The 139,576-nt window shown below is 49.0% G+C and overlaps 5 protein-coding genes and 1 non-coding gene across 11 annotated transcripts in view; 4 read left to right on the top strand and 2 right to left on the bottom strand.

Annotated features, from left to right (window-relative positions):
* The window catches only part of Arv1 (ARV1 homolog, fatty acid homeostasis modulator), a 12,468-nt gene extending 758 nt beyond the window's left edge, over positions 1 to 11,710 (top strand). Inside the window, exons 2-6 of one of the 2 annotated variants that reach the window (XM_050147058.1) lie at positions 1,965 to 2,084; positions 4,293 to 4,446; positions 7,669 to 7,893; positions 8,450 to 8,594; positions 11,388 to 11,710. In XM_050147058.1, the coding sequence (XP_050003015.1) occupies positions 1,965 to 2,084; positions 4,293 to 4,446; positions 7,669 to 7,893; positions 8,450 to 8,592 (642 nt within the window). In that variant the 3' untranslated portion in view covers positions 8,593 to 8,594; positions 11,388 to 11,710. Of the gene's footprint in view, positions 1 to 1,964; positions 2,085 to 4,292; positions 4,447 to 7,668; positions 7,894 to 8,449; positions 8,595 to 8,643; positions 9,293 to 11,387 lie in introns of those variants that run through there. The other variant, XM_050147059.1, reaches the window with a different exon arrangement.
* LOC126504727 (small nucleolar RNA SNORA42/SNORA80 family) lies at positions 3,221 to 3,348 on the top strand. The gene has a single exon (XR_007592699.1). It is a non-coding gene; the product is annotated as a small nucleolar RNA SNORA42/SNORA80 family (small nucleolar RNA).
* Positions 11,711 to 11,781: 71 nt separating the features above from the next.
* Positions 11,782 to 30,069, bottom strand: Fam89a (family with sequence similarity 89 member A). Its single transcript, XM_050147060.1, has 2 exons — positions 29,743 to 30,069; positions 11,782 to 17,643 (listed from the first exon to the last, which is right to left on the bottom strand). The coding sequence occupies exons 1-2, from the start codon at positions 30,010 to 30,012 to the stop codon at positions 17,383 to 17,385; spliced, it is 531 nt and encodes a 176-aa protein (XP_050003017.1). The 5' UTR covers positions 30,013 to 30,069; the 3' UTR covers positions 11,782 to 17,382.
* Positions 30,070 to 69,372: 39,303 nt separating this feature from the next.
* Positions 69,373 to 95,074, top strand: Trim67 (tripartite motif containing 67). 3 transcript variants are annotated; one of them, XM_050147063.1, is made up of 12 exons: positions 69,373 to 69,500; positions 69,600 to 70,115; positions 70,173 to 70,371; positions 81,348 to 81,443; positions 83,282 to 83,404; positions 84,603 to 84,713; positions 86,047 to 86,206; positions 88,009 to 88,154; positions 89,254 to 89,392; positions 90,079 to 90,382; positions 93,003 to 93,165; positions 94,529 to 95,074. In XM_050147063.1, exons 1-12 carry the CDS (start codon positions 69,373 to 69,375, stop codon positions 94,592 to 94,594), a joined length of 2,151 nt encoding a protein of 716 aa, XP_050003020.1. In that variant the 3' UTR covers positions 94,595 to 95,074. The 3 variants fall into 3 exon arrangements, with proteins under 3 accessions (XP_050003020.1, XP_050003019.1, XP_050003018.1); XM_050147062.1 differs by having other exon boundaries at positions 69,373 to 70,371; positions 86,047 to 86,200; XM_050147061.1 differs by having other exon boundaries at positions 69,373 to 70,371.
* Positions 95,075 to 100,803: 5,729 nt separating this feature from the next.
* CUNH1orf131 (chromosome unknown C1orf131 homolog) lies at positions 100,804 to 109,437 on the bottom strand. The gene is made up of 7 exons (XM_050147021.1): positions 109,277 to 109,437; positions 107,201 to 107,541; positions 103,613 to 103,669; positions 102,882 to 102,977; positions 102,676 to 102,762; positions 102,042 to 102,094; positions 100,804 to 101,349 (listed from the first exon to the last, which is right to left on the bottom strand). The coding sequence occupies exons 1-7, from the start codon at positions 109,374 to 109,376 to the stop codon at positions 101,217 to 101,219; spliced, it is 867 nt and encodes a 288-aa protein (XP_050002978.1). The 5' UTR covers positions 109,377 to 109,437; the 3' UTR covers positions 100,804 to 101,216.
* Positions 109,438 to 109,479: 42 nt separating this feature from the next.
* On the top strand, positions 109,480 to 138,560 carry Gnpat (glyceronephosphate O-acyltransferase). 3 transcript variants are annotated; one of them, XM_050147017.1, is made up of 17 exons: positions 109,480 to 109,705; positions 117,226 to 117,408; positions 120,886 to 121,062; positions 121,772 to 121,901; positions 125,615 to 125,742; positions 126,101 to 126,176; positions 126,983 to 127,134; positions 127,249 to 127,379; positions 128,821 to 129,044; positions 132,141 to 132,383; positions 134,029 to 134,108; positions 134,644 to 134,784; positions 135,674 to 135,773; positions 135,854 to 135,947; positions 136,843 to 136,904; positions 137,503 to 137,626; positions 138,274 to 138,560. In XM_050147017.1, the coding sequence occupies exons 1-17, from the start codon at positions 109,631 to 109,633 to the stop codon at positions 138,278 to 138,280; spliced, it is 2,127 nt and encodes a 708-aa protein (XP_050002974.1). In that variant the 5' UTR covers positions 109,480 to 109,630; the 3' UTR covers positions 138,281 to 138,560. The 3 variants fall into 3 exon arrangements, with proteins under 3 accessions (XP_050002974.1, XP_050002975.1, XP_050002976.1); XM_050147018.1 differs by lacking the exon at positions 137,503 to 137,626; XM_050147019.1 differs by lacking the exon at positions 109,480 to 109,705 and having other exon boundaries at positions 117,271 to 117,408; positions 120,857 to 121,062.
* The last annotated feature ends 1,016 nt before the right edge of the window (positions 138,561 to 139,576 follow it).

Here is a 139,576-nt window from a genome sequence, read left to right as displayed (position 1 = left end):
CCTGAAGTTCAAAGCTGTTTGCGGGTGTGTGCGTGTGTTTCTGTTGGTAGCTGAACCCAAGGTCCCTGCCAGAACAGCACAATAAGTGTTCCTAACCACTGGGCCATTTCTCCTGTCCCCTACACAATGATTTTGAGGACAGTCTGGCTTAGAAACCCTACCTCAAGTTTTTCTGTTTTTTACTAAAAGTAGTAAACTTCCAGATAGTTGTTCTGCCCTGTGTGTGTGTGTGTGTGTGTGTGTGTGTGTGTGTGTGTGGTGTTTCCTTCTTCTGTTCAAACCGAAGGCAAGAGGAAAGAGTAGAGGGGGCGCTGAGGGGATGGCAAGCAGTCCCAGTGTTGGAGATCAGCTGACTGAAGCGAGGTTCCTATCTGTGGGGTGCTGTGAAGGAGGCTGGACAGCACACAGCATATCACCTGGTACTAGAAGTAACCTCTTTGGTTTCAGGTCACCAGCATCCTTCAGATGGCATGGTGGCTTGCTTTCTTCCCCTTCTAACCCTGAGGGGCGAAAATAGTGAGGCCAGGTAATTAATTCTTGGGGCCCATGAAGCTCTGAGATGGAGAGAGCTCTTGTGATTTCCTAATATCACTGCATGGGCATGAGCCTAACACAGGATACCGAAGGAATAGGAGCTGTGTGTCCTGATTCCGGCTTTCCCCTCCTGCTTCCAAAAATTATCTGACTCCTAATCTAAGTTTGGGGTGCTTTCTGAAAGTGGGATTTAGAAAGGGACTTACCACCTTAACAGTTTTTTTTTAAACAATAATGTTGCATCTCTGGGCTTGAGCCTCATGTGAGGGGAGGAGACAGGCAAAGGAAGGGGGATCTGGGAAAGAGCTTTTGTCCTGAGTTTGTGGTTAATCTTTAACTCAGTCTTTGCTCAGGTAATCTAAAAAAATATGAACCTCTGTGCCTCCATTTTGACAGATAGACTCACATTTGAGGGAGTAGCACAACTACTGTTTGACCTGGTACCTGGGAAAACATGTTATTTCTTACAATGGCGTGAGTTAAGTAGAGAATCTGTTTTATTGTGTTGAAGTACAGGGTGACAGCCCTCCAATGCACTTGGCTTTCCTTCTAGGTTTTGATGTAACTAAAAGGTGATCCTGGTATATTTGTGTGCCTGTTATTATTATTTCAGTAGAAACTGAAATAAGAGAACTCTTATCCTGTCAGCCTTTCAGAATGTCCTCTTTGGAAGCTGAGGGAGTCTTGATTTGTGTGACATAGGCCCAGGCTGTACAACCCGAGTTCATGCACAGCACAGTACTCTCCACTGTCTCTGTGGTAGGAGAGAGAGAAAGTGTGTGTGTGTGTGTTTCCCAGGTTCTTGATCTCATTGGAGAAAATTCCAGGCTTTGGGTCGCGGACATTGTGCCCTGATTGATCTTGATCCATCTGTGGCTCAGAAGCTAGAGATAGGAACTTTGTTGAACACCTTCCTCCAAATTCTGAGCCACAGTCTATACCACAGCCTGTCAGCCAGTGTGTCGGTAATTTGCTTTTTACAAAATCATACAAACCAAAAGTGGAATTGAAAGAGTCTTCTGAAATACTTTGTGCCTGCCGTGGGTCTTTAAATCAAATTCTTTTCTGATATTATTTTCTGTTTTGTTTTGGTCTTGAGGCAGGATCTCCCTAGTCAGTGCATGCTGACCTCAGACTCGGGCTCCTCCTGCCTCTGTGTCCTTAATGCTGGGGTTACAGCTATGTGTTACCACATCTGGCTTTCTTTTTGGATTCTTGAATATAAATTTAAAATATTACTATTTTAGCTAAAAGCTAATATTTTGTCATTGTGAAGCCACTTCTTACATGGGTGAGCATTTTTAAACAGGATTTTAAATAGATGCTTATACACTTGTCATTGGGGAAGTCGGAAATGGACTTTTAAGTTCTTTAAAATTTTAGAATGTATTAATTTATTTGCTCTGATATTACTTTGTTTTCTTTTTCAGAAATCTTGCCAGAAGCCAGTAGACAAATACATTGAGTATGATCCTGTTATTATCTTGATTAATGCCATTTTGTGCAAAGCTCAGGCCTATAGGCATATTCTTTTCAACACTAAAATAAATGTAAGTTGTGGTAGTTTAAATTTTTATTAGCATTCAGTCTATCTCAATTATTGCATGGAATATACTTAAGACAGATTATTTGCTGTGAATCTAAAATTCAAATTTAATTGGGCATATGTTCTTATTTGCTTAATGTGACACCACTAGGTTTGGGTAGAAGTAGACAGCACAGTAGTCTGCCCCTCAAATAATCAGGGTCTTTTAAAAAAAAAAAAAAGATATTTATATGTGATGAGTGCTCTAGCTGCATGTGTGCCTGCAGGCCAGAAGAGGGCATTAGACCCCACTACAGATGGCTGGGAGCCACCTTGTGGGTGCTGGGAACTGAACTCAGGACTTCTGGAAGAGCAGTCAGTGCTCTTAACCACTGAGCCATCTCTCCAGCTCAAACAAGGCCTTTAAAGTGACCAGAGTGTTGATTTTTCAAGCTTGCTTACACACTGAAAATTCCTGGGTGGGGTGCAAGAGACCTCCACAGGCCAGCTCAGCATCTTTGTGTTGTGTGATGTTTTTCTCTTTTGGCTCTTTAGTCTTTTCACTTTTTGGGGGGCCCAGCTCCCAGATATATCACACATGGAGTCTTATTCTTAGTTATGAATGCCCGGCCTTAGCTTGGCTTCTTTCTTGCCAGCTTTTAACTTAAATTATTCCATCTCTCTTTGGCCTTGGGTCTTTTTTCTTTCTCTATTCCTGTATACCTTTTCTTGTCTTCTTACTTCATGTCTGACTGTAGCTGTGTGGCTGGCCTCTGAATTCCTTCTCCTTCCTCTCTAGTTGTCAGATCCTTTTCTCCCAAATTTCTCATATTTATCCTCTTTGCTTGCTAGCCCCTCCTTTTCCTCTCTCCTACCTCGCTATTGGCCAATCAGCTCCTTATTAGCCCATCAGGTGTTGTAGACAGGCACAGTAACACAGCCTCACAGAGTTAAACAAATGCAACATAAACAAAAGTAACACATCTTGAAGTAACACTCCCCAACATCTTTGTGGATGGCCTACACCCCTTCCCAGATGCTTCTAGAGTGCAACCAGAGGACCTGTGTGCCAGCTGAGGAGCCTCAGGCCCTGGGACTTGTTCAGCTCAGATTCCCATGTGCTTTCTCGTACCCATGGTAACTTACTGGAGAAAGCTGTTTGCAGGAAAGATCATCAGGTTGAGAAAGGCCCATTCATCATAGTGTCCCATGCTAGAGCAAGCTGCGGCCCCGAACCATTGCCTGGCCTCTGCCTGTAGGCTACTGGCACTGGAGTGGGTCGCACAGTAAGAAGGGGGAAAAAAAAAAAGAGAGAAAGGCCCATTCTTACCACGCAGTGTTTTCTAATTCAGTAAAAATGTTAGCACCTTAAGAGGTTCCAACCCATTTCTACCATATGTATTTTTCTCTTTCCTAATACTCATTCAGCCCAAAGGCTTTGTTGTTTGTGTGTGTGTGTGTGTGTGTGTGTGTGTGTGTGTGTGTGTGTGTGTTTTAATTCCTGTTCAGACTAATAGTTATGTGGTGTTCTCAAATCTTTAGATTAGCTGGGCATGGTGATGCACACCTTTAATTCCAACACTCAAGACAGAGGCAGGTGGATTCAAGGCCATCCTGGTCTACACAGTGAGTTTCAGGAAAGCCAGGACTACACAGAGAATCTTGCCTTGGAAAAACAAACAAACAAAAAAAGCTTTCGATTAGATTGATTCTCTTGTGACTTTTCCACCGGTGTCAGCCACGTATATGTTGTATTTGGCTGTGTGCGGATGAAAGCTGACTGTTAAAAGCCATATCCCTATAGGAATGCACATAGGGTCTCCCCAGGAATTCAGCAAAATTCGTCTATCCACGTCTTACTCCTAAAAAGCTGACCCCAGACTGGGTCTCTGATGGTCAAGTTTGGAATTCCTTGTGAGGTTCCAATAGACACTGCTAGTTAAGAACTTCTGACTTACGTAACTAATGCAATTAACCAGTTAATAACACTGGAAAATCCACATGGGGCATTCTTGGTACAACTACTGAGTGAACGTGCGCACATGTATAGTCTTAGCACTCGGAAGGCTGAGGCAGGAGGGCTCTCTGAAATGTCAGACCAGCCTTGGCTACACAGCAAGACTAATCTCAGAAAGGAGAATAAGCCCTACAGCTGCTTACCTGCAGTGTGCCTGTCGGCGTGCAGTCAGCCGAATGCTTTACCTGACCCGAGGACACTGTCTTTGACTGTCAGATCCATGGGAAACTCTGCATGTTTTGTTTGCTTTGTGAAGCATACCTGAGGTGGTGGCAGCTGCAAGACTCAAGCCAGAGCACAGCCCCCGATGACTTGATCCGCTATGCCAAGGAGTGGGATTTCTACAGGATGTTTGTGATTGCTTCTTTCGGTAAGCGAGTGCTAACCAGCAGCTCATTGCTCTGAGTGAAGCTAAGACACACGGTAAGACAGTTAGTGCAGGACTGGAGACCACATCTTCAGCTCTGATTAACCTCCTCGGGGAATCTGAATCACCTGCTTACTTTGTCTTAAAAATTTGGTAGAGAGATAATAACAGTGTGCTGATCAAACTAGGACATTTTGTGAAATACTCTAAACTGTTTTTAAGTTCTTGAAGATTACGTCAGGTCCTCTCACTGAGGACACATTAATAACTGCCTGCTGTTTCCCAGTGCATTAGGCTAACTGCTTCATGCAGATGTCTGGCAGTAAGTTTGCTGCTTGTGGGACTATATCCAAGGAATCAAACAACCCCCAAACTTACCTGTGTGTGGGAAGCATCTCATTGAAATTGAAATCCTGGCTTTCTTGCCAAGGTCCAAATTGCACTGAGTTCCTGTCTGTGACAACATTTTAGTTTTCATCCTTCTCTGCCTCAGAGGCCTCTGGCTTAGGCCAGGCTGTGGCAGGCACCTGTGCTCCCAGCTACTCTAGGGGCTAAGGCAGAAGAGTTGCTAGAACCCAGAAGCTTTGAGGCCAGTCTGGGCAACACAGTAAGATTCCATCTTAAAAATAAATTCAAAATAGCCCTTCAGCTGATTTCACTGTTTCAGGAAGTCTCTGAGTGTGGTACCTTCCACATCTTATTCTAGACCATCTGCCCTCTTTTGTCCTCTCTGTCTGCCATCATCCCTGCCCTCCCTTGCATCTCGTGGATCTGCTCAGAACTCCCAGGTAGGTATCCACGTCTGACCTAGACCTTTCTCCTGACTCTGGACTCTGTGTCTGCCTGCTTCTTACCAGCCCTGCTGGACAGCTAGTAAGTTGCCATCTCTAAGCCTGGTCTTACTCTGCCTCTGCCCACAGCCTCCCACTGCAGGTTGTCAAGATCAAAGGCCTTGGGGTCCAGCCTGAAACTTCTTTCTTTGGAGCTCTGTTTAGTCGTTGAAAGCCTCATTTATTCTACCTTCAGAGTAGTTCTACACCTGCTTCCCATTGCCTCCAGATCCGGCTGGGACTTTCTACAAGTTAGAATAAATGGCTCAGACCTGATGCTATACCGCAAGGTCTCTTCATACAAAATGTTCCCTTTCTGATAAGCCTAGAGCCCACATAGGTAGCTCTTCCCTGCTTTCTGTATACTGGCAGTCTTCACAGTTGGACCAGCCCCTTCCTCCCATGGATCTCACTGCACCTTCTGCCAGCACTCCAGCCCACTCTAACCCAGCTGCTTTTGGCACATTCAGTGAGTCTCCAGCACGTGTCCATGATGTCCCCATGTCTGACTTCCTCATATCTCTGAGGTCTTGGCTTCAATCTCATCTTGGTGACACTTATCCTGATAACACGTCTTCCTGGTAGCCCTATTTACTACTGATCTGCGCTGTGCACACTATCCCATCTAACACACGTGCTGTGGTTATTATTATTATTAACTGATTTGCCTTCGCCTACTTACATTAAACCCAATGAGTGTTTGGCCTGTCATGACTGCTCGGTAGACATTTGTCTGATAGCTAAATGAAGGATTGCATACAGCTGGGCGTACAGTCCAGTCTGAGCACGTGTCTCGGTTAGACTGGGGTCACTCACCGTCCAGCATCACTGCCTTGTATAAAAACTATTCTGTGTGCATGTAGTGGACTGGAGGGCATCAGTGAAAAACACAAAACACTGATGTTCTCTCCTTTGCAGGTTAGAATCCAGGGTGGGTTGTGGTTTCTTTACTTGGATTTATGACTGTTTTAATAATCATAATACATATTTGGTCTGTAATTAAGATATAATTTGGATTCCATTGCAACTTTAAAATTTAATGTGAAAGCTGGGCGGTGGTGGAGCACGCCGTGAGGCAGAGGCAGGTGGATCTCTATGAGTTTGGGGCCAACCCGGTCTACAGAGCGAGTTTCAGGATAACCAGAATTGTTTCACAGAGAACTCTGTCTTCAAAGAAAAACGAAAACTTAATGTGAATGTTTATTGTCTGTTAAATTAAAACTTGAAATATACAGGATTTATTAACATGTATATCTTAGAGATAGTAATACTGAAAAAATACTTGAGGGGACTGGAGAGAGAGCTCGGTGGCTCAGAGCTTGTGCAGGTCTGGCAGAGGACCAGAGTTTGGTTTCCAGCACCCATAGAGGGTGTCTCACAGCTACCTGTAACCCAACTTCAGGTGGCCTCCACAGACACTGGCACATATATACCCACACATAGACACGCACAGATAATTAAAAGTAAAATAAACCTTAGAAAAGAAAGCTCAAGCATTTCATCCAACCCAAGAGTAAAACACAACATGAGTCCAGGCTTTAAAGGAAAGCCTTCTCAGGACTGCTGGCTCACATCTGGATCCCAGAACTGTTTTGTTTTTGTTTGTTGTTTTGGGTTTTTTTGTTAATATTTATTTATTTATTTAGTATGCGATATTCTGTCTGTGTGTATGCCTGAAGGCTAGAAGAGGGCACCAGATCTCATTACAGATGGTTGTGAGCCACCATGTGGTTGCTGAGAATTGAACTCAGGACCTTTGGAAGAGCAGGCAATGCTCTTAACCGCTGAGCCATCTCTCCAACCCCCTTGTTTTGTTTTTTGAAAGAGGGTTTCTCTGTATAGTCCTTGATGTCCTGGAACTCGCTCTGTAGACCAGGCTGGCCTCTAATTCACAGAGATCCACCTGCCTCTGCCTCCTGAGTGCTGAGATTAAAGGTGTGTGCCACCACTGCCTGGCTGATCCCAGAACTTAGAGATGCAGTAAGGTCAGAAGTTTTGAGACCAACTGCGGGGGCGCGGGGGGGGGGGGGGGGGGGGGGGGGGGGGGGGGGGGGGGGGGGGGGGGGGGGGGGGGGGGGCGGGGGGGGGGGGGGCGGGGGGGGGGGGGGGGGGGGGGGGGGGGTGTCACTGTAGCAAGGCACCAGTGCCCAGCCCCAGCCCAAAGAGAAAAAGGGAAACTAAAACCTATTGAAGTGTATTTCTTAAATCATGCCAGCAGGATTTAACACAAAGCCTGTGTGTGTCTGTGTGTGCATGTGTGCTTGTGTGTGTGCGTGTGTAAGAAAATATTATGAAGGTGTTTCTTAGGACATCTGCTGAGTTGGAAATAGGTTTTCTTTGCTTTCCAGGGGTTAGAATGGGTGGGACATCTCTATTTCCCTCATTTGCTCCACAGAACAAGCTGCCTTTTTTGCTGGCATTTTTGCATTCCTATGGGTAGAGCAGCCCACGACAGCAGAGAAGAAGCCCAACTTCGTCCTGCTCCTGAAAGCACTGCTGCTGTCCAGCTATGGGAAGCTCCTGCTCATCCCGGCCGTCATCTGGGAGCACGACTACACACCCTTGTGCCTCAAGCTCATCAAAGTGTTTGTCCTGACATCGAATTTCCAGGCCATCAGAGGTGAGTGTGCCCTTTCATTAGACATGTCAGCTTCTAGCCGTTATGGAAGGCTGAGGTCCTGGCCCCGGGGCGTCAGAGTTTCAGAACATGAGCTCTCCACAGACCCGTGTTGGTCCTGAGGACACACAGTAGACACTTGGATCATCCAGTTCAGCCTTAGCTACATGTTCAGAGCAGATTCACGCACATCGTCCCTCCCGTGGGCCAGGCATCAGCCTTTTGTTACCTCCACTTGAATGGCTTTAAGGGGCTGTGAGGAGAACGTGCCTGCACACAGTTACCAGACCCGGCTGCCCTTAAACTCAGTGCAGTCCACCTATATGAACCTTCTAAGTGCTGGGATTACAGACAGGCACCGCCACACCTAGATTTATTCTCTTATTTCATGGGCTTCTGCCTCTGCTTGAGAAGAGCTTGGCACTGGTGTTAGAAACAGAGACTTCATTTCAGGACCTGTAGGGCAGGGTGGGTTCCTTAGCTCAGCACCATGCAGCACACAGGCCCTGCTGTCGTGTCTCGGGAGTTCCTAGGACACCTTGCTGCCTTTGTTTCCTAGTGACTCTGAACACCAGCCGCAGGCTGTCCCTGCTGGCCGTGCTGAGTGGCTTGCTGCTGGAGAGCGCCATGGTCTGCTTCTTCCAGAGGATGGAGTGGGATGTGGGCAGCGACTGTGCAGTCTACAAGCCTCAGGACTTCTGAAGGTACTAGAAACAGCTGGTCTCTTAGTTAACATAGCTACTTACTCCACAGGAGGCACCATCAACAAACCAAAGAAATGGTTCCACCCAAGTCTAATTCCGGGAATCGGGATCACTGATAGGAACACGTCAATTTCCTAGGCATCTGTACCACCCAGGGAAGTCTCCTGGTGCATCCTGGCGAGGGATGGGGCCTTGTGAACCTCTCCCATGCCTGAGTATAGGCCTATCTCACATGCGTAGCTGCTGGGAGTTGAGGACACGGCAGTGTCGTGCCTGGACACTGCCGTGGGATGGGATCCCACGAAAATCCTGTCAGACATGGTCCTTTTCCACTATGATGTGGGAAACTTCAAGAGGAAGGTGGGCATCGAAGAGGATCCTTATGGAGTTGGATAGTCATTTGGGCAAGAAACTGCTCTTGCCTGGACTGTTACATAAACTGGACACAGAGAACCCGCAGAGAGAGGACTGCTGAACTTGCCTAAAGGTGAGATGGTCTTTTGGGGTTCCTGCTTCATGAAAGAGTCTGCGAGACATTCTGCAGGACACAGCAGAAAATGACTGAACTGTCTTTGGAATTCCCTACTTGATGAAAATGTCTGCTGGAAACTATGGGCCTGTAGGCCGAAGATGGATGCCCCAACGGTACAAAAGAACTTTGGGTGACTGTCCAGGCAGCAAGATGTCTCTGTCGTTTATTTCTTTCGTTTATTTCTTATTTGCTTAGGTAATATTATATCCTTCTGGAGTCTTTGATAGAGTTGAAGAATGAATAGTTATAGTTTTCCTTAGTTATGGTAAGAGATAAATTAGATATAAATATTGTAACTGTAATTCTTACTTGATAACTGTTTTGTTATATGTAATTTTACTATGTTAAAGTTAAAGCCTTTCTTTTTTTGTTTAAACAGAAAAAGGGGAAATGATGGAGGTGGGTCTTGTAATAATAAAGAAACTGCCTCGGCCCTCATAGGACAGAAAATTAGGTAGGCGGAGTAGACAGAAGAGAATTCTGGGAGAAAGAAGGTTAGAGGAAGAGTCGCCATGATGCTCCCACTCCAGACAGACGCAGGTTAAGATCCTCTCTGGTAAGCCAGCTCATGGACTACACAGAATATTAGAAATGGGTTAGAACAATATGTAAGAGCTAGCCAATAAGTAACTGGACCTATCCGGGCCAGGCAGTGTTTGAAAGAATACAGTTTCTGTGTAATTATTTCTGGGTATAAACTAGCCATGCGGGCGGCCAGGTGCCGGGGACGCAGCCCTGCCGCTCCTATTTCAACACCACTAGATAGCAGAGTAGTGTGGTTGAGCTGGTGCTGCCCATGGCCTCTTCCCTCACATCCCTCTGCTCCAGGCTCTTTCTCCAGCACTGGGTGGCTGCGCCCGTGTTCTTCTCTTGACTCTATCCATCCAGTGATAGCTGGCCGCTGCCTTGTCTAGCTGCTCCTCTCCTTCCGTCCCTTAACTCCTGTCTCCCAGTCTCTTCCCCTCCAGATTCCCTCTACTTCTGACTGTCCTGCAGCTCTCAACCACACACGAACCCTGAAGGAAGCCGCTGAGTGGGTCTCTGCCAGGCCCTCGAAATACTTACATTTCCTGCCTTCTACCCTGCCTCCTGGCCCTGTGTCTACACAAGGTTCAAGATTCTTGAATGGGTGATCTCCGCTGGTCATGTGATCTCAGCAGGACCCAGTGGCCTCTGAGAACTATCCAGTCTAAGGACCCGAACCCTCCCCACTTCTCAGCCACACTGCCTCCCTGTGTTGAGAGTGCAGTAGCTATAGGTTCCTTCAGCTTTTCATTGCAAAGCCCTCTTCTGTCATCCATGGTATTCCTTCCTTCTCTTGTCTTGTTTTCTGCTGTGTGCAACTCCCTTTGGGACTGCTTCTGACCTGTGGGTCCCATTCCTCCACTTGAGGAAGCAAGATCCTAGATTGAAGAAATGCAGAACCCATGACAGGGATATAGTCCTGCCCATTCCTGCTTCGGTCCATGTCATCTTGCATGTGGAGCTCTCAGACCCTCACAAGTCCTGTGGTACAACCCCTGCCTCCTGCTGTGCTGTGAGACAGTTCATCTTCCATCCTTCTGGGTCTTGGAGGTGTTGCTGCTGGACCTGTCCTTTCTCTGTGTACGTGTGTATACAGCTCTTTTCTGGACATTCTGCCTAAGCTGCAGCTTTCCTTGCCTCCCCTTTCCACACCCTGGGTCCACAGGCCTAGACTTCACAGGAGCCACTGTATCTGTGTCCCTCATGGTCTGCTTCTCAGACCTGCTTCCCTGCTGGCACTGGAATTCTAGCCCTAGATCCCTCTGCTCTGACCAGTGCTGGGCCCTGCCTGCTGCCTGACACTTGGTGCGTCCATCCCATGTGTCCACACTCCAGCTGCTACTGGTTTACCCTTCTGCAGAATGCCCTGTTCACCCCTGAGGAGGGACGCCTCTCCGCACTCCATGCTGGGTCTCTACCCACTTGGCATCTCACAGCTGCCTTCCATGTTTTACCCTCGGCCACCCAGGGCTGAGTTTCCTCGGTGCTTTTGTGCATCTGGTTGTCTGCTGTGGTTTACAGGCAGGAGAGTCAGCTCATAAACCTTTAGAGCCCACTGCAGAGCAGCGGCCTGCTGTGTCAGCGTGGACTTTGTTCGCTCTGCGTCTCCTTGAAATTACGCTGGGAGAGCCCTGCTTTGGGCTCCCCGTGTCTTCCATGGTTCCCAGCAGCCCTGGAAGCAGGTCTTGTATGGTGACCAGAACCGGCCCTTCAGAGTCGTTCTCTGTTGTCCACAGCTTTACTCTCCACTCTGGCGGGACAGCTACCTCAAAGGAGAAGGCGCGGGAGAAACAAGGTGGCCACTTTCTGTGAGTGGAGTGAAGTCAAGACTGGGGATTCCTGAGCAAACCCAAACACCCCAGGAAGATCTGAGCCACCTAGACTCCAGGCTAAGAGCCCTGCAGTGACACACGGGCAGGTCGCAGCTCGATTCCTTTGACATGTTTGTGTTCTTAAACCTAAGTATTTCATTGCTGTCTTAAAAATCGTATTTTGTGTTTTTCTGACGGAAGCACTTTTCTCTTAAGTAGTCTTTCAGAATAAATCAATTTTTTATGCATTTCTGATTCAGTAACTACAATTGTTTTTTGAATTACCTGAGCCAGAAATAACCGAGTATCTTAATTATTTCTTTAATGCTATGATAGAACACCATGACTCAGGTACATTATAAAAAGAAGTGTTTAATCCAGCTTATGGTTTCAGGGGCTTAGAGGCCATGATGGCGGAGGGAAGGAACAGCTGAGAGCTCACATCTTGATCCACAAGCAAGAGGCACACTGAGCACTGGGAATCACAGGAGTCTTGGAAACCTCAAAGTCCACCCCCAGTGACACACCCTTCTCCTCTGAATTCTTCACAAATGGAGCCCCCTGGAATTAGCTCTTGTAGACCAGGCTGTTCTTGAACTCAAAGAGATCCACCTGCCTCTGCCTCCCAAGTGCTGGGATTAAAGGCATGCACCACCACCGCTCGGCAAGTGGTGCTCAGTTTAAAACAAGGAATTAGAGCTGGAGAGATGGCTCAGCGGTTAAGAGCATTGCCTGCTCTTCCAAAGGTCCTAAGTTCAATTCCCAGCAACCACATGGTGGCTCACAACCATCTGTAATGAGGTCTGGTGCCCTCTTCTGGCCTGCAGGCGTACACACAGACAGAATATTGTATACAGAATAAATAACTATTAAAAAAAAAAAAAAAAAACTGAATTAGAGCCAGTGTGATGGTACACCGTGTAATCCCCTCTACTCCAGGCTGAGGCAAGAGAGTAAGTTCCAGGCCAGTTTGGACGCCACAATGAGGTCAGGGTCAGTTCAAGCAGCTTAGCAAGACCCTGCCTCAGAATAGAAAGGACTGGGATGTAGCTTAGTGCTAGACCCTTGGCTTAGCATGTGTGAGATCCTGCGGCCAACCAAAGGGGTCAGAGCAGTCTGCTCAGTATTGTCCCGTTACTTAAGAACAAAAAATACTGAGACCAGTCAGCTACCAGTGGAGTGGCGTGTGAGAGGGACTTTCCCTACACTCAAACCATGTCTACGCAGTCAGCTAACATCCCCAGCATTTTTCAGCATTTTTAATGAAAACCTTGAAAGACAAATATGTTGCAGGGTCTTAGTAAGAATGCATGCCTGTCTCTAGACTGCAGCTGTGAGCTTCATTTTGCTCCAACCTTCTCTTTGTGTGGTTGGTTTTGGTTTTTGTGTTTCCAGACCTGGGTTGGGTACAGGGGCTTGCACATGGTTTATTCAAACATTGGTGAGCTGGCTCAGAGGATAAAGGACCTGCCGCAGAGCCTGGCCATCTAAGTTAGAGTCTCAAGACCCACGTGCTGAAAGGAAAAAACCAGCTTCTTCTGCAAGGTGTTAACACACTAAATATGGATTGAAAAGGGGGTCCGGGGGGGCATGTTCCCTCCTGGAAGATCTGCCTCGTGACTACAGTGATAAACAGCTGAAGCCAGGTGTTGCGCTCCCTCAATCCTAGCACTCTGGAGGCTGAAGCAGGAGGATGGAAAGTTTAAAGTAAGCCTGGTCCACATAGAATGACCCTGTCTCAGAGGGAGAAAGCGTAAGCTGTGGCAGAGCCCCCAGCTAGCTCTTGTTTTCAATGCCGAGACCACGTTGCTCATAAGAGCGCTGCAGACGGTGCAGCCATGGGACAGGTGCTCTTCGTTACAGTGTCTGGAGATAGCATCGTACACGGGAGCCCACAAAAGGATATTTTTAAATACTTGCAAGGCTGCATTAGTCAGAAAGCTTAAAGATGTTGAAACCACAAAATGGCTAATGGGCATGCATAGGGTCACACCAGAGCAATGACAAGATCAAGTGCCCATTGTTCTTGGTCTGATGGACCTATCTGTCGCCTAGTGGCGGTCTCTGGGGAGGGTCTGTATTGGTAAGAAAGAACAATTTACCATTCCTCAAATATAGTGCAGGAAAGGGAGACGAGGAGTTTTGATCCGTAGAGGACTCGGGTGACTAGACCAGGTTGCAGCTTGAGTGTCTCCGAGGGAGGCAGTGATGAAAGGAAGTGAACATGTTGCTGGGACCCTTGACAGCTGCACCAGTCTGGCCCATGCCTACCCACAGCCTTCACTACAGAGTAAGAAAATCCTGTGAAGGAAAGTATTTCTAGCTTCAAACTAAATACTGGCTTCTGAAGCGTCAACAAAGAACAGGGAAGCCAGAACCTGGGGCGTGAAATGGACCCCACCTGCTTACTCCCATTTAATAAGTGCCTGCATGTCCTACTGGGTTGTGGCAGGCAGTTTTAAGGGCCTAACAGTTGCATCTTACTAATTCCTAATAATGACCAGAAGAAACCTGTTGATTTCGTTGGCTCTCGAGAGTAGATGAGGAAGTGTTTTCAGTGTGGAAGGCGAGGACAGTGTTAAGTCCAGTGTTGGGTTGAGTAATGTTGGCTCTCTGGTGATGAGCTATCAGAGAACATGGAGGTGCCCAGGAGTCTACCAGGTGCCTGCAGCTAGGAGACTTAGGACATGCTTATTCTTCTTGCATAAGGAATGCAGGCAGGCAGTTTCATAAGTTTCTATGTGCCCCTACCTGGGCTGTGCACCCTCTGGAGGTGCTAAGGGGAACACACTGCTGTAGAGACTCTGCATCCTCCTTGGCTTATAACTGGCCAGCATCTCTCTAATCTCCATCCAGTCACGTTCCCTCATGACCCACCTAGGTAATACAAGGTGATTCCATTTCAAGGTTACTGATCAGTTCTCTCAAGGCCCTCTCCAGGCGTGCTTCAGAGCCAAACTCCTGAGGTTCTACCTTCAGACGACTTTGGGAAGAGTTTTCCACCTGCTGCAAAACCCCAGGTGACTGCTGTGCCCATCCACCAGGGCATCGCTGCTCACTGCCAAGGCGAGCAGGGCTCTCCCCTGGGTGTGTGAGGGCAATGCACAAAGCTCTGCTACCTCAGCCAGTGAGCCTTGAGGCCAGCGTGTGGAGTGTATTCCATTCTGACCAAGGGGCAGATGGATACAAGTCTCAAAGTCTCCACATTTAGACAGCTGAGGCAGGAGGAGTGCCTGGAGTCTCAGGCCATCCTGGGCGACAGTGAGACCTTGCTCGAAATCCCAAACAAGAAAACAGATGAAGGATTCCACTGCAGCGGCTCCCTGTGCTTCCCAGGACACAGGTAGCAGGAACCAGGCAGAGTGTCTGCTCTGTAGTGTTCTCTCTCTCTCTCTCAAGGTCAGAACTGCCTTATGCATCCCAAAACAGACAGTATGCCTTGTCTTCCCCAGTGTGGCCATCTCCAAAGCCCGGCTTCATTTCATCTGCCCTGACTTGTAAACCCACTTAAGAAAAAGCAGTAAAAAGCAGTTTTATTGTGTTGTGAGTTTTTAAAAGGCAGCTGTAGGTAATTTTTGAGGAATGAAGGTGGTTTACAGTAGAGAGGCGCGTGGTGGAACGCGCCTTTCCTGATCTATGACTCCCATCTGCTAGCGGGCTCGGACCCCCCAGCATCTAAGATCCAGATTTGGAGTGGGGCACTGACTGCTTCTGAAGCTCTTCCCAACGCTCTCCACGTGACCTTAATGCAGTCAGGACTGAGAGTAGCCGACCTAGGCTCTATCTTATAGCTAAGCAGGACTTAGCCTCACAGGTGACTAAATTTTCTGCTTTCAACTTCTCGTCCTGTCTGAACCACTGTCACAGGCTGGTGGCACTCACAGACACACACCCCTTCCCTTTGACTACTGCCAGCAGAGACGCTGAGCAGGGACACTTGTCTTCCTCTAATAGTCCCTCGGCATAGACAGGCTAATGCGTGGGTTGTTGTGTAACTAAATGCAGCTTGTCTTGGTTGACTTTCTGTTGCTATGGTAAAACCCTGACCAAAAACATCTTGGGAGAGGAAAGGGTTTATTTCTTCTTACACTTACTAGTTCATCATCAGGGCAAGCACAGACTGTAGAAGAAGGCTGCTTACTGGCTTGACCCCTCTGACTTAATCAACTACCTTCCTATTCAGAACCACCTGCCCAGGGCAGCACCGCTCACAGTAGGCTGGGCCCTCCCACGCCAATCATCAATCAGGAAACATCCCAGGTAATGCCTACAGGCCAGTCTGATGGAGAAAATACCCTGACTGACAGTCCCTCTTCCCAGATGACTCAAGCTTGTGTTGACAAAGTAACCAGCACAGGGTCCTCCAAGCACAACAGCCACTGTCATCTTGATGGGAACAGCTGTCACATCTGGTCTCCTGGTCTGGTCTTGGAGGTGAAAGGGTAGAGTGTGAGTTAGCTGCTGGGACGGCGTGGGGAAAGAGGACCGTCCTCTGCACAGCTACGGGAAGCTCATCGACCATCCTGGAGAGGGACTTTGTGATGATGTAGCTGTCTGGGGATCATACAGGCCAGTGAGTAACATCAACAAGCTTGTCGGTTTGCCAAGGTGGACTTTTGTGTAATCCTTTGCTTTGTCGCTGGTGCCCTGTTAACTCACTTGTTAAATTGCACTTCCCTTGCTGGACTACAGAGGGCACTGGTGAGCAGACTTCTCACCAAAAGAGGAGGAAGGAACCTGGCATGCTCCGATAAACCAGGTGAAATCTTGGTGTAGATGTGGTCCGGTACCAATGAGACAACTGTCCAAGCTTAACAGAGAAATAAATCTACCTCCTAAAATTCACTTAGTGGCCAAAAAAGTCTTAACTTTCTTTCAATATGTGTTGTATTGGACTCACCTGCAGGTTTTGAACTCAGAATATGATTTTTGTTTTGTTTGAGAAAGGGTAGCCCAAAGTGGCCCTGAACTCTGTATTGCCAAGTTGACCTTGAACTTGTAATCCTCCTGCCTCCACCTCAGTCCTAGGGTTACAGGCACATACCACCTTGCCCAGCTGACATGATACTAAGGTCAAATCCCAGGCCTCACATATGCTAGGGGCTCACCGGACCCACTGAGCCACATCCTCAGACACCCAAACAAAACGACACACGGCAAGAGACACTTACGCACTCTATCCATGTTTAACCCACAGTGTGACGCTCTTGTGAAAGAGTTTTAATAAATAGATTAAGGCTTGGAAGGACTGCTTTCCAGCACGGCAGTCTACAGTCGTAGCCGTCAACCGTCACTCATGGTGTCCCAGGTTTTCTCTCTCCATTCAGGGTGTATTCGTTCAAGTTTTTCCCCTCTACCTTTGCCGGATGTCAGTTTTGGTAGTTGCAGAAAAGTGACCAGAGTGGCAGAATATTTCCTCCTTCCAGAAAGCTCTCACGACTCAGTGACACAACTTTCAAAGAAATCTGAGCAAAGAAGCTAACAGCTCAGTGACAGCGAGAAAAGATGAGGACCACCCTGGGGGCTCTGGGCGGGGAAATGGTTTCCACATCTCACCAGCGCGGCATTCTTAAACAAAGGGGGTACAACACGCCTGCCACCTACAAAGAAGCTGGCTGAGAGCAAGCTCCCCCAGAAGGCCCATGAAGGCTTTCCACATGGAACCCTTCAGTCACAGCCTCCAGCAGGTGCCACTCAGGGGGCCAGGGATATGCTAACAGGCCTCTAGGTCACCAGGAAGACCCTGCAGCCAACTGAGGAGGCTGTCCCACTTGTCAACAAACTCCTATCCACACGTTAGACTGGAGGCACTAGTCCCCACGTACCCATGAACCATCCACCATGGAGAGGCTAACGTGCTTTCTTGCAAGAAGAGAAACAGATGCTGCCAGTCTGTCTGTGTTGATGGGCTCCAGGGGTGCTAGAGAGACTCCAGAATCCAGTCGCTGCTGGAGAGGTGGCTCACAGGCAGTGACAAGTCCCGGGGAGGGCCTCGGCCCTGGCCTTCTCGGAGCGAGCCCTGCTCCTGGAAGTCCTCCTCATCATCAAAGAAGCCGTTCTCCAGAGCATAGGTGCAGTCCAGGCTGGAGGCTGCCTGGCACGCTCCCTTGTACTCCTGAATGGACTCGTAGAGGCTGTACAGTTGGCAGAGCAAGGACATGTCCAGCTGTCGCAGGCCAACCTTGACGGAAAGGAGGGGAGGCAAAAACCAAGTCAGTGCTGAGATTTAATTGTAGTTGAACAGCCAACTAGAAATCTTCCTTGGCTAGCACATTCCTTCCCTCAGAAAGGCTAAAGGCAGCATCAGTGGGGTGCCGCAGAGCTCCAGTCCAGGCAGACACGTCCTTCACTGGGCCACACCACACCTTGGACCTGAGTGAGGGAGTCCATACCTGGCGGCAGTGAGCCCAGCCTGAATTTTCTCCAGGCTACAAACACACCCAGTGGAGCAACAGCAGTGCATGTTCTGGGTACCACCGCCGGCTCATTGTGCACACCAAGTCCCAGAGACATTACTGCTCCCCACAGCCACGCTCAGAGAAGACCCACACATGACTTCCTGGCAACCCTGGCCAGACCCCACTTTGTTGTTCCTGAGAACAACAATGGATTCCCCCTGGCCAGGGACAGGATCTCACTGGTCAGTGTGACATGCTGCCCCAGTAGCAACCTCCTCTGCCTCAGGGTTTTCCAGGCCTGGTGAGTTCAGATGCTCTCTCTTCTAGACAGGGCTAGTGTGATCCCTCCCCCACGAGGATGAACTATGAAAAACCTGAAGATACAGCCTTATATCAGCCTTCTGGAAACTTCACAGAAATTAGTGGCAGGGGACAAGGAATGTGTGGGAACGTCATGCATCTGTTGTCCATCTTCACCTTCCTCTCTCCCTACTGCATGCCCTGTGACAAGAAGCAGCCAGGTCTGGAAAGGCATGGGTCCCGTCGACCTTAAACCCAGGAAGAGGATGATGGTTAGGACTGCAGGGGAACCTGCACACCTGAACCTTTAACAGGCCAAGAACGGTGTCAGACAAGATGAAAGCTACCATCAAACTGGCCCAGGGAAAGAGAAAGTCCTGTAGGACCAGACTTGGGGTGCTAACCTCAGGCTTGAGGAGGGCAGCTCGCCAATGCTTTCTCTGGGAATTGAAATAGACAGTAACCTTGTGACACAAAGTCACGACCTCTCAGGTGTCCATCCTGCAGAGCCCTCCACACTAGGTGTGACCATCCCTCATGCAAACAGACCTGATGTCACTCTCAACCCCGCTTTAGGTATCTGAAGGCAGACCACACCCTGTGGCCCAAAAAGAGCTGTCAGTTTAGGTGTGATAGAGCATGGCTGACATCCCAGCACTTGGGAAGCTGAGGCAGGAGGATCGTGAGTTTGAGGCCAGCCTGAGCTACACAGTGACAGAACCAGAAGACCAAACAGCCTAGCATGTTGGCTGTTTTCATTGTGATGGTCTAGCCAAATCCTTCCTCCGCATGGCTCCTACGTTCCACGATTCTATCACAGATATTAATACAACCTCCACGGCTCGACTGGAGTTCTGACTAAGTACTCAGATATGTCTGTCTGCTCTCAGATTTAACTCTGATAAAGCCACACCTGCTAAACCCAAACCTGTGTTTGCTTACAATATCTAAGAGGCTCATCTGACACGTCCCCTACCCAGCCACTCTTCACATCACGTCAGAGACACTAGAATCTGCACTTCATGTCGAGAACAAACCGCAGAAAGACCCAATGAGCTCGGAGCAAAGGGTAATGTTCACCTTCTGGGGTCCCATGGGGTCAGCGCCACAGGCTCTCAAACTCGGTTGGGTGACAAGGTCATGACCCCATGACACCAGGACTCATGATGCCAGGTTTTCCAAGTGAAATCTTCCTGGATTCCCACGGACATGCCCAGCACCAGGTGGTGAGTGGAGACTCTGGACCGAGCTGCCTGCACTGACACAGAGGGATGATTCACAGAGCTGCCCTGTCATTGGGTGTGACAGTGGCCTAGAAACAACTGACCCACCTAGAGACCCAGCATGGTCCTGACACGCCTGTTACACAGCCGAACGTGTGCCCAGTGCACAGGCAGATCACACCTCGACACGGAGGTAGATGATCACCCCTGCTCAGCCCCTCGTGGCAGCTGCTCCAGGCACAAGGCCCACTGCCTCCACTAGGCAGCATTTCCCTTACGAGGTGAGAGGCACTGACATTCTAGCCACGGCAGGTGCTCTTCAGCATAGGCGGTTCTAGCTGACGGGATGAACACAAAGACCTGTCCTGGAGTAGGGTCACGTTAGAGTGGAAACCGTCCCTACAACCCTCAGGTGGCCCAGAGGCCCTGGCTGGACAGGCAGTGCTGTGTGCTCACAGCACACCTGCATGGCTCCTGCCACGTCGTCAGCTAGAGAGGAGCACAATGGGCTAGCCTGGGCTCCTCCAGCAGCTCTTTGCTTAGGGGTCTGCACAGGGACAAGGAGGCGAGCATGTCCCAGGACTGAACTACGGGACGTAATGAAGTCACCCATGTGCAAGAGTAGCTTGCCCTTCTGGAACCAAAGTGTTAAGGAATTGTCCCCGTCCTTACCCATAAGCATGCCCCAAACACCTGTCACCTGCCATCTCTTGCTTGTCCCTGAAGGACAACACTGCAGGACTTAGAAATGACAGCCTTCTTCTGGAAACATCTTGAAAACTTTAGGCTCATTTAAACAAACCATAGTCACCTCAGCCCCTGTGATTTCCCATCCTTTATTGTGACTTACAAGACACCATAAGGGCCAGCTCAGTCACTGCAAGTAGCTTATCTGTCCCTCCTCTGCCCAGGCTGCTACTTCCTCTCTGCCAGGCTCTCTCCTCACCCTCGGGCTGCCAGGTGGGCCCAGCACATCCTTCCTAACAGAATCTGCTTTCTTTCCCTGGGCAGCAGCTCTCAGCCTGTGGGTCTCGACCCCTCTGGGGGTTGCATATCAGACAATGACAGTTATGAAGCTGCAAAAAAAAAAAAAAAAAAAAAAAAAATTATGGCTGGGGGTCACCATGACAAGAGGAACTGTATTAAAGGGTCACAGGATTAGGAAGTGGTTCTCACCATTGCCCTAGGGGAACTTAACAATAGGCTCAGTTGCAGAAATAGTCTCAGACAGGGTGGTAGCACCCTGCTGGGTTGAGGGTCACTAAAGTCCCAGAAACTCATTGAGCCTGTGGTAGGGAAGGGGCTTAGAGGCCAGGAAGCTTTTCTTTCCTTAGACTGGTTCCCTTGGCACCGAGGCTGACCTCAACTCACTTTACAGCAGGAGATGACCTTGAACTCCTAGACACTCAGGTTTCTACCTCCCAAGTGCTCTGCTCAGGGGCCGGGGAGGTAGCTCAGTCTGTAAAGTGCTTGCTAAGCAAACACGACCTCAGTCTGGATCCCCAACCACACTTAGAAAAGCCACACACAGCCTGACATGATGGTCAGCTGGCTTCTTTCTGAGCTAGCAGGTATCCCCCTAGCATCTGGAGCAGGTATCCCCCTAGCATCTGGCTCCAGACACTATGCACTATATTGGTAAAATCGAACTTAATTAAAAACAGCACACACCTTTGATCCTAGCACTAGGGAGGCAGAGGCAGGAGGATCTCTGTGAGTCCAAGGCCAGCCCAGTTACAGAGTGAGTTTCAACAGGAGATACATGAGACCCTGTCTCAAAAAAATATTAGACTTTTTAGGAATAAGTCCCTTATCTTAATAAGCTTGTTACCTCGTTATGCCGGTGGGACCCCAACCTCCACAATGGTGTGCCAAGAACAGTCTTCCTGACCTCCACAGTATATATTGTTTCTCATTCAAGGTTCAAAATCAGACAAAAAAAAAATCAAGAATAATGCACTACTTTATTTACAAAACTAAACAGGAAAGCAACTTCTTCCCAAACGCAGTGAAGAGTCAAAGCAAAACAAACACCCAGGGAAATGTTCTTATTCCCAGACAGGAAGAGGAGAAAAGCAAGCAATGAGGGGGTGGGTGCTGGGGGAGTCCTAGCCTGTGCGCATCACACAAACCTCTAGGAGATGATGCCCACTGTCCCTTGTCAGGTTTAAAAAATTATTGAGTGCTGGGCGGTGGTGGCGCTCACCTTTAATCCCAGCACTCGGGAGGCAGAGGCAAGCCAGTCTCTGTGAGTTTGAGGCCAGCCTGGTCTACAGAGTGAGTTCCAGAACAGCCAGAGCTGTTACACAGAGAAACCCTGTGTCTTGAAAGAAAGAAAGAAAGAAAGAAAGAAAGAAAGAAAGAAAGAAAGAAAGAAAGAAAGAAAGAAAGAAAGAAAGAAAGAAAGAAAGAAAGAGGGAGGGAGGGAGGGAGGGAAAGAAAAGAAGGAAGGAAAGAAAGAAGAAAGGAAGAAAAAGGAGGAAGGGAGGGAGGGAGGGGGAGAGAGAGAGAGAGAGAGAGAGAGAGAGAGAGATTATTGTGCAAGGGCGGAGGAGATGGCTCAGTCAATAAGGAGCTTGTCTCATAGCATGCTGACCTGAGTTCCCCAAAACTCAAGTAAAAGCCAGGTGTGGAGGTGCACACCTGAAATCCCAGCTGGGTAGGAGGATGCCTGAGGCAGCTTGTCTTGCCAAAATTAGCAAGCTTCAGGTTCAGTGAGAAACTTATATAAATAAAAATATTTGTTTATTTGTTTTATTTTTTGAAACAAGGTTTCTCTACATCCTGAAACTTGCTATGTAGGTGGGGCCTCAAACTCTGTTATCCACCTGCCTCTGCCCCCAAATTCTGGGATTAAAGACAGGTACCACCACACCCAGCCCCAAATAAATATTTGTTTAAAACAAAAACAAACAAAACTAAGCAAACAAACACAACCCCCACACCCCCGCCACAGCTGGGTGCAGTGGTTTGCACCTGTAATTCTAACTACTCAGGAGGCTGAGGCAAGAGGATCAGGACTCACAAGTCAGCCTAGGTAAGATTCAACTGAAGGCCGAAGGCCGGGAGTGGTGGGCACACCTTTAATCCCAGCAAGGGGGTCGGGGTGGGGTGGGCAAGAGCAAGCACATTTTTAAATTCAAGGCCAGACTGGTTTACAAAGCAAGTTCCAGGACAACTAAGGCAGTTACACAGCAAAACCCTGTCTCAAAAACTAAACAACAAAATATTCAGCTGGAAAACAAACAAAACTGTCATCCACCTGGGTAGGAGAATTGCTATTCCCGTGTGTGGCTCTATCTGTAAGATGCATTTTTGGAAAAGACAACTTAGGGAGAAGGCCCAGGTGGCGGTAAGGGTGGAGTGGGGTAAGGTGGCAGACCCACAAATCAGTTCCGTCACACCCAACCTCAGGCCTCACGTCTGAAGCCAGGTTAAAGCAATCATGAGACGGGCCTGCAGATCCTTTAGTCAGGCTAAGAGAGCTCAGTCAGTGTCGAGTCCCAGGCCTGCAGAACTATTAAAGCAGGTCAGGACATGGCGACCCGGCCGTCACACTGCCAACATCCTAGGTCCCTTTCATGCTTTCAAACCAGTGCGCACGGCTGAGCGGATAACTCCTAAGAGTCATCTCTCTGCAAGCACAAAGACCTGCAAAGAACCCGTGTGCCCAAAGCTGGTGTTATATGGAGTCAGTTACACAATCCCAGAGAGACAGAGAAAGGAGGACCCCCCTGGGACGGCCAGCCAGCCTAGCCTCTTCAGTGAGAGACCCTGTGTCAGGAACAAAAACAGTGGATGCCACTTGAGGAACAACCCCAAGGCCGTCCTCTAACCTCCACGTGGACCCACGTGCAGTGTCCCCCACTCTCATGAACAAAAGACCACCACAATTTTCCTGGGTGTTTTGCAAAAACGCTGTTTTAGGGTTTCTAAGGAAATGAAGTTACAGGGCCAAAGAGCAGGTCCAGACTCAATTCCGTGAGTACTGTGAAACTGGTCCCAAAACAAAGGGCACCAGCCTATGCCAGGCAGGCAGGGGAGGCCCCAGCACCATCCTTCGGTCAAGTCTCCGCTAATCTTTTAGGTCCAGCCTAATCGTTTTTAAATGAGCGGTTACAAAGGATGCTGAGCACGGCAGGGTGTCCTGGATGGTGTTTCCTGGCTACTATCACTGGCTTCAAACTCACAGTGACACTCCTGCCTCAGCTTCCAGGGCGATGAGGTTACAGGTGAGTCACTAGGCCTGGCTTACACAGCTTCTCGCCACAGTTCCCCTTCAGTTATGGTCCTTAGTCATCTTCTGTCTACTTGCTCCTGGCTGGAACAGACCCAGTTTCCCATAGATTACCCCGTACTATGGAGCTCTGGTCACAGGGAAGAGGTCTTCTCATCCCGTAAACAAGACTCAGAATATATATGCATATATATACAAGACCAGGCAGCTGTGGCTCTCAGAGCCAGAGAAGTGAAATAACAGAGCAAATAAAAGGAACAGGGTTGGGCAGGCCAGATGGCTCGGTGAGCAAGGGTGTTTCTTGCCGAGCCTGGTGACCTGAGTTAGATCCCTGGGACCCACAGAGTAGAAGGGGAGAGAACTGACCCTTGCAAAGTGTCCTTTGACCTCCACAGGCACAACAAGACACGTTTACACGTGACACATATGTACACACATGCACAGACTTAAATGTGAACAAATAATAATAAAATGAACAAGGCTTGGAGAGTTTCTGTTGCCCTGGAAGGCAGGCCTGGGTGTTTGTCTCCTGAGTACTGAGAACAAGCGTCCCAGTGTCACACGTCTGCAGGACAGGGACCAGCACAGGAAGCAATGAAGCAATGAATGACCTTTATGGAAACCAGCAGGAGGGAGGCAACGGTGTCTGAGGGCTCAGCTAGCACTGGCATCGGGCACGTATCTGACTGGCTGACTTCCTGCTCGGCCTGCCTATGCGGTTTCTGTCACAGGACCATGGAAGGTCTGGAATCCACAGGGAGCTTCTGCGGCCACTCCAAGAGCGAGACCTCAAAGCTCCCAGCTGTGGCTAGCTGGGGTGACCTGCGATGGGCCGTGGCTTTTTCCCGACACCTCCCACCCAGCAGTAAAGAGCCATGGTAAGGCAGGGACCAAGGCCCAGAACAAAGGGGTGGGTGTGGGAGGCACCAGCATCCTGAGATGCAGCAGTGACTGCCTAGGCTGCTGCTCCGAGGAGTCCTCCAAGATGAAGAGACCCCACCCAGTGTGCAGAAAGCCAGATGGGAGCCTTAACTCAGTGGGGAAGAGGCAGGAGCAGCTGATGAAGCACTGGGGCATTCAGTCAGTGAGCATGAGCCTGAGGTGCTCCACAGATAGGTAAATAGGTCAAAGTCCAGCAGTCTGAGACACCCAATATCCACTGGAATCTCCTGCTTTCCTGTTTGCCCTCTGCAGCATTTTACAGTGCTCACTCGGGGAACATACAGTGTGTGACCCCACCATTCTGTTGAGAACATAACAAACAAACTCTGTGTGTGTGCGTGTGTGTGCCTGTGGGCAGAGGTCAACATCAATGTCTCCTCAGTGTCGTCCCTAGCTTGTTTTCTGAGACAGTCTCCCATTAAACCTGGAGCTGACCGTGTTGGACAAGCCGGCCAGCGAGCCTCTGAGGTTCCTTTGTCCCTAGCCCTGGAGCTGGCATTACAGGTTCCTGCTGCCATGCCTGGCTCTTCTGTGCCTTCGGGGGATCCAAACTCAAGTCCTCACGCTCGCACAGCAAGCGCTTTGTGCCCAGGGAGCATCTTCCCAGCCCTGTAACGAATGCTTTAAAAAGACCTTTTCAGGCTGGGCATCACCGTGGTGCGCGCCTGTAATCCTAGCATCTGGGAGGCAGAGACGCACAGTCTCAGTCAGGCTGGCCTACATAGTAAGACTTGGTCTCAAAAAAGAAAGAAAAAAAAAGCAAATAAACAATCTAAGGTGGTTCATGCCTACAATACTAGGACCACAAGAGGATCAAGAGTCAAGGTCAGCCTTAGCTACGTAGTTCAAAGTGAACCTGGGCTATCAGATCCCATCTCAAAAATAATAATATAAATAACTAAATACTGTTAAAAGAGAGTTCTAGGCCAGGCAGGGCTATATGGTAAGACAGTCTCATAAACACCTCAATACATAAAATAGTTTTTGTTTTGATTTGTTTTTAATGATTGCTTTTACAGTCACTAGCACTGGCCATGACCTTTGGATCTTTCAAAATGGACTCTTTCCTGGAGGCTACAGGGACTCAGAGTGACAAAACCTCACAGACGTGGGGTTACTAGAACAGGAAGTAACATGCCTTGAAGCTACAACTCTGAGAGGAGCGGAGTGATAACCAGCTAGGGTCTGAGCACAGTGATAACCAGCTAGGGACTGAGTCTCTGCCCACACAGGGCTCCTGCCCTCTCCAGTCTGTGTAACAATGCCCCTGACTCTCTAATAAGTGTCCCCCCTTTAATCCCAGCACTGGGGAGGTAGAGGCAGGTGGATCTCTGTGAATTCAAGGCCAGCCTGGTTTACAGAGCTAATTCCAAGACAGCCAGCACTGTTATTCAGGGAAACTCTGTCTTGAAAAACAAAACAATACAAAAAAGATTGAGAAGGAAGAAGAGGAAAAAAATAATATAAAACATATGTAGCTGGGCGATGGTGGCACACGCCTTTAATCCCAGCACTCGGGAGGCAGAGGCAGGCGGATCTCTGTGAGTTCGAGACCAGCCTGGTCTACAGAGCTAGTTCCAGGACAGGCTCCAAAGCCACAGAGAAACCCTGTCTCGAAAAACCAAAAAAAACAAAACAAACAAACAAAAAAAAGAACAACTGACTAGACCGAAGATGTGGCTGAGTGGTCCTGTGTTTGCCTAGGGTGTNAAAAAAAAAAAAAAAAAAAAAAAAAAAAAAACCATATGTAGAGTGCCTCTCCCATGAAGAATTTTACAAGGTGTAAGGGTTGGTTCAAGTTATCAACATGACACTACTTAGAACCCCTGAGAAGAAAGTCTCAGAGCTGCCTAGATTAGGTTGGCCTAATGGAATACCTATGGAGAATCGCCTTGAATGCTAATTGCTGTGGGAACTAACACATAACGCCCAGCCCACTGTGGGAGGACACCATTCCCTAGGCAGGGGATCCTGAACTGTGTTAAGTACAGAGAAGCAAGCGGGGCTGAACATGAACAAACACCCATTCCCTCATTCTCCCTGCTTGGAACTATGGATCTAACTAACTGCTTAAGTGCTTATGGCTTTGACATCCCAAAACGACAGGCTGTGACTTGGAACTGCAAGATGAATAAATTCCTCCCTAAATTGCTTTTTGAGGGTGTTTTATCACAGCCAGAGATGAAACTAAAACACAAGGATTTAGACAATGTGCAGAAAGTATTTGTCTTTTGTTTGTTTTTTAAGATAGGGTCTTGTTGTGTAGCCAAGGCTGCCCTCAAGTTTATAATCCTCCTTCCTCAGCTTCCCTCCTGGTGAGAGAGAGCACGGGTGCACCCTACCACATCAGGGTACACATGCAACAAGAATATTTGCATGCATTCAGAATACTTGCATGCACTCAGAATATCTGCACATACTAAACTATTAACAGTGATCTCTCTCTGCGCTAGACTGTGATATTGGGAGATTTGCTCGGTGTTGAACTGGAACACAGGACCTTGGAATAATTAAAACCAACTGTCAACAGGGTCTTGAACCACCTAGGAGGGCTGGAGAGATGGCTCAGAGGTTAAGAGCACTGACTGCTCTTCCAGAGGTCCTGAGTTCAGTTCCCAGCAACCACATGGTGGATCATAACCATCTGTAATGAGATCTGATGTCCTCTTCTGGTGTGCAGGCATACATGCAGGCAAAATACTGTATACATAATAAATAAATTGAACCTCCTAGGAGATAAACGTCTGGGAACTTCTGAGGGAGTATCTAGACTGGTTTAATTGGGGTTAGTTAATTAACTGGGAAGACCCATCCTACACACGTGTAGTAGTATTTCGCCATGGCCCTGGATCCCCGGCTGGAGAGAAAGGAGGAAACCAAGCTGAGGACCAGCATTCAGCTCTTTGCATCCTGAGTCAGACTAATGCCACCAGCTGCCCCAAGTCCCTGCCAGCATGCTTTCCTCACCGCCAGGAACTGTACCCTGGAACAGGGAGATAAATGCCCCCTTACCTTGCCTTTGTCAGAGCAATGAGGCCCAGCTTTAGGGCTGTGGTTTTTAATTGCTGTCTTTCAAAATACTCCATTAGTAAACAAACAAAAACCCTGGGTCATCTCTGATTCACTTTTTCCTTATCAGCTCTGAGGACCCATTAGCCATTTTTGTGATTTAGGGGGTTTTGTTGCCAATAAACTGACTTCCACTCTACCCATCCCTCCCGGGTGCACCTAGGGCATCTTCCAGGAGCCTCCAGTACCTGTTGCTCATCTCAAACTCCCCAGTCCTGCTGATGACCTGTCTGTGACCCAGGCTTCCCGTAGCCACAGGGCCACCCTCCTAATTGTCTCCTGTTCAAACTCCTGTCAGTCAAGCTGGAGGCTCACTGCTCTCCTTTCTGCTCACGTGAGGCCTTCACACCTCTGACTCTGCAGCCCCAAAAGAAGTTCTCTTCAGTCTGGAGGACCTCCCTCTTTGTATGATCAATGGGGGGGGGGGGGGGACGACGGGACACTTCTTTCTATGCTCATACGGGGCTTTTTCCCTCAGGCATTATTCAGTCTGTCCTGACAGGAATTATATCCCCACCACGGATTTGACCTCAGGCCTTTAAATCAAATAGATCAACACAGACATTCTGCGGAAGGCTCTGGAATGAAAGCCCATTCTTGTCAAGCAAGACATGAGCTGTCGCAGAACCCTCAGTGTTCCCCCAGGTCAGTAAGTCTCTTGACCTCCGAGACAGACTGAAAATCCTGGGATGGGTTCCTGAGAGGACCTGTCAGGGCCTGCAGCCAACCCTACCTTTAACACTGTTGTCAGGCAGACCGACAGCCGCTCATTTCCTACAGTTGAGCTTCGGAGCTCCCGCCCAAGGCATAATTATAAGGTTCTGTACCTTAGTCACACCAGGAGGGACCTGGGAAATCCCTTTGGGAATGCAGCCGGGCTCCCAAGCTTCCCTAGAGTGTTTCTAGAGCACAGCCTCAAAGCCAGGAGACACCCTGCGCCCTGCATCTTATGCAAGAAAAAAACAAACAAACAAAAAAAAAAACCAAACACCTGGGGGCAGTCTTCTTATTTCACCCAGAGGTTCACGTTTTGTCCAAGTTCAGGTTGTAAACACACTAGGTATGGGTGTGTTTAATCAAATGCAATTTGACGGACGTGGTAGACTTGGGATAGTGGTTATTAATAAAGAAAAGTGGGTAGTCTGGAACTCTGAAGTCTCCGTAAGAAATCAGGGAAATCTTTTCAGGGAGAATTAGACGTCATTTCCATGATGAAAAAGTGTTAAGATAGTCTAGTGGCCGGGCGGTGATGGTGCACGCCTTTAATCCCAGCATTTAGGAGACTGAAGCAGGCAGAACCTTGTGAGTCCAAGGCCAGCCTGGTCTACAGAGTGAGTTCCGGGACAGCCAAAACTCCACAGAGGAACCTTGTCTAGAAAACCCAAAAGAATGGATAGTGGATTCAACTAAGTCTTAGTATGCAGGGCAGATCACGCTCCTCTAAGAAGAAGGCAGAAGAGGAATTTTCTAAACCATATGTCAAATGCACTAGACATTGAAGGAGTCGACTCCTCTGGCTTACTTCGGCAAACTTACTCTTAGAATAAATGTTTTCTTAGACTTCTTTAGTGTTTACCTGGCCCAGTGAATCTTGGACTAGCAGAAAGTAAAGAGGGCAGAGTCTTGAGTGGATACCTCTGTCCCACCCTACCTGGCCTGCCACAGGAAGCAAGCTGGGACAGGGCTCCCTGCGGCCCAAATCCCTGTCCTGGCGTCACCCTGAATTGCGCGTCCTGGTCCAGGAACACCTACTGCACTTCTCAGGACGGAGAAAAACTAAACCCCATTGTTTGAGACCAGACATAAGGACTTCACCCGGCCGGAGCACGGCTTCCGTGCCGGTAATCGGATTCCTGGCGGGCAGCCGGGGAGGGGCCCGGCCATCCATCTGTTGTCCACACCGACCCGCAGGCTCGCAGGAAGCCTGTTCCTCCTGGGACCAGGCAGGCAGACCACGCCGCGCCCTGGCCTGGCCCAGGAGAACCCCAGCATCTAAGGCTGCCCTGCGCGTGGATGCCCAGCCGCGAGAAGTCCGAGAGGGAAGCAAGGGAGGGCTTCCAGGGACCAGAGGGGACTGTCCCCCGACGGGACCCACGGCGCCTGGTCCTTACCATCTCCTTGCGCAACAGCGCCAGCGCGGCGTCCAGGTTGGGGGGCTTGTTCCGGGTCCCCGCAGCCCGCGCCCCGCCGCCGCCCGCGCCCCCTCGGCTCAGCTCGTCCTGGATGCGCGACTTCTGCGCGTACAGCCGCTCCAGGTGTCGCCAGCCGCCCGCCGCGCCGCCGGCCGCCGAGTGCAGCAGCCCGCTCAGGCTTTTGGGTAGCGGTGGCAGCCCTTCTACCCGCAGCCCCCCGGCCGTGCCCGCAGACCCTGCCCCGCTCATCTCGCTGCCGCGCGGACACAGGCGCGCGCAGCTCAGCCGAAGTCCCGGGAGCCCCGCGGGTCCCCACCCACTTCCCGCCCGCCCGGGTCCCGCCCGCTGCCCGGCCCCCTGGTCTCCGCCCCTCCTCGGGTCCCGCCCCCCTTCTCGGCTCCCTGCTGCTGTGAGGTGGCGCCCTGAAGGCCCACTGGCCTCCAGCTCCATTCCCACCCATCTGCGTCCCAGACCAACGCCCCCCACCCAGGTCACCTTAAGTCTCAGCTCTGTGAACCAACCCCCTCATGTCACTTCCCCCTTCACCACTTCTCCAGGAGTCTCCATCAGTCCTACTCCAGCCCCGTGCACCCCACCTCCAGCGGGTCACCTCCCCTCCCCTCTGAACCCCATTTTCAACGCCAGGCCCACCCGACCAGCTCTGCCCCGACCACCCATTCTGCACCCCAATCCCTAGCGGTTTTCCCTCAGGCTCCTGCTCTCCTCCCTGTCCATGCTCCTGGATGGCCGGGTCTGACCTCGCCGGCTTAACTCTGACCAGCCACTGAAACCGCATCTATGAACGGAAGGGCCCAGTTCCAGCACCGAACCCCGGGACTCCCTATGCTCCAGCGTGGGCGTGACGACTGGGAGTGCTGGCGGCAGCCAGAACCGCACACAGTGCTCATTCACGGGGGCTTGCTCGCCGCCTCCTGGATGCCAAGGTTTCCCGAACTTCAGCAGTCAAGAAGAACACCCGTCTCGCTTTGTTCACTCTTAAAGAAATGAACCAACTTGTCCTTCAGTCCAGCCAAGAACACTAGACTAATTCTAAATAGAAATGTCAAGGAATAAACGACCCTGCTCCACCTGGTGGAAGGAGAGAACCGACTCCTGCAAGTGATCTGACCATCGCGACAAACGTACACAAGCATACACACTAAAATAACTCAGTGAAAGCAATGAATAGTGAGGTGTCTAGGAGTTAGAGAGAGATGTTGAATCTTGGGAACTCTTTGCCAACTTTAGCAAGAATAAGTAAAACTACACCTTAAAGAGACGAGTCAGAGACAGGCTTTGCCCTTCCAGGAAGACTCAAACCTTAGCAAAAGATCAGCTCAGATTCAAGATGAGGAAATCCTAATTCTGCTCAACTGCAGAGCCAGTATCTGTAACTTTAATACCCATGGCTACTGAGTTTAATTATAAAGGGACTGAATGATTCTGAGTTAATCCAGTAGGACCATAATGTTTCAGGGGCTCCAGATGCCTACTATAAAGACACCCTCTATCTTTGGGGGCTTTCTGCCTCTCTACATGGAGGCCACCCCAAAATCAATCTGGAAGTTGGTGTTAGACCCAGTCAGCCAGTGAGAAGCTGTAAGTTAGGTAGTGAGATCTGAGGGCACCCTGGAGACCACCTACCCACCTGCCCACAATTCCCCAGGCATTCCGTGTCTCAGCCACCTTCCCAAACCCTAGGCAGTTTTTCATCATCTGCCTGTTAAGCAATGGAGAGTCTGAGACGGCCTGGGAGGGAGGGAGAGGGAGGGGAGGGGTGGAAAACATTAGACCTGCCTTTCACAACCCGACCTGAATTCTTTTTCACCCACCGCCTTACTGCCTCTGTAGAAGACCTAGCAGAATGGCCAGGGGAGTTGAGAGCAACGGGAAGCATTTCAAAGCAACTGAGGCACCGAAGTCATCTTAAAGTACTTCTTTCCAAGGAAGGAGGATGCTGAGGGAAAAAGGATCCCTTAGTGAGTTCGGAAACAGCCTAGGGCTCTTGTGTCTGGACAACCTGGTCAATGCCAGCCACAGGGTTTAAAGGTAGACCCTACCTTCTGATGTGTACTCAAGGTGGTGAGCATATTCAAGTCCCCGCCAGCAAATAACGCCCCAAGATGAATAGACATTGCTACAGAATTAATTCAGCACTGATAAGGACTACATGAATAAGCCAGACACAATTATGCAACAGTCAACCAAATATTTTGACACCCGTGGGAAGTGCCAGTGCTTGCTTGCTTCATTTATTTATTTATTTAGCCATGTCAGGGATTAAAGACTGCTTGTACCTGCTGGAGAGGTGCTCCATTGCTGAACTACGACATCAGGCCCCGTGTGTGTGTGTGTGTGTGTGTGTGTGTGTGTGTGTGTGTGTGCATGTGTGTGCATATGCATGTGCGTAGCAGAAGCCAGGGAGTTAATGTCAGGTGTTTTCCTCTGTATTCTATTTTGTTTTTGTGCATGTGTACACTTTGGGGTCAGAGGACATCTTTCAGGAAAGCCACTGTGTGGATTCCAGGGGTCAAACTAAGGTCGCCGGGCTTGCCATTGAACACTTTTACCTCCACCTTTTCAGAGACAAGTGGTCTCATTGAACCTGGAGCCTGCCCATCAACTAGACTGACGGCCAGCGAGCTCCAGGGGTCCTTCTGCCTCTGTCTTCCCAGTGCTGGGTTTACGGATGCCTTCCAGTACAGGTCTTTACGTGGGTGCTGAGGAATCCAAAGTCAGGTCCCGTGCTTATGCGACAAGCCTTTCCCTGAATGAACCAGAAGCCCAGCCTTCTCCTTTTTAACGTTCATGTCTATCAAAGGCAAGGGGCATTAAGGCTACTTGGGAGAACTCTGGAATATGCGGCCTTTGCTTTTATCTGATATTCCCGCTCAGTCTGCTGGAGCTACACTAACCAAATACTTCAGACCTGGTTATTTATTAACAGCCAAGTTTACCGCTCCTGGTTCTGAGGCTGGGGATTCCAAGATCAAGGCACACAGAGAGCCCATGCATCACACAGTGTCACACAGACAGCCTTCTGTGTGTCCTCACAGGGTGGAGGGGTGCTCCCTGGAGCCTCTTTCGGGAGGACACTAATTCCATTCATGAGGTTCCACCCCCACAACTTAGCTGCTCTCACCAGTCCGTCTATTCTGCCCAGTACCAGAGCCGTCTGCCCCGGCGGCTGTCAGAGTGGCCATTCTGTCACCGTGTGGCCAGAGCACACACCTCCCAGTGTGTACTTATGCCAGGTCACATAACCTGAAGCCCTACAGCTGTCTGAGAAGGCACTGTCTGCCATCTCTCTGCCTCCTCACTCTCCTCTAGACACCAACAGGTCATGCTCACTTGCTGGGGAGGCAGGTGTAAGAAGGCTCCAGCTAAGAGATGGCTTAGAGGTTAAGAGCACTGCCTGTTCTTCCAAAGGTCCTGAGTTCAATTCCCAGCAACCACATGGTGACTCACAACCATTTCTAACGAGGTCTGCTGCCCTCTTCTGGTCTGCACACATACACAGACAGAATCTTGTATACATGATAAATAAATATTTTTTAAAAAAAGGCTGTGAGTTCGAGACCAGCCTGGTCTACAAGAGCTAGTTCCAGGACAGGCTCCAAAACCACAGAGAAACCCTGTCTCGAAACACCAAAAAAAAAAAAAGAAGAAGAAGAAGAAGAAGAAGGCTCCAGCTGTATTTGACAAGCGCCGGGCAGCTCCAGGCTTCCTCCTGCACCTCACTGTGAGCTGGCTCCTTTCAAAGCTTAAGCCCACGTTAGGTTTGGTTGGATGCTTCACATTCAGAACAACAGTGAGCTTTAATCCAGTTATAATTTAATCTCTTTCCAGGGAAGTTTTACAACGAAAAAAGAGTACACCCAAACTTTCAAAACCTACAAAGGCCGAATACGCGTATCTTTAGCGTTCTCCATACTGATGGCCACCATTTTTCATTTGCCTTATTGAGCCTTAATCGGGCAAAGCTATTTGAACCCTTAGTCTTGTTTTCTGAGACAGGATCTTACCCTGTAATTAAGCCCACCTAGAACTCACTACAGGGCGCGGGATAGCCTTGAATGCATACAAACCCTCCGGCCTCGGCCCCTTAATGGTGAGTGCTGCTGCGGTGCTCTCGCACCCTGAACTCTGAATGAAGGGATTCGTCGTTTCTGGTGGCAGTGACAGTGGCATCGCCGGCCACCGGCCGCTCCGAGGCTTGCGGTGCCCTGTGGCACTCGCTCTGCAGAGGCATTTTTTGTGTCACATTTCCTCTTCCCTCCTTGAGGTGTGTCCAGCGATTCCCATTTGTACTTGAAACAGAGCCAAGAGAGCGGGCATTCCCGGCCATGGTACCTCCAAAGTCGTCAATGGAAAGGACAGGACTGGGTCAAGGACAGAACCATGTGCCGGAACCTGTGCTCCACAGTGACAGCAATCTGTTGACTTTTTTACTTTTTTGAGTATATCAGCCGTCACTCTATGGTGGACAAAGGCTAAAGAACGACGCCCCAAACTGAACCATCCAGACGACACAGCCGGGTCCTGAGATGGGGCTGGTCCTAGCTGGATGTGCTGTACAAGATACAGAGTGGGCGCCAAATAAAGAGTACAGATATCTCCCTAACACCTTTTTATATTGGTGGCATTCAAAAGATTGTTGGATAATCTCAAAATATATCTTCATCTCATCTGCTTTTTTTTTAAAAATGGGTTCAATCTCTAGTAAGGAGGGCTGGCTAATAAGCTCAAGTTGGGTCCATGTAGGAGCCAAAGTTGTGAATGGGGGGGTCAAGCTTTACAGAGCTTAGTGTACCTAGGACAGGCTGCATTCAGAGGTGTGAGGATCACCCCTAGACTCCAAAAATTTCCACTTGCCTTTTAATGTCCTGATTAAATGAGAGTTGAGAGCCCTGGCTGACACAAGGCCAGCCTTTGAAAAGTCCCTCACCCACTTACTCACTGTCCAAAAACACTTTGGATACTTGGCAAATCTTGTTCAGTCCACAACTCTGCAGAAACTGAAAGCTTGATGTTCCCCTCCAAGCCTCACCCACAGTTTCAATGAACACCTGCCAGGTTGTGGGGACAAAGCTCCCTAAACAGAAAGCAAGGAGTGGAGATGGGGGGGTGGGAATGAATCTCCTAGCACCCATTCACAGTGGAGGCGCACGGACGCTTCCAGCATCCGCTGGGAATCCGCACACTGAGAGAACTGGGCTGTGAATAGAACTGGAAGACTAGACAGAATTTATTCAGACAGTCATCAGAATCCCACACGGCAAAGCAGGGGAAACTGTGCCCTGTGCAGTTCGTGGATTAGTCAGACTGGGTTCTGCTGCCAATCCCTGGTGACAACAAAGACCTGTGTGACTCGGCAAATCCCCACTGTTTCCACTCTTCTCCTTCAAAGTTTGGTTAACTACGTTCTGGGCAGTGTTCTGTCAAGCTAGGGTCATCAGAGAGCAGGGAGCCTCAGTTGGGAAAATGCTTCCATAAGATTCAGCTGTGGGCAAGCCTGCAGTGAATTTTCTTAACTAGTGGTTGATGTGTGAGGGCCTAGCTCACAGTGGGTGGTGCCAACCCTTGGGTGGTGGTCCTGGGTTTTGTAAGAAAACAGGCTGAGCAAGCTATGAGAAACAAGTCAGTAAGCAGCGCCCCTCCCTGGCCTCTGCATCAGCTCCAGCCTCCAGGTTCCTGCTCTGCTTGAGCTCCTGCCCTCACTGCTTTTGGGGGGAGGGGTGAACTGTTATAAGGCACTGTGAGGGAATAAACCCTTTCCTCTCCGACTTGCTTTGTCAATGGTGTGTCTTCACACTAGCAGGAGACCTAACTAAGACAACTTAGCGATGCGTGAACCCACTCTGGGAAAGCTTCCTATAAACTAAAAGAGAATTTTAAAGTAACAACCTAAGGTCAAGTGTGACGGTGCACACTTGTAATCCCAACACACAGGAGACTGAGAGAGAAGGATCACAAATGCTAATCGTGTCGGCATTCTTGCTTCTCAGCGGATGGATGGGAGGCTGCGATTGCTCTCCACCGGCAGGGGCTTCTCTCTCTCCCGTGCTCCCATGATCTCTCCTGTGGCTGCTGGAGATAATGAATGAGTTCTGGGTGTCATCACAAAGGGCTGCCGTCCCTGGAGGGTAAGGCTGGTGCCATCAAATCCAGCTGAACTACTGTTCAGTCCCTGAGCGGCGATAAGGCCCGACCTAGTTAGCAGCGTGAGAATCTACCTGAGCATGCCTGCATTCGGTGCCCACCATCCGCAGATGTGGGGGTGCTCTTAGATCTAGGAGATACCTCGGGGTGTTGGGCAGACAGGGATCTCTGTTGTGATCTTGCTGCTAAGTGGGGCTGAGGGCATGGGTTTCAACATGACAGATGTTAAGATTGTGACCTGAGAGCCACTGGTTAGACTTTTTGCCTGGAGACTCTCCCCAAGTCCAGGCAGAGCTTGGAGGGACCTTTGCTGCACCTGCAGGGAGAGTCATCTGCAGAGCTGGCAGCCAGGGCCTGGAAGAGCATGGGAAGTCCAGACACCTGCCTGCTCCCACCTCGGGTGCCAGGCAGGGGATTACCATGGGGCTCTCAGGGCTGCGACAAGGAGAATTTCATCTCACTGGGAAGATGAGGAGCCTGGGGCTCCATGAACCTGGGGAGAAGCTAGGCTCAGTTCTTAGCAGGACCCAGGCGGTCTTGTGCAAAGACACGTGCTGCAAAAAGGGAATCAAGTCTCCAGGAAGTAGCTTGGCGTTTAGGTCCACAAGAAGTCTTGTTTCTATTTTTTCTGTTTCTGAATTCACAGCCTGGCTGTTTTATTTCTTTCTTATATCTCCCCCCCCCCCCGATCTCTGCAAGGTCTCATGTATCCCAAGCTAGCATCGTAGTCATTACACAGCCAAAGATGACTTTGAGCTTTTGATCTTCCAGCCGCTGCCTCCCCAGTATTGGAATTACAGCTGTGCACCGTCGAGCTAGGCATCAAACCCAGGCTCCCTGCATGCTAGGCAAACTCTTTACCAACTGAACTTCATGCCGAGCCTCTAGCTTGACTATTTCCCATGTGCTCCAGACTGTGTGCTGGACATTCTGACGCCATCCGGTGGATGAATAAAGTTAACAAATTTTTTTGTATTTTATTAGAAAAACTAAGAACATTGGGCCTAACACCAAAATAAACCAAATTTTTATTTATGCATGTATTTATTAATTATTCACAGACAGGCTGTCTCTGTTTCCCTAGCTGATCTAGAACTTGCTGTGTTGACCAGGTTGACCTCAGCCTTGTGGTAGTGACCTCCTGCCTCCATTGCTGAGGACTGCAAGTGTGAGCCATCAGGCCCTGCTATAAGAAGCTCCGTAGATGACATCTGTGTGTTTGTTGTTGCGCACATTCCTTTTAAAATACGTGCCGTTTTAATTTTTAAAATTACATTTATTTTTTTAAAGGGTCAGTCACAGACAACACGAAGAAGACAGCAGAGACGGGCCGTCTGCAGGCAGGTAAGCACTCTTTCTCGACGCCCTTTTGAAGAGACACTTTCCATCTCGTTTGGCCATCACTGTAATGACTCAGGAGGCGGAGTGTGTATGCTATTATCCACATCCCATAAGTGAAGCTGTGGCTGTCTGAGGACACAAGACTTAATGGCCGGGAAACCAGATCTGGAGCCAGACACCCTGACTACAGAAACATCTAGACTCTGGCAGGCTCAGTCCCCAGGGGAATTCGCCTGGACTGCCTTTGCTTAGCCTTGGTCATGGGGTGCAAAGAAGCTGAGAAACTCTCTCATTGTAAATTGCAATGGAAGTCTTGAAGGGTTCCGAGAAGACTCAGAGGAGAGTAGAGGAAAACAGAGTCCCTGAGCCTCTGCTGTGGCTTGACTCTGAAATGTCCCCCACAGGCTCTTGTGCTGATTCCTGGCCTCCAGCTTGCCGTGTTCGGTTTTTGGGAAGGTTCTGGAAACTTTGGGAGGTGGGGGCTTTCCTGATGGAAGTAGGTGACTGGGGAGGGCTCTAGGGGGTGTTTTCCCCCTGCTCCCTCCCTGCCTTGTCCCTCCATGCGTGCCTATTCGATACTACATGTTCCACACTATGAACTGAACTGGTGGGCCCTGCTGCCCCCCTCTACAACCTGCAGAGAGCAAGGCTCTCACATCCTAAGAATTACACCAGGATGACCTGGGGGTAGCTCAGTGGAGGGGGGCTCTCCAGGCCCTCAGGGGGCTCTGAGCTGGATGTCCAGCATGGAAGGGGGCTCGTCAGGCCCTCAGGAGGCTCTGAGCTGGATGCCCAGCATGGAAGGGGCTCACCAGGCCCTCAGGAGGCTCTGAGCTGGGTGCCCAGCATGGAAGGGGCTCACCAGGCCCTCAGGAGGCTCTGAGCTGGATCCCCAGCATGCCTAGAATCACACAGAGAACATTTGGGTGGGGCAACAAATTAAATGATACTAGAAGATTCTTAATATTTAAATGGTCATTTTGAAAATCTAAGAGAACTGGAGAATCTCCCAAATTTGCTGGGGAAAAAAAAACTTTTAATATTTTTTTGAACGATTCTTGTGCACATCCATGGTGAAATTTGGGGATATTCCCCCACATTCCATCACCCTCCTTCTTCCTTCCTATCCCCGTTAGTCCCTTAGTTTCCCACAGACTCACTTCTGTTTCCAAATCTGCATTTTAACACTCTTAAAGTCATTCTTCTAGTAGTATAGAAGTAGGACTTGGATCTCCATGACCTTTAAGTACAATGTGGGGGATTCTGGACACGCTCCTTCCCCATCTGTCAGCAGCCATTTCCCCACTAACAATCATTACAGGAACCATCACCCTGGGGAGCCTGCAGAATGCCCCTCACCCAATTAGCAGCAATCTCTTAGCGGAACCCGCCTCACATTCCAGCTATCCAGGAAACCAGGTGTGGCCACTTGACTTCCTAGCCTACCTCCTGGCCTACGTGACCTGGAACACAGGGCAAGAATCCAGTTACCCTGCCCCCCATTCCTTACCATATATAAACTATAACCCGTCCCTAATAAACGGAGGCTTTGACAAAACTGCTCGGCCTCCTTCTTCTGTCTTAGCTCATTCCCTTCCAGGTAGCGCCCCTCCGAGACCCTGGAGTAACTGGATTGTGGGTGGGTTACAACCCCTAGACTAGTAACCCACCCAAACGCAATCCACACCCATCTGTGGTTTTAAATAAAAAAAAAAAAAAAAACAGATTGGTTTTTCTGACACAAGGTTTCTCTGTATAACCCTGGCTGTCCTGGAACTCACTCTGTAGACCAGGCTGGCCCTGAACTCAGAGATCCACCTGCCTCTACCTGCCAAGTGCTGAGATTAAAGGTGTGTGCCACCACTGCCTGGAAAATACATTTATTTTTATTATTGTATGTATATGTATGACATTTTTCCAGGTGCCCATGGAGGCCAGCAGAGGGCATTGGATGGGTGCTATATAAGCAAAGCACAATAATTAATCTCACGGTCAGGAGTTTTATGTAAGGGCCAACATTCACACGTAAAGAGATGCCTGGGGTGGACAGTCAACACATGCCCTTTGCCAGGACTGGAGGTCACCCAGACTCCTCTACCCTATCCTACATGCTAGCTGGGGCTTCTGGGAGGCCAAGAGCTATCCCTGTTCCCAAAGCTTTCCATAACCACACACTAACCAACATGTTCTCCACCCTTCCCACTGTGTTAGCCCTCATTCTGAGCTGAAGACAGGATCTGCCGGCCAATCATAGCCACTTTCATCCTCCGGGCAGATTATGCTGTGTCTGGACTCAGGTTCTAAAGGGAAAATAAGTCTCTGACTGGGTAACTTCCTGTTCTGGTCTTCAGACATGGCCCACCATCTGCAAGAGGAAGTGTACCATCCAGAAATATCTATTAATTACATAGACACTTTGTAGTTTGGGCTGGCCAGTTCGAGTTCCTCCTTCTTCAAGCACCAGGCAGGGCTTACAAAATCACAGGGTATTCCAGGTGGTGTGGCCCACATCTTTAATCCCAGCACTCAGGAGTCAGAAACAGGTGGATCTCTGTGAGCTTAAAGTTGTCTTGGTCTACAGAGCCAGTTTTGGGACAGCCGGGGCTCCACAGAGAAACCGTCTTGAAGAAACAACAACAACTAGAGTCACAGATATGAGCAGAAAGCAACGCTTTCCCAGGAGGTGAGAGTGCCCACCAATGCTCGCCTCGCGTTCCCAACAATAACAAAATTGCACAGCACTTGGGACAACAAAATGTAAAGCAGATTCTGTCGGAGCCCGTTTGGGTCCAACACAAACTTCCTAACTTGGCTGGAACGGAGTCGCGAGGAATAATCAGACACAACTTACACGGTCATCTTGGAAAAGGCCAGAATCCCCGTTTATTGTCCCAACATCTTATATATCCATCCCAAATGAGCGGGAACACACAAAGGCTGTTGTCTAGGCAACCAGGTGCCTGGACTTTAGTCACATCTAGCAGTCAGGTAGGTACTGAATTAGCATCTCTATAAGATAACCTTCAAATTGCATAAGGAAAGAAACCCCAAACATCCTGACCAGTTTCAGTCAACACCTCTTCTCAGGTAATTCACACTTAAACAAAGGAAGCTAGGAGCAAGGCATCCTGGCTTTTGTTAAGGGCAGACAGCTTGTCTGCAGAGCTATGTATCAGCTCAAACCGGGGCAATGGCTTTTGTGGCATATCAGAATATGCGCCCACAAGATTCTCAAACCAGGTTGGCAGAACAAAATGAGAGCTTCTGTTTCCTAGCTGATGATTGAGACACTATGCTCTCAATACATGTAGACAGGAAGTAGGCTTATTTCTCTGCCTTGAGCTCGCTCTTGTAGTGCAGGCTGGTTTTGACATCCCTTGTCTTAGTTCCTGTTCTGTTGCTGTGAAGGGACACCCCAACCAAGGAAACATACAAAAGGCAGCATTTAATTGGGGCCTTGTTTGCAGTTTCAGAGGGTGAGTCAGGGCCATCACAGCATGGGGTGTGGCAGCAGGCATGATGCCGGAGAATTAGCTGAGTGCTTACTTCTGATCCAGAAGCAGGAGGAAGGAGAAAAGACACTGAGCCTGGCTTGGGCTTTTGAAACCCCAAAGCCCATCCCCAGTGATGCATCTTCTCCAACAGGCCACACCTCATCCTTTCTAAATTAGTTCCCCCAACTAGGGACCAAGTATTCAAATGTATGAACCTGTGAGGGCCAATATCACCAACCACATCAGGTCTTCTGGGAGAACAGCAAGCGTTCTTCCCTCTCCAGCTCCAGATGCTGAAATTCCTGAAGTGATGTTTTTACAGACAGGATAACAAGGGGTGATTAGGTATAAGGGTGGATTCACCGAGGGTTGGATTAGAGCAACAGTTCTCAACCTGTGGCTTGTAACCCCTTTGGGGGTTCAAATGACCCTTTAAAGCATCGGGGTCACCTAAGACCATAGGAAAACACAGATGTTTACATTGTTATCCATAGCAGTAGCAGAATTGCAGCATGAGGAGCTGTATTAAAGGGCTGCAGCATCAGGAGGGTGAGAACCACTGGCTTAAAGTCTGCAGAAGAGGGCAGAGCGCCAACTCAATCTCTCACCACCTTGTGACTACACAGCAAGATGTTAATAGTTTGTTCCGAGGATGGGCCCTCTTAGCAGCTGCACCCTAAGCTCAGGCTTCTTCCTCTAGGGTCACAAGAAACAAATTTCTGTTGCTCATAAGCCACTTGGTCTTTGGTAATTGACAACATTAGGCATAAATTATACAGTATTCCAGTACACAGTTGAACGGTTTCTAGTATGGTTTGGTTTGGCGAGCATCTCTGGGACTCAAGTTTAAAGTGCCCCACCTTCCCGGGAAGACGCCTCTCATCCATCTGTGGTTATTCTTCTCATCCTCCCTCAACCCCAGGTCATCAGATCCCTGCCCTTCCCCCTGGCTTCACCAAGACATTTCACAGGAGCAGAATCTTGCAACAGATGGCCTTTGGAATTCGCCTTTTTCCACTTAGCTTGGATTTATTTATTCGCATATTTAATTTAGATGGGGTCTTAGCACGCAGCCCAGGCTGGCCTTTAACTTAGGTCTTTCTATTCAGCAGCCTGCTGAATGCTGGGGTTATAGGCATAAGATACTGTATGCCCAGCTGATAGTCCAGCCACTTACTTAACACCTTGGTCATGATGTCTCCTTGTAGCAATAGAACACTAACTAAGACAGAGAGAAAATGGAGGAAAAGAGGGAGGGAGAAGGGAGAGAGGAAGAGAGAACATTTCATACCATAGTGAATTCTCTTAACTCTACGCTATGCTTCACACAAAGCCTTCGATCCTGAGACTGAATAGAGAAGTGTCATCAAGAAGGGGAAAAATGAGCCACGTGGCGGTGGTGCACATCTTTTTAAAAATTTTTTTATTTATTGTTTATATTGAGCTGTACATTTTTCCCAGTCCCCTTCCTTTCTCCTCTATCCCCTCTGCCCTCTCCCATGACCCCCACACTTCCAATTTACTCAGGAGATTTTGTCTTTTTCTCCTTCCTAGGTGGATCCATGTATGTCTGTCCTAGGGTCCTCTTGGTTGTCTAGGTCCTCTGGGGTTATGAACTGTAGGCTGGTTTTTCTTCACTTCATGTCTCAAAGCCACTTAGGAGTGAGTACATATTATATTTGTCTTTCTGGGTCTGGGTTACCTCACTCAGAATGTTTTTTCTTCTAGGTCTGTCCCTTTGCCTGCAAATTTCATGATGCCAATACTTTTTTGACTGCTGAGTACACATTTTCCTTATACATTCTTCAGTTGAGGGGCATCTAGGTTGTTTTCTGGGTATTACGAATAATGCTGCTATGAATATAGTTGAGCAAATGTTCTTTTGGTATGATTGAGCATCCTTTGGGTATATGTCCAAAAGAGATATTGCTGGATCTTTTTTTTCTTTCTTTCTTTTTTTTTTTTTTTTAATTTTTCGAGACAGGGTTTCTCTGTGGTTTTGGAGCTTGTCCTGGAACTAGCTCTTGTAGACCAGGCTGGATCTCACAGAGATCCGCCTGCCTCTGCCTCCCGAGTGCTGGGATTAAAGGCGTGCGCCACCACCACCCGGCCGCTGGATCTTGAAGTAGATTGATTTCTAATTTTCTGAGAAATCACCAAACTGATTTCCAAAGTGACCATACAAATATGCACTCCCACCAGCAACGGAGGAGTGTTCCCCTTACTCCACATCCTCTCTAGCATAAGCTGTCACCAGTGTTTTTGATCAAGTACTTTCTATAGTACTTTTTGGATAGGTATTGATTAAATTTGGTTTTGTCATGGAATATCTTGTTTTCTTGTCTTTGTTAATTTAAAGCTTTGTTGGATGTAGTAGTCTGAGCAGGCAACCGTGGTCTCTTAGTGTTTGCATAATGCCTGACCAGGAACCTCTGGCTTTCATTGTTTCCATTGAGAAGTTGGGTGTAATTCTTATAGGTCTACCTTTATATGTTACTTAGCCTTTTTCCTTTGCAGCTCTTAATAGTCTTCCTTTATTCTGTGTGTTTGGCGTTTTGATTATTTTGTGGTGAGGGTACTTTTTTTTGGCAGGGGCGGGGGGTCCAGTCTGTTTGATGTTCTGTATGCTTCTTGTGTTTTCATAGGCATGTCCTTCTTTAGGTTAGGAAAGTTTTCTTCTATGATTTTTGTGGAAAATACTTTCTGTGCCTTTGAGCTGGACTTCTCCTTCTTCAATTCCTATTATTCTCAGGTTGGGTCTTTTCACAGTGTCCCATATTTCCTGGATATTTTGTGTTAAGAATTTGTTGGATTTAACATTTTCTTTGACCAATGAGTCTATTTCCTCTATTGTATCTTCAGCGCCTGAGAGTCTCTCTTCCATCTCTTGTACTCTGCCATTTATGCTTGCACCTGTAGTTCCTGATCATTTTCCCAGATTTTCCATTTCCAGATTGCCCTCAGTTTGTGTTTTTTTTAATTGCCTCTATTTCAGTCTTAAAGTCTTGAACTGCTTCTTTCACCTTCTTGATTGCCTTTTCTTGGTTTTCTTTAACGGATTTGTTGATTTCTTCCAATTTTTTTGGTTGTCTATTCTTCCATTTCTTTAAGGGAATTTTTCATTTCCTCTTAAAGGATGTCAATCACCTTCACAAAGTCAATTTTTAAGGTCATTTTCTTCTGCTTCATCCATGTTGGGATGCTCTGGTCTTCCTGTTGTAGAACCACTAGTTCCTGGTGGTGCTGTGTGGTTCTTTATGTTGTTGAGTGTATCTTACCCTGTTGTCTACCCATCTCTTCCTCCAATTGGAACAGGTGGAGCCTGTGTTTCAGAGGGGTTCCTTTTCCTCCAATTGGTGGAGTTGGGGGCTGTGGCTCCGTTTAGTGTTCCTTCAGGAGTGGGCAGAGCAGACCCTTTGGTGATCCTTCCTCGAGGTGCCTCTACCTCAGACCAAAATGAGCGAGATGCTGTCTCCACAAATCCCAAACTGAAGACTGGCGATGGTGCACACCTCAAGTCCCAGAACTCGGGAGGTACAGGCAGGAGAGTCTGAGGGTCTCTGAGTTTAAGGCCAGACTGATCTATAGAGTAAGTTCCAAATAGCTAGCTCTACACAGAGAAACCCTATCTTTAAAAAAAAAAAAAAGTCCTGAATGGGAGCCCCTGCCACTCACAAACAGACAATCCATCCAGACCCACAAGCTGTTCCTTCTGAGTCCAGAACCCATCAGGTGGCTTTTCCGCTTTCTGTCTGAAGAGGCCTTAAGTGCTCAGGGAACTCATTTACTCTTCATTCACTGTTTCCATACATTCTTTCTTGAAGCCTTGAGATGAGCATCTCATGAGAAAATGCATCTCGTGGTTTACCATGGCATTTCCCAACGTGTGTGTGTGTGTGTGTGTGTGTGTGTGTTTCTATGCGTCTGTGTGTTCAAGTGTGGAGGCCAGAGATCACAGTCAGGTGTCATCTGTGGACACTGTCCATCTTCTAGGTCCTCTCACTGAGCCTGGAGCTTACCAGTTTACCTAGGCTGTCTAGACAGCACACTCTGGGGCTTCTCCTGCCTCTGTCTCCCGAGTTCTGGGATTAAAGGATGACAAACATGCACTACCATGCCCAGCTTGTTATGTGGGGTCTGGGATTTGAACCCGGGTTCTCATGTTTGCACAGCAAGCCCTTTACCAACTAAGTCTTCTCAGACCTCATCTGATGCTTGTGATCCCTTAGAACGGATGCAAGGCTCCCCAGCTGTTGGTCCTCAGCTGTTCAAATGGGCTTTTGTTTTCTGCCCTCAAAGACATTCTTCATGTTGGAAAGGGCTAAAGTCAAAGGAAAGCCCAAACTTTCCTGAAGTCAGGGCTGAAATTCCATCTCCACCATCAAATTCCTAGGAAAGCCATCACCCATCTCTTCAGCACAAAACAGTGTTTGCAGACAGGATCTTTTGAGAAGTTATCGAGGTGAAGAAAGACTGGTGTCCTTCTCCGATAGGGGAACTTGGACATTGCAAAGAGAAGACCCAGTGTGAACCGTGAGGATGCCACCAGCAAGCAGCACCGTGGAAACGTACCTCCTGGTCTCCAGAAAAGCTCGCTGAGGAAGACCCACTCTGAATGTAAGTAACAGCACGGCCAGGAGTCCCCACAGGACTAAAAGGAGACAGTGGGCTGAGCGCCAGCACTCACTGCTCTGTGTCCCAGATGCCTCACGCCCCTGCCGCCATGATAGATAGCTGGAATCTGTGAGCTAAAGCAAACCTTTTCCCCCTGACTTTGCTTCTTGGTCACGGTAATAGGAAAAAATCACTACGGCAAGGACTCTACCCCAGCCAATGGCTGGAATGGGGGGTAGGGCCGGCGATGTTTTCACAGTGTAATCCATTCAAGCGGAGCCAGCTTAGAGATGGCTGCCTTCCATCCCTGTGCGATACAGGAAGTGGCCGCTTTGGTCGGGAGAAAGACGGAGCTGCCTTCAAGGGTGAGCTGGCAGAGACACCGCCATCTGTGTGAAGGCCGTGGGTAGAGACAGCTGTGTTTGCCGTACACCGCGCGCACTGCTCCCGTTCTCGCATTATCTTCCGCAGAAGCTTGCTGACCTGGCGCCTCAGACTCTCCGCTCCTCCAACGAACAGAGGCTGGTGGCAGGGGAGGGGATGGAGTGGCCGGTGGGCAAGTGCCAAGATACTCTCCTCATCCGCCTAGCCTGGGGAAAAACATCCAGCTTCTCCTGTCGGTTTTGCTGAAAGAGGGCTCTGTGCTTCTTCCCGCTGGTGTGGCTAAGGCTCTTTCAGAAGCCGGAAGGAGCTCTAGCTGATTGCTGCTGTCTTTGGGTGTGCTTGCTACAGGGAAACCCGGGGCTTTGATTTTTGAAACATTTGCACAGGCGTGGCCATCTGGGATGTAAGGTATTTTCCTCTGTATAGCTCATAGTTTTGGATTTATTTCTTTTTCCCTTTTTCTTTCTTTTCCTATCACCTTCCTCTCTCCATTCCCCTCCCTTCCATTTCTATTTGGGCAACTGTAACATTCCCATCCAGAGAACCAAGACACCACCCTGTCTTCCTACTGCCCTGCCTTTTAAATCCTATCTGCCTAGAGGAGGGCCCCCTACAGCAGCTTGGACAAGGTGAGGAAGGACACCAGCTTGTTGCCTCTTGACTGACATCCCAGAATATTGATACAGCACCTGAGGTACTAAGGGACCTGCAAGGGATGGTCACCAAGGGTCACTTGTCAAGTATTGCTTTCTGTGGTTCTGGACACTGGGACTGAAAGACTCTCGAAGAGGTCCTTCACTCGGGAGGAGACCTCCCCGATGCCAAGGAACTGGCCGAGACCATACGGATGCAAATCGCAAGAGGTTTATTGGGTAAACACAGGTACCTGCGGGCGGCAAGTCTTTCAGAGGACTTGTGTGCCTGCCAACTGGAGGGCGGGTTTTTTATAGGGAAGAGCAAAAAGCAAGTTTACAGAAGCAAAAGCGTGGTTATCAGAATGAGGCGGGGGCATGAATGGTTTCCTCTTTCAGCATGGATGTCAGCAAAAGTCATCCTGTTCCTATCTTATAGATATCCTGTTTTGCAGTCAACCTGCTTTGTTGATGTCCTATCTTATTGATATCCTGCCTTGCAGTCTTCCTATCTCATCCTGCTCTCTCAGGCACATGAGATGTTCTTACGAGAGCAGGCTGGCTGCTGCGGGTTTTGAGGAGGGGGTCTGTAGGGTCTTTCAGGACACTTTCCTGTCTTTCTTCTCTTTCTTTGATAGTGGTCTTATGGAGCCCAGGCGGGCCTCAAACTCACTATGTAGCCAAGGGTGACTTTGAGCCTCTGATTCAACTGCCTCTACCTCCCAAGTGCCGGGACTGCAGGCATGCGCCACCACACCTGGTTTGTGCAGTGCTAAGGATGGGTCCCAGGGCTTACTGAATGCCAGGCACTTGTTGCAGAAACACAGTCCTCATTCCAAAGTGGATAGCAGAGAGTTTATTCTGGAGCGAAACATGAGTGAGCATGGCCGGGAATACAGGCGTAAGTTTCCCCAGAATTTCATGTTCCACTGTGAAAGGCTTTGTATAAGATTTTATTAGTTATTAAACATAGAAAGTCATAAATACAGTGTTTGCCAAATACATTGGTTGGTGGGGGGCACAGCTTTGTAGGTTACAGGGAAGTCTCTGTGTGGTGCTTTTGAAGAGATGCCCCTCGTATTTCAGGAATTTGACGACTTGGTGATACCCTTTGAGGAGGCTTAAGGGAGTGTGACCTTGTCACAGGAAGTACCGTACTGAAGGCAGGGTTGAGGCTCCAAACCCTTCCACCTAGTTCCCACTCTTGGCTTCCTGCTTGCTGGTCAAGATGTAAGTCCTCAGTTCTCAGTGTCCAGCTTCAGTGGCCCGGCTGGCCTGCTCCCGCTTCCCTGCTGTGATGACGATGAACTCCTGCCCCTCTGGAACCGTAAGACCCAAATAAACCCCCCCTTCTGTAAGTTGCCTTGGTCATGGTGATTTATCAGAGTGATAGAAAAGTAACCCAGACTCTCTTGTGGGTTTCAGGTAAGACGCGGTGACCTTCTTGCGTCTGGATTATTGGGGAGCTAGCGGGTCTGCTGTGAAGACAGCGGTGTAACCATATTAGCCTTAGGTCTCAAACTTGGGACAAATGGCTGCACTGCCTAGTTAACATATCAAAGTGGACGCTGGCCACCAGGTTTCCTCTGCATCCCCCAATCCAAACCTGCTACAGGATCCTCTGGACTGGCATGCCCCGCTCCCTACCCTGAACTCTCCAGCCCAGGGAGCTCTTCCCTATATAATCCAGCCATTTTGGTTACCAGCCCTCTTTGTACCTTTAGGCCTCCTGGTTGCTGCTGTGGTTCTCCCCTCTCCCTTCCTCTCCCCTTCTTCCCACATGACCTAGCTCAGTCTGGTCACATCCCCTCTGGACTCTCCCAGATGTCCCCGTCTCTGTCTCTGCTCTCCCACGTGTCTGTAATAAAGTCCCTCCTCCACACACCTAGAGCAGTCATCTCCTTCCTTCCTTTTTATTGTTTTTTTTTCTTTTTTTCATTCATCTGGTGCCAAAACCCAGGACCAGCCAGGTTCCTTTTCCTTTTTATTTCTTTTTTTCATTCAACTAGGTCAGGCGTAGGGATGGGCAGTTGATGGCTTCCAAAGAAACTAAAAATAGCCTGAATCTTTGGCTCCAGTTAGAAACATTTAATCCCTGGAATCTCTAAATCCAAGCATTGGACCTTATTAGAGTCTTTGACTTGGGTGCAGTTAGTTCTCCCTTCCTCCCTTCCTCCCTCCCTCCTTTCCTCCCTCCCTCCCTCCCTCCCTCCCTGTCTTCCTCCCTCCCTTCTTCCTTCTTTGTCTCCCTCCCTCCCTCCCTCCCTCCCTGTCTCCCTCCCTTCCTTCTTTTCCTGGGAGCTGTAGTTCACACACTATCAACCGAGCTCTATCCCCAGCTCTCTTCTGATTCAGGATTTCTGTTTCTAAAAAGGTCCACTTTCAAGTATTTCTTGAACCACTCTCAGGGGCCTGGACAATCTCTCCCAGAAGCAGGGAAAGGGTCAGTTGTGGACAAAAAGCTCCCAGGTTCACCGCAAACTCTTGGAGGAATGGCTGTGTAGGATGAAACCTGCCCTAAGGGCAAGCCCCACAGGCCTCAGGGAGGAACCTAGGAGGGGACAGACTGGGCCACTATTGTGCTGAGAACAAAGGCCACAGCTGGATCTGTTATCTGCTCTCCTGCAGAAGCCCAGACAGCTGGTCTTGGGAACTTCCTACTTCAATTAATGCTCCCTGGAATAACCTTCCCAGCTAGACTCACAGAACAGCGCAGTTTCCTCTGCTGCAGGAGGTAGGAAGCCTGCCTTTCCCTGAGGATTGCTCTGTGGGTAAAGGCACCTGCCACCCAGCGAGACTAAGTTCACTCTCCACCCTCCGCGTGGTAGAATGAAAAGCCCTCCTCTGAGGTCGTGCTTGCAGTGGCAGGCATTATCTACTCCAAATACATACATGCCAACCTTTGTTTCTGCCTCCCAGCAGTGAGTGGCCATATAGAGTAGGAATAGGCCTGTGGGGAGTCCAGGGATCCTCAGCATCCTGAGTGGAAAGGAGCCTCCATCAAGGAAAGACCACGGACGGTGCAAACCTGCCCATACGGGTAGGGGAGAGACTTGAGTATAAAGATCCTCCTAAAGCGGCTGCATGTGGCCCAGTATGCAGGAGGGCGAGGCTCACTTTCTACCCTTCTCTTCTTCCCTCTAGGCTTTGAAAGTCACACTTGTGACTGTGATTGACGTCCGGGCACGCTGATGGACATGCTTAGTCCCAGGTGGTCCTGGGGGATGGGTGCTGCAGAGGAGAGGCAGCTGCCAACCCCCACACATCCAGGAGCAGAGGAGGCAAGGTCTGCCAGTCAGTGCACATTCTGGGCAACTGTCCTTGTCAAGTTCCAAGTCAGCATCACAGGCGACCAGTGTGGAATACTGGCTGGCAGTCACATGAAGGAAGTCCTTGCTTTTCCCTCTGCAGGTTGGGTGGGGTCAGTGAGGTTGAATTGCAGCCTAGAGAGCTTGAGCAAGTGCTCGTGGGCGCCCCCTGCTGGGGTCCCAGAAGGATGCTGTGCTCACAGCACAGATTCTCAGCCTGAGATGCTGCTCTGTCAAGGTCTTTCCCTTTGGAATTGTAAGAGAGGGACTGAGACGTCCGTGTCTCCCCAGGGTATTTAGGACGGCAAAAGGCAGCCAGGTGGTGGTGGTGCTTACCTCTAATCCCAGCACTTGGGAGGCTGAGGAAGGCGAACCTCCGAGAGTTCAAGGCCAGCCTGGTCTACAGAAGAGCTCCAGGAGGACCAGGGCTGCACTGAGAAACCCTGTCTAGAACAAAAAGCAGGGAGGGGGTTGTTTACACTAGAATGGCAAAAGTAAGTTCAAGTGTGTGCGGGAATGGATGAAATCAGAGCTGGCTGATGTAGGAGGGGCAGCAGGCAGAGGGTGGAGGGCAGGCCAGAACAGCCAGGTAGCTCTGTGAACCCATGGGTTATTTCACTATTGCTTGGCTTTCATCATTATTCCCTGTCTCCCCCATGTATGTGAAGCAGTGCCAGGCTTGCTTAATTTGTAGTTCTGGGCCTTGTCACCTGTAACAGCTGTCCCCACCCATCCCCTGGAACTGAAGTTATAGGCTGTTGTGAGCCACCCAACATGGGTGCTGGGGACCAAACTCAGGTCCTCTACAAGAGCAGCAAGCACCCAGCCGCTGGGCCATCTCTCCAACCCAAAAGGGAATTCTTTAGTTGTTTCAATATGATGCTTTATTTATTTGTTTGTTTGTTTTCAAGACAGTTTCTCTGTGAAATAGTCCTGACTGTCCCAGAACTCACTCTGTAGACCAGCCTGGTCTCAAGATCACAAACTTACAGTTCATGTGGTTCTTAAAGGATAAAGAGGCTGCAATGGGGTTTGGTGGTAGAGAACTTGCTTAGTGTGCAGAAAATTCTGGGTTCCCCGGTAGGGGGAGGGCAATTTAAGTCACATTGTGCAGGTCAACAGGTGGGTGTTTCCAAAAAGCTGGAACCAAGTGCCTAGATACTTGGTGGCCTCCCAGATAGAGGTCCTTAAGAGAGCCCTCTTTTTTTTTTTTTTTTTTTTGGTTTTTCGAGACAGGATTTCTCCGTGGCTTTGGAGCCTGTCCTGGAACTAGCTCTGTAGACCAGGCTGGTCTCGAACTCACAGAGATCCACCTGCCTCTGCCTCCTGAGTGCTGGGATTAAAGGCATGCGCCACCATCGCCTGGCTAGAGAGCCCTCTTATAGAACAACTCTGGACAGTGTCCTTGCGATGGTTTGGATGAGAGTAGCCCCCGTAAGTTCTTCTGTTTAAATACTTAGATGAGAATAGCTCCCATAGGTTCATGTGTTTAAATTCTTTGTTCCTAGTTCGGAGAACCGTTTGGGAAGGGGTAAGAGGTGTAGCCTTGTGAAGGACGAGTGTCACTGGAGTGAGTTAAGGACGAGTGTCAGTCACTGGGGTGAGCTTTGAAGTTTCAAAAGTCCATGCCATTCCTAACTAGCTCTTCCTCTGCCTCTTGCTTGTGAATCAGGTATGAACTCTCAGTGACCGCTCCTGTGCCATGTTTGCCTGCCTGCTGCCATGCTTCCTGCCATGGTGGTAAAGAACACACAGCCTCTGCCTCCTGAGTGCTGGGATTAAAGGCGTTTTAAGAGGCTTTGAGACAGTAAGCCCGATTAAACACTTGCTTCTCTAAGTTGCCTTGGTCATGGTTGCCTCTTCATAGCAATATAAAAGTAACCAAGACAGTACATTTTTAATCTGTTCTCATTAATGTATTTTATTTATTTTGTGTGTGCATGCATGTGTATGTGTGGGTGTGCATGTGCACACATGTGGAAGCCAGAGATCACACTCAGATGTCACCTCTCATAAATGGTCCACAGGGTCTTTCGCTGGGACATGGAACTTGCCAGTTCCATTAGGCTGGTAGCCAGTGAGTCCTAGGAATCCTCCTGTCTGCCTCCCCAGTGCTGGGGTTACGAGTGCGCACCGCCATGCCCAGCTTTTTACATCAGCTTGAGTTCAGGTCCTTGTGCCTTCACAGAGATCACTTTACCAGTTGAGCCACCTCCCAGCCCCATGTGTTTATTTTGTGTGGTTCTGGAGACCAAAACTGAGGTCCCAAACATGGAGAAGCATTTGTCCATGAGCCACACCCCAGCCCCAGCACTTTCTGAGGACACTTCTTCGCTGTATCTAAGCAAGGGGCCCGTCCCTCATCGGTCCCCCCCCCCCAACATCCTGGGAGGGAACCGTTGCATCCTGGGAGGGAACCGTTGCTAAAAGCATCACATGACTCCTTTATTTCTTTTTGTTTGTTTGTTTGTTTGTTTGTTTTTCGAGACAGGGTTTCTCTGTAGCTTTGGTGCCCGTCCCGGAACTACCTCTTATAGACCAGGCTGGCCTCGAACTCCCAGAGATCCGCCTGCCTCTACCTCCCGAGTGCTGGGATTAAAGGCGTGCGCCACCACCGCCCGGCTATGACTCCTTTATTTCTGTCCCCTTGATGCCTCCTAAGTGGGTCACTGACTCCCAGATCTGAGGGAAATGGCAGGACAATAACACTGGTGGGCATTTTATCCTGGAGAGCCATCTTCCAGGGACACCTTCATAGAAGACACAGCAATAAAAGAAGGGGAAAATCTCACCACTCACCAGATCCTGTGGCCTGCTCATGGGTGCTCTTCCAGGACAGGTTCAGCCAGTTCCTGCTGACTGCTCCTTAGGTGTCACCACTGACCCTTCTGCAGCCTGACCCCTGAAAATTCCCACAAGATGATGGACGGGGAGGACAGGACCTGGCTGATGGTCGCTGTGCTGGGCTGAAGTTGGCTAGCCTTCTACAGCATGTTGATGGGTGTCCAGATGTGTTGGGGGAAGGGGCTGCTTGTTTGTCCCGGCAGCCTGGCTAGCTCAGCCCCAAAATAGTCACACAGAAACTGTATTAATTAAAACACTGCTTGGCCAATTAGCTGTATCTTTTTATTGACTAACTCTTACATATAATTTTATAAACTCTTACATTTAACCCATTTCTATTTATCTGTATATCACCATGAGGTCGTGGCCTACCAGCAAAGTTTTAGCACATCTATCTCCAGTGGCAGTGGCTCCATGGCGACTCCTGACTCCATCCTTTTTTCTTGCATTCAGTCCAGTCCTCCCGCCTACCTAAATTCTGCCCTATCAACAAGCCAAGGCAATTTCTTTATTCATTAATGGTAATCACAGCACACAGAGGGGACTCCCACATCACAGATGGGAAAGGACCTTTAAAAACCCAGATTTCTTTGAAAAGGAAGCAGAGACAATCTGGCGTGTGTGTGCTGCTCAGTGTGTTGGACTGTGTGTGCACCTGTGTGAATGTACGTGACTAAAGACGAGTGTGTGTATGTGAACGTATGTGAAGGTGTATGTGCTAGTATGTATGTAGGGGCATGTGTACATGTGTGTGCACATGTGTTTGTGCAAGAGACCATGTGTAAGGACAGGTGTGTTTTTATGTGCACATATATTCTTGCAAGAGAGCTTGTGCTTGTACATGTGTGAGCATATATGTGTGTGTTTGTGGGCTATGTGGATGTGTGAGTGTGTACATTGGTGTACATGTATGCCTATGTGCATGTATGTGTATGACTGTGCTCTTTTGTGTGCACAGCTATGTAAATGTGTATGTGCCATGTTGCACACGCTGGTGCTGAGGTGAGAGGAAGACTCAGAGGAGTTGATTCTCTCCTTCAGCCTTGTTGGTCCTAGGGAGGGAACTTAGGTCATCAAGCTTCATGTGATTGCAGGCTGAGCCATCTCCCAGGCCCAGACTTATTTCCTTCCTTCCTTCTTTCCTTCCTTCCTTCCTTCCTTCCTTCCTTCCTTCCTTCCTTCCTTCCTTCCCTTTTTTTTTTTTTTTTTTTTTTGGTTTTCTGAGACAGGGTTTCTCTGTGTAACAGCCATAGTTGTCTTGGAATCCGATTTGTAGCCCAGACTGGCCTCAAGTTCACAGAGATCCACCTGTCACTGCCTCCCAAGTGCTGGGATTAAAGGTGTGCGCCACCACCACCCAGCCGAGTCTTTTTTTTTTTGACCTTTGCAAGTGGCTTTTCCGAGTTTGTCTTTTCCTGTCGATATGGTTAAGAATGGATTCAGTGAAGGTATGAGGTCGCTGAAAGTGATCCCCAATTGACACAGGACCTCAAGGCTGGGGTGCACCCCGGTGCTCACATGTGTTCTTTTAGCTAAAATGAAATGCAGAGAGTCCTTTAGTTTCTCATCTCTGAGTAAGGACTATATTCCCTGGGTATCATCTCAAGCAGACAAAGGGAGTGGCCTGTCAATCAAAGAGAGCTTGGCTGCACATCCAGCCCCTGACTTGGGAAGCACTCTTGGCCTCCCTGGTGACACAGAGGCTGCAATTTGTCTCCCTGTCAGGAAGGTTCAGGCTCAGCTATAAATAGAAGCCAGCTCAGACAGCAGCTTCTTAATGAGGTCATTCCCCAGTCAGCAGCATTTCTGCTATTGGAGGCTCTGCCGTTCTCAATCCAGACTTGGTCCTTTTGTGACGAAGGGGAGACAAAACAGTCACACCAGACTTCTCGGAAGTGCCCACCTCACCCTCCCTGGCTCGGGCTGTTGTCTCTGTGCATCTCCACCTGTCTGTGTACTCACCTCCTTGTCTCTTTATCTCTGTCTTTATCTTTGTCTCTGTCTCCTCTATCTTTGGCTCTTTCTCTGTGTATTTCTTTCTGCTTTTATGGCATTAGGAATGGAGCCCAGGACCTTGTGCAACCAGACAAACATTGCAATACTGGCTTATGCCCATTCCCTTTCCCCCTTTTTATCTCTCTCTCTGTGTATCTTGGTCTCTCTTTCTATCTCTTTGCATCTCTCTCTCTCTCTCATTGTTTCTATTTCTTTCTCTTCGTCTGTCTATTTTTTCACTTTCCCCCTCTTTTTGTGTTTCTGTCTCATGGTCTCTGTCTTTGTCCCCCCCACCCTCTTCTCTCCCTGTCTGCCTCCTCCTTTCTCTCTCATCATTTGTGTATTTGCTCTCTGACTTCTGGCGATGTAGCCCTATAGGTGTCCATCACATGTTAGACCACAGATGGGGGCCATGCCTCAGGTCACTGGACTCCTCATCTGGAGCCTGGCTCACAGCTGGCTGGCTCTTACATCCCCACCCCACCCCCGGGGCCATGGGGCAGGAAGAAGGATGTGACAAGAGCAGGGAGCATCATATGAGCAGCAGCTGAGCAGAGAGAGCCCCCCCCACACCTGCCTTACACTCACACAGACCACACACACACACATGCACACACATGCTGCTCCAGCTCTGTGCTGGGGCTCCAGCCTCCCCAACCCACCTTACACACACACACACACACACACACACACACACACACACACACACACTGCTCCAGCTCTGTGCTGGGGTTCCAAGGCTCATGGAATAGATCAGATATCCTGGCGGCCTCTCAGACTGCGTGACCCTTATGGTGCCGAGCAGGCTCCTCCGTCAGTTCTCGCGCCTGTCTCTCTGGTCGGTCTTTCCACAGGCACTATTGTTTTGACTCCTGCAGCTGTGGAGTGGCTTTTGAAACGAGAACATGTGAGACATCAAGCTGTGCTTTTTCAGGGTTGTTTTGACTGTTCAGAATTTCTTGAGATTTCATATGAATTTTAGATTATTTCTATTTATGTAAAAAATACTATTGGGTAGAGGGAGCCTGGAGAGACGACTCAGGGATTGAGAGTACTCGCTGCTGCCTTTAATCCCAACACTCGGGCGGCAGAGGCAGGCGGATCTCTGTGAGTTGGAGGCCAGCCTGGTCTACAGGAGCTAGTTCTGAGAGAGACTCCAAAGCTACAGAGAAAATCCTGTCTCCAAAACCAAAACCAAAACCAAAACCAAAAAAAAAAAAAAAAAAAAAAAAAAGACTACTTGCTGCTCTTAAGACTACTGAAGTTCGGTTCCCGGTACCAATACTGGGCAGCTTAGAACCGTCCGTAACTCCTGGTCCAGGAGATCCAAAGTCCTCTTCTGGGCTCCAAGGGCACCGCGCTCTCTATAAATAAATAAATAAATAAATAAATAAATAAATAAATAAATGCAAAAAAACAGGTTTTAAAAGTTTTGGAATCTTGCCATTTTGCTAAATTTGTTTATTGGTTTTAACGGAGATTTTAGTGGAGTTTTTTGGGGTTTTTTTGCATAAAAATGCATATTTTCTTTGAACAAAGGCCATCTTTACTTGGTCCTTTGCTAAGACACAGATGGAAGAGCAGGCCTATCCGGAGAGCTGCGGTCAGCAGCACTGCAAGCCTCACTTCCTATGCAGCATCACCCAGAACTCCAGGGGCTAAGGTCTGGTCAGCGTCCTCCACCCAAGGCTGAGGCTGGAAGCCCTCCCCCAGGCTGGAAACATAGCTTAAGCAGCCTTGAGTGGGGACACACAAGGCAGGCCTGTGGTGAAACAGACCCTTAGAGCTTGGTAACTACTGAAGACCAAAGAAAAGGGTGAGTGGAATGTTCCGGCACTGAGATTCAGGCAGATTCAGGCACAATCTGAGTGGTGGTCTCCACAAAGTGAGTTCTCATCTCTGACGGGGTGTTGACTTAAAGAATCTCCCTTTGCCTGACTCCTTACCCGGGAGTATGCTCTGCATTCCTGAAAGGCTTGGGCATTGCGAGCCTTGGCATCTTCCCAAGCTCACCCTAACCTGTCCCTTGTGTCGAACAACTGCAGGGGCCAGTGTGCCAGTCCCAAGCAAAGCCCCAGGGCGGCACCTTCCTCCCGACTTCTCCACAGGAATCCCCGTGTTTACTTAGTCTCAGTGCCAAGGACCTGCTCCTGTCCACCATGACCCAACATGCAACGCGGTCTCCACTCTCCAAAAGGCACTTTCTTGTCAGGAAACCAACCACAGACAAGTAGATACGAGAAAGCCAGACCAGCGGACCGCGGAAAGACCACCCCCCAAGGAAAAATTGTGCCTTTGCTGATTTCCTAGTGACCGTGCCAAAATACCCGATAAGAGCAACTGGAGGAAGGGGCTGGTGCCAGCCCGAGGTCCTCACGGTGCGGAAGGCGTGACAGCCCGGGCTGGAGGCCGCTGGTCACTTGGCATCCGCGGTCAGCCAGCAGAGATCAATGGATGCTGGCGATCAGCTTGTTTTCCCCCTCTCTCCTTTTTATTTAGTCTGAAACTGAAGCCTATGGGTCCGCGCTCCCACCTTTATTGGTGGTCCCCTCTGCTCAGTGAACCCTCTCTGGGCACTCTGTCTTAGACGTGCTCAGATGTGTGTCTTCTAGGCATTCTCGAAGCCAGTCAAGATGACAGAGCAGAGTAACCCTCACAGTATAAAACAGGAGAGCAGAGGCGACGGCTCTGCCCGTGTGCAGTGTGGTGGTAGAAGCTGCGTGGACACGGATTGCTGAACAGAGGAACCTCAAGTGTCAGAGCAGGTGCTTGGAGTCTCCCTGGAGGGGCAAAGTGGCCAGCGATGCTGGAAGTGATGCGGAAGGGGGGGGGGGCGAGATGAAGTGGGATCAGCAAGGACTAAAGGACCCATGGTTCCTAGCAGTGATAACAGTGTAGTCCCAGCTCCAGGGTGATGCTGCCGTGTCTAGGAAAACCTACTGTTCACAGGGCTCACCACTGTGCCGTTTCAGGGGTCCAGTGGGGGTCTGGATATACTCCCTCAAGTGAGGGATAATATATGCCAGAATATTGTGTTCTGTGTTATAAATACATGCTACTTTTCAGTTTATGAAAAAAATTAAATTCTTTAGGGCTGGGGGATGGCTCAGCATGTAAAGGTCACCAAACCTGAAAACCTGAGTTGGATCCCTAGGACCCACAGAGTAGAGAGAACCAATGCCCTCAAGCTATCTTCTGATTTCCACACGTGTGCTGTAGCACACACACACACACACACACACACACACACACACACACACACTCTACATAAATGTAATAAATGAAAAATAAAAGTATGCTGATCACCCCTGGGGACTGAGGACAGACAATCCTGAATCCAGAGACCTCTCTAGGTGGGTATAGCTCTGCCAGGAAGGGGGTCCTTGGTGGGTATGGTGCCCTGTTTCATATCCACAAAAGACTGTCTGGTACCTCGCACCAGAACTGGAGGTGAGTGATGACATGGGAAGACAAGAGGAGACTGGAAATTTCCCCTTAGGTACCTGGATTTGCATATTCTCTCTCTCTCTCTCTCTCTCTCTCTCTCTCTCTCTCTCTCTCTCTCTCTCCCTCCCTCCCTCTCTCCTTCCCTCCCTCTCTCTCTTTCGTTCTTACACACATAAGCACACATGCACACACACACACGCACGCACACATACATACACACACACAGTCACCAGTCCTATGCATTAGGAACTCTCTCTGTCTCCCTGCCCTGCTGGCTCTGCTCCTCCCACGTCCTGTGCATCAGCTGCCTCCAGCACTCAGTATGCCTGCGATGTCTAGCATGTGTCTGGCACAAGGTAGCCTTTCAAACTGCATTGGCCTGGTGCCTCCTCCTTCTGTGCCAACACAGCACAAAGCCACCAGATCCTATGACAACAAAGGACTCAGGTTCTCTAAGATGGTCTCAAATTTAAATAATTTTATCCTTTTCAAAAAAAGCAACAATTTAAATGTGATTCTATGCCCTCTAATGTTTAAGGAATGTTAAGAGTCACAAGACTGGATATACTATAGATTTTCTGTTTCATATTTTTGTTCCGTTTTGTTTTTGTGGTACTAGAGGGTGGAGCCCCATACTTGGCAAGTGTTCTATTGCTGAGTTACATCCCTAGGCTTTTGAATTTTGCAGACCAGATCTTGCTGTGTAGCCCAGAGTAGTCTTGAACGCCTCATCCTCCTGTCTCTGCCTCCTAAGTGCTAGATTATAAGTGCACACCACCACACCCAGTGTTTCTTCATTAAACAAACAAACAAACAAACAAAAACAGTGCCTTTTGAGAAACAGAAAACGTTACATTTTGACGAAGGTCAATCTCCTGCATTTTGATGAACATTAGGTGTTGTTTCTTCTATACCCACATAATCTTTGCCTCTTCTGTGAAAAATCACAAAACTTGTTTTCTAATAGTTCTGGCAAAATAACTTATATTAGACTGAAGAGCAATGTAAAATCAATTCAATTATACAATATAAGGTCATAGTAAAGGCCTGGCCTATACACATGAACATCTATTGTTCTAAACGGTTGGATCAAAAGTATTATTTTTCCATTGAATTGCCTTTGTCCCTTATTTTAAAAAATCTACTGGGTCCAGAAACATGGTTCATCATATAAGGGCACTTGTGCCGGGCAGTGGCAGTGCACACCTTTGATTCCAGCAGTCAGGAGGCAGAGGCAGGAGGATCTCTGTGAGATTGAGGCCAGCCTGATCTACAGAGTGGATTCCTGGGAACCACAGGATGGGAGAAGAGAACAGACTCTCAGACTCCTGAAAGTTGTCCCTCCTCCTCCCACCCCACCCCACCTCTGCCCAGAACACACCCTGTGGTGAGCGCTCGGTTTTCCGCAGTAAGTGTATTATTTGCTTTAGGGTTCCACAAAATGCATTGTGTTAGACTGAAGACACCCCTGCTCTTGGTTGGCCAAGAGATTTTAATCTTCTGTGGCTTTTTGGTTTTGCCAAATGCTAATTCTTCTTTTTACTTATTTTTGTAGAGCAGACATACATTGTATTGATCATGACAAGAACTGAACTGATCAATTTCCTGACACTGACACGGAATCACGTTTTTGCAAAAGCCCGCCTGATTATGCAGTGTTATTCTTTCCATGTGTGATGACCTGAGCTGCTGGAATTCTGCTCTGCTCAGGAGAAACACTGGTTACAGTTTTCTTCTATTTTAAGATCTTTCATCTTGCTTGGGTATAGGGGTGAAGCTGGCTGTGCTGGGTAGTTTTATGTCAGCTTGATCCAAGCTGGAGTCATCAGAGAGGAAGGAACCTCAACTGAGAAAATGAGATCCGGCTGTAGGCAAGCCTGTAGGGCATTTTCTTAATTAGTGATTGGTAAGGAGGGACAGGTCCATTATGGTTCCAACATAGATCCATCCCTGGGCTGGTGGTTTCTCTGTGTAGCTTTGGATCCTGTCTTGGAACTCTCTCTTATAGACCAGGCTGGCCTCAGATTCACAGAGATCCACCTGCCTTTGCCTCTCGAGTGTTGGGATTAAAGGTGTGCGCCACCACTGCTCGGCCGTACTGAGTTATTTTGAACCCAGAATGTTGACTTACTCAAACTTCAGGTTTTATGAAGAGCGTTTGTTCTAAAATATTGTCTATACCATAAATTTGAAGACCACAATAGGTAGCCAGAAGCCGAGACTCACTTCCTTCTTTCTCTCTGCGTCCCCTGAGAATGTAGACGGAGGAAGGGTAAAGAGAAATCGTTGAAAATTTAAAATTATTGAGATTGCTTTAACATATAAATCATTGTCCTCTTCCATGTATATAAAATATAAGCAAGTATTAGTTGCTCATAATTTCTTTATGTAGCATTTCTCCACCAAATGCTTTATGAATCAATGCACACAGCCCTTGATTTACAGATAGTGTACTTATCCAAAGGGCTGTCTTCTTCATGGTTACTTTTTTTGTTCTGTTTTATTTTTTAATTAATAAATTAATTTGAGAAAGGATTTTGTGTAGCCCAAGCTGGCTTACAACTCAGTACGTTTCTAAGGATGACCTTGAACTACTGAACCTCCATCTCCACTTTCCAAGTGCTGGGATTACAGATACGTGCTACCACGCTGACCATGTTTCTTTTCTTTTTAAATCTTTCTCCAGGGCCAGTGAGCTGGCCAAACGGCTCAGGTGGGAAAAGTCTATAACTGAGCCCGAGGCCTTGAGAGCAATCCCTAGGACCCACATGGTAAGACTGTGACCTCTACTTGTGTGCTTCCCTTCCTATGCACACCAAATAAACAAAATGTAACAACACTAATAAAGTCTCAATCTCTGTTCTCAGGAAGTCCATCCTTTCTGCAGTTTTTATCTCTTAGTAGGACACCTGCAAGAGACACTAAACATTTCCCCAGCTAAAACTGTCTTTTCTCCACTTCCTGACATGTCGACCTGCCAGCTGCCCACCTTCCGTTCTCGTTCACTCAGGGTGGGGGGCTCACTTCTCCCTGAGCTGGCTTGCAACTGATGCTCCAGTCAAAAGTCTACATAGCACTTTGTGTACAGATACTGTTGAAATCAAGCCATCCTGCAGTTCCCACCACAGAGGTGACAGATCTGGGCTGGAAGATTAAAGGTGACTCCTTCCCTCTACAGAGCACGAAAGTCTCCGGTTTTAAATCCTTTGGCTTAACTGTTCTACTCTTGACATATAAGCTTGCTATTATTTCATCTGATAGTTGATGAGATCAAGTCATCAACTTAGAGGCTCAGCATCCTGACCAAATTTTCCTGGCCAGTGAGCAATAGTAGCAGAGTTCCAGTGGTCCAGCTCCCAAGCCCACTGTCCCTACCTTCATGTTACCTGCAGACCTGGAATGAAGGATAATGGCTGCCAAGCTCTCAGCAAAGCCCAAGGCTCCTTGGGCAGAAATCAGGCCAATGTATTTGACATTGAGAACCTATTCTTCCTATGCTGGAGTGTGGGGGGACTTCCTGTCATGAAGTGTGGTAGCTTGAATGTAATTAGCCCCCATAAAGTCATAGGTGGTAGCACTACTAGGAGGTGTGGCTTTGTTGGAACAGGTATCGCCTTATTGGAGGAGTTGTGCCACAGTGGGGGTGAGCTTTGAGGTTTCCAATGCTCAAGATCCCACCCAGAGTCACAGACTTCTTGCTGCCTGCAAGACGGAGGCCTCTCAGCTCCCTCTCCAGCACTGCGTCTGCCTGCACGCTGCCATGTCCTACCAACTAACGGATTGGACCTCTGAGCTGCCAGTGAGCCGCCACAATGAAATGCTCTCCTTTGTAAGAGTCATTGTGGTCATGGTGTCTCTTCACAGCAATGGAACATTGACCAAGACATGAAGATATGTTGTTGACAGGTGGATTGGATGGTGACAGGATCTTCTGTTGTCTTCAGCACTCACGTACATAGATGGCATAAGATGTCTGTCCTTGTGGTAAAGCCTTATAGAGGAGATGGCCAGGGAGAGCGGTCACTTCACACTGTGGTCTGACCATTCATTTCCACTAGGGCATGAGTGATTGGCACCCTCTGGTATAGCCCCCCAACAGCTCACAATCTTGGGGTTTGCTTGTTGTTTTGATGAAGATGCTGCTATACCCTCAGTCACTCCCAAGTACATCCTAACATCCCATTGATTTCCTGGAGACAAGGGGCTGGTGAAGTCAGGTGTCCGGTGTGGTCAGTGAGAGGAAGCCAGAAGCTCAGCCCAGCAGAGCAAATGGTCCATTAAAGTGAGTGGTCATGGAAGTAAAAAGGGAGCCAGGCAGCTGCGGGCAGCGAACAGCGCTCAGAAAGGAACAGGGGAAACCACAGAAGAGTCAAGGTCAGACGCCAACAGAAACACTGACATTCAGACGCAGGCAGCTGAAGAATCAAACGAAGCAGAAGGGGACCCCTCGACTGCCTGAAGACCTCACGCCAGGTAGTTTTAGAAAAGCAAGGGAGAAGAAGCTAAGAAGCAAGAGGGAGAAAGGAGGAGGTCAAGGGTCACAGCAGGAGCCAATGTGAGCACAGAGAGGGCAGATATCATGAGCATGCCAGGAGGCTTCCCAGAACCCAAGGCCCCTTAACGGTTTCAGGGATATGAGGGGAATGAGACCCCTCTCTTCTCTGCCTGATTCAGCTCGACTCGACTGGCCAGTGAACCCCAGGAACTGCCTCTGTGCCTGCCAAACGCTTGGATTACAGACATACTCTGCCACGCTCTGCTTTTCGCACAGATGGTAGGAATCTAAACGCAGAACCTCATGGCTGCAATTCCAATTAAGGTACCTCTTTAACCCCTCTGTTTGGCCTTTCGAGGCAAGACTTTACCCTGTAGCCCAGGCTGGCCTAGAATTTTTGACATCCCTCTGGTCTCAGCCATCCAAGTGCTGGCATTGCAGGCAAGCACCACCACATCTGGTCTTCTTCTGCCTCCCACGCCACCCCCAGGCAACAATTTCTAACCCTGTGTCAGAAAGAACCACCTTGCCTCGGTTGGGTGTCAGGTTACATTTAGGTTGGCTCGCAAGAACTTACCCAGAGGGCCAAGGCCCATCCTTCAGTCTCAGTGCCCAGACCAGTGGTGTCACATGACGATGGGACAGATAGCAGAAACGAAAGGGAGAGTGAGGACACACGGGGCTACCGCAATTCTATTACCAACATTCGTGACTGGGAGAATGCCCAGAACCCCGACTCTGTTACTGCCTTCACGTCAGTGATGTCAGCTCCTACGCATCAGAGAAAAACCCTAGGCGCATCAAGACCCTGAAAAAACGGAACTGGCTCTCCTTCACCTGGGACCCGGTTCTAAAGTCTTTTGTTACAGAAGATGCTGCAGAGGAAGGCAGGCATTCTAAGGTGGGGTCATCAGGTACACAAAGAAGAAGGCTCCCAGACTAGGTCAAGATTAGTAATGAAAAAAGTAAATAAAGGAAGAGTTGGGGAGATGATTGCATCAGTAAAATATTTTCCACAATAGCATGAGTGTAGCACGAATAATAAAAACCCGGAGATAAATATTGGGGCTCAACCTGAAGATCAGAAAAGCAAAGCAGCCAGCCACTGGCTCTTACCGCTATGAAATCTTCAGAATGAAAGAGAGGAGTTCCTGTCTCCCCCGCCTTATATTCCTCTCTAGTGCTGGGATTAAAGGCGTGCACCACCACTGCCTGGTCTGTATGACTGATTAGTGTGGCTGTTTTGCCTTCTGGTCTTCAGGCAAGCTTTATTTATTAAAATACAAGTGAAATATCACTATACATGAAGACCTCAGTGTGATTACCAGTACTAACCCCCTCAAACCCCTAAGCATAGTGACATGCTTATAATCCCGGCACTGGGAGGCAGAAACAGGAAGATCTCCGGGGCTCATTGGCCAGCTAGCGTAGCCGAATCTGTGATTCTGGGACCAGTGAGAGATTCTGTCAAAAACAAAACAAAACAAAACAAAAAAACCAAAAAAATAAAAGCAAAAAAACTGAGGAAACCCAGCATTAATCTCTGTCTTACGTTATGTATCAACTCACACACATACACAAAATTAAAATATGATTCTTGGAGCTGGAGCGATGACTCAGCGATTAAGCGTGCGTCCATTCTTCTAGAGGCCTTGGGTTTGGTTCCCAGCACCCACATCAGACAGCTCACAAGTGCCTACAACTCCAGTTCCAGGAGACCCAGCACTCTCTTCGGGAATCCACAAGCAACTGTACTCACACGGTACAGACACACATGCAGACTCATAATTGAGAATCTTAAAATATGATTCTTAAGCACTGGTCGACAGTGTTTAGACAGCAAGTGACCAGACTGTAAAGTTATTTACTGAGTCTGTTAGGGGGAAAGAAGTCAGCTGCCCTTTGTGTGGCTATTGATGATGGTCCCTCCTCAGCAATGTCACAGAAGTGGAGACAGGCAAACCACAGCAAGCCTCTGATTTCTGGCCTATAGATTTCCACTTTCCCTGAATCCTTCCGCTCTGCAGCAGAACCAAACGCTAACTATAAAGGCTGAACTCAAAAGAGTGATTCCGTGAATTTCCACTTACAATTTGTTTTAGAGCTTAGAATTTATAGTCGAGCCCGCACCATCAGTTTTTACCGAGAAAGCCCTAAATTTCATTCAACGGCAACTTGAGTTTGAAAAGGTTCTGAAGGCAACTAAACAGGACCACTTCATCCAACCTTACTGTATTCGCTGGGGTAAATTATTTAAGTTACCTGTGCTATTTTGATAGGGGCGGTAACAGGAACTTGTCTCTTGAGGGTTACTGCGACACTTGAGAGTAAAAACCGTGTCATCTGAAGTGTCATCTGCTTTTCTCTGCTTTGGTGGCCTTGGTTTGCGGAGTGTTAATCACTAATAATTACTAATAATTGCTAATGTGCTTTGCACAACCATTCACCAAGAAAGGCTCCAGGTAAAAGTGGAAGGAGACGTGTGGGTCGTTTGTTGAATATTTTTTGTTGTGAACATCAAAATGTAAAAATATGTATATCTGAACACTATGGAGGTGATGCCTTCTTCCCAGGTTGTAAAGACTAAATAGGGTTCTACGTGAGAATATAGTTTTATACTATTGAATATCGGCCATGTGAATATTTTGCCCCGGGTGCTCCAAAGTCCAGACTTTATTTTTTTAAGGTTTATTTATTATGTATACAGTGTTCTGCCTGCATGTACGCCTGCGCAGCAGAAGAGGGCATTAGATCTCATTATAGGGTTGTAGGCCACCATGTGGTTGCTGGAAATTGAACTCAGGACCCTGGAAGAGCAGCCAATGCTCATAATCTCTGAGCCATCTGCTCTTAACCTCTGAGCCATCTCCCCAGCCCCAAGGTCCAGACTTTTAAAACACCTTAGGAAGCCAGGTGGTAGTGGCACAAGGAAGGCTTTAATCCTAGCACTTGGAAAGCAGAGGCAGGCAGATATAGTTCAGGACAAGCCAGGTCTATAGAGTGAGTTCCAGGACAGCCAGAGCTATGCAGAGAGACCGTATCTTGAAAAACAAAAACAAACCACTAGAAGTGGGCTGGAGAGATGGCCCAGTGGTTAAGAGCCCCGGCTGCTTTTGCAGTGGAGCCAGAATCTTTTCCCAGCTCCCAGGAAACGGCTCACAACTGTCTCTAACTTCTGGTCTCCACAGGCACTTACAGGCAAGCAGGTACTTATGTACATAAAACAAAATAAAATCTTTAAAAAAATACTCTAGAGGTGACTTGGGAAAATGGATTTCAATCTCTCTCTCTCTCTCTCTCTCTCTCTCTCTCTCTCTCTCTCTCTCTCTCTTTCTCTCTCTGGTTTTTCAAGACAGGGTTTCTCTGCAGCCTTGGAGCCTGTCCTGGAACTAGCTCTTGTAGACCAGGCTGGCCTCGAACTCACAGAGATCCGCCTGCCTCTGCCTCCCGAGTGCTGGGATTAAAGGCGTGCGCCACCACCGCCCGGCTAGATTAATCACTTCTTAAACAATTATGTGAATGGGTCTGGGTGAGCGCATATGTGTGAGGTGCCTGTAGAGACGGGAGGTATAAGATCTCCTTGAGCTCCGTGGAGTTCTAGCCAGTGGCGAACAATTCGGCCTGGGTGCTGGGAACTGAACCCGGGTCCTCTACGAGAGCAGCCAGTGATATGAACTGCCGAGCCATCTCTCCAGCCCTGGATGAATCCCTCTTAGACACAACAAATATACTGAGATCCTAGAATCAGAAGAAGATTAATGAATTCTGTTCTTCTTTTTGCAACCTGATAAAACCGGGTGTGTACCTGGGTTCTAAGGCTCAGACTCAGTAGCTAGTCTTGCTCAGCGAGCATCTCACACACTGTGCCATCTCACTGGCCCCAGAAGGGACAATCTCTGTACATGTGTGGTTCACGGCACAGTTGCAGCAGGCAGGATTTTTAATAGACAACAGTGACAATCATTAGAGATTACAGTTATGCGTGAGAGGCAACAGAGCTGGCTGGAACTATGACTCACATGCAGACATGGCAGGAAACCAGTCCTCTACATAGGCAGAGCCTCTGTGTGTGTGTGTGTGTGTGTGTGTGTGTGTCCCACTCTGTGGCCCACGCTGGCCTGGGACTGATTGTCTTCTTACTGCAGTTTTCCAAATGCTGATATTTCATGTGCACGCTACTTACTTCGCCAGCCTAGGAGTGGCTTCTTGCTCGTGCAGAGAGACACGTACCTGTTTAGAAGTGCCATCCTGACCAAATGTAAGCAGGCTGCCTTGGTCTGAAAACGACAAAGGACACAGGGGTCAAGTATGTGATGCCAGGAGAGGACAGTGTCCCACCTGCTTACTGTGGAATCGTGAAGCTTTTCAGAGGCTCTGACTTCCGCTGTGGTCACCAGGGACCGGGCTGAGCTGGACAGCTGGGTTCGGCAGAAAGGCCTCGCGAAGAACCTTCAGTAACCCATGCTGCCCCTCTCCTAGACTCTGGGTTCAACGGCGACTTTCTGAAGGGTTTTTCAATGTGCTGTGGGCAGGACTAGGTGACTGAGGCGTCACCTATGGAGAGCAGATTAGGACAGGATTTTCCCCACCATCCACCTGGGAACAGCATTGCTTCCTGAGGAGCAAGAGGCAAGGTTGATGTGATGCGTATGATTTAGCAGGGGCCTACCCTTCAACATGGAGCCAGGCTCCTGTAAGTTATTCAGTTTAACTGAAGTGAGATGCTTAAAAAGTAGGCCATAGCATCTGTATTTACGGTAACAAATTTGGCGCACACATAAGTGTGTGTTTTCCAGACTAGGCAAAAGTGGACGCAAGCTACAGAACGCTAGGGAAGCCTGGGAAGTCTGGGCTGTATTGGGATGCTTTGCTATAGCCTTTCCAGAGACCTCCCTCCTGCCGGAGGCACTGAGCCAGGCCGAGGCAGCTGCCTCTTTCTTCTGTGACTTCATTCTTCCCTGCTGCGGACACTCCAAACACTGGCAGTGGCTCAGCGCCCGGCATCACTTCAGCGGGAGTCTGCACCACGGTTGCTGTTGTTGTTTGTTTTTATCCGGCAGTCTTACTATGTCACCCGGACTAGCTTAGAAATGACTACATAGCTCAAGCTAACCTTGAACTCACAGCAATCCTTCTGCCTCAGTCTCCCAAGTGCTAGAATGACAAGCCCCAGCCACCACGCTGGCTGACACATCCTTTTTAAACCGACAGGTTGCCTTGTCTGTTCCAAGCCAGCGTGAATTCCACAGGAAGAGAGGACCGCGTGGCGCCTTTAGCTCCACACGCTCTTCCCGCCCCAGCGAGATCTTCCCTTCCCCGACCCGCCCTGAGCTCCACGCCCAGCGCGCCCTTCCCTTCTCCGGGTAGCTGGCACTACCGGGGGCGGCGGAGGAGAGGACAAGCCGGGCGGTTGGCGGGAGGAGCCAGACCGCCAGGCGCGCTGGAGGGCGGCGGCGTAGCAGGAAGCTCCCATTCATAAAGCGAACACCTACTCGCCGCCTCCTGCCTCTCCCAGCCGCGAGCAAGAGCTTGGGTTTGGCAACCTTCACGGTTTCTCCGCCAGGTCCTCTCCGCTCCTGGCCTCGTCGTCCACGACCAGCCTCGGTAGAACAGAGGAGACAAAAAAAAAAAAAAAAAAAAAAAAAAAGCAAGCTTGTGGCACAATACGTAAATCAAACCTCGCCCTTTGGCGCGAGGCTGTCCGACATTTTGTGCTTTGAAAGGTTTTGCGGGGAAATAGATTTAGGAAGCGACTGTCGCACTGCTCTGCCGGGCCTTTTTTCCAAGCGGTTGGCCTTTTAGCGGCCGCTGTTTACGCTTGCTTGGTGGCCCGGAGTGGGCAGGGCGGGAGCGGGCCAGGGGCGCTTTGGCATGCAGGGCGGGGCGCCGTGCTAATTCACCGTGCAGTCTCCCTCCGAATCGCGAGCTGCTCTCCACAATGATCCTCTCCGCGCAGCCCTCCGACCGGCCCCTGACTGCCAGCAGCGAGTGGCGAGCCCTCATTCGCTGAGCTGACGCCTGGCTCCCCGCCCCCCAGCCCCGTTACTCTCGCTCTGGAAATTACAACTCCTGGGCGCTCGGCGCGGCGGGCGCGGGAGGCGGCGGGGCCGGGAGGGGATCCCCGAACCAGCGGGCGCTCGCTCCCCGCCCGCCGCGGCAGCGTGGTGCGGCCAAGGTCAGGGGCGCTGCAGGAATCGGAGCTGGCTAGACGAGTCGGGGACGCGGGTCGATATCCGCCTGCGAGGTGGCAGCTCCGCGAGCAGCGGCCGGGGAGCGGGACGGCAACGACCTCCGGGCCGGGGGATGCCGAGGTGGCCGTGGCAGCGCAGCAGCCCGGCTGGCGGAGCACACCGGGAATCGACGTCGACTCCTTCTCCACCCGCTCGCGGGCGCTGTCCGCCGTCTGGTGGTGCTGAACTAGTCCTGGCGGCAGCCAAGAGCTGGGTAGGGGCGGGGCGCTCGGAGAAGACGACTTCGGGCCACGACGATGCGGTGCCCAGCTCAGTCGCCTAGCTGTCTGACAGCAGCGGGCCACTGGTCCTGCATGGAGGGGAGGCACAAGGTATCCGGACGGCGCTGCTGCTGCTGCTGATTCATCACCGGGACAACCTCGGAGGCCGCCGCGAGGGCTGTCCGCCACCTTCAGACGGCCGCCTCTGGTGCGGGAGCCTCGCCCTCGGGAGGTGAGGACCCCTCCCTTCTCTGGCGGCCGAGCTTCTTAGGGCGGTGGCCTGAGGACAGAAAGGGGCGTGCCCCCCTCCCGCGGGTGAAGACAGCATGCCCGTGTGATGCCTCTGCCTCCCGTCTCGGCAGCGCTGACCTCGCCTGCCCCTCTGCTCTTGACTTCGGAGCCTGACCATTCTTCGTTGGTCCCCGGAGCCCACGGCGCGGCGATGGAGGAGGAGCTGAAGTGCCCGGTGTGTGGCTCCCTATTCCGGGAGCCCATCATCCTGCCCTGCTCTCACAATGTCTGCCTGCCGTGCGCTCGCACCATCGCGGTTCAGACCCCAGACGGCGAGCAGCACCTGCCCCCGCCGCTCTTGCTTTCGCGGGGTGCCGCCGCGCCTCCTCCGGATCAGGACGCTGCGGCAGGCGCTACCTGCGGAGGCGCCGGCGCTAGCACAGCTGGAGGCCTGGGCGGCGGGGCGGCCGGTGGTGGAGACCACGCGGACAAGCTGAGCTTGTACAGCGAGACTGACAGCGGCTATGGTTCCTACACCCCCAGCCTCAAGTCTCCCAACGGAGTCCGCGTGTTGCCCATGGTGCCTGCGCCCCCAGGCTCTTCTGCCGCCGCGGCCCGGGGCGCTGCCTGCTCCTCACTCTGCTCATCCTCTAGCTCCATCACCTGCCCGCAATGCCACCGCAGCGCGTCACTGGATCACCGCGGCCTGCGAGGCTTCCAGCGCAATCGACTGCTGGAGGGCATAGTGCAGCGGTACCAGCAGGGCCGCGGGGTTGCTGCTGGAGCGTCTGCAGCCCCGGCGGTGGCCATCTGCCAGCTGTGCGACCGCACCCCACCGGAGCCGGCAGCCACTCTCTGCGAGCAATGCGACGTGCTCTATTGCGCCACCTGCCAGCTCAAGTGCCACCCGTCCCGGGGCCCCTTCGCTAAGCATCGGCTAGTTCAGCCGCCGCCGCCTCCAGCACCCCCGGAGGCTACCCCTGTTTCAGCCGGCACATCCACGGCCCCCAGCGCAGGAGGATGCAGGAGCCCAGGGGGCGCCGGGGCCAGCGCGCCTCGAAAGTTCCCCACATGCCCCGAGCACGAAATGGAGAACTACAGCATGTACTGCGTGAGTTGTCGGAGCCCGGTGTGCTTCCTGTGCCTGGAGGAAGGCAGGCATGGCAAACACGAGGTGAAGCCGCTGGGGGCAACGTGGAAGCAACACAAGGTGAGCACGGGCTGCGTGGGGATGTCAGCCAGGGTGGAAGTCAAGAGTATCCTGGCCTCTTCTTGGGAAGTTGCGGGAGGTTGGGCCTGAGGGTCAAACAGGATTCACTGCACCCATCTGCTCACGCATTTGCCCTTCCGTCCATCCATCTACCCATGTGTTTGTCTGTTCATCCATGTATATGTCCATCTGTCTATCCATCAGCATGTTCACAGATCCATCCATCCATGTGTTCATGAATACATTCATGTATACATCCATCTATCCATCCATGCACCCACCCATCCAAGGATTCCAGCATCACTATCTGGCCAATACTCAGTGAATCAGGTAACCCTGCACTGGGTGTTGGATGGGTGGGTTATAAAGATGACTCGTTAAGCTTCCTCTCTGAGACTTTTCTTTTCTTCGCAAAGGGCTGCCAAAGCACAGAAAACAGGACTCTCTTAAAGTATAAGGCACACTGTCAGAACTACTTCCTTCTAAGGGAAAAAAAGATTTTCAGGTGCAAGTGGTACCATCTGTCTGCAGGAACCCATCTGAAGTCTTCCTTGGATCTGCAGCCAAGGCAGTGAGGCAGCACCCAGCTCAAACACCCTTGAGCACCCGGGGCTCACCTTGTACTGCTTCCACACACCTTCTGTCAGCTTCACCTCACCAAGCAGACACACTTTTTCCCTGTCAGCTTCCAGGGAAGAAACGTCTCTGCCTTCAATTAGCTTCCAGCTTGTTCTATGCCCAAAATTCCTTTCAGCCTAGAGATGAGGCAATGCCTCTTAGGCTCTGCATGAGATTTTTGGGTGTGTCCTAAGACAGGAGAGTGGTTTTCTCCAGAGCCCTCTTGTCTGAGGCTCTGATACTGAAGCTGTGGAGGAATGGCAGACCAAGTTCTTAGTAAGAGACCAAACACATCTGCCTACAGCCTTTCCTCTGGGGGTGTCACTGTTAGCCACTTATGCCTGGCAACAAGCTCTCTTCTCTGTCGCAGAGTGAGAGAAAAAGCCCGGACAGTCTGCTTGGGCTGGGCCATCCACCAGTCATCAAAGCAAGGTCAGGTCAGCTCCTCACTAGACATTCTATCCAGGTCTCAGTGCCTCTTTAGACTGACAAATTAGAGTAATGTGTTCATGGACCACGACAAAGGCTGCATTTCATGCATCCAGTCTTCAGATGCAAGAGGTGCCCAGACTAACTGTGTGTATTTGGGTTGAGCAGAGCCATAGGAAAATAAGGCTGCTTGCCAAGACACCTTATCACAAGAACAGCAAACGGCCCAGAGCAGTCAGAGGTGCGGCTTATCTATGTGGAACACATAGTGACTTTTATGCTCTCATCTGCTTCAGTGAACACATGTTGTTATGATAATTTAATATTTAGAAAAGTTTGGGGTTTTGTTTGTTGCTTTTGTTTGTTTGTTTTTCAAGACAGGGTTTGTCTGTGTAAAATCCCCTGACTGTCTGTAAACCAGGTTGGCCTTGAACTCACAGAGGTCTACCAGTTTCTGCCTCCTAAGTGTTGGAATTAAAGGTGTGCACCTCCCTGTAACCCCTTCCCTCCCTGCTTCATTCCCCTGCTGAGGAATTTTGTTTTGTTTTTAAAGTCTTATTTTACACACAGTATAGTTCAGGCTGGCACTAAACTCACGAAGATCCTGGTTTCTGTCTCCTGAGTGCTGGGATTACAGAGGCAAACCACGGCACACACCTGGAGTTTATTTGTTATATGTATTATACATAAATGAAAAATATAGACATATGGAAATACAGAAAAAAGTAAGCAGAGAACCCTTCAAAAAATTGCCTTGGAGAAGGAAATGCGTTCAATAGATGTGGGGTTAGACCTTAGTCTTAGAGCAGGGATTCCCAGCAGGGCCAATGTGCTTTTCCACCCCGGCTCCTCCTGACCCCGAAAGGTCTGGAGATTGGGCTTCCACCACATGTAGTGATCCGGCAGTGCAAGTGAGAAGTGGCTCAGTGATCCAGCCCCTGCTCTGTGCTCCTGGAGCAAAGCCCTGCTCTGGGCTTCCACAGCCTTGGTTCCACAGCGCAGCCTTGAGAGCTACTAGCTACTTAACTTTGAACCCACGGGGAATAACATCTAGTTTGGATTCTTGTGGGATAGGGTAAGTAAGTGCATAGCCTCCCATGTGGTCCTCAAGGCATTAGGTGTCATTTGTCATTTAGGGCACTTAGACTCAATCCATGAACAGGGCAGCAGCACCCTGTTCTTTTTAGCCCCATTGACTTGGAAAAAGCAGCAAGTGGTGACTGTGGATATTTTTTTCTGAATTGATTTCAGTTTTCTTTCGTTGGTATGCTTTTTAAACTTACATTTGTTATTTTTTTTTCCAAGACAGGGTTTCTCTGTGTAGCCCTGGCTGTCCTGGAACTCTGTAGACCAGACTGGCCTTGAACTCACAAAGATCTGCCTGCCTCTGCTTCCCAAGTGCTAGGATTAAAGGCGTGTGCTACCATTGCTCAGCTTCTTGTTGGGCCATTTTCAAACAAACTTATTTTATGCCTTGCTATTCAAGTTTCATCTGAAAGCGAATAAGCTGCAGTTTGTAAACTTGGATATAGCGGACGAGAAAATGAGAGGAAAGAGATGCAGCTCACTTGGTAGAGCGCTTGCTGCTACCAACAAAAACCCAGGTTCAAGCCTCATCACCCCATAAAGCAGATGGCCCGCACCTGTCATTCCAGTACTCAGAGTGGAGGCAGCTACATTCTCAGTTTGAGGTCAGCCTGGGAGACACGAGTCCCTGTCTTTCCACAGTTTGTGAGGTGAAAGACTTTGCAGGTGGGAATTCCAAGTGGGGAAGGGTGAGCTGGCCTTCCACATGGTTGGGATTTCCCGACCTCCCATTGCAGCTGGGACCTTTGTGAGTTCTCCCAGCATTTGGCAGCCTTCTCACCGGGAGTGAGGTTCATTCTCTGTTACTTTCTGGGATAACCGAGGTACAAGTGCAAGGAAACCCAATCACCAGTATCAAATCAACTTCTTTACAATCCCCAGAAAAGCAGCAAAAGTCACTGGGCTAGTAGTCCTTCCCCTGTGCCCTCCCACAACCTTGCAGCGACATCCCACCCTCTCCAGGCCAGGAGGCCCTGAACTCCCTCCTGTTTCTCAGAGCCAGCTGAACACGGGGGTTCTCCTAGAAGCCCAACTCCCCAGGAGCTGTTCTAAGGGACATACCCACGTTCCATATAGCCTGCAGTGACAGTCACTTTAGAGCCCCAAAGGCAGCCCCATTCGGGTTTCTGAAGCATACGTAGATCCTGAGCAGGCCAGGCTTCTGTGGAGCTCTGTATGTCCAACAAGTTCCCAGGAGAGGCAACCGTGCAGAGCTGCAGGCTGCACTGCCAATAGCTGGGTCAAACGTGTTCTTCTGGAAAGGCCAGACACCAAGTAGTTTCAGTTTCACGGGTTACCAGGCGTCCACCGCACCCACTCAGTCCTTCCAAAAGCAGCTATCAGTGACCACAGGTCAAGGTCAACAGAGTAGCTGACCAAAACCTGATCCCCCCACCCCGAAACTCCTGGGTGGTCCTCAAAGGTTCTCTCTTGTTTCTGTCACTGCGGTGCCCACTCCTGTGAGGCTGGTCTAGGGGTTTCAAGTGGCCCTCCTACCTCTATGCCTCCTCTCTCCCACAGGAGAGCTGGGATTACACACAGCACGTGGGCTGGTGCTTATGATTTTAACCTAAGGGAATAATCAATATGTAAGCAAAGATTTAAATAAGAGAATGTTCAGCTGGGTGTCGTGGCATATGCCTGTAATCTCAGCATTCAAGAGGCTGAGGCAAGAAGAGGATTGCTACAAGTTTGGAAAATCAGCCTGAGCTTGGGGTTGATTTGTTATCTTTGCAGCGGTGACCATCTCTCCTCTTGTATGTAAATAATATTCTTTAACAGCTGGCGGTGCTGGCATTTCCATCTAGTGGCTCACAAACATCTGTAACTCCAGATCCAGGATATCTGACACCTTCTACTTGCCTCCTCGGGCACACTCACTTGCACAAACACATTCAGATACAATACACGTTAGTAGTAGTAATAGTAATCACTTTGAAAAAATTAGGTCTAGGCTGTGCCAGGCAAATACTTGGCCTTAACCCAATCCCCCAATCTTTGATTCTAGTTTGTGATCTTTTTTAGACATCTAGGTGATGTCTAAAATCTAGGAAATTAATGAAATATGACTAACCAGAAAGGTTTCCTCGAGGGAGAAAGAAGCCCCGCTATCACTCAGCAAACCACCGCCATCTGGATGATGGCTTATGCATGGAGTTGTGTGTCTACACAGCTACCAGCCGCTGCTGGCACTTCCTGTTTTAAGCAGAGCTGACTTTACCATCATATCCTTCACTGAGTTATGTCTCAGGAAAGTCTGTGCTACAATCAGCCCACTAAAGAGCCGTGACCACTAGTGTCCTAAGGACCAAGGCTTCAGGAGGAGCTCCTATTTTACCTCAAAGGGTAAAAATCTCAGCATGGGGGCTGGGAGATGGCTCAATCAGTAACAAGCTCACTTGGCAAGGGTGAGGGCCCAAACTTAATCTGCAGAAACACATTAAAAACTGGCATGGTGGCTCACGTTTGTAGTTCCAGAGACTGTGAGATGGAAGCTGAGATAGGCAGGTCCCTTTTGCTCACTAGCCAGTCAGCTTAGTTTTGACAAAGTTCCAGGCCAATAGGAGACTTTGTCTCAAACAAAGAAGTCGGAGGAAGGTGCCTGAAGAATGACATCTAAGTTTGTCCTTTGGCATGCATATAAACGAACACACACGTTTTTCTCTCTCTCTACACACACACACACACACACACACACGCACGCACGCACGCGCACACACACGCATGCATGCATGCATGCACACACGTGTACACCCATCACAGCAAAAACAAAATATTTGAGTGGGTAATGAGATGGGCGGCTTTGGATAAGGGGTAGGTACTAAAGTGTGAACAACAGTAACGTGCGTGTACCTTAACTGCTGAGCCATCCCTCCAGTCCTGAGATGTTCATTTCCAAAAAGGCCATCTTCTCTCTGGGAGCAATGAGAGGCAGGAAGTGTAAGTAGAGGCATTCCCAGTAGACGGAGCTCTAAGTGTGGGAATTACATCAGGAGAAAGGCCACAGAGGTGGAGGGGGAGCTTTTGCTTTTGCCTTTGTCCCTGCTGGGGATCCTCTAAGCATCTTGGACTTATGGTTTGATACCCTTTGTTACTTTGCAGAACTGTTGTCTACCGTACCCTCAGCTCACTCGTCTCCATTCTGGCAACCCCTTCCCCACACCTCTTACCCTTCTCAGACTCCAATGCGTGTCTATTAGATTGTTTGATACTGCCTTGTGTTTCTGCTTCTCAGATGCGTTGTTCTGTTTTTCCTCGTCTTTTGTGTTATGGTCTGAATAACATCCATTGCTGAGTCTCTGAGATCACTAGCTCTTGCCCAGGCTGTGTCAAGTCTTCTGACTAGCCTCACCACCTTGAAGCCTTCTTGGTATCTCGGTCATTCTGCCCACTTTCTCACAGCGAGAAGCCCCTCAGGGTGTGCTCCCAGGACAGTCTCTGTTCCTTACTCAGGAAGAGAGGAGCTTTCTTCTCTTGTCAAGCTGCTCCTGAAGAATAATGCTCTCCTGAGTTGTATAGATGCTTACAATCTACCTTCAATTACCCTTGAAGTAAACAGATGAACCAACAAGCCAAAAACCAAAACCAAACAAAACATAAGCTTGCAAGAAACCAGAGGAAGCCGGGCGGTGGTGGCGCACGCCTTTAATCCCAGCACTCGGGAGGCAGAGGCAGGCGGATCTCTGTGAGTTCGAGACCAGCCTGGTCTACAAGAGCTAGTTCCAGGACAGGCTCCAAAACCACAGAGAAACCCTGTCTCGAAAAACCAAAAAAAAAAAAAAAAAAAAAAAAAAAAAAAAAAAAGAAACCAGAGGAAGTGAGTGCTCTGAAAATCAGCCTCAAGACTCCCCTACTTCCTAGGTGTCTCAGAGACCATGACAAAACCAATATGTTGCCAGAGATATTGACAACAGGAACCCAGAATATCCTTATGGTTGCTGGAAGAAGCTACTCTTCCCAGCATGGGTACCAGAGACTCCAGAATGACCACTGTTCACGTTGAGATGGCATGTCACCGTCTGATGTCACACCTCCTATGGCATCATTGTAGCCCATCAGCCTGTTTGGCCTCCCCTATTGCTTCTGTTACTCTATCCATCACTGCTGAGGACTGGTCCTCACACAGCCCCGCTCACCCAGCCGGGTTCCATACCTGTAGCTTACTAAGACTCACTACTGGTAGAGCGCCTGGTGTTTAAATGCTGACACAAATGAGAGGGATAGTAAGAAACATGACATTGTGTCTAACAAAACTGGGAAACTTGAGTAATTAGCTGCCCCTTTGGCACTGGAAAGTTATGGAAATGTCTGTAGACAATGGAGAGGTCTGGTGGAACAAAGAAACCAAGAGGCCACATGGAAGGGACATCAAGCTTGAGAGGCAAAGAAAGGTCTATCCTTAGCCCCATTTAAACCTCACAGGAGAACTGGCAAAGCCAGGTCAGAGTTCTTATCCATTTTCATCATTTTTGCTGTGGGATAATGCTCTTGTACACTATAAAGATTTGTTCCTTGTATTGGTTTAATAAAATGTTGATTGGCCAGTAGCCAGGCAGGAAGTATAGGTGGGGCAACCAGACTAGGAGAATTCTGGGAAGAGAAAGGGCAGAGATGCAGTCATCATCCAGAAGCAGAGGAAGCAAGATGAGAATGCCTTACTGAGAAAAGCTGCGGGACCAGATGGGACAGAAACTTCTGTCTACACACTTTACTCTGTTTTGCTAATAAAACCTGATGGAAGACCCCTTCTGAACACCTCAATTTACTTTCCAAGCTACTGGAACAAAATTGGGGAGAGAAAAGAAGCAAGAAAAAGGGATCCATGAGGAAATGGCAGAAAGGGATTTAAGAGGATGATGGAGAGGATGATTTGGGATGATTCTTACCTCTGGTCGTTTAAGTGGACAAGAGGCAGCTGTCACATTATAACCAAGAAACCCAGAACATCCGCAGTACCAAGCAGGGTGGCCCACACCTTTAATCCAAGCAATGGGGAGGCAGAGGCAGGCAGATCTCTGAGTTCGACGATAGCCTAGTCTACAGAGCAACTTCCAGGACAGCTCTGGAAAAACCAAATCTTGAAAAATCTAGAACAGGAAGAGGAGGAGGAGGAAAGAATGAAGGAAGGAAAGAGAATAGCAGCAGTGTGCATACTACTGAACATGTATGGAGATAGTTCTCAGTGTGGGACAGAAGAGAGGCAAGTCAGGGGTCAGGGGAGTAGAGGGGTGTGGATGGTAAAGGGTGTAATCTAAACCGTGAGACAGAAGTGATTTATTTATTTATTTGGGTGATTTGACCACAGAGATGAACTGAGACAGATTCTTCTTAGTCATTATTGTCGCAGAAGCGATTCTATTGTAGTTTCAAGACCTAATCCTAGGGAGGGCACTTTGGTTCTGAGACACCGATACTTGAGGTAACCTGACCATAGCGAGGTCATCTTGATTTTAGGGTGCTAAAACTATAACCTGTCTGGTCCTAAGGAAGTTGCTTTGGTTTGGGGGTGTCAAGCACCTTGCCTGGCTCTGCTTGGCATGTGGTCTAGCTTCACGGCTGAGGTTGAGATGCCTGTGAAGGGTTTGTGCCCATACTTCCCCAACCAGGCCTATTCTTGTTGCTGGTGGGTGGGGTGTGACCTGAGCTATTATCTGCTCAGGAAGTGTGGCTTGAGCTCACTTTCGCTTCTTTCCCACCAGTTGGGTAGTCTCGAGTCCTCCAGTGGGCACTTATTCTAATACTAGACCAGCTTTAAAAATAGAATTCCATCTTGTTAGACTCTCGTTATTCACACCTGCATGATGCCATGCAGCTGACAGAGCCTGACATTATCTCTTCATTTCTGAGCCATCTCTAGACACCACACACATAAATAACAGCGTAATTCAAGGACCCTGTGAGCAAGGATCGCGCCTTAATTGCGTCTTTGTACTCTAGTAGCCGGCAGAGCAGCCGGCACTCAGAAGGTCAAAAGAACCTTTATTGAGTAATGAATAAGCTGTAACCCTGAGATGTATGCTAATGTCAATACCATAGATTATTATTTCGGAGCTGATACTATTAACTGCTCACCGACTCCTGCGCAGAGAGACTCACAAAGGAAGGGTCATTCTTAGGGGACCGTGTGTGAAAATACAAGAACAATCAATGTCTTTCCGGGTACACATTTCCGTACACTCTGAGCTCACCACTGCCTCATCCTTTCTGCCTGCCTGTCTGCCTGCCCCCTCTTTCCCTCCCTCCCCTTCCCCCTTCCTCCTTCACTCCCTTTCCTTCTTCCTCTCCCTCTCCACCTCTCCCATCCCTTTCTGTCTCCCCCTCCCTTCCTCCATCCCTCCCTTCCTCCATCCCTTCCTCCCTCTTGCCTGCCTGCAGCAGATTTCTCTTTTTGTGTGTGTCAGAAGCAATCAGCTGACCTCGCAAGATGACAGGAGCCAGTTGGGAAATGCTGGCATGCTTCTTCTTGACCCAGAGAATACATACACTGGGCGTAGGTTTGCTGGACCAATTTACTGGAATGTCACATGGGCAGAGGAGGTATGGGCAGGCAGAGGAAGCTAGTTACAGGGAAGGTGTTTGTAGAATTTGGTCATTTGCCGTTTGTATTAAGACAATGCGTTCTTCTTGGATGAACTTCTTCTTGTCTATGTACATGCTTATGATGGTATTGTGCACTTGTGCATTTGAGTACACTTGTGTTGGGGTGACGGTAGAGGCCAGAGGTCAACGTTGGGTATCTTCTCCAATGGTTCTCCAACAGCTAGGTGGGCTGGCCAATGAGCTTCAGACATCTGCCTTTCACCATCCCATGCAACACTGGGGTTACACTGGGCTTTTACTTAGGGGCTGGGGACCCAAGTTTTCACAGCGAGAACTTTTCTCTCTGAACCTTTTCGCCAGCCCAGAGACTACGCACTTTCCTGACTGAACACAATGGAGACCACCTGTCACACGTCACAAGGAAAAGCCCTGTCACTGTCATGCTCATTACTGTAAGTGCAAAGGCTGAGTGGCAGAGACTGCGTCCCTGTCCACGGCCTCGCCTCTGTGCCCTTACACAGTGAGGCTTAGACGGGACGTCTCTCATAACTGTACCCTCTGTGTCTTCACGCGGTGAGGCCTAGATGGGACGTCTCTCATAACTGTACCCTCTGTGAGAATTAGAAGCATGGCTGGCTTGCCCTAATTGTCCTGTTCCCCTGGCCAGCTCTGGGAAAGAGCTGCTCCCACCTTGGGCTCTGCCACTGAACGATGGAATGGAAATAGGACTGAGCTCCAAAGAGCTGGTTCGTTTGGAACTGTCCTCAAGTAGGGTCCCTAGTCTCCGTCTGCCTCAGGAAAGGCTGGGTGGGGGACTGATTAGAGAGAGTTAGCAGGACGCCATGACACTTGCTTGGGTTTCTGGGCTTCTGACTCATCCTGAAGTAGTGGACCTTGGCCCACCCCCTCCTCTTCTCCAGAAGGTTATGTTTGTTTGTGTTGTGTGGACAAAGTACAGGCGTGGTGTAATTCCATCTTATGAATATTCATGAAGGACTAGAAGAAAAGACTGTACCTAATGGATTCATTGGTCGCAGTTATCAGATAAGTCAGTGCAAATCAAGTAGCTTACAATAATAGATCCCAGCACTCAGGGAGACAGAGATGTGCAGATCTCTGCGAGGTCAAGGGCAGCCTGGTCTGCAGAGGGAGTTCCAGGACAGCCAGAGATACACAGAGAAACCCTGTCTTGGAGAAAAACAAACAGATCCGTTGCAGAGACCGGAGGCCCAGGTGTAAGTAGGTAGGCTCTGCCCGAGGATCCGGAAAGGATCTGGTCCAGTGGTTCCGTGGATGGAGCAGTGTGAGTCCAGTCCATACACAGTTCTCCCTTGCGAGTTGTCAGACTTTCTGTCACCGTGGTAGGTGGAGGGTGGGGCCTGACTGGGGTCAGGAATATTTATAGTACTACTGATGGGAGACAGGTCTGTCTGTGGCAGGAGGAGGAAGGCCAGGCCAGGCAAAGGCCTGTGCCCACTGTGTTATTGTCCAGAGCACTGCAGCCATTGGGGCAGGCTGTTAGTTTCCACCAATTAGCTCACAAGTCTGGAATGCAGCTTTGGGGTCAGTGGGTGGAGCATGGACTAGTTAACACTCAGGTGTCAACCTGACACACCTAGAATCCCCTGGGAAGAGAGTCCCTCTATGAGGAATCACTGACATTGGGTTGGCTTCTAGGCATCTCTCCCTTTGTGGTGGTGCTGTCTTAACTAAGCTAATGAACGTGGGAAGACTTAGTTGGCTGTGGGCAGCACTATTTCCTAGGCAAGGAATCCTGGACCGTATAAGAGGAAGAAGCCCTCTGAGAGCAAGTGAGCACAGAACCATGCATTTATGCTCTTAACGACGGGTGTGCTGCTCCATGTTCCTGCCTCGACTTCCCCGCAATAATGGACCATAAGCTGGAATTGCGAGCCAATCACACGCTTCCTCTCCTACATTACCTTTTCCAGGTTATTTTATCACAGCCACAGAAATGAAACTAGAACAACTCACCAAGCCCTGTCGGGAAGTAGATCCATGTTGGTCTGGGGATGTAGCTCAGTGGTAGAGTGGCTACTTAGCATGTGCAGGTAGCAAGATCCCGAGCTTCCCTCTCGGCCCCGCACGTAAACAACATCAACCACAAACGGGAAACAGGCATGCACTGTCGGGCTTGTGGATTAGCCGTTGCCTCTTCTCTAAGTGAGGACCACTTACCAAGGGGACCGGTTTAGCTCCCTTACAAACACAGGCTAGCACGATGGGTGCAGGTGCACACCTCCCGCGCTAACGAGCTTCTCCATCCTTGATGTCTTTTCCAGGCCCAGCTGTCTCAGGCCTTGAATGGGGTTTCAGATAAGGCCAAGGAGGCGAAGGAGTTTCTGGTTCAGCTCAAGAACATTCTGCAGCAGATCCAGGTGAGCAGACGCTGGTGCTGGACAGATGGCTGGACAGACAGCTGGACAGACCGGGTGCTGGACAGATGGCTGGACAGACCGGGTGGGCTGTTTGTCACACACAGAGGAAGAGGAGGGTTGGTCTTGAGACAGTGGTTTTCAGCAGTGATGTTTTTAGAGGGCCCACCTGTCTGGTTGTACCGTCCTGGGTACTGAAGGAGCCAGTCTCCATCCGTTTACACGCAGGTAACACTTTTGTACTGAGATGCGTTTGTGCAATCCGTGCACCAGAACATACACACCTCATTTCCTAAACAAACCTGTTATCTGAGTGTCTATGCTATGTCCCATATTGAGCCTGAAAGACATACAGAGAGCAATGAGTCTCGCTTCAGTGAGCTGTGTGCAAGGGAGAGAGTTCACCACATACACACAGAGGGTCCATGTGCACAGAGGAAGGCCTGGAGCATTTTCATGCCTTGCCCGAGAAAAGGATTAAGGGCTCTGAACCTCTCTTCTTCTTTATCCTCCTCTTTCTCCCCTACCTTTCTTCCTCCTTTAAAAATTGTTATTATTGTTGTTGTTGCTGTTGTTATATGCAGGGTCTCATTACAAAGCCCAACCCGATCTTAGTCTCAAAAGTACTAAGAGGATAGACATGCGGTGCCCTCCCTGCCTGATTCCCATGGGAGCCTTAAATCACAAGCCTCTGATGTTTCATGAAACAGAAGTATTAGTTTTCTTGAACGCTACCATAAGAGATCAGAGATGAAGGAGAGACAGCAGAAGAAATGGATTCAGCGCAGGGGCTGCAAGTGCAAGGTGACCTCTCTGCCTGGCTTGCAGATGGCAGTCCTCCTGTGTCCTCATGTGGCCGTCCCGCTGTGTGTCTGTGTCCTGATTTCTTCTTATAAGGACACCATTTGGATTGGACTGGGGCCACCCTGGTGGCCTCATTTTACCTTCTGGCTTCAAACACAGCCACACTGTGTAGTCCTGGGGTTTATGATTTGGAATGCGATCCAGAGGGACAATTTAACCCCTAGTTAGAAGTCAGAATCTACTCAGATCCTAGAGAGCTGGGAACTGAGACAGACAGACTCATGCTCTTTTGTTCACTTTACTTTTTCTGGTTATGAAAAGCAAAGTGCGTGGTACAGAGATTTTGGAGAGTAAGGAAGATAGAACGGAGGAAAAAGCTGACCAACATCCCTCATCCAAGGTGACCAAGCTTGTCACTACACACATCCATATACATACAATCATACACACACATATATACATACATATGGATAGATACACAGACACACATCTGTACATCCATATACATACAATCACACACATATATAAGTACATATAGAACATGGGCACATATCTGTACATCATACAGATACAATCATACACACATATACACATACATACAGATAGACACACAGACACACATATGCACACACACTCACTGTATGAGATTATTCCATGAACAACTTGTGTCCTACCTTCTTCCTCCTTTTCCTCCTTCTCCTTTTTGAAGACAAGGTCTGGGGCTAGCCTTCAGGTCGAGCTCCTCCTGCCTCCACCTCTCAGGTGCTGGGATGTCAGGCAAGCCCCACCTCACCCAGGATTCTTCCCTTTTAACTATCTTTATGATTACTTCTACGTGGCACTAAAAATGTCCTAGGAACAGAGCACAGGCTGTTTCACCGTGTGAGCTGTGTCATGGTTTATGGGACCCTCCCTTGATGCACACTCATGATTCATGCTGCCCCCAACTTAGAAACATTAGGGAGAGCTCTGAGAGGAGCCGTTTCTTCTACACTGTGGTACCAGCATCTCCTCATCATGGTTCTCTGCTTCCCCAGGAAAATGGATTGGACTATGAAGCTTGCCTGGTGGCACAGTGTGATGCCCTGGTGGACGCACTGACCCGGCAGAAAGCCAAGCTGCTCACCAAGGTGACCAAAGAGAGGGAGCACAAGCTGAAGGTAAGAACTGAGGGACCTGGTCCTCTATCCCTGTTAGGTCACCTGCACCCAGCATAGGGTGGTCCTGCCTAACTAAGCACAGGATGGTCGTAAGTGACTGAGTGAGTGGATGTGGCTGGGAGGCTCAGAGCTGGCTGGTCTAGTTATGCTCAGGAGTCAGGGAGTCCTCTCAAACAATCTCCAAAGCCAGCCGGCCTACAACATCCTGTTGTCTTCAGATCCGTCTCCCCTCTCTCACTTGCTCTGGATGCCTGTGTCTGTCAAGTGGGTGGGTCTTCTCATCTGGCCTAGCAGGTGCGGACAGTAACAGAAGCAGTCAGTCAGGTTCTGCTCGGGTCTCCCGCTCTGTCTCCTTCTTCAGACTTCTAGATCTCACGTATCCATAATCAGCAAAGCTGTGTGTGGCCAGGTTCTGCTAAGGGACTTTGAGTCATGTCCCTTTCTAGCACTAAGTTCCTGGCTCAGGTAGAGGCTGAGAATGACCCAAAGTGGTTCTAAGGGGGTTTGTGCCAGAGGTATTTAAGTGAATTAGCAAACACCTGTTTTTCCTTTAGAGAGGGTCTCATGCAGCCCAGGCTGGCCTCAAGTTTGCTGAGAAAGACCTTGAACTCTTGATCCTCCTGCCTCCACCTCCTGTGTGCTAGGATTCCAGGCATGTCCTGCCCTTCTTGGGCTAACCCAGGGCTTCAGACATTCTAGACAAAGCACACTACCAACTACATCCCCATCCCAGAAAACACTATTTTAGCTTATCTGTTTGTTTTTTGATATAGGGGCTTGCTGGCCACAAACTATCAAACTCAGTATATAACCCAGGCTTCCTGAGTACCACACACCCCTCAGAAAATGCTACTTTAAAGAGAGATGGTTGTGTGTTGGAAGGGATCCATGTGTTCTGGGAAGTTATCTCTGATCAGTCAGGAAGCTGGCCACATCACAGAGGGAGGTGTACATCATTTTCTTTGTGTTCCTGGCTGCCTAGAGCCCAGAAAGCTTTGCTGTGCTAAAAGTGGGCCCATTGATCCTCAGCAAAGACTACAAAACTGGGGAGCAGGGTCGAGTGCTGGTGGTGTAGTGGGCAGAGCCACAGGCCTCTTCCCAGCCGCCCAGGCACCCGCTCACACTGTCGCTGTAACTATGTTTCTTGTTCACACACTGTTGCTGTAACTTTTTCTTGCTCACACACTCTCCATTCCAGATGGTTTGGGACCAGATCAATCACTGCACGCTGAAGCTGCGCCAGTCCACAGGCCTGATGGAGTACTGTCTGGAGGTGATCAAGGAAGATGACCCTTCTGGGTTCCTGCAGGTGGGTAGCCCCTGGAGGACTACTGAAGGCAACTTCCTTCTGTTCCACCAATGTTCCCTGCTCTTCCTGAACCAGGTCTTGCTCTAGGCTCTGTCCTTCTCTGGCTGGGATTTGAATAGCTTCCCATTTGCTCTGTGAGGCCAGGAGACCTGGGCTGTCACCATGGCTCTGAATCTCACTAGCAAGAACCCTGATTCTGCACCAGCCAGTAAACAAGAAGTGGAAAAGGCACCATCTCTAGGGACTACATGCCTCGCTCCAGTTTCTTCCCAGTAATGGGAAAACACCGTCTATGCCACATGAGCCGGGCAAACTGCACAGAGGGGGGTGAGGGGCAGGGTCCACCTTCCCCCAGAGATGTGCAGTCCTGTTAGGGTCACTGCCCCACAGGCAGGCTAACTTGAGGACATTCACTCTCAAGAACATCGTCATGTATCAGCTTAGCCGTGGAAGAAGTCGTGGATCCCATTGCTTACTCTCAAAGAAGGCTGCAGGGAGGACTAAAAAGATGGCTCAGCGACTAAGAGCATTTGCTGCCCTTGCAGAAGACCTGGGTTTGGTTCCTAACACACACGTGGTGGTTCCCAATGATCTGTAACCTTAGTTTCTGGGGATCTCATGCCCTTTTCTAACCTCCTGGGGGACCAGGCCTACACATAGTGCAGGCAAACATCTGTACACATAAGATGAAAATAAATCTAAAAAGAAAAGAGGAGGAGAAGAGTGCACATCATGACTCTTTGGGAACATGCATCCAGGTCTCAGACACAGAATCTTGCAGCAAAGGAAGGCAGAACACAGGTGCGACACAGGATTTGCAGCAGAAGCCATGGGACAGCTGACAGAAGACACAGCAAGAGGACATGGGCATGGCTTCAAAACCGGGGGGCAATGGAAGCACATTCTTCACACCCAGGGACAAGCTGCTAGTATATCTCACCTTGCCAAGTGAGAGGCCTAGCCAAACAGATGTATGAAGGGTGTGTTTACCTACCTGAAAAAAGCACCATGACTTTGTAAAAATGTTGGGCCACCTCTTTTATTTTAATTTCATTGGTGGTTCTTCACATTAACATGATCAGAAAAATAATATATATATGTGTGTGTATATATATACACACACACACACACACACACACATTAATATGATCATATGGTTGAGCTGTGGCTGAAATAACACAGTTCGTCTAGGTGGTTGTGCTCACTTAAGCTTGGTCCAAGCTCAGTCCACCTCTTTCCTTGGATGAGCCATAGATAAAGCTGAGCCCTTTCCCACAAAGGCAGGCCGCTCTTCCTTTGCAGACCCAAACCTCCTTTCTGTGCTTCCTTTAAGATCTCAGATGCCCTGATCAAGCGTGTGCAGGTGTCCCAGGAGCAGTGGGTCAAAGGTGCCCTGGAGCCCAAAGTGTCTGCGGAATTTGACCTGACTTTGGACAGCGAGCCGCTGCTGCAAGCTATCCACCAGCTGGACTTCGTCCAGATGAAATGTAGGGGTGAGCCGTGGTCGGACCCATTTAGTGACACTGCCTCCCCGAGAGGCACACAGGCTAAGGCCGGCTTGATGGTGGCGGGAGCCCATCATGCATGGTAGCAGAGGGAAGAGTGAGGATCCCAGGTCCCAGCCATGGGGCTGGAGAGATAGCTCAAAGGTTAAGAGCACTGACTGCTCTTCCAGAGGTCCTGAGTTCAATTCCCAGCAACCACACGGTGGCTCACAGCCATCTATAATGAGACCTGGTGCCCCCTTCTGGCATGCAAGCATACATGGAAGGTATGTTGTATACATAATAAATAAATAAGTCTTTTAAAAAAAAAAAAAAAAAAAGGAGATACTGCCCAGGTCCCAGCCAGGAAAGGAGAGCTGCAGCTGCCTGAACTGCCTTTCTTAGACCAAGGATCAAGGACAGGAAGCAGAATGAACAGGGGCAGTGTCATCATGAACTGGGCTGCCCAGGGGCTCAGGTTGCAGATGTGAGCAAGGCTGCAGATTCCTACCCAGACTGCACTTCCAGGCTAAAGAAGTGGCCATCCAGGGGCCTATTGATGCTAGCAGCAGGTGCTAGAGAGAAAGGGCAGAGGGCTTGTGTAGATGTCAGGGTGTATTCCCAGGTGAGGGGGAGAAGGAAGATGATGGGGGGGGGGGTGAAGAGGAGGGGGGAGAAAAGAACAAAGGGGAGGGGGAGGAGCCAGGTATGGGGTGCCTGTAATTCTAACAGGAGAAGGAAGAAAAAAAGAAAGGAGGAGAATAAAGAGGAGGGAGAAAAGAAGAGGAAGAAGAGAAGTGAGAAGAGGGGAGAATGAAGGAAAAAGGAGGACAGGAAGTAAGGAAGTAGGAGAGCAGGAGGAAAGAGGCCAAACGCCTGTTGTTGACACAGGCTCCCTCTCCTGGGCCACCAGCCAACCCTGGACAGACAACAAGGTCATTCTGAGTCAAAACGAAGCCTGCAGGTTTATAGAACAAGTCTTGCCGTTTCCTTCCAAACCAGGCCAGAGTGGCCTGTGTCACCTTCCAGATCCTCTTGAGCCTGAATAGAGCTGGGACGTGTTCAGGTTTTCCTGCTTGCCTTTAGTGAGCTCAGAGCATGCTGGATTCTGTGCCTTGCTCCATGGGTTGGCTACCCAGCCACGTGAAGTTGTGTCTGGTGCCATGGTCTAGTCCTGTGACCTTGCAAAGCTTCCAAAGCTCCCATCAAGTTTCCAACTGTGTCGGTAATCTTTTTGTCACATCCGAGGTGACCAACTTATAAAAGGGGAAAGATTTGTTTGGGTTGCATGGCTTTGGATGTTTTAGTCTGAGGTTGGCCTGTGGCTTTGGACCCGTGGTGGGCATGCCATGGCAGAGCCCCCTGTCCTGTAGCCAGAAAGGAGAAAGAGAAAAGAGCTAGGGCCCTGCCATCTCCTTCATGGGCACACCACTAATATGCCCTCTCATCCCCATCTCGCAAAGTGCCATCCTGGGGAGAAAAGCCTTTAACACAGGGGCGTTTGAGAGACGTTAAGATCCAAGCTACAGCCCCTCCATTCCCAGATCAAGTGTAAGTAGCAGACTGGCTCCCACTTGGTTTCTTGCCCTGTCCTCCGCCTTCTGAACCCACGCAGGTGACTCTACAGCATGTATAGTATGGGCTGTGCTGAGGTCATTTGGGTGTGCCTCATGGCCCGGGAGCTCTTGGTGGGAAGAAAGAAAAGAGGAGTTTCTTCCTCAGGGCACAGGTCCCGAGGGTTTGGGTGGGTGGGGGTGGATTGGGGCCTGCAGGAGGGTGCTGTGTGCTGACCAGAGTGACCCCTGTCACAGTGCCACCTGTACCCCTGCTGCAGCTGGAGAAGTGCTGCACCCGCAATAACAGCGTCACCCTGGCCTGGAGGACACCGCCCTTTACCCACAGCCCCGCTGATGGCTACATCCTGGAGCTGGACGACGGCGATGGGGGGCAGTTCCGGGTGAGCTAGATGCTGCTGCTCAGGGGGTGGCTTCCACTGAGGCCTGCCGAGGCCTGCTGGTCCAGAGGGCAGTTGCAGGTGATGCCTGCTGTTGTTTGAAAATCCTAATGCGCAAGCCCAGACAGGACTGTCCTGGGCTGCTCTTAACCCTGTTGTTACCCGAAGACAAGCACCTTGACTACAAAGACAAAGAGATTCTACCAGCCTGGGTTCTCAGGAGGCAGCACTTCCTATGGTAGTAGCTGTGGCCATAGCCACAGGGAGAGGTGTCTGTCAAAGAAGTTTGAGTGATATTCAAGGAACGACACCTCAGAGAGGGCCCTGCCTACATGTATACACTTTCCACAGGCTAGCCCACATCTTACATACCTCCCACATGATTCTTTGCGGGGCTTTTCCACACTGCCTTTAGCCTGGCTCTCTGGCTTTGACGCTAGGGTGGTGAGGTGGGCTGTCTTGGAAGCATATTTCTGCAGTGGAGGGTGTCCTCTTGGGCCCGTCAGGACCTGGCAAGCTGCTGGCTCATGAATGCTAGCTAGGTGTGTGGTTTATCCCTCTAACCCCAGCACTCAGAGGCTGGGGCAGAAGGAGTGAGAGTCTGAGGCTAGCGTGGGCTATGGAGTAACATCTTGTTTCAAACAATCCAACACAAACTGGTGTTTAGCAGGACAAAGGGAACTCATAAATGAACGGGAAATAAAGCAAAAACCCTAGGAAATGAGAATCAAGGTCTGGCGCGAGGAAGCTCGCTGTCTTGGAGAAACAGAAACCAGAGAGACAGGTGTCAAGGAGCAGATGATGATGATCTCAGGGCAGGAGGGTTTTCAGGTGTCCCCCTTGGTTTCTGGAAGGGCTGAAAGTGGAGACAGGGAGCTCTCAGGCAACATCCTAGCGTCACACCCACAACCCCATCCTCCCAGGACCCCATTCCTCTTACAGCAATCCATGGCAAAGCCTGCCCCCCACCAGGGTGACTAGCCTGGGTTGGAGCATCTCTATCTGGTACTTCTGTAGGTATGAGGGGACTTCTAGTGTGGATGTGCCCTCAGGGGAACTCGCAGAAGCCCTGAGGCCTAACGAATGTCCTTGGCTCTTTCAGGAAGTATACGTGGGCAAGGAGACCCTGTGCACCATTGACGGGCTCCACTTCAACAGCACCTACAATGCCAGAGTCAAAGCCTTCAACTCCTCTGGCGTCGGGCCCTACAGCAAGACCGTGGTCCTGCAGACCTCTGATGGTGAGCAGTCCTTAGCTGGAGGTCAGCTGTCAGAGCAAGGCCACACTTCCCACAGGCTGGGGTGGAGGGGGTGAGCAGAAGAGGGTGCCACCTTCTAATGGGACTTGAGATTTGTGACCTCATGCCACCTCTTTGTCTTTCAGTCTCCTCCCTACAAGGTGGGCCATGGGTAGCCATTTCCTCTGTCACTTCTAACGGAGCCTGCATCATTGGGGAGAGGCTGGGACTCAGGGCTTAGGAAATGTACTCCCTGGTGGTGGGGCAAGGGGGCCTGCATGTCTGAGCTCCTTAGCAATGCTGGATCAACGGAATGGAAACTTAGAGGAACACAGAGCAAGGAGAGGGGGAGAAAGGGGGAGAGAGACTCTGTGGTAGGTTTCAGGTCACAGTCGAACACTGAGGGAACTCAGGGCAGGAATTGAAGGCAGGAACCTGGAGGCAGGAACTGAAACAGAAGCCATGGAGGAGTGGTTACTGGCTTGTTCCTCATGGCTTGTTCTATGAGTGTGTGCATCCCACAAAGACCACTGGTCACAGTAAATCAACTCTAAAGCAGCAAACGAATCTATTAGTCACCTTGGCTATACAGCAAAATTTGTATGCGCATGCGCCTGCGTGAGGGTGGGGGGAGGGAGGGAGAGGAACAGACTGTTTGACCTTGTTCGTTTTGACTTCTTCCTTTCCAGTGGCCTGGTTCACTTTTGACCCCAACTCTGGTCACCGGGACATCATCTTATCTAATGACAACCAGACAGCCACCTGCAGTAGCTATGACGACCGGGTGGTGCTAGGCACAGCTGCGTTCTCCAAAGGTGTGCACTACTGGGAGCTGCACGTGGACCGCTATGACAACCACCCAGACCCTGCCTTCGGGGTGGCCAGGGCCAGCGTCGTCAAGGACATGATGCTGGGCAAGGACGACAAGGCCTGGGCCATGTATGTGGACAACAACCGCAGCTGGTTCATGCACTGTAACTCACACACCAACAGGTGCGCACCCGCCCCGCCCTCCGGGGACTCAGGGGTTAGCAATGAGTGGCTTGCAGACCGGGTCCCTTTGATTGTCCCCAAGTGTCGGGAGACGAGATGCTTTTGAGGTACTTTGTACTCTAGTTCCAGGGGGCTTGGACAATGACTTGGAAAAGTAAACCATCTGCCTATGGCAAAACTGAAAGCACTTGACGGCAGGAGCGGCTCTGGCCTAGAGGTGTTCCACCTCCCAGCTGGCCTCACAGTGACTTTTAAGCTGGGAGCTTAATTTGTGGTTATCTTACCGGCCCTGCTCCAATTTTCTTTACAACCGCCAAGCTAAGCCTGAGTCACTGCCCAGAGCTCATGGGAGAGCTGTTTCCCACAGAGGGGACAGAAGTCTCTGCCACGCTGATGGTTTGCCTAGAATGGCTGGTGGTTTGCCTGGAATGACCCTACCAGTGCCCTAGAGAAAAGGTCAAAAGCTTCACTCTCAAGGAGCTGGGGTCCTGGCAGGGCTGGTCTGTCCCTGAGGTGCTTGTGTTCTTGGCCCCCCTCTTGCTCTTACAGAGAGCTCAATGTGCTCTCTTCAGCGAGTAACCCAGCTCCTCCCCCAGGAAAGTCAGGTCTAGTTTGGCCAGGAGCTTGCCTGAGGACTCTTAGGTCCCTACTTGACCACTGTCTTTTCACCGGTAATGTCCTCCTCTCCAGAGGCTTATGGGAAGGGAAGTGGCTATCCCTGGACTCTCTAGCTGAACTATGGAACTGACCAGGCACTGCAGGTTAACCTAGCAAAGCAGTCTGGCCAGGTACTACAGATAAAGTGATGTAGGCTAACCAAGTGATACAGGCTGACCAGGTGATGCAAGTTGACCAGGTGATGTAGGCTGCTGACTAGCTGCTGAAGGCTAACCAAATGGCACAGGCTGACCAGGTCATGGTTGAGGATGACCAGGCGATGCAGGCCAACCTGACAATGCAGGCTGACCAGGTGCTGTGGACTTACTGGGTGCTACAGGCTGACCTCTCCAGCTCTAACCCACAGGGGGGACCAAGACCACCCTGGCCTACCAGTTCCGTGTCTGTGTGCTGGAGCCAATACAGCAACCAACTCCATCACACTCTGTGATGGGGCAGTAATAACCTTAAGCATGCATCGGGTGCTGACTCTGCTTGATACCATAGGGTGCAAGGGGGCTACCTGAGCGCCCTTCCTCCTCACAAAAGCCCTATCTCTGTTGTAGACAATGAGGCATATTTAGGCAGGCTGGACTTTGCTCAGACCTAGGGAGACTAACAGGTGCTGTTAGGATTTAGAGAGGACATCAGTGGAGTCTCCTGTGGTAGGAAGCCCTCAATCTCCAGGGCATAGGCTATCATAGTCCCCAAATGCCCTGGAGCCCTTGCCAGCCAGCCCCTTGGCTTCCCATAGAGGACCAGAAGGAACATGAGGGTCCAAAGACAGCAGAGGGAGGAACTACACCTGTTTGCACACCTCCCATGTCACAGGTGTGAGGCAAATGCTGGTGATGTTTCTCCCAGAGGAAGCACGACTTCTAGACGTGACCTAGGGGTGGCTGTGTAGAAAGCAGGCAGGGCAGACTTGTCACTACTGCCACCTGGTGTTCAGTATTAGAAATGCGTCGACTGTCAAGTTTGAGATTCCCTCTGTGGGACCCTTCTCCACTGAGCCCTAAGATCCCTCCAGGACACCTGCCCTTGTGAGAAGCATCCTCCTCCCAGTCAGCCCACCAGGTCCTTCTAAAGACCTCGTGTCAGGAAAAGACAACTTCTAAAGACTCCTCACCTCTGCCCCTGGCTCAGTCCTAACCAAGGACTCACAGTTTCCTCCCAGGGCTGAATGAGGTTGATGCTAAGGGAACCCTTAGTTAATGAGGGAAAGTCTGCAGAAGGGCACAGAGGCTTCCATGCGAAGTCTTCCAGGTCATTACTTAAAGTTCCTCCCCACCTGAAGATAGACTGTTACTATCCCAGCAATGTCTTAGTCCTAACATTTGTCAAGTGCTCCAAAACCAGCATAGTCACCTGTGGAGTGGTGACTCAAATAGGGGACCTGATTCCCAACTCAGCACGCATTTCCCACACATGCTGCTGGTCCCCTGGGAAGGTTCTGTGCAGGTGAACTGAAGGGGAATGTTCTCAAAATGTCTCTGGGACGTGGTACCTGTATTTCCATCCAGCTCCGTATCAGTGTGGACCGAGCACAGAAAGATGACCTCGTTACTTCCCTTCTGTGCTCACACTTGGTGCCCTGTGGTTTTTCAGGAGGGATCCAGCTGCCAAACTCTCATTCCCTGGTATGCAAGTCTCAGACACTATGGATAAGAAGGGACTGAGCAGCTTTAGTCCCTCAGGGCTGTCTTCTCTTGTGTCTGACACACACACGCACGCACACACACATGCACACATAAGCACACACACGGGCACACACATGTGAACACACATGCATACACATGCGCGCGCACACATGCACAAACATGTGGACGGACACATGCATGCACACGCGCATGCACACACTTGGAGGCTGATTTTGGATGAGGGTGTTCCCAGAATCATCTCTCAGTTACTGTGACATCATGAGCTGTGCATGGTGACAGGTTTTCCTGGCTTGTCTTCCCAGGACTGAAGGCGGAGTGTGCAAGGGGGCGACCGTGGGCGTGCTGCTGGACCTGAACAAGCACACACTGACCTTCTTCATCAATGGGCAGCAGCAGGGCCCCACAGCCTTCAGCCACGTGGATGGGGTCTTCATGCCTGCCCTCAGCCTCAACCGAAACGTGCAGGTATCCTCAGAAACACAGCTGCCTGCCCCGTCCCTGCGACGTGTCTGCTTCTTGAACAATGAGCACTGTAATGAGACTGGCCACCTCGTTCACCAGATAGGCAGCCTGCATGCCAGCCTCTCTGAGTATCCGTGGAGGAGGTCCTAAGTACTGCATTTGGTTTCTACTTGATAACTTGGAGCAAATGGGTTCTGGGGGGTTCCAGGAAGAAGCAGGGGCTCAGTGTCCCAAGGGAATGAGATGGCAGAGGAGCTCCTGACATAGGCCAAACGAGAGGTCAGAGGACAGGGGTAGTCATCCCTTCATTTCTAACAGATTCCTTCTATCCCCGGAGCCATGTAATAATGGAGGAAGGTCATTGGCTAATAAAGAAACTGCCTTGGCCCATTTGATAGGCCAGCCTTTAGGTGGGAGGAGTAAACAGAATAGAATGCTGGGAGGAAGAGGAAGTGAGCTCATATGCCTTAGCTCTGCTCTCTGGGGCAGACGCGATGAAGCTCCAGCCCAGGATGGACGTAGGGCTAGAATCTTCCCGGTAAGCGCACCTCGGTGCTACACACATTAATAGAAATGGGTCAGGCAGTGCTTAAATGAATACAGTTTGTGTGTTGTTATTTCGGGGCATAAGCTAGCCAGGCGGCTCACCTAAGGGCTGGCTTATCAAATGGGCCAAGGCAGTTTCTTTATTAGCCAATGACCTTCCTCCATCATTGTAGGGACCTGCATTGTGTCTACCGCCCAACAGCTGATTGGTTACTTGAAAAAGGGTGGTGTATGACTTTAATCCCAGCACGTGGGAGTCAGAGGTAGGCAGATCTCTGAGAGTTAAGGCTAGCCTATTCTACAGGGCTAGTTCCAGGACAGTTAGGGCTGTTACACAGAGAAACCCTGTCTCAAAAGAACAAACAAACAAAAACTAAAAGAAAAAGAGAAGAAAAGGGATTTGAGGAGCACAGATTAGCTGTCAGGTGACTAGAGGAGACACAGGTGCTGCTAAATACTCGGCTGTGAGAACCAGACTCCCTCTGCTGCAGGGCTTGATGGCGCTAGCCAAACAGGGCACCCAGCTGGCCATCAGTGCAGCTCCTATGATGAAGAAAGATGCACAGGGGGACACAGACTTAGCAATGTGACCTGGACAAGAGAGTAACAAAGCCCAATGCACAAGTTCTCCAGTGGACACACAGCGTTTGGTGCTGTGGACGGCCTCACCTGCCCTTTGCTCTGCTCCATCTCCTCGGCCCCCTGCCTCTTCCTCCTCTCCCTCTTTCTTCCGTGTTAGGGATGGGACCTAGGGTCTTGTGTACACTATGCAAGCGCTCTGCCACTGAGCCAGTCCCTGCTGTCTCATCTTCTTTTCCAGGTCACCCTGCACACGGGACTGGAGGTGCCAACAAATCTCGGACGGCCAAAGCTGGCAGGCAACTAGCCTGGTGGCTCCTGCTGCCTAGCTGGCTGTCATGGAGGCCCTCATGGAGGACAAGGGCACAACAGGAAGTCCCAGTAGCCAGCGAATGTCTGAAGATGCTTTTTGGGGGGGATGGAGAGTGAAGGCGCTGTGAGTAACAAGGCCATACTGTGGCTGCCTATGTCTGTCAGGAGTGACCCCTCACCTCTGTGCCACAGAGCTTATGGTCCCCAGGGTGCCCTCAAGACAGCGCTCTGGAAGCCTTTGGTTTCAGGCTGATGTTGTCCGACATTGTTTGGAAAGTTTGATTTCCCCTTAGATCTTTTTTTTCCTGGAGGGAGAGAGGAAAGCTAACTTTGGGACGGGAATCCCAAGACGAGTCTGCGCTGTGATGTCACTCCACGCCAGTGTGAAACCTGTTTCTAGGAGTCTGCTCCTGCCAAACCGGCAGCTTGTCACCTCTGCTGGGAGAAGCTGACCTTGAGCCTTCGGGATGTGGAGTCTTCAATACACTACAACAATACACTACAAACTAATTCAGGACTAATGGGAAGGGACATTAATCTACCAGAACCCTTCAGAAGGGCTTCCTTAAGGCCTTTATTATTAACCATGTGCTATCAACACACACACACACACACACACATACATGGTGTGTGTAATAACCAGTTAAATTTTATTCATTCCGTTCTTAGTTACAAACAGAAACACTGGAATCCAAGACAGTGACATGTCTTTGCACAATGGTGGCTTTTTCTAGAACCTGCTTTCCCAGACATTGATGGAAATCTATCTACTCTGCCTTCCTTCCTGGGCTATGCCTTGAGCACAGAAGCAGCAGACCCTGGGAAGGCCTCACGTCAAAGCCCCTGTGACTTCCCCGGGTGCCCTGCTGGAAGCATCATGAACATGAGAAGTAGCCCTGGTGGTAATATGGGTGGCTCTGTCACAATGGGACAAACGAGGCCTGGAGAAAGGCTGAGACTCGATGATGACACCTTACAACTTGTCTTTCCACATGAGCCATGGTTCTCTGGGGTGCAGGGAGGCTCTCCTTCTTCTGAGGAGCGCCGCTCTCGCTGGTGAGGTCCACATGGAGTCACCCTCCTTCAGGCCCCGCGTCCTCCCTTCCAGCGTCCTGCAGTCTCCTGCTCTGCCTGGCAGTAACCTTGCTCTATCCTTTGGAAAGAATTCATCAGGCATTTCGTTTTACACAGAGGAATGACTTGTCCATCAGCTGGGCTGGTTTTTATCGGATGCATCTGCACGACACCCCAACCGTGCTTCCTCTCCTCCTTTGTGCACGGGTCCTGCACCTGTTCCCAAGTACCCACCGCTGGGCTGCACAGACCCTCCAGTCCTACCTCAGAGCTCTTGCTCACGGCCCTTGTTTCCTCAGATACTCTGACGTCACCAGGAGCAGTTCAGTGCTGTCCAGCCTCCACATTGGGTCCTGGAGTCACCTTCAATGCAGAGGCGTAGCTTTGACTTCTTTGGATTCTCTTCCTGCTGAGTGGTCTCTGGCTCAGTGGCCTTTAACTCCATCTAAAGCCCTTAGGGTAGCCCACAGGACCCTGGCTACCATGTCCTCAGTTGCTCAGCTGGTCCTGTTGACCCACAGCCACAGTTCTGGAAGACCCCAGCAGATGGAGGGAAAGGAGCTTCGAAGTGAAGACCCAGGCAGTCACATGTGGCCATGGTTGGGGTGGTGGTGGTTCTCTGTGGTGCCTGGCTCTCTGGTAGAAGATCCCAGAGACCCTGGAGTAAGAACACACAGAAAAGCTGGCCAGGGGGAGCCCCGCAGTCTTCAAAGCCTGGGTCAAGCCCCTGCCTGGGAAGTGGGAGTCACTTGGGCAGACCCAAATCACTTTGGAGCTGTGGGTGGCTTTGAGGAGATAAGGAAATGGCCACCATTCCAGGGGACTTGTTTTTCTGGTGCTGGAAAATCCAACCCATGGCCTTGGTCTTGCACATGCTCAACCACTGAGCCCCCAGCGCTCTCAGAGATCACTTTCCTCCTCTTCCTCCTCTTCCCCCTCTCCCCTCCTCCTTTTACTCTTCCTCCTTCTTATTTTAGTTTGTTTGAGACATGGTCCCACACTGTAGCCCAGGCTGGCCTGGAATTCACTGTATAGCTCAGGCTGGCCTTGAACTCACAGCAATCCTCCTGCCTCAGCCTCCTGAGTACTGAGATTAACAGAGGTGAGCATCACACCCAACTCAGTTAACCTCTTTAAGGAGGTTCCCTGGAGTTGAGCAAGGGAGATCCAGCTCCCCATCTCTCACGGCAGTATGAGTGGGGGTGCTAAATGTCTCCCTTTGCTCACTAGAGTCCAGAAGCAATACGCTGATGCCAGGGCCAACCCGGGCAGCCCTGCACAGCCACCTCCCCTGCCTTCTGCACAGGTCGCCTTTCAGGGACAAGAATGCATGGATGAGAGGAGGGCAGCGCCTTACGACGCACTTGGGGGTTTGAGGTGATCAAAGAGCGAAGGAACTTAACTCCTCACAGTGTCAAGGCCCTGGAATTGCACGTGACAGACAGACAGGTCATGGGGTCTTAGGACCTTGAGTCCTTAGCGCTGACGCTGAGATAACTGCTGTATGACAATGACATCAAGGGAGGCCTTCCTTGGTTGGCCGCTGAGTAGGAATTTAGGGTAAGTCTGAGGAAGAAATTCACCTGGAGCCTGCTCTCTGTGTGGGCTAGGGAATGCCAATCCCTTTGAAATGAATGTCCTTGACAGTACCCACTGGCACCTACCCCCCCCCATCTCCTCCTCCCTCACAGTGGGACAGCAGGACCCCAGCCCAGGCTTTTCCTCCTCTGTCCTATCTGGAGACAACTGCCTGGCCTCGGCACTCACGCTGTGCTCTGTGATCCCAAAAATGTTCTTAGGGTTCTGTAGGCCCCAGGGGTCCAGAGCCAGGAAGCAATATGCTACCAGGGTGAGCCCTGACACAGGGTGAGCTCTGTGGAGGAGGGGAGAGAGATGGGGATGCCCACCTTACTGAGTCCTTTCTCTCACGCATGTTGCCTACCCCTTCCCTGGCCCTTTCAGGTCAGGCCAGAGTGTAGTGTCCACCCACGTGAATTTTCTTTCCCAGAGGCAGCATGTCAGCCTTAATTCTGCGATTGAGAGGCTTGCTCCTTGAGTGGAGGCGTGCCTCAGGGCAGGTGGTCTGGGTTTGCCCTTGATGAGGCTGTCTCCACCCCCTATGGTCTCTTGTTACAGAGCTGTGAAGAGAGTGGATAAAATCATTCGGGGGAGTCTCGATAATGGGAGTGTAAAGAACACCATCATAGAACTGTGGGAGTGACCCTGGGGTGCTTAATGCTGACATTTTGGGTGGGGCCTGCGTGCTGAAAAGCATTAAGCACCCCTTGTCTCGGTCCTCATGATACCAAGAGCACCCCCAGTTAGTGTGACAATCCCAAATACCCAGACATATCCAGATGCCCCCTTGGGGCTGACCTGGATCTGGGTCATATTGATTTGTTGGGTGTTGACATTCATAGTGTTGGTACCCATTCCTGTGTCACATAGGAGGTCTGTCCCAAAGCCACTGGCCTCATGTTACCCCAAGTAAGAATTCGCCACAGATCTTCAATGAAGCATGTGAGGACAAAAGGGCTCTCATTTCTGCTCACTGAAGATAGTGGCCAAGCCCACCTCTGTTCTCGGAAAGAAAGGCTCCTTCCTTTCATTTTTCTTGGCCACATTTTCCAGGAAGGAACAGGGACATCTTAATGGATTTGGGGCCCTCAAGGAGTTAAATATTATTAGAAGACGTTCAAAGTCCAGACTCTGTTACCCCCGGAATAGCCAGTTGTTGGTGACAGCCTGGTACGGCTCTTGTCTGAAGGGGTCCTGAAGAGGTGGAGAGGTGAACTAAGGTAAGAGGGGGCTTGAGGCAGGACGGGAAAGTAGAGCATCTCTCAGCACTTACCCTTAAACTGGCCTTGATGTTGGCTCATGGCATGCATGAGGTGAATATCCTGCTTGTTTCCGTGCCTCAGTATCCCTTCCTGCAAACAGGGCTGGTCATGCCAACTACCTCCTCTCTGTACTGTGTGGATCATGGAACAGACTCATCAGCAAGGCCCAGGCTAAATGACTCATTCGGTGGCTCAAGCCTGGATGACTTTACCGTGTCCTCTAACCACAGTGTCTTCCACCCAAGCAAGTCTTTTCGCATAGCGCCTGGCATTTCAGACACTCAAGGGACCACAGCAACCTCATCCAGTAATGGAGAGCCTGGGTCAGTGTGACGTGCCAGGGCCTTGAACAGGCCAAACCTGTCAGCAACCTTCTCTTGAGTGCTAAAAGCATCTGTATGCGGTGTCCCCTAAGCCAAGAAAAGATGTTAGCCAGCCTTCTGCCCCGTTCCTTCCGTTCTGGTCTTTAGGGAATCCCCCTACCCACGGCCTTTCACATCTGTTTACCCAGCAGCGGGGGTGGCTTTGGGAGACACCTGAGAGTGTTATGACATACAGCTGAACTGGGACCTCTAGCTTGGGATGGCTAGTGACAAGTCGATTTCAGACAGGTGACTGCGGTTGGGACTTGTGGCACAAGCTATGAAGGGCGGGGAGCCTGATCTTTCCCATGAATCGTGCTGAATTCAGGGGAAGGAGCTGGGTGGGACTTGACTCTAAGCGAGGTGATTTCCTCAAGTGGTGCAGCTCACGGAGGGCCCAGCTGTCAACCCAGCCCTGGGAAAGGTCCCAGAGCTTGAGGGCCAGCAGGGTGGCACTGGGCACCAAGCCTTTGTGCGCAGTTCTGAGTAGATGCTACACAGGCCTTGGGATGGCTGATGGAGCTCCTTGTGTGGCCTGTAGTGGCCTTTCCAACTCCAAACCCCCAGAGACTGTACTTCCTAAGTCCCTCACTTTCTCAGCACCAGCAGAGAGTGGGGTGTAGACAAACGTGAATGCATGACGTAGACCGCCGCCTTTGCACTACACGGCGCACTGAGCATGAGAGGTGTTTGTATAATGTTGGCAAAGGAATTTAACAGAAACAGAAAGCTGTGTACTGTTGTTTGGTCCCATTTTCCTGCCTTTCCTCTCTCTCCACCCTCCCTACCACATTGATTCTGTCCCCAATAGTTGGTATTTGGTGGCAGCTCTTGGTCCTGTGGCTGTTCATGTTTCACTGAAAACATAGAGGGGTGGGAAGTGGTAAGGAACGTAATTTTTTCTAATTTTTGTATAGGTATCCACAAGCGTTTGTATTTTTTGAATTGCAAACACTGTGTTTTCTGGTCTTTAGGGGGTTGGTTGAACTTTCTGTATTACTTTTTGGAAACTTGAGTTTTACCACATTCTTAAACAGATTTGAAATAAATTCTTTTGACACTGCCAACAACTGGAAGACAGGTGTGGTCTGTGGTCACTTCCCCATTTCCACAGACTGGCCCTGGCTGACCACTGGTCATCAGTTTTAGTTTTGTGGGTTCCCAAATCTCAAAGTAAAGATGTGGGTTCAAATTATAAGGCACCATTTTCCACAATGAAGGTATGGTTTCATTTAAAAAAAATTGTGTGTGTGTGTGTGTGTGGGGAGAGAGAATGTGTGCATATTCGTGCACATATGTGCAGGCTAGAGGTCAACCTCCACTTGTTTTTTTGAGTCAGGTTGTTTATGGGCCTAGCACTTGCCAATTCAGCTAGCCTGGCTGGGCAAGCCCCAAGAATCCCCCTGTCCAGCTATGTCCTGGTATCCCTGTCACCTGCTGACATGCCAGTCTCTACTGTCCTCATGCTCGCCATAAGGCCACAATGCTCAGCACACAACCCGAGTGTGCAGCACAGACACAAATGAATAACTGAGTGAGGTGGCTCAGTGGGCCTATGACTTCCACACAAACACCATGGCACATGTGCCCTAACATACACACAAAATAAACTTTAAAAATGTCATTTAAAAAACCTAGCAAATTGGATTCCACCTCATGAGTTGGTTTGGCGATACTTTCGGAGCCACCTGACAACCTGCTGGCCATGACCTAAAGGTCTCTAAACCCACATCACAGCGCATACTGGACAAGGAGCCAAACACCTAAGGTGGGAAGTACCAGAATCCTTCCTCACTGGAGATCTCCCTTTAATTTACCTCACTCTCTTAGAAGACGCTGACACCCAGGTAGGGTAACATGACTGTAAACATGGCCTTGTGAGGTATGGGAAACCAGTTAGAACTGCCGTGTGTTACTCAACAGCCAGCCCTCATACAACAGATGTGTATTTTTGAAAATTCTTACAAAATGGATTTTACACAAAGCAGGTTGACAATAGGACTGCTTTTCCAGAAAACCGAACGATGACAAGAGTTCTTAGTTCTTTCATGACACAGTAACACTGTCATCAGAAGTCCAAAAGGCACTGTAACAGCAATCACAAACACTCAGGAGACAGTGAAACTATGAAAAGGAGGACTGGAACCAAGTGTGCTGACACTAGCAACCAGAAACCCGAGTGGAGCCTGGGCCTGGCCCGCACTCAGCAGGTCACCACCCTGTTTATCCGTCTTGCTCCTCATGAAGAGACCCCGAGGGACATGAAGTGCGGTCTGCAGTTCAGTGGTCCTGTGTCCGCGCTGTCACGGTACCTATTCCTCTCTGGAGCTGACAAAGTTCATCATTTTGCTACTCTGGAAGAATTTATTTTCCTGATATCAGCGTGGCTTAGAATCAATGTTCCATTTCTGAATTTTCCAACTTGTCCAACTTTTCCATTTGACAAAATGCTGGGAGCAGACTTCTTGGATCTCCTGTGTTGACAGTAAGAGATAAGAGAAGGGTGCCAGGCAGTTAGAGCAAGCAGGACCGCAGGCGTGGATTCCTCTTCTTGTGCAGGCCTACCACAACTGCACTGGTCTCTCGCTCCACAAGGTGCTGAACACTACTTCCAGGGTGACCCTTCCTCTTTGCTCGCAGTTCCTGACAGATGGTCACCTCCCTGAAGTGACCTCCAGCTCAACCCTCCAAGCTCGACTGAAGCCTCTTTACAGGACTCACTAGCACCAGGCATCACCAATTTGTATTTTCACATTTGGAGGCTTCCCTCGCTGCCATAACCCCTCAAGGGACAGGGCTCCCTCAGGGTGACATCACTCACCTGGCACAGAGTGGGCACTCAATTGACAAAGACAGTGCTACGGTGAAGAGCCCAGACTGGAGCACGGCACCCAGGAGAGGAGTCCTCACCCGAAGCTAAGAAAGTACCAGGCCCTTTCCCACCATTTCCCCATTTCCCATCAAGAAGCCCCACTGTGAGTGCGGCACACTAGGCCAGCCATGGCGAGCTCAGACTCTCACGCATCGCTGGGGCAGTTTCCTAATCACCTCTTCACAGGCCCACGCAGGTAACTAGAGGGCTGGGATGCTGCACTCACGCACAGGCCCACGAGAACCAACCACAGACCTGGTCAGGGACGCCCCAGCATCTGTGGCCACTACCCACCTGTCCTCATGTACTTTCCTCTTCTTTTTCTTGAAAATGTCTGTGTCCCGGGCCTACATCAGCAACAAAGACAATGAAGCAGTAATGGATGGTAAATATTCACAACAGGGCAGCAAGTTTGTGACAAAAAGCCACATAAATGTCATCATTTTTTAACATTTTCAAGTGGGTTTAGTAAACATAAGCCAACAAGTCTCACTCTGACTTGTTACGAAATGCGACAGGTATCAGGATCCGGTAGTGTACACCCGTGACTGTACTCAGACGACAGAGGCAGTGGAGGGCAATTCTAAGCCAGCCTGGGTTCCTGGGTTACACACTGAGACCCTGTCAGAAACCCCAAGTGTCATGACCCCTCAGGACAACCATAGTCGAGCACCAGCACCTGCTGGGCGCATGGTGGGCACTCAACAGACACTGTGGCAATGACCTTTGGCCTCAAGGCCAGCCTCACCTTCTCCATGACCAGGCCAGATGCCTCAGCTGGCATGATGAAGCTCAGCTGATATAACTGGGGGCTGAGAGGGGGCATTAGGCAATGTTGGTGTCCCTACTATTTGGCAAGCTAAGCCCGCCTGCAGGCAGCCATGAGACAGCCAGCCCCCGCTTAGCAGAGTAAAGAGCAGACACCCACCAATCTCTCTTCTTCTTCCTGCGCTCTCCTTTTCTCTTTGATTTGTTGCTGTAAAACCTTGTAATTCACGTAACTTCTTTTCGGAGCCTGACAGGAAAGAATAAAGACACGCCATCCATTTTTCTCCTACAAGTAAGAAAAGGGCAGTCCCAGTGCCCCTGGGCTACCCCTTCCCCCAGGTCTGACCATGGCAGGCAGCCCCTCACCTTAGCCCCCAGCACGATAGCTCGCTCCCGTTCCAGGACTCTCTCTTTTCCTTTGCCATAGCCCGTGATCCCAAAGCGGTGTACTTCCAAACGAGCCTGTTGGTGCACAACAGTCAGACCCACATGCCAACAACTCCCCAGGCAGCAGCCTCTCAGCCACGCTGCCCCACAGCTGGGACCCTGCAGTGCTGCCGTGGCCGAGGAAGCACCAGCAGGCTCTTGAACCCCTGCGCTCTTAGTGTTCCCTCCTTGTTTAATCCCACAGCTGAAGCAATGATTATCTCTGCGTGAACTAGTGACAGTATTGGGATTCAGGCAGCACTCAGTGCTGTGAATGGATGCTCTCCACCAAGCCAGTTCAGAAAGGCAGCCACTTAGATGAAAGTGCCTCTCCAACATGCTGTCCACACACAGGAGCTGACCACAGCAGGTCAAACACAACTGTTCTCTAAGTTGCTGAGTGGCTTCCTCCTGTCCTTTTGTCAGACATCTTAGAAACCAGCTGCACTGTGGAAGTATGCACGTCTTTCTGACTTGCCACTGTATCACGGCCATTGCGCTGTAACCCTGTGCTAGTCAGTCAGTCATGTGAACATCCTGAGACTAGGGTCACCATTTCCCTAGCCTTGAGACAAGACTCTGCAGAAGGCTGGCGCTGTGTTAAAGCTGCCAGTTCATGATCAACAATGCAAACCTTAAAAAGGAACTATAAGTTACCTCAAAATGCTTACCTTTTCTAGGTTAAATTCTTGAATACCCACATCTTTTTCAAGGGCCCTTGTTTTATCCTGTAAGGAAACAGATTCTTATTAGAAACTACCAGTTAGCCAGGTATGGCAGCCCACACCTGTAATCTGAGAAGAGGCAGGGAAGTGGCTACAAGTGTGAGGCCAGCCTGGGCTACATCATAAAACCTTATCTTGAAACAAACAACCCAACAACTGTGCATATGTGTATAAAATAAAAATCAACTCCCCCCAAGAAAATAAGTGTTGGAAAGGATGTCAAGAAACTGAGCCCTTATAGACTGTAGGCAAAAATGCTAAAGGTACGGCTGCTATGGACAACGTGCGACACTTCCTAGGAACAGTAAACGCAGAGTGGGCAAATGATCGCGCAGTTCTACCTGGCAGGTACACCGATGTTCATAGTGGCAGTGTTTGCAGCAGCTAAAACACAAGGGCACCCAAATGTCTACCAACAGATGAACAGGCTAAGTGGTTCATGTTCGGCTTCTTGAAGAGAGGTGTCTCTGGACTGGGATGTAGCTCAGCGGCAGAGTGCTAATCTAGCAAACATGAGTCAACGCCACACAAAATAAACCAAAGAGCAGAATTCTGATACACGCCATATCATAGATGAGGAGGGCACTGTGATACAAGCCAGTCACAAAGTACAAGAAGTGACCCCATTCCAGAAGGGGCACTGCCATTTAAGAGAGAGAGAAGAGGAGAGGAAGGGGGACAGCTGCAGCTCTGCAGGAGGAAAATGGTGGCAACAACTGCTCACCAGTAATAAGTTATGTACCAAACTGTTGAGTATTTCATCACAAAGAAAAGCTGGAAAAAACCAATTCTACATGCTGCCGAAATTTTTAGAGCTTGCAGAGAAGAGGTGAAGAGCATGCTTTTGTTTTGAAATGCTATTTATTTTATGTGTGTGCCTAGCTGTATGTATGTGCTCCCCCCCCCCCCCAAGAGAAGAAAATGTCACTGGTGGACTAAGGTGACTAGACTCCGGGGAACAGTGCTTTCCACAAAGCCTAATGACCCGAGTTTATTCCCTGGGTCCAACATGGTGGGAGAAGAGAACAGGCTCCTATAGGTTGTCCTCTGATCTCCACACAGATGCACCATGGTACCCACTACCTCATGCACAAACAAATAAAATGTAATAAAAATCTAGGTGGACAAACTTAAAATTATTAAAATGTCCAGCTGGTCTCCAGTTAAGAGTGGGTGTGGTAGGTAAATACTCTTTTTCTCAAAAGAAGGTAGTTTTGGAAAGAGTAGGGACCAGGGTGAAGTGCCTCAACTAGATGACTCTCTTCCTGACTTCAAGGGAGCTCAGGATGAAGAGGGTGAGCTGGGTAAGCACTCTGTGGCTATTTGGCAATGAGCTGGGGAGGTGTCTTCAGGTCTGGTGATCCTCTGGCTCCTCCCACTGGTCTTACAAAGGCCACAGAACCTAATAAATCTGTTTTCTATCTCCCAAGCAGCCTGGAAGCCTGAGAGCCTTGGATGGACCCTGGCCTGGTGCTTGCTTCAGATCCACAATCGTTTCTCTGGATGGTCTGGGTCAGGTTCTGACTGCAATACTGAACACTGACAGGCACAGGACCTTCAAGTGAACTGAGAACTCATCAGCACACCCTCCATGACAGCTGAGGCGTATCTCAGAGGGAGAGGCTTGCCTGTGTGCATGGGCCCTCCCTGTTCCATCCCTAGCATCAGGGAAATAAACCAAATAAAAGTCATGCCAAACAGGGCAGACAGTGATTTTTGAAGGCCTTATAAGGTTTGTCTGCTAAACCAAACCGAACCCTGTCAAGCTGTGCTCACATGCTCTGAGTGGCACGTGTGGTAAGCAGTGCACGTGACTGCAGACCAGCACATCACCTCAGTAGGCACCAGGCTCCTCTGTGTAGCAAACACTTGCAGGAATCAGGAGTTAGTGAGGCAAGAAGGGGTCAGTGGACGGGAACAAGCACTAACTTGTGGGGACCGATGGCAACGGCAGAGGCAGTACTGACAGCGGAGCATAGAGAGAGGACACAGGGCCCCTTCTCTTCACCCTTCATTCCTGCTTTCTGTCCCCACCTTTTTGTTCTGAAACAGGGTCTCTTATGTAGCCCAGGCTCCTCTTGAACTTACAGAGATCTGCCTGAAGGCGGGATCGAAGGCGAGCACAGCCACACCCTGCTTCCGTCCCTTTTTTAGCTAGGCCACTGAGGCATTTAAGATTCACAGAGCAGCGACAGTGGAGACTGAGCAGCTTGAGGGATGTGAGGAGGACAAGGCCACTGACACTGCCCTAGGAGCCAAGTGCCAGCTGAATGCGTGTCCTTCCTCTCACAAAGCTGCACTCCCATTAAGAAACAGGTTCTTAGGTTAAAGGTTGTGCACACCTTTAATCCCGGCACCCGGGAGGCAGAGGCAGGCGGATCTCTGTGAGGCTAGCCTGGTCTACAAGAGCTAGTTCCAGGACAGGCTTCAAAGCTACAGAGAAACCCTGTCTTGAAAAACCAAAAAAAGAAAGAAAGAAAAGACACAGGTTCTTTCATTTGCTCCCCAAGTCTGTCTACGCTACCCCATTTCAAACCCAGAGCGCTGAGCGGTACCCCTCCCTCACTCTGTTGGTTATAACTCACTGCAAACAAGAAGCAGATGACCTCCTGCCTCCGATGGGAATGCTGTCATAGCTCCCCACATACTTAATTGATCTTTGCTATGTTTTGTACTGACTGAAGACCTCATCATGTAGCTGAGACTGGCCTAGGACTGGCTGTGAAGCAAGACTAGATTGACTTCAAGGAAATCCTCCTGAGTTTGGGCACGATCGGCATAAGGCATCACACCGGGCTGTCTTCATGGATTTTAAAGTACAGAATCCTACAGCTGCCTCTAAGACCTGGGAAGGGCTGGCTTCCCCCGCTTCTGTGCGTCATCTCATGCCACTGTCCCCTTGTCCTACTTCTGCTAGTCTTCCAGCTCTTGGAACCAGTCAGGCACCTTGCACCTAAGGGGGTTGGCAAAGCTGTTTCTTCTGCTTGCGCGGCTCTCCTCTTCCCCTGAGTACCATTTAATACGAGCCTGACCTGCTCAGGGCTTTACCCCCCCTGACCACTCCACCCAGAGCAGGCTCTGCCTGCTCCTCTCAGCACCGCTTGTTTACCTTTATAACTTCATAACCACAGGGACAACACAGCACCCACATGTTCCACTGCTGGTCTCCAGGGAGCCAGGCAGCAGGCACACAGTAACTGTGGAATGGAGACTCGCTGGCCTGAGTGTCCTGTGAACAGAGCCCGTGCTCGCTGTACTAAAGCAAGGAAGCGTGCGGAGTGCACTTGCAGCTGCAGACAATGGAGTAGAGCAGCACTAAAACCACGTTCCCAGAGAAACCCAAAAGCCCGAGACGACGCACAACACAGCCTCACTGTGGAATTTACGGCCTGGGCCTAGACTTTGGGCGGAAAGGTCATTTTTAGGGCTTAGGTGGGGCCAGACAGCTGGACTATTTCCAAAATAGTCTTTTCCTTTCTCTAGTTCTCCAATTCTGTTACTGTCTAATGGTAACCTGATCACACAGGTACAGACCTTTGCATGCTCATCTTGATCTGGTTTTGGTTTTCTTTTACTTCTGCTCTGAAACTCCACCACTTCCACGAGCCTGCTGTTGTTCTCTGGGGCAGAGAGCGACACCACATTAGCAGCAGGGACTTCTGCTCCTGAAGGGGGAGCTGAGGGGGCAGCGGAAGCAGAGTGTAGCTCTTCTCTGAGTTCCTTGAAAAAGCTGGAAGCACTCTTCCTCTGGCCCTTTACGAGAGATCCAGGCAGGGGGAGTGGCGCTGCTGTAACCTCTGCTGTGGTCTCCACGTCTCTCTTCTTTTCTCTCTTCTTCTTGATCCTTTTAGGCTCTGTTTCACCTTCGGTCTCTCCTGTTTGTTTCAACATAAGAAAAAAAAATAATGTAAAAACGATTTTGGTTTTAGTTAACACCAATACCAAATGAATGTTACTGTGCATCTGGCCCAGACACAAGCACCCATCTGCACAAAGAAAGAAACAAACCGCTTGGGGAGGTTTGATCCCCAGGACCCACATGGTGGAAGCAGAGAGCTGACTCCCATAAAGTGTTTCCTTATTTCACCATGGTGCAGTGACAAATACATAAATAAATATAACTTGAAAAGTAAAAACACAACTTAAAAGATACAAATTGTTTTTCTTCAAGTAAATTGCTTTTGCACCATTTTTAGACATCAAAATGCTCTTTCTCGCCTAGGTAGCTGTGCACCTCTGACTTGTATGAAAACAATTGCTCTTGTCCTCACACTTGCTGCTCATCTAGTGACATTCCAGCTGTGGTTCCCAGGCCTGCGACCTGCCATTTGCCCAGCTGCTATATTAAAAACACCTGGCTCTACATCAGTATTTCTGTTTATCATATTACAGGGTTACAAGTACCTGCCCCAGGCTTCCTGCTTTCTTTCCGCTACGAATTCAAGAGAATCCAGGAAAACTGCCTTAATTTAAATACCGCTACTTTCTACTAAATTTCTCATCTTCTGTTTGTTTCCTCTGCTCAGTCTTTCAATAGAGACCTGAAATTTGAACCAGAAGTCTAGGCCTCGTTACTGACCTATGTGCACAAGAGCTCTCTAAACACCAGCTATGTACTCACTAAATGTGTACTTGGAGCCAATCTGACTCTGGTAGTATGGATATAAAAATGAGTCCGGAACACTGGCGCAACTAACAATGAATCCCAGCAGATGTGGCCATAAGTCATATTGAGGATTTTATTTATTTTTTAAATATTTATTTATTTATTATGTATACAATATTCTGTCTGTGTATATGCCTGCAGGCCAGAAGAGGGCACCAGACCTCGTTACAGATGGTTGTGAGCCACCATGTGGTTGCTGGGAATTGAACTCAGGACCTTTGGAAGAGCAGACAATGCTCTTAACCTCTGAGCCATCTCTCCAGCCCCATATTGAGGATTTTAAATTTTAGTCATAAAACTAGTAAAAGTCGAGGCCAAGAGCTGTCCGTCCTCCACTCCGTGGACACAAGAGAACCTACACAGGACAAGTCAACGCGGCGCAAACTATGTTATTAGGCCCTAAGCCTTTAGATCCGAGCTCTGAAATGTAACGTTTAACAAGCTCCGTTAGCCTGTGGTGCTTGTTTCTCTGTAACTAATATATATAAGGGTTGCTCTGACAGTTAATGGGGGAACGCACAACAACAGCATGTACACCTGGTACGTTTTTCCACCTTCTAAGCTATTTTTTTAACCATGTAAGCGAACTTAGAATTTCGAGCAACAACTCCAAAATAAATGTAATACAGTTTGCAACGTGTCAGGCAATCTGCATGTGGGCTCTTCAGCCTGCGAGTGTCTGTCCTTTTGCCAAAGTGACAGACAGCTGCCTGTCTTCAGTAATACGCCTCGATTTTTCTTTCCCACACAGCGAGAGAGAGCGAAAGGTCGACCAAGATGTGGGTGAGAAGGTCTCAGAGAGGGAGGCGCCGCAGGGGTAAGGCGGGCCGGCGTGGCGCTAGGAGATCGGGTGACCCGAACCGGTTCCGGGTAGCCCGCGGTCCTGCCGCGGCTGGAATGCGATCCGCTGTCCTCAGCCGTCTCCTCCCGGGAGCCAAGCTCACCCAGGTCGTAGAGGTTCCGCAGCACCTCATCCAGGAGTGTCTCAGAGCCAGGAGGCTCTGCGGAGTCCGATTCTCGTTCCGCCGCCGCAGCCATGGGCATCTGCACGGATCTTCAAATCCAGCCCACAAGGAGGCACTTCCGCTTCCGGCGCTCCTGCGCGTGCTCCGCGGGAGGCCCTGCGCGGCCTCCGTCCTGCTAAGATGGCGGCGCCCGGGGTCCCGTGCGGTGGCCGTCCTGAGTGCCACCGCCCTGGGCGGCTTGGAGCCGCCCCGTTCGAAAGAACCGCCCCCAGCCGCTGCTCCACAGCCGCGTAGTAGACAAGCCCAGGCCCCGCCCGGGACGGCAGCCACACCATGGATGTTCCTAGCTCTTCCAGCTCCCGCTTCTCGGTCGGCTCGGCCAGCCCCGGCGCTGTGCTCGTCTACGCGGTAGGCGCCTCTGGGAACCGAGGCCCGGGGGGACAACTCGGGAAAGGACAGCCCCTCCTGAGCCCTGTAACCCTCCTCCCCCAGCCTCTGTCTTAGAGAGCGGGTCCTGACGCCCCTCTGTGCAGGACTTGGGTACTTGGCTTGGTATCCACAGCAACCATGTGTCTGCGTCTGGGTAAACGTGTCTGCTTTTCCAAGTTCCTGTCGGTGGTGGCTCCTCTGTCCCTTTCCCCTCTCAGGCCTGGAGCCCAGCACACCAGCACGAGGGAAGACTTGCAGGCTCCCCCGTCCATCGAGGGCGGATCGGCCGACTTCTGCCGGTTGAGAAGACCTAGCCCGAGAAGACTTGTCTCTCCACCTCCCGCCTTTTTTTTCTTCTGAAGTATTTTTTGGGAGAAAAATATCCGGCTAGAATATGCGAGTAGAGTTTTTAACACTCTAATTTAGGATGACTTGGAGCTTCTGGAAATTACTGTCTTCTATTCTATTTTTTTACCCAAGTTGTTGAATAGGTCTCCCATTGCCAGTGGCTTCACCCCTACTTGCCTCGACACCCCCCATGCAGAATTACTTCCTCTTCTGGTTTGAACTGGTGGTTTGCTTGGTTTGGTTTCCAACAGAATGTTGGTCGCTTGCAATATTCATGAGCTTACAATATTCATTATCAAGGCGGAAGCTTTGTACTCCTTCGTCCCGTGAGATTGTACAATGCAGGGGGACAATTTATTTTTATGTGTATGTGTGTTTACTTGCATGTTTGTATTTGCCCTTGGTGGTGTCTGGTGCGGCAGAGGCCAGTTCTGGAAACCGAGTTAAAGTTGCTGTGACCTGCCATGTGGGTACTAGGGAAAAAATGGCTCTTATTTCTTGGAGCCATCGCTCCAGCTCCGGGGAAATTTATTTTTAATAGTTTACTTTTGAAGCAATCTTTGTGGTTTGTACTCTGGATTGGCAGTGGCTATGAAGCCCCCAGGCTGTCCTGCACCTTGCAGTTCTCCCTAACCTCCAGAGAGCCAGGGTTGCAGATCTACACCACCACCCTTGGCAAGTCATGTTTTGAAAAGGATATTTCCATGGCATGGTAGTTAGCACCACTTTCTGATTTAAGTCCGGTATAGTGTAGTGTTAGCTTGTGTAGAAATGTCAAAAGTGGAAAAAAAAAAACATGTAAGAGCAAAGCAAACAAACCTCCTGATTTCTAGGAGAATAATGCTACCTTAAGAGTAGGATATCTTAGCTGGGCGGTGGTGGCACACGCCTTTAATCCCAGCACTCGGGAGGCAGAGGCAGGCGGATCTTTGTGAGTTCGAGACCAGCCTGGTCTACAGAGCTAGTTCCAGGACAGGCTCCAAAAGAGTAGGATATCTTTTGGAATGTGGGCAAACTTCTTTCACTGTCTCTTAAGAAGTTTGGGGCTGGAGAGATGGCTTGGGTTTTGAGCACTGGCTGCTCCTGTAAAGGACGCAGGTTCAGTTCCCAGCATCCACATGGCAGCTCACAAGTGTTACATCCTTACATAGACATACATTCAGGCAAAACACCAGTGCGAACAAAAATAATTTTTTTTTTAAAAAAAAAGAACTTTACCTTTATGTTTGCTGTTAACTGCTGCCTTAAAGCTTATGGTTGACTTCACCACACAGTTCTCTGGTGGGAAATCCGTCACCGTTTTACAGCTTGTTATTCCAAAGCAGGTGTGTTGGGAAAGGGGATTGTTGTGTAGATCCAACTCAAGACGTTTTTTGGCCTTTCAATGTGTGTGGGGGTTGGGATTTCCCTTGCAGGTTAATAAAAAGGAGGTGGTTCTTATTTCATCTATATATTTTTTTTAATCATGAGATTTTTGTCAACTTTCCATGTGAGTAACAAGGCAGCTGGCCATGAGTGTCCCCTGCCCCTTTCCCTTTGGTGCCACCACTGCCTGGTTCGGTCGCCTCCTGGCTGATGTTGTGCCCACACAGCTGATGATCATGAGAGCCTCCTTCAGACTGCCAGCTTCTTCCACCACCCTGTTCATTGTGCACTGCTTTCTGTCCAATTGGTAGTTCTGTAGTGACATCACGATATTGCTAATGATCAGCAGTGCCTGAAATCCCCCAGTTGCTGTTCTCGTGCCAAAGACTGCCTGGCCTCTCAGGACACCCGAAGTGGTCAGTGTGCACAGGTAGTCCAGTTAAGTGGGATAAATTAGGGTAGTGATTAAAGCATGCATTGAATGCTGTTGGAGTCAAGGGAAGGGGCATCTGGTTTATTTGGGGACTTGAGAAGGTATCTCAAAACAACACCAAAACTGAGTTTCTGTAGTATGAATACTGGGAGGTGGGAATCGCTGAAGTAACAATGTAAGAAAGTCACTGCCTTGCTTGTGTGGGGAGGCTGAATGCAGAATGATGAAGAAAACATAAGACAAAATTAAGAACATAAGTAAAAGGTGTTTCCTAAAAGAAACAAATGGTATCTTGGGTATCCTGGTATCAGTAGGTGTTTCTGAAAAGAAACAAAGCACATCATGGGTGTTCTGGGCATTGGTGACTTTCATCAAGGATTAAATCTTCTCTGTATTTGTGCTCTAGAAAGTCTAAGAAAACCATTAGGCTCTGGCGTGATTATCTGCATTAGTAATATCTTTCTCTCTGAAGATTATAAGAAGAAAGAAACTCAGGGTGGGGTAGATGTGTGATTCATAAGCGTGGAGATCAGTTAGGACAAACGGCCAATGTGGGTGAGGGGGTGAAGCCCAGCGAGGCTGGGAAGCACGGAGCATGATGGCTTTATGTGATACTTTGGGCAGGAGATCCTTGGCCCTGGGAACCAGTTGTGTCTAGGACCTGGGAAAGTGGGGGCAGTATGAAGTAGGCTGTTGGGTTCCCGTGGTTTGGCAACTGGGCAGAGGCTGATCTCTCAAAGATAGGAAGGACAGGGGAGGAGCAGGTTTAGTCAGGTACAGAGCAGTTTCGGTCTGGGATGCAAACTTGTCAGCTGTGGATTACCATGGTCTGGACCAGATACATCCTAAATGTTTGGTAGGCTTCTGAGTAGAGTTAGGAATGTGGTCCCCAAGCAAAAGAGGAGGGTGGGATTGAGAATGTGGATTTGGCAAGTCAGGGGCAGGTAGGCTGTATCTGAAGCTAGAAGTGCACTCTTCCTCTGAGACTTGGTGTGTGCATGAGAGAGTTCCAGTATAGGGTCCATACTTAGGGTATCTCAACTCAGACTCCAAATGATCTGCCAGTTGCTCCTGCTCTGGTTTTTACCAGTTTAGTCCTGCTTACTGGACCTCTGACTTTGTATTTCTCAGGATGGAAGTGTGTTGTCTCTTCAAAATGCTCACAGTCCCTTCTGTGTGGCAGAACTTTGTATTGCTGACTCTTTTTAATATCAAAGACCCAAATCAAACATTTCATGAACCACTCAGTATAAAGTACTTCCTCGTTAACACCTGTTTTGTCTTCTGAGCTCATTCAGTGGTGGATCACAGCAGTCCTTGTCCTGGCTGGCCAGAACTGATTGTTAAACATTCATGGCATTTGTTAGCCCATTGGTAAAATGTAGTCATTAATGAAAACTGAGGGTTAAGTCACATAAATTTATACTTAAATACAGTTTATGCAAAATAAAAATAAGTATTACCAAGCAGCATTTCCCAGTTATTTACTAAACCTTACTGTTCTCTCTGTTTGGAAGTTGTCCTCTTAGGGGAAGGTGGCACACACTCTTGTATCATCTCATGCTGCTGTGCCTCTTGGTTATTCTATGTGCTCTGGCCTGGTGGAGTAGAGTGCCACAGAGTGCCAAAGCCTGGGCTCCAGTGCAGGTCACTGACAGCATCCTGCCTGCCAGTGGACTCACTCAGTGACCTGATCTTGTTGGTCTGTGTAGAAGGGCATGCTTTTCTCTGGATAGTGTCTGCTTGCCCTGTCACTGCTGGATTCCAGTCTGTAGCAAGAGGCCTGGTGTATAGAGAACCCTTGGGCCTCTTGCTGAAGGAAAGCAGTGGAGAGGGAGGTTGTGGGAGGGCCCAAGGTGCAACCTGAGGTGGTGGCGTGCTTCAGCCTGACCTTCCTATTGGATTCTCACTTGCACTGTGTTCTTGGGTGAGAAGCCATTCCAATGTACTTACTTGCTGGCAGTAAGTGCTGCTCCTGCATGCTGCAATTCTTTGCACAGGAGGGGCAAGTGGTAGGGATCGTGCTCTCTTGGGATGGTTAAAAGGCATGGGTTTAGCTTTACAGGAACTAGAGAATAATGGGAGTTAAGGGGTAGTGATTGCCAAACCTACTTGTCAAGCTTTCTCAAAATATATATGCCCTGCTGATAATGATGCTGTCTTCTTTCTACCCCTAAGAACACTAAAGGGAAGTTTCCAAGCTCTCCCTTGCCCTTACCTTATATAACAGTAGTTTGTTGAGTCCAAGTTTGAACTGTTACTTTATTCATGAGAATTGTAAAGTTCAAGAAGGTTTTCCAGCCTTATGCGCAAAAGCCTATGATATGTTAGGATGGCTGTAATTGGCAACATGGCCAGATGCTAGTGACGTGTGCTGCCTTTGGGTTGTTAACATTCATAGATATGCAGGTACGGTGCTTGAGCACATGTGTATTAGATGTGAATAGCAGGCAGAGAAGGTCCTGAGCAAGGTGTGAGTGATTGTATGGAGAGTTCTTGAGAGCATCTCAGAAGGCTGATGCTGCAGCAGGTATAGCAGAGCCACGGGACCACCCACAGATAACCAGAGGATGCCAGCAAAGGTCGTGGCAGCCCAGCACACCTACACCAGGGCATAAGCAGTGGGCGAACAGGGTCTCAGTGGACATAATAGATCTAACCTGATTGTGGAAGTGACTGGCTTTATTCTGTTTGTTTGGGACAGGGTTTCTCTGTGTAGTTTTGGAGCCTGTCCTGGCACTCGCTCTGTAGACCAGGATGGCCTAGAACTCACAGGGATCCACTTGCCCTGGGATTAAAGGTGTGCGCCTCCACCACCCATCTTGATTGGCCTTATTCTGAGGAGCTCGCTGAAGTATTTTAAAACGTGAGGAATAACCTGTGTTTTGAAAAGTTTGCCATTGGCTGGCAGAAGGATTGACTTGGTACATTTAGGCAAGGAGGCTACTGAGATTATGAGTATAAGCTGCCCGGTAGCCTAGCTGGGGGTAGGGTCTGTACATTTTCAAAGGCCACAATAGCGGGGTTGGGTGGGATGATGCCCAGAGGTTAGCTGAGATGGCGGTTAGCAGTTCTGGTTTCAGGAAAGCGACGATGGCTTAGAGCCGAGCCCAGAAGGGGGTAGGTTTGGAGAAGTGTTGGGAATCCAGAATGTATGATGGGAGAAGAGAATCAGGTGCAAGATTTGGGGAGCACATGGAATTGTGTTTTAAGCTTGCTGCAGGGCCATGGAAGTGACTCAGTGGTAGGGCATTTGCCTGGTGTGTATGCTAAAAACATACAGATTTCATCTGTAGTTCTCCCCTCCCCCACACAAATAAGACAAAAGGAGAGGAAACAAAGCAAAACAACAACAAAAATCCACCAGCAACAAAGTCCAGTGGAATATAGGTGAGTGTGCCCAGCAGCTGTGGGAGGCTGGAGACAAGGGCTGCAGGAGGTAAGCTCTTGGGCCTGTGAGGAAGAAAAAATAATTTGTAGTTTTGAGGGGGAACACTCCCCCAGGTTAAAAGCCACTGCACTGGAGGAAGGCTGGGAATTATTCTACTGTTGATGAGAGAGCCCTGGATTAAATACCAATGTGGGGACATTTCCCTGGAGGTCAGGAAAGAAGACTAGGAAATACTGGCCCAGCCAAAGCAAAGACTCACCCTAAAAATGCCGTGGTTCTATTTAAGAGCAGTTGTGCCTTTTCATATAATTCCAGGAGTGAGATACAACCTGAGCGCTCCACATAAGACTATAACACTAGAGGAAGACAGAAATAATGGAAACATTTACGGCAAGGGGGTGTTTATGACATATAAAAAAATCAAGTTGACAGTCTCAGTGTGTGTCTGATGGGAGAGACACGTCCCTCTAAGGAACAAGCATTCCTTAGAGGAGTCTCACACTAGGGGATTATACATATAGTTTGAGATTTTTGTTGTTATTTGCACTTTCCCTGCATTTTCTGAATTTTTCAAGTGGGTACAAGTCACTTTGGTAGTTCAAAAACTGAAGATATTATTAAACATGGTAATTATGTAACAACTAAGATGTTTTAAATCAGTATTTGCTATTTAAATCAGTATTTGGGGATACAAATAAAGAAGAAAAGTTTTTGGTTTTTTTTTTTTTTTTTTTTTTTTTTTTGGTGACTTTTAGAGACAGGGTTTCTCTGTAGCTTTTGGAGCCTGTCCTGGAACTAGCTCTTGTAGACCAGGCTGGCCTCGAACTCACAGAGATCCGCCTTCCTCTGCCTCCCAAATGCTGGGGTTAAAGGCGTGCGCCATTGCCACCCAGCAAAAGAAAGGCAAATTATAATTGGCATGGCCCCTGTTTTGAATAAGATGTACACATATTTCTGTAGGTATAAATAAACAAAATAAGGAAACTACTTCTGGTTATAGTGCTGAAAGTGCTTCATGTTGCCGTAAACGAGTATAGCAGTCGGTGTAAGGAGCCTCAGATGCCAAGTATGTCTCTGCTGTTTGGAAGCTGAGGGCCTCCCAGGAGGCGGGTGACCCAGAGCCTTGGTTTCCTATGGCCTGGGGAAGACAGCTGCTCAGAGGTTGGAATGGAGATTGTTCTTGAGCATGTCAGACTCTGAGAACAGCGCTTATCGTTAGCACTACTCATGACTTGATCAGGAAGCACCATTCTAGGAACACCCTGGACTCTGAAGCGCGTGCGAGGGCTTGGTGGATGGAGACCAACCGGGCCCACAGGAACTGAGTGCAGGTGATGAGGTAGAACAGACTGCTTCTTTTATGACATAGTTTCCCACCTCTGGAAGACAAGGACTGTAGAGGCTTGCACCGCCACATCCAACTTAGTTTGAGGCTTCTTTTGTTGTTGTTTGCTTTTTTGAGACAGGGTTTCTCTGGGTAACTAATAATAGCTCTGGCTGTCCTTGAACTAGCTCTTGTAGACTAGGCTGGCCTCAAACTCACAAAGGTCCACCTGTCTCTGCCTCCTGAGTGCTGGGATTAAAGTGTGCCACCACTGCCAGGCTTTGAGGCTTCTGATACATGTTTTGATATATATCTATATATATATATATTTTTTAAGCTAAGTATAGGCAGACCAAACAGGTTTGTCAATGTGGTACTGCGTTTACAAAGATAGCCATCAGAATATGCTGGTCAGTAGACTGAGGTCTCTGTCAGTGGTGGAATGCTTATAAACCATGTAATAGTTGAGTATCGGCTTATTGATTGCGGTATTGACAGTTTTTTCTCTGTCTAGGACTCTAGTTTTAGAATACTCTTGCTTGGGTGTCATGAGGCAAACATTTGGGTGGAGGGAAACCTGAGCAATCTGCCCTCTCCCCATAGGTGCTCCTCACTTTCTTCTCTTTCCTTCTTCACAGAAAGAGCTCAAAAAGTGGGATGAATTTGAAGATATCTTAGAGGAGAGGAGGCATGGCAGTGACTTGAAATTTGCCATGAAGTGCTACACACCCCCCTTGTACAGGGGAGTCATCCCCTGCAAGCCAAGTGATATCAAGTCCATCGTTCTCAATTCTGAAGAGATGCACTATGTCATCAAGCAGGTAAGAACATCGTTCTTCAGGCACAGCCAGCCTCCTCCACTGGAAGTGGGTCCTTCTTGTTTCCCTGAACTTACTTTATTATCTCAAATACACTTTTAGGTTTAACTCCATAACACTCAAATGTATGCTGTCATTGTGTTAAGACTGAAAGGCCAGCCCGGGAGTAGCATGGCGTCAACAGCTTAGTAAAGTATGAGACGCAACTTACTGGTGACGAGCCCACAATTGGAGGGTGCTAGTTAGTTATGAGCAAAGCTAGTTTGGTGTAGGGAGTAGGGAAGGTTTTGTTTTTTAACACCTACTGACAGAAACTCCAGGTCTTCCTAGTGAAGGGGGTGGAGAGAGTTCTCAGTTGAACAGATCACACCAGCCCTCCATGTGAACACATCCTGAGAAGCTCCGAGGATTCCCATGCCTGGCTTTGCCTGTGTCAGTTGCTTCATTTTGTTGGGATCGGGATCCTGTAGCAGTAGCTTTTCAAGAAGCTCACGGTTTGGGAGCCATGGCTTGTTTTCAGAGCAGGAGGTCCAAGAGAATGCTGAAAGTGGTTCAGTCTGACAACAGAGGCAGAAAGTGTGGGAAATGCAGCGAGCTCCTTGGGTGAGTGGGCTCAACAGGGGCTTGGAAGCCACAGGGAAGGACTAGGTATTGTCTCCACAGTGCCATGCCCTTAGATGCTCAGATGGAGTGTGCTGTGCAGATTGGGTGCAGGAGTACTGTTCTGGTTTTAACTTTAGATGTGTACTTTGACCCATGCCCTTAATCCCTGTGCTTTGGTTGGCCTCTAACATCACAGAGATGCTATCAGCTCTCTGTGGTTAGGCCTATTTCATGATGGAAGACAAGTTTCTCCTTTAGTTAGCACTTAGGAACGGGACTGTAGAGTACCCAAGGCATTTTTGCAATAAGTTAACTCCAGTCAGCCATGGCTGTGTTCTCAGATAAGCATCATCCTGTGGTAACACCACAGGATCCTTACATGACACCTGGGCGCACAGTCTGCACGTGCCTCGGTTAGGTAGTATGCATATATGGTAGAGCCTATTGCTTCTTGATCCGTCGAACAAAACACAAGATTAAATCAGCAAGAAAGAAAAGGATTCTGTCTGTCCTGATTAAATATTTGATGTCTGAGTGTGTTCCTAGAGAAGCAGCATACTGCTGCTTGTGTTGTTTTGATTTGTTTTCTCTGCCATGCTAGGAATGGAACCCAGGACTCCTCACGATAGAGTAGGCAAATGCCCTACACCTGAGCGGCATCCCTAGTCCCATGCATGCATTTTTTTTTAATGTGCATGGGAAGAGACTTTGAGACAGCGTCTCATGTAGCTCAGATTGATCTTTAGTCCTCTTGTTTCAGCCTCCTCTGTGCTGAGATTCCAGGTATGCATCACCACCCTGACTTAAAGTAACTTTCCTTCATATATAGGTGGGTGTAGTTTAATACTAGTGTACATAGTAACTTTTTTTTTTTGCAGAGTGAGGTTGGATATTTATTTAGTGGGTTATGGAAGGGAAGGGGAGGAGAGAAAAGAGCAGAGGAAGAGAAAGAGAAAGAAACAGAAGGGGTAAGGGGTATAGTAACTCTTATAAGTGTATTTATATAAGTAGGTGTGTGCTTGAATGATACATAGTAAGTACATATGCCAGTACTATGGTTATTTACCATGAAGCATTGCATGCTAGGCATAATTATTGGGGTTGTGCTTTTATAGGCTGGCGGTTCTGTGGGTTGCCACACACTTGAATAATGTTAGCGATGACTCCATGAGAGCTGTGGTGGCGCTGGGTGATGGGAAGTTTTCAGTGCCATTGCAGTCTTACAAAATTGTTGGCATAGATGCCTGTGGTTAGTCACTGACCCCAGTCCTCTTCAGTATGTGACGCTGGCTTCTGTAATCTGGAGCCTACGCTGTCCTTCTTGTGACCATAGTCCCAGTGCCTCTTGTTGGTGAACATTCAGTAAACCTCTGTGAACTGAGGAGTGAAGGAGCATGCAGGGCCCGTTCACAGAGACGGACGCAGGTCAGCTGGGGCCATGGCCCAGCTCTTCTCAGCTGTTACTCGTTCTCTTCTGTCTACCCCATCCTCCTCCCCTTCCTGATTTCAAACTCCAAAAGTAAGCCCCCCACTTTTTGTTGTTCTTTTTCCCTTGATTGGTTGGTTTTGTTTATGAGCCAGCTTTTCAAGCTTGCCTAGAACTCATTTTGTAGCTCAGGTGGGCCTTGACTGACCACTCCTGGCCCAGAAAAGCAATTGTTTTTGTTTGTGTGTTTGTTACTTTGGTTTGCATTGTTTTTTTTTTTTTTTGCTTGAACTTTCACCTCCCTATTGTCATTCACACCTTTGTAGGTGTTACTCTGGCTTCTTTCCTCTCTTCTCTGCCTCCTGTTTATTTCATCCTTAGGTGACTTTGGTTAGTGTTAGGCTCTTTGTTTGCTGAGTCACTGTTTGAGATAACCTGTTGAGTAAAGGAGCATTGTAAGAGGTGATAGTTAGCCAGCACTTCCTTCCTGGGCTGTAAAACTGAGGACAGATAAGGAGTAGATAAGGGATGTGGCACGAGAGTGTGTGTGTACACACGTGTGTATGCGCTGTAAGACTTTAAGACAATCCTGAAGCCATTTTTGACAATTCTGAATCCTCTCAGCCTCTGTGCCATAGTGCTTCCCCTCATCCCCTGGGAACCAAGGACCTAACAGCTACACTCGCACGTACTCAGTTCCTGAACAATTACCCATATACGTATGCTTTGGTTCAGTCCCCTGGGAAACAGGGTCAAAATGACCTCTTACCTCATCTGATCTGGCAACAGCTCTCCAGTCAATTATTGATAATAGCCCTTTCAAATAAGCCAATCAGAATAGTCAAAGAACAACCCCCCTGCTTCTGTTGCCCCTTTAAAAGTAGACTGTACCAGCTATTCGAGGTCCCTCGGCTTCCCGAATGCTGGGGGACCCTGTCATGACAGAATTAATAAAATCCTCATGCTTTTGCATTGGCTGTGGTGTGTGAGATGGTCTCTGGGGGCGACTCCTTCTCAGTGTTTGGATGCTAGAGTCCAACAGCGCATGTGTGCATGTACAGGCCAGAGGAGGTCTACCTTGGTTGCCATTTCTCAGGAGCCGTGTGGGTTCTCTTTGAATTTCTAGCCTTTAAACCTGCTTAAATAGAATCATTTTTCACTGAACACAGTGGTGTACCCCTTTAGTCCTGGCAGTCAGTAGACGGAGGTGGGTGGATAATGAATTCAAGGCCAGCCTGTGCTTTGTAGAGAAACTTTGCCTAAAGCAGGAAAAAGAATAATATAACATCACTTATCTACTGTGTTAGTGAGTTGGGTCAGATCTAATCAAGAGTACACACTGTCTTCTGAGTTAGTCATAGGCCCGGGTTGGAATTAATCACATTGGTTTGAGTGAAAGGAGCTCTGGTTTCTGTTTTTCAGAATTCACCCCTGCTCTGCCTTCCTTTCAGCTTTCCAGGGAGTCCCTCACATCTGCCGATGCCCTCCGAGAGGAAGCCAGGGAGATCCTGGAGGAAATGAGCCACAGACTGCGCATGGGAGCCATCCGCTTCTTTGCCTTTGTCCTGAGCAAAGTCTTTAAACAGATTTTCTCAAAGGTGTGTGTGAATGAAGAAGGCATTCAAAAGGTGAGATTGCTAGTACAGATATTCTTGTCCCCTTCCTGTGCTATCATCGATTTACTCGGACTGAATGCTGAGGGCGGGTTGTCAGACATCCACTGTGGGCCCCTGGGCATGCTGTCTGCAGCTAGTCCTTTTAATGTCAGACTTCACACTTAGTCAAGTAAGACTTGGAGACCACTTGAGTGTGACATGTTCACGGTTACAATAATAATAGAAGGAATCTTTGTGTTTGTTCAGATTCCTCTTCCACATTTCCATTATCATCTTCTACTATGCTGTGTGATTTTCCCATGCACAGATGTTTTCTTAGGATATGGTGGTCAAGGTCCGTTAACTGGGTTATCACTCATGTGGTAATAGGAGCTTACTGCCAGTTCATCACTGGCCCCAGTTATATTCTTGCTTCCCTGCTTCCTTAGATATCTTTATTTATTTGACTTATTTATTGATAGGATCGTTAGCTCATACTGACCTTGAGTATGACCTTGAGTAGCCAGGGATGACCTTGAATTTCTGATCCTTCTGCCTTCATTTCCCAGATATCCCAAATACCAAGCTAACAAGCAGGCACTACCTCAGCCTCTCAGGTTCTAGGATTGCGGGTGTGAGCCACCATGCTCAGCCATGATTTACCTTTCTGTTTTCTGATTTAAGCTGTGATTTTAGTGACATGACAACTGAAATTCTTGAAAATCTGACATTTTTTTTCAAGCTACAACGAGCTGTCCAGGAGCACCCTGTAGTCCTGCTGCCCAGTCATCGGAGCTACATTGACTTCCTCATGCTGTCTTTTGTTCTCTACAACTATGATCTACCTGTGCCAGTTATTGCAGCGGGAATGGGTGCGTGCATAGTCTTCATCCGTGTTTATGTCGGCCTTCCCATCCACTAGAATGATAGTAAGAGGACTAACGAATGTGAAGGGTACCAACGACAGCTCTTCTGGGTGCCAGTCTGGACCCTGCACTGTGAGTCCCGTGACTGAGCAGACATGGAGAGGCATCTGTGCACATGGGATTCTTTGGCTTAGTTTTGAAAAGAGAGGCCATCCCACTTTGTCATATTTCCTGCTTTTTAAATTTTGAAAATATATAGTTCTAGTGATCATTCTAGATCACAAATAGATACGGCTTTCAAAAAAGATCATCAGTTTTGGTAAAATACATATAACATGAAGTCCTGACTTGTTTAAGTGTGCAATTTAAGAGGCACTGAGTGCATTCATATTGTTGCAGCTGTGTTGTTCCCGTTTGCCCCAGATCCCTTCACATCTTGCAGAACCGACACTTACTAACCAGTAACTGTGCTTTGCTTTTCTCCTCCCAGAGGCAGCCACGGTTCCACCCCTGCCCCTGCAGCCACACACTCTGCATACTTCATACACTTAATTGCAGTATACACCCTCCTCTGACTGACCAATCTCACTTAGCATGGTGACCTCAGTGTTGTGGCTTGTCTGAATTCCCTTCCCTTTCAAGGTTGAGTAACCATCTGTTGTATGGACGTGCCACATTAATTTTGTCCTGTAACCTGTCCATGGACACTATCTGCTTCTGTCCCTTGGTTATTTTAGGTAACACTGTGTCTTAGTTAGGCTTACTATTGCTGTGATGAAACAAAAACAAGCTGGGGAAGAATGGTTTATTTTGTTCACACTTCATGTAGCAGTTCATTATAAAAAGCTCCAAGGGAAGGAACTCAAACAAGGCCAGGAACTTGGTGGCAGGAGCTGATGGAGGGGTGCTGCTTACTGGCTTGCTCCCCTGTCTTTGCTCAGCCTGCTTTCTTATAGAAACCAGGACTGTTGAAATAACCAGGCTAGCTAAAGGATACAACAATTATATTTTTATTTATTATAAGGGGAAAACTCATGAAACAAGAAACAAATCCAAGCACAGCAGTGTCCTGTGTGCAGAGAGAGAGAGAGAGAGAGAGAGAGAGAGAGAGAGAGAGAGAGAGAGAGAGAGCGCGCGAGCATGCACGCCTTACCTGGGCTCCACCTCTTAAAGATAATTGGCTAACAAGGTTTTCCCCATCACAGGACCACCAGCCCACAATGGGCCAGGGCTTCGCACATTAATAACTAATTAAGAAAATGCCCTGCAACTGAACCTTATGGAGGCATTTTTTCAGTTGAGGTTCCTTCCTTTCAGATGATTCTAGCTTGTGTCAAACTGGCTAGGACACAGTGTTAGGAATGTGGGATTTAAAAATATTTCTTTTTGTATTTTGGCGCTGGGACTAGAACCTAAGACTTTAGGCATGCTAGGCAAGCCCCCTACTGTAAATGCTGTTTCAGCAACTGCTATGAACACGGGATATGTGTATTAATCAGGTCTTCTAAGCTGTTAATAACACCGTGATCATAAACCTGGGGAGGACAGGGTATATTCTGCTTCTGCTTCCACATCACAGTCTGTCACTGTGAGAAGCAGCAATAGAGAGAGCACATCAAAACCATAACAAACCGTGCCATACCCACGAAGAAGCATGGGAGTCAGGGCATGGACCTGGAGGCAGGAGCTGGTGCAGTGGCCGTGGAGGGGTGCTGCTTCCTCAATAGAACCCATGACCACCAGCCCTGGAGTAGCACTGTCCATGATGCGTTGGGCCCTCCCACATAAATCGTTAATCAAGAAAATGGCCTACAGATTTGCACACAGCAATCTGATGGTAACGGTTTTTCAATTCAGAATCCTCTTCCCAGAAAACTCTAGCTTCTGTCAAGTGGACAGCAGACAACTGAAGAGTACAAATATCTGATCCCTCAATCAGTACATCGCTGGGTCATGTGGGAGCTTTTCTGAGTCCCACTATACTGTTTTCTCTTGTGTCTACACTGGTCTGTGTTCTCAGCAGTAGTGCACAGAAGTGAGATCCATGTCTCCCCCAGGACTTGCCATGCACAACCTTTTGTTTCTTCAGTAGTCACCATCTCCATGGGTGTGGCATGGTTCATTTCTCAGTGATGCTGAGTTCCCGTTCATGTGCTTTAAACCATCACTGGGGTGTTTTATTTGAGGAGGGTTGTTTGAATTTTGAGATGGGATCTATATTGCCCTGACTGGTCTTGCATTTCTCAGCTCTAGTGATTCTCCTGCCTCAGCTTTCCAGATGTAGGTGCATCTGGTCCCTATGGAGATGTCTTTTAGGTTGTTACCTTTTTGTCAGTGAACTGTGGGAGTCCTCTGTGGCCTGAACACTTGCCCATAGATACAGGATTGGCCAGCTCATCTCCATTCACTGGTCCCCCTGCCATCCTGCTGACTGTATCCTTTGGTGCACAAAAGTTGTGTTTCAATAGAGTCCAAGGAATCTGTGTGTTCATTTATTCCCTGCGTATTTAGTGTCAACCAAGAAGTCATTACCAAATTCGGTGTCATGAAATTTTTCTCTGATACCCAACTGAGAGTTTTATAATTTGATACCTCCACTTGGTTCTTTCAGCCACGTGGTTGATTTTTGTACTGATACAGAGTTCATGTCTCATATAACTGACACTGTGGTTGTGTACTGGATAAGCGCTGTTGCTCTAAACCACACTGCTCTGTAGATGTGTGTCCATGCTTTTATAGAATTCATCCATAGAGTCTGTACTGCACTGGTTCCTTTCACAGTCTCTAGGAAAGTAGGGATTCCAGTGTTAATAAATGTAGTGAATCAGTCAGGTTAAAGCTATGGAGACTTGCATGCCTTAAAAAGTGCTTTCTTCTCAGCAGACAGCGAGGAAGTGATTTGAAAACTAGGGAAAATGAAAACTAGTTAAACTACTGGAGGACCTTTGCCTTTTTGTAGACCTGCTTTGTAAGCCATTTCCTTAAAAGTAGGTTGATATTTTCACTTGGTAGTGGAGAGCCGGTGCTCCAGAGTATGAGAGCACATGCCACGCACCAGTTTCAGAGCATGGCCGTGGATACTGGCCTTCTGACATTGTTGTCATGCTGCTGGCATTGCCTTTGTCCCTGGTGGCTTATAAATAGCATGGTAACAAGAGAGGTACAAGATAACTGCCCAGCAGACTTCTTTGTTTTCATTTTTATTTTTGTGTGGATGTATTGTATGCATGTGTGTACATGTGTGAGGATACACATGCATGGATGTGCTCGTGAGTGCATGTATGAGCATGTATAAGCATGTAGGGGAGGATGCAGAGGTTGCCATTGGAATGGGGGGGATATGGGCCAGAGGTTGACATTGAGTGTCTTCTTCTATTGGTAACCTTATTTTTAGAGACAGGGTTTCACTGAACCTGGAGCGCACTGATTCGGCTAGACCAACTGGCCAGTTACTTGTAGAGATCTTGTCACTGCCTCCATACCCAGTGTATGCTGCCATGCTCTGCTTGGCACATCAGTGCTGGGACTTATAGTCAAGTCCTCGGTGCTTGCAGGGCTTCCCACTGAGCCATCTCCCCAGCACCTTTCTGCTCTTTTTCTGGAGTTAATCTCACAAGTGTAACTACTGCTGTCATGGGGCTCATGTCTTATTCATGAACTTCTCAACAGTGTTTACATCTAGATCTTTGTTCCCATCTTACCTCTTCCTTGTGTTTTAGATTTCCTGGGAATGAAATTGGTCGGTGAGCTACTCAGAATGTCTGGGGCCTTCTTCATGCGGCGCACCTTTGGTGGAAATAAACTGTACTGGGCTGTGTTCTCCGAATATGTGAAGACCATGCTACGGGTAAATGCAGGCACTCAGGGACCTGGAGCCACAAAGCTGTCTGGCTCTTCGCTTCTGAATAGATCCCTAGCTGTCTTTCCCCTTCAAGGAGCACACCCACTCCCAGTGGTCCCTCATCTGAGAGGCGGCCTTGTTTAAGTTGCTGTGAGCAGGTGTTTGTTTAAAGGACAGAGGGCACTTGGGATCAGGCATCAGAAGAAGCCCTTTCTTAGGCTGGGATGTGGTTTAGTGGCATGAGAGGTCGTAGGTTCAGTCCCAGAGCACACACAGGGGTGGGAGCGGGGCAGGACACAAAGGAGGCCTGTGTTATTCTGAGCGTAGACAATGGGTTATGTATCTGTTGTGTTCTCTTTTAAAGAATGGTTATGCTCCTGTTGAATTTTTCCTCGAAGGGACAAGGAGTCGCTCAGCCAAGACCTTGACTCCTAAATTTGGTAGGTCCCTTATGTATTAGAAGCATATTAACCCCAGACCTCAGATGTGGTGTCACTGTAACTACCAAATAGAACTAGATACTTCTTTGACAGGATGCTGTTTTCTTTGTAAATAGAGCTGTTTCCTTAAGTTTAGCTGGTTTTGGACTTTGGATGTCCTTTTTGTTCTGGCTGGGGATGGGAAAGGCAGAAGCCTAGAGAACCAAAGCACTGGGTACGTATAGCAAGAGCAGACCCTGCTGTCATCACTAAGGGAGTTTGGGGACTCGCTTGGAAACATGGATTGTGGTTGTAATCTTAATATGTATACATATATGATTTGATTTGTTTCTCACTGAGTGGCCCATGCTGGCCTGGAACACACTGTGTAGCTTCAGCTGGCCTCACATTTGCTGCCATCCTCCTGCCTCAGCTTCCTGCGTGCTGAGATGATGAGTGTGAACTGCCATGCCCGGTGCTCTGTTTGGCTGGGGTGAGTTAGTAAGAGGCAGAAGCTCAGGTCGTGTGAGTGTGATTTTGGAAGGCTGGCTGTGTCTGTTGCTGGTCTGACTTCCTGAATGGATTATTTCTCCTTTCATTGTGGGATCAGTAACAAGACTGAGTACCAGCTGGGCAGTGACAGATTTTTTATTCTTGTCCAAGAATGGCAGATGTTGAGGACAGGTTTAGGATTCGCCTTCTAAACCCTGCGGGTGGAGGCTGTAGGTACAGTGCAGAAGGAAGGAGGGAGGCTGATGGGTTGTGTATGAGCCTTGTGTACCCTGCTCTTCGCTATCATGGTACAGAATTTCTCCCTGTGTTCACAGGTCTTCTGAATATTGTGATGGAACCATTTTTTAAAAGAGAAGTTTTTGATACCTACTTTGTTCCCATTAGCATCAGTTATGATAAAATATTGGAAGAGACTCTGTATGCCTGTGAGCTTCTAGGAATTCCTAAGCCAAAGGAATCAACCACTGTAAGTGAGGCGAGGCAACTTGGTTTTCTTTGAGGGTAGAGAATACCTGGCTTACACATCCACTCATTTACAAATGTGCTCCTGTTTTCTTTCTCCCTCTTGTGATGCCACCAGGGGTTGTTGAAAGCTCGACGGATTCTCTCTGAGAACTTTGGAAGCATCCATGTCTACTTTGGAGACCCTGTGTCACTGCGCTCTCTAGCTGCGGGACGGCTCAGTCGGAGCACATATAACCTGGTGCCAAGGTGCAAGGCCTGTGTTTTAATACCTGACACAGAAATGAGAAGGAAAACCCACAAGTGTGAATCAGGACTCTTAAGTTGACGGCCTCTGAGCCCAAACCTTGGCTTACCTGAGCTCTGCTAGCAAACCGCTAGGGAAGCTCTGGCATTCCATGTTCATCAGTGGAGCACTGCAGTTAAAGAACCTCATGTTCGAAGCCAACGTGGTGGGGCATGTCTATAATACCAGCTCTCAAGAGATGGAGGCAGGAGGATCAGGAATTGATGGTTATCTTCAGCTACATAGCAAGTTTGAGACCAGCCTGGTTTACATGAATAGCAAACAAACCCAAAGAACTGTCTGCTGCACCTCCTTGGGGTCCGACCTCACAGTGGGGAGAAACAGCACCATTGTTAAGAAGCTCGTGCAGCCGGGTGGTGGTGGCGCACGCCTTTAATCCCAGCACTTGGTAGGCAGAGGCAGGCAGATCTCTGGGAGTTCGAGACCAGCCAGGTCTACAAGAGCTAATTCCAGGGGGCTCCAAAACCACAGAGAAACCCTGTCTCGAAAAACCAAAATAAATAAATAAATAAATAGAAGAAGAAGCTCATGCACAGGGACTGTGGACACGACCACAGGCCAGCTGATGTGTCTGGAGCACTGCTTTAGGCCCTAGGAAGGAGTCCAGAGTAGCAGTGAGCAGGATAGCACCCTGTTTTCAGACGCACCAGGTTCTCTAAGGGTTCAGGGCACAGCTGAGCATTTGTATTATTCTTTCAATTAGATTAGTTGACTTAATTTTGTATGTTTGTGGGTACATGCAGGTTGTCACTTTACCCACTGAGCCCTCCCACCATCCCAAGCCTTGTGTTTACTTAGAGGAGTCCCCTGGGGAGTTGGGCAGACACACCCTCTTCCCAGTAGCCCTCAAATGCTTGGCAGCTCCAGCAGCTCCCCAGCAGTGAGGCGTCTGGTCAGCAGTCTCAACTGTAACTCCAGCAGATGTTAGCCATGCACTCCACAGAGCCCTGGCCAGTTATTCTGGTGCTGCTGTCACCTTCCCCTTGAACGACCTTCTTCCTTAGCTGCTTGTGGAACCCCTGCTGACATCTTTTGCAGCCGGCTGTCAGGTGCTAATGGGCTAGTTCTCCGAGGTCTGCAGCTTCCCAGGAGGGACAGTGTAAGTGGTGACCACGTGGCTCTTGCAGTACAGACCCCTGTCCAAGCAGCTGTGCTTGTAGCACTGATGTGTTCTGTTTATAAAAAAAGAGAGGGGCTTTTGTTTTTGTTTTTCTAATTACCTAGAACTGAGAGTTAATGTTTTTGTTTAATTTCCACTGCATACAAGCTAGGGAGTGCTGCCAGTGTGTGGTCTGAGTACGGCTGGCAGGAGCCTGGCACACCTTCCAGTGGGGCCCTCTCCCACCCGATAGCTGACCTGTAACCTCTGTGCCCTCCTTTCAGATACATCCCTCAGAAACAGTCCGAGGATGTGCACGCCTTTGTCACTGAAGTCGCCTATAGGATACAGCTTCTGCAAATTGAAAACCTGGTTCTGAACCCATGGCTTCTGGTAGTTGCCATTCTCCTTCAAAACCAGTTATCCATGGACTTTGACACCCTGGTGGAGAAGACACTGTGGCTAAAGGGCTTGACCCAGGTGTTTGGAGGGTTCCTGCTTTGGCCTGGTAAGTATATGGGATACATGTCTTTCACAGAGTAGCCTTTGCATTTCCTAATTTGAAGCCCAGGGAGGGGTCTGCTTGAGAGTAATTGCTGTGTGTTGGTTCACTCTTGAGACTAAGCCTCCAGGACCACAGTGCCATTTCCTTGGCAGCTGCAGACCAGAGATTGACAACAGGTGTTTTCACTTTTGCTTCATTTTTTTGAGACCCGGTCTTCTGCTGACTGTGGAGCTGGCTGTTGGGAATATTGTTTGGAGGTGTGCTACTATTGTTATACATTGCAATTGTTTAACTCTGGAGCTGCGATACTTTATCTGTCTCAGACACCTGTTGGCCTAATAAAGCTCTGAACGGTCAATAGTGAGGCAGGAGAAAGGACAGGCGGGGTTGGCAGGCAGCAAGATTATATAGAAGGAGAAAACTGGGAGTAGGGGTTCGGAGGAGTTGTAGCCTGATAAAGAGGAGGACGTCAGGGCCAGCTACACAGCTACACAGCCATCCACGGAGTGAGAGTCAGATTTAAAGAAGTAAGAGAACAGGGATGCACAGAGGCAGAGGGTAGACAGGATAGTATGAATGAATGAAGTGGGCAAGAACAGCCAAGCTAAAGCCGGACGTCTGTAACTAAGAATAAGCCTCGTGTGATTCATTTGGGAACTGCGTGACAGCCCCCTCCCAAAAAAAAAAAAAAGAATCCAAAGAGCATAAAGATGTCATTACTACAGCTGGCAGGTTTGACTAGACTGCCAGCCAGCAAGCCTGAAGATCTTTTTATCCTTGCCTCCCCTCCAGCCTCAGCTGGGAATACAGGTGTGTTTTGCTTCTTCTGACTTTTATGTGGATTCTAGGAATCAAATGCATGTTCTACTTTACTGACTAAGCCATCTTCAAAGCCTCAAATTTTTTTTTTTTTTTTTTTTTTTTTTTTGAGGCAGGGTCTCATTGTATAGCTCAGGCTGACCTGGAACTCACTGTATAGCCCAGACTCATCTCAAACTTGGAACAGTTCTCCTGTATTGGGATCATATGCATACCCAGCAAGTGTACAGTTTGCTACAATGTAGTTAGTTGCTTCTAAAATTATTGCTGGGGAATGGGAGGTGTTGAGGTCAGAGTACAACCTTGCGGAGTCAGTTCTTTCCTGTCACTTTTATCTGTGTTCCAGGGATTGAGCTGACGTTTACTGAGTAGAGGCACGAGCCTTACTCATTGAACCATTCAGCCCCAGCTTTGGTTTTGTTTCAGTACAGGGAATTGAACCTAAGGCCTTGTGTATGTTCTATACACTGAGCTGCATCCTCAGTCCTCTTTATCTTATTGTGTTTGTAGCCTGGTTGCTTCTGGTATGCAGCTAAGGGCTTTCTCTAACTCTCTGATACTAGTTCAGTGAGCAAGCATGGTGGTGCATGCCTGTCGTCTCAACACTCAGGAGATCAAGAGTCCAAGGGCAACCATGACTACATGAGACCACATCTTTATTTAAAAAAAAAAAAAAAAAAAGAACTGGGCGGTGGTGGTACATGCCTTTAATCTCCAGCACTTGAGAGAAAGAGGCAAGCAGATCTCTGTGAGTTCTAGAACAGCCAGGGCTACACAGAAAAACCTTGTCTTTTAATTAAAAAAAGAAGAAGAAGATGAAAAAGGTAGGCGTAGTCATGCACACCTCTTAATTTCAGCATTCCAGAAAGACAGGCAAACAGATCTCTGTGAGTTCCAGCCAGCCTAGTCTGCTTTCAAGTTCTAGGATAACCAGTGCTATATGACAAGACCCTGTCTCAAAAAAAAAAAAAAAATAAATAAATAAAATAAAAAGTAAAAGAAGAAGAAGAGGAACAGCTCAGTAGCTCAGTAAAAACTTCACTGGAAGGCCAGGGAGGTTCAGGGACTATAGGTGTGTGCCACACAAGATTGGTACAACTTGGATAACTTGTATTCAACCCACAGAACCAGGTAAACAACTGGGCATGGTTGTGTGCATCTGTAATCCCAGCATGCTTACCATCAAGATGAGAGGAGGAGGAGACGGGAGAATGGGCTATGGGCCCGGCAGCGGGAAGGACGCTCAGCACTTAGGAGCACTTGGAGTGCACAGTGCAGAGTAAGAGACCAGAAGAGAAGCCTGGGGCTGGGAGGATGTTAGTGGTTAAGAGCGTTTGCTGCTCTCACAGAGGATCCAGCTCAGTTCCTACCACCCAGATGGTACCCTACAACCGTCTGTCACTCTCTTCCAGCCTCCTTGGGTACTGCACCCATGTGGTGTGCTTATATGCTGGTGAAATACTCATACACTTAAATATTGTTTAAAATGTAGAGAGAGCTTGTCTCAAAACTAAGTTAGAAGAGCTGACTCCCAAGGGGCTGGAGAGATGGCTCAGAGGTTAAGAGCACTGGCTCTTCTTTCAGAGGATCCGGGTTCAAATTCCAGCATCCATATGGCAGCTCACAACTGTCTGTAACTCCAGTCCCAGAGGATCTGACACCTTCACACCAACGCACATGAAATAAAGTTAAATGAATTATTAAAAAATAAAAAAAAAGAGCTGACTCCCAAAAGTTGTCCCTTGATCTTTGCACACACACACACACCTGTCACTGGAGTTACTCACTGTGTTGTGAACTTGGTGGTTTGGGGGCGGGAGCCTGTGACAGTAATTAGTGTAAATTGAAAATCACAGGTCCTGTAGCTAGAGTATAACCCCTGGTTCCTGTAGGGTAGGGCACTGGGTGTAGGAGCTAGTGCTGGGGTCAGTGGAGTACACCTGAGTGCCGTGGACACAACACGGGTTGCTAAGAATCCTAGGGGAAGAACTTGTACTCAGGGAATTTGGAGTTGTGGCTTTGATAGGCAATCTGCAGAAGGTGAGGGCAGAGTGGAGCTTAGCTCATGGATGAGGAAGGAGTGGTGGGACAGGAGCTGGCATTGAGTGACCCACAGATAGTGTGGGCATGTTAGCTGGCTTTTCAGTTTGGGACAGAAGGAAGGTATGTTTGATCATATAAGTCTGCTGCTTTGACTTACTTACTTCCCGTAGGTTCTGGGAAGCGTGGTGGAATTGGACGTTGCCTTCTCATTGAGTTCCTCTGCTGCTCTCTCTGTAGATAACCAGCTTCCTGAGGAAGTGGTCCAATCCAGCATCCTTCTGCACTCCAACCTGGCCAGCCTTGTCAAAGACCGGGTGGTTCTAAAAGTGGACTTTGAAGGCTCAGAAATGGTCAAAGGAGTTGTGCTCCACCACATCACCTTCCTCATGTGCTCGGCCTACAAGAACCAGCTGCTCAATGTTTTTGTCCGTCCTTCCTTAGTAGCTGTAGCCTTGCAGATGACACCTGGGTTCAGGAAAGGTAACTTTTAGGAGCATGGCCCTGAATTTCCAAAGAGGCCTGGCCCTCTAGTGCCAGAAAGGGAGCAGTGTTAAGCCCCCTCTGTTCTAATAAAGGATGCTGCCCTGCCAGCCTACAGGTCTAGAGTTGGAAAGTATAACAACTTGTGGCTTAGCCCCGACTACTCAGAAGTTTGAGGCAGGAGTAGCTTCCAGGAGTTTAGAACCAGCCTGGCCTATGTAGCAAAATATAGTTTCAGAACAACAACAAAAGAGATGGGTCAGTGGTTAAGAGGGTATCTGATCTTCCAGAGGAGCCAAGTTAGGTTCCCATCATCAGTGTTGGGCAGCTTAACACTGCCAACAACTATAGTTCCAGGGGTGCCAACACCCTCTTCTGCCCTCCGTGGGCACCTGCATACACAGGGCATATATACATGTATGCATACGAATAAAATGAAAATAAATTTTTAAGAGGAAAAATAAAACTTCAGAATTGGAAAGACCTAGTGACTCCCTGATCTGCACTATACCTTTGTACTAGGAAGATGGTTTAGTGGTTTGTTAGGCAAGCTTGATTGCTGAGTTGAGATTTTTTTTTAAAGATTTATTTATTTATAATGTATACAGTGTTCTGGCATGTATGCCTACACACCAGAAGAGACCACCAAATTTCATTATAGATGGTTGTGAACCACCATGTGGTTGCTGAGAATTGAACTCAGGACCTCTGGAAGGGCAGCCAGGACTCTTAACCTCTGAGCCATCTCTCCATCCTCCAAGTTGAGATTCTTAGAACTCATGTTAAAGGCTAGGTGAGGTAACCTGTATATGAAGCCCAGCATTCCTACAAGTGAGACAGGAGACTTGCCCCTAAGCTTTCAAACCAGCAATATTTGAGTGTTCAACTTAGCAGCAATCAAGAGAGGCTCTGTCTGCAATGAGGTGGAAATCATGAACCAATTCCTGAAAGTTGCCCTCTGATTTCCCATATGCGTGTTTGTGGCATACTTGTATCCTTAAACATATACACACAATAAACTAACACTAGCTGTGCCTTTTATATATAAGGGTGATTAGGTCCAGAGAGCCCTGCAATTCCTAGAGAGGCTCTGCATTGGGAACACCATTGCCCAGCTCCTGATCTGCTGCAGTTTTCTGCTGGGACAGCCCTAGCAGAGGCAGATGGGACCCCACCACGATCACTGTACAGTGTACTTGGTATTAGATCACACTGAGTTGAAATGAGTTATGTCTACCTGAGGGTCATGCGGCTTCACCCCAGAGAATCTCCTTAAGTCGGTCTTGGTGTGTGCATGAATAATTGGTGATTGACCTGGGTGTTCACAGAGTGCTAGATGACAGTGAAGAAATGGTAGCTAGGGGAATGGGGGAAGCTGGGAAATGAGCCCCTTCCTTCTCTACTCAGAAGGAGGTCCCTCTTCTGAGGAATTTCTAAAGGTGGTGGCATCATGCCTGTTTCTAGACTGAGGGATTTGAGGCCTTGTTTAAACTCTGCTGACTGTAGTCTGTCCTTCAGATAAACTGTGTTGACTTGAGCTTCCTTGAAGGACTCACTTATTTCCTTGTTACCTGCGTACACACACATTTGAAGGGCTATAAGATCAAAAGCAATGCCTTAATTTTGTGAAATGGGTTCTTTCCAGAGGATGTCTTCAGTTGCTTTTCCTTCCTACGCAACGTGTTTTCAGATGAGTTCATCTTCCTCCCAGAAAACACACTCAGGGTAAGTTCTGACCGCCCAGAGCAGGCATGCCATAGTGCACGTTCCAGAAGTGACAGAGAGGCTCCCCAGCATGCCTCTGCACAGCAGCACGTTTTCTTTGAGACTGGGCCTGTGGTGGTCCTGCCTGGCAGTGGGTCAGCCGTGTGGTCTGTGGGTTTGCTGGTGTGGGCAAAGGCAGACAGACAGACGGTGCTCTAGGTTTCAGGGTGAGAGAGATGAGGCTGGCAGGGCTTGAATCTAACTCCACTTGGGGGATTTTCTGGATTTGCGATTACATCTAAGAAAGTGTTGCATTGTCAAGTGAAGAACATCTGTAGTGTGTCTATGTGTGTGCGCATCTGTCTGTGTGTCTGTCTGGGCTACAGCTTCACAAACGCTGTCTATTTACATGTTTGAGCTTCGGCACTTGAGTGTTGGAACAAACGCTTCCAGCTTCAGTTCATAGTCAGGTGGCTCTGGGACCTGTGGGACTAGTGACGTTGAGGGTACACGGACTGTCATATGTATGTGGTTGGTCTCCCCTGTCCCTCCCTAGGATTTTGAGGAAGGCTGTTACTTGCTGTGTAAAACTGAGGCTATACAGATGGCTGGGAAGGACATCATCATCACAGACAAAGGGAGCGCTGTGTTAGAATTTCTCATAGGGCTCTTTAAACCTTTTGTGGACTCATACCAGGTATGTGAAGTTGCAGATTCTGTGCACACCAATATCAGTATCATAAGACTTTCTTCCTGAAATTACTTCCGGTGTGAAGGGTGATCGTGTGCCAGGTGAATGGTGGTCCCAGAGAGATAAGTTCCGTGTCTACTCAGGGACAAGCTGGGCCTGTCATAAGCTGGGGGTAGCACCCCTGTAAGCCCATGATTGCACTCAGAATTACAGTCATGCTTTGTTTTCCTGTGTTCTTCGTATGGCTAGGTGTGGATACATAGTGCTAAGTGCCTTCTGCTTTAATGTCACTGAACACTCATTCTGCTTTTTGGAAGAACAAGAGCAAGGTCCTGTTCAGACAACCCAGAAGAGGACACAGAGCTGGCTTTAGGCACTGCAGCAGGATTCTAGGGAGGGAGGAAGGGAGGGAATTTGAAAGGCAAATGCTGGGGTGTGCAGGCATTTCAGAAGAGGCATCTGTGTCTTATAGGCTGGCTTTGAGCACTGTGATGGTGGGTGGACGGTGGGAACTGGGACTGTAATCCCAGAGGTGACCTTGTCCACCTCCTCCCACAAAGTCTAGCATGGGATGGGAACTTGATAAACTGGGAATCAGCCAGTGCTTGAGCCTGCACTCTGCATTCAGAAAGAAAGACAGCCAAAAGCAGTAGGTCCTCTCTCCCTGGGCAACCCAAGATGTGAAACTGGAAGTGATTCTTGCAGTCAGCTGAGATGAGAAATTCAGCTCTTAACAAATGCCATTTCAAACTGTTCTTTTCTAGTTGTAAAAGCTGCTGACGATTAGAAGTAGGCTGTGGAGGGTGTGGTTGTTAGTGAGGGCAGTGTGGCCACCATGCTCTTGTGTTTGGCTACCTCTTCTCTGTGTTCCTTTCATTTTCCCTCGTGAAACCAGATACTTTCCAAATACCTCTTGCATGAAGAAGAGGACTGCTTTACTGAGAGACAGTACTTGGTTGCAGCTAGGAAGTTCACCAGTCAGCTTCTGGATCGAGGTTGGTCACATCTCTGGGGGGGGGGGGGTTGCTTCTCAGCTGAGAACAGGAGTGATCGTTCGCCCTCTTCCTCTTTGCAGGTGCCTCTCAGTGTTATGACGCACTGTCTTCTGACCTGCAGAAAAATGCCTTAGCAGCTTTCGTGAGACTGGGGGTGGTAGAAAAGAAGAAGGTGTAAGTACCAGGTGCTAATGGGGACAAGGGGAGGAGTGACACTGAAACCCGAGACCCAGCGACAGAGGACACACAGTGCTGTGCCACCTTTCCTCTTGCCTCAGGGTTAGATCAGTGCAAGTTTCGGGGAACCTGCACGTCACACAATTAAGAACATACCCTAGCCTAGTTTTGGTTTAACCTCAGACTGCATTTCCTAGGTTAATTAGAGAAAAAAGTGTAGGGTACTGTGTGTGGGTGTGTGCATGCACGTGTGTGAATGGAGAGAAACAGATCTAACTGAATCAGTATCCCAGTGGTAAAGTGGAAGCCAAACTCACAGTTGTATCTTATGTGATCAGAAGGAAGGTGTGTGAGTGGTGTGTGTGTGTGTGTGTGTGTGTGTGTGTGTGTGTAGAGCAGTGGTTCTCAACCTTCCTAATGCTGCGCCCCTTTAATAGTTCCTCATTTCGTGCTGACTCCAACCATAAATTATTTTGGTGCTACTTCATAACTGTCATTTTGCTACTGCTGTGAGTGGTGATGCAAATATCTGATATTCGGACCCCATGAAAGAGTCACTCAATACCACCTCCCACTCTGCCTCCAGGGGCGCTACCCACAGGTTGAGAACCACTGCTATAGCATCTCCTGAATGAACCACTATCTTGAAGCCAAACTCTCATAGTTATGTATCCAAGAAGCCTTTCACCTGCTTCATACTGGAGCTGTGGTTTTGCCTGGGGCTGTGGTAGAGCACTGGCCTAGCATGTGTGAGGACCTGGATTTGGTCCCCAGGCCTGAAGGAAGAAAAGCAAGCCCATAACATCCCGTGACAGAACGTAGAGTCAGGAAGAGGTTGTGGTGAGTGGCTGTCTGTCCACACAGTAAGTAACCCAGCTTTCCTTCTCTTTAGAGATAATAGCGTCGTGTTTAGTGTGAACGAGTCTGCCACAAGCAAATTAGAAGAAATGCTTGGTAAGTGCCGCTATCGTGGACGCAGACCCATTTTCCTGCTGTGCAGACACTAGCATATGCTGCGGCATGAGTAGGCTTATCAGAAGGAGCAGCTGTAGATTCTAATATAAACAAGCTGAGTATAAGCCAGAGTTTCCTTGAGGAAACGTGCCAATCACAGCACTTGGGAGAAGAGGCAGGAGGACTGCCGTGAGTATAAGGCCAGCTTTGGGCTACATAGTGAGTACCAGGCCCTCCAGGTCAAGACCCTGTCTTAAAAAACAAAACAAACAGGGTAGAGGAGGGAAAAGGGGGGGGGAGGGGACAAACAGATGTGGGGGTTGGAAAGAACTGAGAAAAAAGATTTTCAAATGGTAAGGGTATCACAATGCTATACACTGCTTACAGTTTTTAAAGAACAGACTTTTAAAGGCCAAAAGGGAAAGAAAAAAAGGTGTAGCAAAGTGTTCAGCAAGAGAATGCAAAGTGGACAGTGCTTTCCAGCACAGTCAGCTGCCCAGGCCTCATCTGGACCAGCATGCAGTCCTTGGTGTGCAGCTGTGTGTGTGGGTTGACTCTGTTCTGCCTCTGACTTTCGTTTTTCCTTTTTTAATAAAAGATTTTATTTTATCTGTGTGGATATTTTTACCTGCATGTGTGTATATATACCACACGTGTGCAGTATCCACAGAGGCCAGAAGAGGGCATTGGATTCCTGAGAACCAAGGAGCTGTTAAATTTCTGTAAGTGCAACAAGTGTCCCTAACCACTGAGCTGTCACTCCTTGTTTGTTCGTTTGTTTTAGAGCCAGGGTATCTTTATGTAGCCCTGCCTGGCCTCAAACTCACTATGTAGACTAGGCCAGCCTCAGGCTCACAGAGATCTGCCTGCCTCTGCTCTGCCCCTTCCTCCTTGTGCTGGGACTAAAGGTGTATGCTATCATACCTGGCCTTATTTTTGTTTTCTGAGGCAAGGTCTTATACTGGATGCCCGGTTGATCTAGCCCTCACTATACTCACTCTGTAGCCCAGAGCGGGTTCAAACTCAGAGCAATCCTGTCTCAGTTTTACGCATCTGCGGTGATGTTTACTGTCCCTCTGAAGTCTGGGATACTCTGGGTGAGGATGTGTGGTGGATTCTTTAATCACACACTGTCTGGTACAGAGTGGAGCTAAGAGCCCTCTGGATGCTGTAGGCTGAGAAAGAGGAACACCTCGAAAAGGCAGCCACTGGCTTTGTAATGGTCAGTAGAATAAAGAGGAGCCAGCTGCATGATCAGTGGGGGTCTCAGCATTTGCAGCCTGCCTTGCAGAGTGGACCACAGCCTTACAACAGAGCTGTAGCAACAAGCAAGACTGCTATTATCTCATGAGCTGTTTCTTTATCTTAGGATGTAAAACACCCATAGGAAAACCAGTCACTGCAAAACTTTAGTAATCATGAAGCGGTTGTGGAAAATCCAGTTCCACATGACAGTCAAAAGGACTCACTGCCACAAATGGACATAGAGAGAAGGATGTGTTTTCCGTCTCCGAGACCTTGTGAGCTGTACTTCTGCCAAGAGGAGGAAATGGTCAGTGAGAGCGTCAGTGTGATCTTCTGACACAATGACTGCTGGCATTCATGTCAACTGTGTGTCTAAAATAAAAGCTTTTGAAAACATTCTTGGAAAGCAGAGCTCAGGCCCCTGTTCACTGCCACGCGGTTTCCCACACATGCTCCACCTTCAGGCCAGCATGTGACAAATTGTACAGCAGAAGCTTTGGCCCCTCAGCTGTGCAGAAATAGGCTGAGGAGGGGACCCAGGTGAGTGTTCACAGCCCAGCCTGGAGCTGGGAGCATGAGCATGACAGAGTTCTCTCCTGAGCTTCATGCGGGTCCCAGTCAAAACACAGGTGTATTAAGAACATTGTGTATGGTTACCTGTGGGCTGTGTGTGTTCGTGTCTAGACTTAGGTCATATCTTTAAGACATTTTGTTTTAGATCAGCAGCAGATCTTCCAAACTCTAAAAAGCGGCCCAGTTCAGTGCTCTTTGTCAGAGTATTCAATAACTTGTTCTTATTGAACAACAAAAAATCACCTTTAGATTGGACACACTTCCTTCCATCGTAAGCATTTTGGATAAGGGACGCAACCTGTACCTTACATTTCTACCTTAATTAAGTTGACTCAAGTACAAATTCAACAGAAGTGTATAATAAACTATCTAGTTTAAATTTTATACCCAGTAGTCTCATGAACAAGTTGAACTAAGCGAAGTGTGAACAACAAAGAGATGTTTACATGATGTTACATGAATATACGTGGAGAGAGGAGGAGTTTGAAGCGAGACAGGACAGCTCTGCAAGTTAGTCCCTCTGGAAGTGACCTGTGACCCCAGCATTGGTGGAACTATAACAGGGAGTGGGGCTGGGTAATAGAGGAAAAGACTAGGGGTGTGTGCAGAGAGGATCGTGGCCTCACATAGGCCCTTGGGGGCTGCCAGAGCAGAAAGCAGGACCTGCGGAATGCATCTAGCCTTGAATTCCTTGTACTCTGAGAGCTGAAGTCCAAGATGAAGGTGCATCCACAGCAGGTTCACCGTGGCTTTGGACATGACTGCTAACTCTCCATGAGACTCGGGAGAAAGTAGGCTGGACATGGTGGTACCTGATGTATTCCCAGCAGGATTCTCCTCATGAGGAGCTCTCC

Source organism: Alexandromys fortis, unplaced genomic scaffold, assembly GCF_014885135.2.
Source record: "Alexandromys fortis isolate MF-2015 unplaced genomic scaffold, M_Fortis_MF-2015_v1.1 scaffold_12, whole genome shotgun sequence".
Classification (NCBI taxonomy): domain Eukaryota; kingdom Metazoa; phylum Chordata; class Mammalia; order Rodentia; family Cricetidae; genus Alexandromys; species Alexandromys fortis.
This window is presented reverse-complemented; position numbering and strand designations above follow the sequence as displayed.

Bases quoted from the DNA above. Each gene is read 5' to 3' on its own strand.
- Trim67 (XM_050147061.1), top strand. From the start codon at position 69,373: ATGGAGGAGGAGCTGAAGTGCCCGGTGTGTGGCTCCCTATTCCGGGAG. The intron at 81,444-83,281 runs GTGAGCAGACGC...CTGCTTCCCCAG, and splicing joins ACATTCTGCAGCAGATCCAG to GAAAATGGATTGGACTATGA. The intron at 86,207-88,008 runs GTGAGCCGTGGT...CCCCTGTCACAG, and splicing joins CGTCCAGATGAAATGTAGGG to TGCCACCTGTACCCCTGCTG.
- Gnpat (XM_050147017.1), top strand. From the start codon at position 109,631: ATGGATGTTCCTAGCTCTTCCAGCTCCCGCTTCTCGGTCGGCTCGGCC. The intron at 127,380-128,820 runs GTGCAAGGCCTG...CCCTCCTTTCAG, and splicing joins ACATATAACCTGGTGCCAAG to ATACATCCCTCAGAAACAGT. The intron at 129,045-132,140 runs GTAAGTATATGG...CTCTCTCTGTAG, and splicing joins AGGGTTCCTGCTTTGGCCTG to ATAACCAGCTTCCTGAGGAA.
- CUNH1orf131 (XM_050147021.1), bottom strand. From the start codon at position 109,376: ATGCCCATGGCTGCGGCGGCGGAACGAGAATCGGACTCCGCAGAGCCT. The intron at 107,542-109,276 runs GTGAGCTTGGCT...TGAAACAAACAG, and splicing joins GCGGAACCTCTACGACCTGG to GAGAGACCGAAGGTGAAACA. The intron at 101,350-102,041 runs GTGGGTAGTGGC...CTGTCAACACAG, and splicing joins AGGAAAGTACATGAGGACAG to GAGATCCAAGAAGTCTGCTC.
- Fam89a (XM_050147060.1), bottom strand. From the start codon at position 30,012: ATGAGCGGGGCAGGGTCTGCGGGCACGGCCGGGGGGCTGCGGGTAGAA. The intron at 17,644-29,742 runs GTAAGGACCAGG...CTTTCCGTCAAG, and splicing joins CGCTGTTGCGCAAGGAGATG to GTTGGCCTGCGACAGCTGGA.